The sequence below is a fragment of the Netta rufina genome (genome assembly GCF_964035555.1).
Source record: "Netta rufina genome assembly, chromosome: 5".
NCBI classification, from domain to species: domain Eukaryota; kingdom Metazoa; phylum Chordata; class Aves; order Anseriformes; family Anatidae; genus Netta; species Netta rufina.
This window is the reverse complement of record NC_140128.1, coordinates 54,194,751-54,332,603: the sequence shown is the minus strand read 5'-3', so window position 1 is coordinate 54,332,603 and position 137,853 is coordinate 54,194,751. Positions and strand designations below refer to the sequence as shown.

Here is a 137,853-nt window from a genome sequence, read left to right as displayed (position 1 = left end):
GTGCTCCGAGGGAACCTCCTCCAGAGGTCCCAGTGCATTTAAAACCTTAACTGTGCACAAAAGATATGCACAGAGGATTCATTTGAATCTCACTTCCAAACCTCCTCATCCCTTTCTGCTGGTGGCTCCAGGAGCAGCAGCAGCTTTCATAAGCTATCCAGCACGGGGTTCGTTCTCAAGCGCACCTTCTGCACACATGGACCTTTGGTGTCCGTCAGCTTTTTCCCCAAATATTCATATCTCTGCCAGGGTGTATGGGCACAGTCTCCCACCCACAAGTACTTGATTCACAGGCCAGGACATAGGATGCCCTTGTGGGGCAAAAAAAGAAACACCAATAGTTCCCTCTGCAGAAAATAGGGACCACTGGGGAGGAAGGAAATCAAATGTCATTCCCTAAAAGCAACAGACAACAGCCATTCATGTGGTCTTGCATTTAAAACCATTAATACCTACAAATGAATAATGCTTATAGATCTGGGAAATGCTGGGGAAAAGAGAAAAGGAAATCATTTAAATTCTTAATCCACAAATGCGCGCTGCTTTGCAGGAGCTTCCCATGAGTGCTCCAGCCAGCAAGCTCACTGCACAGCGATCTCTGAACGGAGAACTTAAAACGAGCACTAGCAAATATTCCCCGGAAGAAAATTCGGAATAACTAATCGTAAGGAAAATCACACCGGACACCGAATTTAGGAGCTCTGATCACCCCATCGGCAGCCAGCAAGATAACGCTTTATCTGCTTGTCCAGGCCAAGCAAGCGTGTGCAGCTTGCGGCTGAGGGCTTGGTGAGGGGCTGCGCACCAGCAAGATGTGCTGGCATCCACTGGCCAAAGCAAAGCACCTGAGAAGGTGAGGGTTTGCTGGCAGAAGAGTCAGAAGTGAGAAAAGCACGCGTGTGTGCTGGGGGGGTTCCCTCAAGTAGATTATTTCCTATGAATTACTTACCCAGCCTTAGATTTTAATTGATAATTTCTCCCTTGATGCGCCCCATATTGAGGGAGCGTTAGCATTAACCAAAGCTAATCCACGGCGCGGCTGGGAAGGGGATTATTTTGCCAGTGATGACTTCCTTTAAACATGGAATTGTGATCAAAGCAATATGGTTCTGGTTTTTCCTCTATTTTTAGCTTTGTAGTATGTTTCTTCTTAACAGTGAGTTACCGTGATACGCATGCTGTGAATTTCCAATATAGTGAGGCTTTAATAATTTGCAGCAATAATTGTTCCTGCTCCAGTCTCCGATTCAATTTGATGCAGAATTCCCATCTCCCACCACAAAGCTTAGCTCAACAGTATCTGTGTGAGCCAGGCTCCGAAACGAGCCCAGTGTAATGGACTTCATTAAGGGACAGCCAAATTGCTCATCTGTAATCTATTTTAAACAGCAAAAAGTGGGGTTCAATAAATATTTCTCCTTCCAAAGTTACCCATTTCGGGGGGAAAGGGGCCTGCCGACTCACAAATTTGGTAGCCTCAATCCATTTTTGTCAAGCCCTGAAGTCGGGAGCTCCTCAGCACGAGCACAGAGCCGGTCTGAAGGCACAGGGCCCGTAACCCCAACGCGGGCCACGAACGCACACTGACTAATTATGGGTTGTGGGAGAGCCTGAGCCGGGCCCTGCGCGTGAGAGCAAATTACTCCCTCGATGAATAAAAGCCATTACTTAGTATTTAGCTTCATAGCAAGAAGCCTCTTCGGCCTGCTCCTAACAGAGATGTTACAGTTAATTTAGTGTAAAATTATCACCTGCTGTACAATAAAACAACAAACTGCAGTCAAATAATCTCTTAATAAATGAAAATGTGTAATAAACTGTGTCAGCACCACGGAGACTTGGCAAGGCTGAATACCCTAAAGGTACCAATCCAAACAAATACGCCATACAATATATGGCCTGTGTCATTTCTGGTTCTTATCAGGGATGATTCATCTGGGAATCCTTGGCGCTGGTTTTTACATCGAAAGGCCAGGCAGTTATTACAACGATATAATTTCTGCTGCATTAATTAAATATAATGCCCGTAAGCCCCTTTATAGGGGTCTATAAATTCATCGTAAACGTATGCTGTATGGGCATACGTAATCTACAAAATGTAATAAAGAGTTGTATGACCGCCTCTCTTCCAGAGCATGGAGAGGGGTCAAACAATCATCATGCAGAAAACAAAAACTTAAAAAAATAACGCAAAATGAGCCTAAAATTGCTTCCGCCGTACATTACAATTATGGACAGAAACCCAGGTGCCTGTCAGTGAGGAGAAGCAGGACGTGAGGTGGCTGTAGCGGGTAGGGGAGCAAAGCATTGCTCTTGCTGCTGCAGGCTCACACCAGATGACAAAAGCACCCCAATTCCTCCACTTCACCTGGCATCGTCTGACTGCAGGAGAGCCTGGGGTACACCAGATGTTGCTGAAATCCGCCTTGGTCTCATTTGCTGGGCATTCAAATGCTGCCCCACCACCCTGCATCAAGAAAACAGAGGAGAAAACAAAAGGCAAAGCAAAGGCAAGTGAAGAAGAGCCATGCAGCACTTCTTGCACTCAGCCAGAGCCAAACTTTGAGGAGTTTTTCCGTGCTCATCTGAGGTCCAGATAGAGCAGAAATACCCGACTGGCTGCTGCATCGCGTGAGGAGGCTGCAGAGGAGCCTCCCAGCCCACGCTGCCCTGGGGGAAGGACAACAGGGCACTGGGGACAGCAACAGCAGAGAGGCTGCTTGCACCAAGCCCTGCCCGTCCTTCTGGGAACAGCAGCAGGGACCTTCAGGCTGTGCCTTTCCATGCCCTGACTGCACGTGGGATGCTTCTGCATGTGCCTGCAGCTCGGTGCCCTTCAGCCATGCAAGTGGCTGGTGTGCAGGGCTTGTTGCCTTCTTCTGGGCTCGCCCAGGACATGTCTCCAGAGCCCCTGCTCTTGTTTTGTCTCGCACAGCTCCCAGGGAAGGAGCAAGGGACAGCCAGCGGCAGCTGAAAGCGAAGTAGGGTGGGGGCAGGATGCAGCAGGAGGCAGCCACCTACGTGTAGAGAGGAATCACCACTGGGAGCCTTTCCCCCTCGCCCCCCCCCCGAAACACTGTCCAAGTTATGAAAAACAAAAAAATGACTTTCGTTTGTGTGCAGTGGCTCCTATAGTGGCATTTCCAGTCACATTCCTGCTACCACAGCAAAGCCCGGGCCATATAACAGACCACAACTGGAATAATGGCTTCACCAGAGACCATGTCAGCCCCGACTCTCACCCCACACCGGCCCTTTGAAGGGCTGCACGTGGCGCACATCAGCGCGCAGTTCAGCCCTGTGTGCTAAGCACCACTCACAGGCCCTGCTATAAGGCAGCCCTCGCTCGTACAAACAGCCCTGCTCCATCACAATGTCCAGCCTCAGCCTGGCACCACAAACAACCCTTCCAGTCTCCCATCTCCCATGTACCTTCCAAACCATCCCTGCTATCTTTGGGCAGGGATTGTGCCCCAAAGCCTCCTACGCACCCAGTGCCCTACAACAGTGCTTCTGCAGAAGAGCCACAGAACAGTTTCTCTGGGGCTTTTGGGATGGGGAAGGAGGAGGATGTTCAGCCTGGAGGAGCCCTGGTGCTGGGTGAGGGGTTTCCAAACCACCCAACCCATGGCAGTCACAGGGCATCTGAGCCAAAGGGGTGTCCATGGAGCAGGGCCAACAGCATGGGTCTGTTCACACCACCCTACCACAACAGTAAAACATGTCCAGCATCACTCTGTTCCCTCTGAGAAGCCAAGACCCATCATTTAAACAGAGGAAATTAAAATGACAAGTAGAGAAGACATCCCCTGCACCCAGCTCCCTCTTTTGGAAGCCCCACCCCTGCTCCAGCTCTGAATAAACATCCTCCATCGCCACGCTCTCTGGACGGTATCCTTGCCAAGCAACGAAAGCAAGGCCTTTTCTTCAAATTAGGTTAAGCAAAAGATAAATAAAGCATTTTTCCTCAGTGAGATCAAGCATTTTTAAGAGTTGGGGCTATCAGGATGTGTCAGCCCCGTCTGGCAGCAGGAACGGGCTGTGTGCTGTCCCAGAGGGGTCTCGGCTGATGCAGGGCTGAGATGTCTCATGGGCCCTTCCTGCTATAGCACATCTCTGGGGATATTTGGTGTCCTAAACCCCCAGCTCCTGGGGTCACAAGAATGGGTGGGAAACATTTCTCTTCCTCAAAACAAATGCACCTGGAGAGCAGCGACAGAGCCCTGTCCCCGAGCTGTCCCTGAGCCCTGCCAGGGACGCTGCAGCCACCCTGCAGGTTTGGCTTGGCAGAGCAGCCAGCAACAGCAGGTTACACTCAGGACAGAGGTGTCTGAGGGGCAGAAGGAGGAAGCCGAGCAGGCACAGAAGCCACTGCTCAGCACACCATTACCATATGGCAGCGCTCCCCCAGCACCGCGGCAGGCGGTGGACTCCAATCCCTTGTCGGTGCCTGCGTCCCACAGCAGCGGGGGGCTCTCCTTCAGCTCTCACCTCCTGAATGGGTGCGAGATAACCGCATTTTCCTTAAACATCTCGGGAAAAGCCAGAAGACAACCAGAGCGCATCCTGAGAGCTCTGAACAGCAGCGTGCAGAGAAAGCCTTGAAAGCCTATTCTGGCCTTTGCAACGTATTCCCTTCTAAAGAGGGGGAGGGAAGAAGGACACTAACGTCTCTGTTGTGGTGACTCTTGGCCAGGAACATGGCGAGCCCTTTTACCCTTCATTTTCACCCCACGTGTGCCATGCTACGATGATTCGCACAGCGCAGATACCTATAGCTGCCGCGCTATTGCCAGCCTCTGCCACAACGCAGAGATCACCACAGCAAACACTGTCACCAACCAGGCAGGCTGAGCCTGGTGCCCCCAGCCTGGGACAGGTGATATGAGAAGACCTGGCCACAAAGCCCATGGCCGGGACCCCATGGCAGCGAGGCCAGGCCCCGCTCGCCCCGCAGGCTCCCCTCAGGAAGCGCCGCCCACAGCGCAGGAAGCACCCGGCTCCACGCCATGCTGCGGCCCACCTAGGCCGGGTCCCCACAGGCAGCAGGGCTGTGTGTGTATGTACATACACACACACACACACATATATATACACACATATATATAGTGTCTGGCTCCACATCCTTTTACCCCCTGCATCTGGCTGGTGAAGCAGTTAAACCGCCCGGCGCGGTATGGTTTCAGCTTATCATGTACCACACACACAGCCCTCCTCACACTTGCACTCTCTCTCTCTGATGATGTTCACTTTCCTCAAAACATCCTTAAATAAAATATTACAAATCTCATTCAGCTGAGTGAGGAAGTTTGGTGTATATATATATTTTTGTTTGTTTGTTTGTTTTTGTTATTTCTGTCCTCCACACCCCCCAAGGCTAAATCAAGCCCATACAGCAAAATAATTTCGCCCTACAATTACTTCTTTTATTAAATCTTTTGGGGCAGAAGGGAGAGGACAGAGGGAATCGGTGTGGTCCAGAGCCCTGAATTGGTGTTAAATGACAGAAAAGGAGGTGCTATAGGTTCCTTACTCCATCCTGGCAGGCAGCATGGGGTGTCTGCATGATTCCAGCACAGGAAGAGATGGAGCCCCACACACACTCACGGTCCTGCTGCTGTCCCCACAGTGGGCTGTGGGGCACAAGGTATGACCCATCCCAGCACCCTGGGGCTCCTCTGCCACCCTCATCCAGCAAACCCCCCTTGCAAACAACCCCCCAGCCACAGCACTCCCCCTCTCTCTGCTATGCAAATGCCCACTGATAAGATTATTGCCGCTGCTGGCCCTTCAGTTCAACGTGAAATCAAGCACTTAGTTTCCCACAGAAGCATGATGTTAACGTTCTTAATTAAAAAGCTAAGTAAAAATAAATAAATATAGGGGAAACATTTGAAGCAAAGCATTGTTTGAACATTTTAGGAAAAAAAAAAAAAACAAAAACAAAAAACAAAAAAACAAAAACAGAAGTCTGTTCAGTTTGAGTTTCCTCTAGCTTTCAGTCGTTTTGCCACCATCAAGTTTTTGCATGTTTTGTGGAAGAAACCCAGCCACTCCAGTTATGAGCTGTAAAGCTAAGAAAAACAAACAGGAGAAGTTTCGCTCAGCCTTTATCTGTCGCCAGATCAGGCTGCGCCTTTTGCCCCAGGCACAATCACCTTACAGCAGGGGGCTGTGTCGGAAGGATTTTCTCTCAGCACCCACGGCCACTGCCATTGCTTACGTCCTGGGGCAGGATTCATTTCACTGCTCTGACCCTTCCCATGAGCATCTTTGTGAGGCTACGTGGATATTTCTCGTTTTATTTTACCAAGGACCCAGTTACAGTAAAGGAAAGAGGGGATGTGCTTTAAGTGATGTGGAAGCTGATAAACATATTCACCACTTCTGGTGAAAACTCACATCCATAAAATGAAATTACAAAAAATAGTACTAAAAAAAAAAAAAAAAAATCTACAACCCGGTTTCGCATGCATCCAGCCATCAGATAATTGTACCTTTTTCTTGTTAAAAATGCCTTGCTGCAGAGGTGCAAATGCACCAGATAAGCCCCCTGGGCAGGCCTGGGAACGAACACCAGCTCTGTGGCCCAGCCATGCACACCTGCACACATGGTGTGACACCACGGTGACAAAACCAGCAGGGAAGCAGCAGAAGAGCTGCCCCAGGGTTGGTGCCGAGAGAGCAGGGGCTGGGCTCGCTTTTACCTTGCTTACTGTGGAAAAGAAAATTAAACTGCAGAGTTTCTCCAGTAAGCAGCTCCACATTTTGCTGCTGTTGCTCTGCTCTTCCTCGGTTCTCTACAGCCATTTATAACACCCTGCTTTGCCTTGCGCTGGCAGACCAGGTGCTCCCCTCAGTGTGACCCCAAACAAATCCACCCCTCGCACACATTCTCTCCCCCCTTGGGCTGCATACAAAAGCATGAGTTTTCCTTCCTCATTTTCTCTCTTCCCTCATCCCCTCACACTTTCCACGCACTTCCCGTTCCCCTGGCCCTAATTTCCTTTTTGCTGAAGAAGTCTCCCACATCAGCTAATGCTCCTCCCTTCTCCCTCCCACATTCCCCGTCTCTCCCGCTCCAGGTTTCTCCCTTTTCACCTGCTCCCTCCACCAGCTGCTCCCTCCACCCTTTCACACTATCCTTCTCTGCTCACCCCAGCACCGTTTTTCCCTCTCCAGCTCATGAGTCCCCCGTCCCACATCTCCCCCTCCTCCTCTCGTCCTGCCCGTCCCGGTACCCTGCACACCCGCAGGCCGCGGGGCCAAGGCTCTGCGCCACCACTGACGCAGCTCGCCCGCAAGGACACGCGGTGTAACAGCAGCACGACAATGAACACAGCCCGCTACATCCTGGTGGCGAGTTCCCAAGTCTCCAGATAGCTCCAGTCGCTGATGAATTATGTGATTCAGATGCCAGAATTCCAGTATTTGGGACAGCTGTAGGCTGAAAGGAGAGGAGAGTTTGTGGCTGCCGAGGAGCCCGGGGCATCCCAGGCAGAGGGATTTGCTCTGCACTCCTACACTCAGTCATGCTTTTGGCAAAGCTGGGCAGGAAGCAAGTTCCCTTCCCAAAGCAGCCTTTGAGCTGCTTGTCCCAGGCGTGTTTGTCCCACTGCAGCATCCACAGGCAAGGATCTCTGCAATTGCCCAAAACCAAGATGTCTGTGAAGCAAACCAGGCCAGCTCTGAACATTTTCCTCCCACCTCGTCATCATTTTTCCTCCTGATTGTCACTGCTTATCTGCACCATCCAAGCAACTAATGACCTGCTGCTGGGCCCAGACCCTGACCCTCCCAAAGACAAACTCTCTGGCACAAGGACAAACACCTCAACAATTGGCTTGCTTTTTAACAGAAGGCCTTTCAGAACGAGAAAACTAGGGTGTTGGGTTTTTAGGGTTGATTTTTGGCACTTCTCACACATACACACCCAGTCACCTCCCGTGAAGCTCCCACTGCCATTGAGCAAGTTGCTTTTCTCTTGGAGATGGGGGCAGAGTACCCAAAGCCGTGTTTTCCTGAGAACACCCCCATAAGGGTGGAATTTCTCACCTGGGAACACCCCCAGCAGACCTCAGACCTGAATTTCTCACCTTGAGAAATCCACTGCTGCGAGCACCAGGCTGCATGTACGCCTTGGAGGGTTTGTCCTGCTCCTCGCAGTACCCCCCCGCCCCAAAAAAAAACACACAAGGAGCCCACAGCAGCCACAAGCACCCCAACCACGATGAGCAGGAGCCAAGAGCTGGCACAGGGACACAGCTGTCCTTCCCCAGCCCCACGGGGACTTCCTGAGGACAGCCACCCACCACAGATATCTCCACACAACAGCTCTGCCCTCCCAGAGGAGCACCCGCTCAGGATGGGTTTGCCCCAGCTGAACCTTCACTCTCTGCTCCTGCCAACTGCAAGCACGTCCCTGAAGGACACTGCCAGAGCCAGCCCCAGTGAGGAGACGGGTCCTTTTTACTGCAAAAGCGGTGGAAATGAGGCAGATCACATGTGAAACCAACTCAAAAAATACTTCTGACTGAAATGAATAAGTAATTTGCATTAAGGCATCACCAAGTCTAAAGGATCTTTTTTTTAAGCAAAACAAGTTTCCATTGATTTGTTTCTCTCCCCCCTTCGATTTAAAAGCAGCAAACGCCATCCACACTGCAGCAGCCTCTCACAGCACGGGCAGGCGGATAAATACCAGAGGGCTCCTTTAAGTCGCTCTCTGCTTTTTCTTTTGCCTCCCACTCCCTGCTCCCCAGGATGCAGCTTCCCCTGGGTCCTCTGAGCAAACACAGGCCGCCCCTGCTTCCCCAGCACCGCGTTTCTCCACAGCAAACCCTGCCAGAGGCCTCTGCCAGAGGCTGAGGAGCAGCCGGGGCCAGCCCCACCACTGGGCATGGGTCCTGCTCAGCATCCCCCAGCTGAGCTGTGTCATCCAGGGACACCCAAAATGTGGCTTCCCATCCAGTGCTGGGTGACTGCAGGGTGGGAGCAGCGTGCCCACCTCCAGCTTCACCATCGGACAGATCTGCACCACAGCACTAAGCAGAGAGCAGCAGCACTTCTTAGCTGTGCTCGTTAATAACCAGTAGCAACTGCCCCAGCCAGCCAAAAAGGGAGAATTTTCAGAAAACAGCAAGCTTCGGGGAGGATTAACAACACATATTCTGGGGATGAGGCACTGGCCTAAGAGGAAGCAATGGGGACAAGAGCAGCAGTGCTTTCCTCTTAATGGGGGTGATTCATTCACAAGAGTTAACCAAGTAATTTTTCTGGAAAACAGAGCAAGGTTTGTCCCTGCGAGGTAAAAAAAAAAAAAAAAAAAAAAAAAAAAAAAAAAAAAAAAAAAAAAAGTTTTAATTTAAATGGGTTGTTTCTAAATTTTCCGTTGAGCCTGTCGTGGTTTAACCCGACCGGCAGCTAAACACCACGCAGCCGTTCGCTCACCCTCCCCCCTCCCTCTCTGGGACGGGGGAGAGAAATGGAAAGTGAAGCCCGTGAGTTGAGATAAAGACAGTTTAATAAGACAGGAAAAAAAAAAAAAAAAAATAACAAAAATAATAATAACAATAATAATAATGATGATACAATGGGGATAATACGAAAGTAATAATAGTATGTACAAACAAGTGATGCACAATGCAATTGCTCACCACCCGCTGACCGATGCCCAGCCTAACCCCGAGCAGTCCGGCCCCCTCCCCCCGGCTAGCCACCCCTATATATTGTTTAGCATGACGTCAGATGGTATGGAATACCCCTTTGGCTAGTTTGGGTCACCTGTCCTGGGTCTGTCCCCTCCCAGCTCTTACTGCACCCCCCAGCCTGCCCGTTGGCAGGACAGAGCAAAGGCTGAGATGTCCTTGGCTTAGTATAAGCACTGCTCTGCAACAATTAAAGCATCGGGGTGTTATCAGCACTCTTCTCATTCTAAGCCAAAACACAGCATTCCACCAGCTACTAGGAAGAAAATTAATTCTGTGCTAACTGAAACCAGGACAAGCCTTTACAGTTTCCTTGGCCACTTTTCCCATGAAAACCTTCAGAAATGTTGAGGGGGAGGGAATGACAAGAGAAGGCTGTCCAAAGACGCCTGCAAGTTAATAAACAAAAGCCACTGTGGAGCTCTGTTCTGTGATGGAAATGTGATTTTTTGTTTTGTAAGGATTCCACACTACTGTTTTGCTTCTTTCATTTTAAGAAATGTGGGCATATTTCCATCTGGGCCTATTTCCAAGCAGCTCTAGCATTAGTTTTACACACCCTGTCCCTAGGCCAGGCCTAAAATTCCCTTCTGTGACAAGGGAATCGCTCCTGGGGAGAAGAGCCAGGTGCAGCATCCCCTCCCACCCCCTCAGCCAAGGCAGGGTGCGGGCTGGTGGCACATTTTGGGCTGAGGGCCTGAGCAACCCTGGGGATACTATCACCCCAGGACCAGCCCCATGTGCGGGGTCTAAGGATCCAAAGCTTAGCAAGAACCAGGCACAGAGAGGTGACTTGTCCTGGTCTTGGCAAACCAAGGACAACCCCCAGCTACAGGCACTCACCTCACCTTCAGGTGCCCCAAGCTCTGCTCACCTGAGATTATAAAATAAGACTCAGCTGAAATTCAATACTTCACTTGAGTTTGAGAACTTGCACTTTTAAAGGAACTTTGATTACCTTTTTCCCCACTGTAGATCTTAAATAATCCTGGCTGTCAGAAGCCCACAGGTTGAACTGAAGTGGAAATTTCTGTGTAGCCAAATATGGAGCAGATTAAAGAAAAATAAACCACAGGAGGAAAACAAAGTGTTTTGTTTTCCAAAGGGAGTTTTGTTTTCCTGAGGGAGTCACCCAGGCACACATTGTGCCCAAGGTGAGGAGCAGGAGGGGAGAGCTGCTACAGCAGTAACGCGGCGAAGATCATCCACCAAAAGCTGAAGGAAGCCTGCGATAAGTAAGGCCAAACTTCATTAGGTAACTTCTCAGTACAGCTGCATTTTATCATCACCAAGTTTTCCCACCAGAGAACGTCGATCCACACCTTTTACTGACGTGCCACCTCACAGCCGGTCCCACACTGCATTTAACCGAGAAGAGGGCCCTCTGCGGCAGAGGTGCTGGGGCAGTGCCTCCAGCACAGCAGGGGGGACCAGCTTGCAGCCAAGAAACCATGTTTTAAGGCTTATGGATTTTATAGCCACACCACACAGCCACTGGCCAGCTGCCATCACAGCTTACCATGTCTGTCCTCACTACTGGACAAGTCTGGAGCATTTCTTTGATTAATGCCCACCACCACGCTCACCTCTGCCCAGCCCCAGCCCCCCACAAGGCTATCCCTGTTCTGCCACTGCAGCCAAGCACAGATCATCAGCAAAACCCCATGCCCTTAAGGGCACTGTAAAATACAAGCGGGCCTTGCACTGGGCTTGGCAGCAGTGTGGGGCCACCCCAAAACTGCTCCCACCCTGGCACTGCTGTTTCCATCTCGCATGGGGCCGAACCAAGCCCTTTGCTCAACCCTCCCCCAGCCGTCACCCCCAAATTGTGTCACTTCCTCACCAGCTCGCTCCTTCTCCCATGGCAGATCATGTTGCCCTCTAGTGGATTTGAAATTATTTTTGAACAAAAAGTAAAACAAGAAAACAACAAAACTCAGCAGTGGCGATGACTGGGAAAATAACACACACACACAAAAAAAAATAAAATACCACTAAACGTAGCAGAGCAGGAACACTGCTGCATTTTCCCTGCAATAGGAAAGCAGGAGGCTGGGGTGCAGGTTTGCCAGGAAAGCAGCTCATCTCCCAGAGCTGCAGCATGCTACGTGGCTGCAGCATGGAGAAGGAGAACCTGCCGGGCACGGAGCTGCCCTGGGGACAATGACATTGGAGGGGCAGTGGCCCCACTGTGCATGGCCACCAGCAGCACAGCACCCACCCTGAGAGCCAGCCCAGGTTTTGTGTACTGGCACTGTAGACTAAGGGCAGGAAAGAGGAGAGGTCCCCAAAACGGTCAGAGCTCCTGCCTTAGCCCTCTGAGGAACAGCCAAGTGTCCAGGGTGAGGGGGAATAACTGAAGGCTTCGTCCAGCACAGGGAGCTGCTGTCCCCACAATGACAAAGGGAGAGCCAAGTGCCAGCCTGCACTGCTCAGTCCCACAGGAAACAAGGTCGGCTTTACAAACAGGATGAACACAATTTACCCATAACACAAGACGAGGGCCTTTGAGGCACCATCTGATTCCCCTTTGCATCCAGGGCTGAAGTCATCCACGGGCAGCTCCATTTTGTATGGGCAAGCGCCAAGAGGTGCCTCCCCTCTTGGGCAGGAGGAATTTAAGCGAACAGTTACCAACCTCTGCAATGCAAATGCTTTCAGGAGGGAAATACTCCATGACCAACGTAGCAGGATAGGAACAAAACAACCTCGCGGCCCAAGGCCAAGCCCTCAAGCCATGCTTCAGTCCTGAGCCATGGGCACCCCCAGCAGCCCCTTTCCCAGCAGTGTTTTCAGGGTGAACACCACAAGAGAAGCTTCAGGGCAAGCCACAAAACCCAGGAGGCATCAGCAGCACTACAACAGCTGCCCATTCTCCTAGTGGGTCTGTTTTCTTTGGCAACCCAACTCCAAATCCATTAAGGGAAAGCCAGTGTGAAACCTGGAAGCTCATCGCAGTGACTGAGGGCTCCAGCCCAGCAAGTCAGGCCTGCCTTCAGCTCTTCCCCTGCCACCAGGGCTCGGTGGAAAATCAGCACAAAGGAGAGGAGAATCAGGCCTTCAAGCAACTCCCGCACCCAAAAGAGTTTATCTAAAAGAAACATGGGTATTTTCACCCTGCAGGTCAGCACAGACCAGCCTCACCCTGTACTCTGTGGTAGGTCTTGCCCACCCCAGTGGGGCACCGACCACACCAGGAGCTCAGGGCCATGCACTCAGATCACATCGGGGGATTTCTCTGCTTCACTGTGGAGAAATCATCCCAGCCAGAAGAATTGGGCCTTTTGTAGGCCTCCCCCTACATGCTATTTAGCAACTCTGTTCAAAACGTCTTTTCCTGTGTGCTTTGGGACACTGGATGGTTGCCATCAAGTGACTGCAGAGTAACCCATCATGAGCATTTGCTTTCTCCACGCAGAAGTTTCAGGTCTTCCTGTGCCACCAACACTCAGTCAGGTTTGAGCACACGGTGTCCATGACTGCTTTTTGGGTTCAGTTACTCCTTCTGTGCCCCTTATAAGCAAGATTCAGACAGGAAGGGAAGGGAAAATTGTACCAGCGTATAGGAATGTCACTGTGCTCCCTCCTGTAGTCCCATCTAGGGATAGCAAGTTTCCCCAATACTTCTGCTCAGTGGCTACACCAACAATCAGCATTTCTATGATTTCTCCTGAGCATACCTGTGCACACTTGTCTACTTCACAAAGCTAAACAAGCTCTGCTCAGCCAACATATAGGTTCAGGAATATATTATAAATAAACCATCTACAGTGAATGTGAGCTAATCCACTTTTTTATTACCATGGGGAACTTAAGCTGTGCAGTACCCTGGGCTGAAGGACACAGCCCACTCTTCTTCTGGGCACGAAGCAGACCCTGCTCTTTCCCACACTCTTCCCAGTTTTATCCCCATCCCTTTCCCACACATCAACCCAGGGTCTCCCAGGCATCAGCCAAAAAAGGCCCGCCTGGCAATGGCACATTTCAAGCATCTGTCCCATTCCTGCAGCTCCCTTATTGTGATGGGAGCTGAACATCTGTGCTTTGGACAGCCCAGGACAATTCTTCCTTTTGGGGAATGACATTGTACCCTATTACCAGGTACTGAAGGAAAAGAAGCTGCATTTGACACTAGTTCCTCACTCAAAATTGCTCCTGCCAGACAACTGTGCCCCTCTGGGGACAGCCACGTGTGTGACAGGTCCATCACAGGCAACCAGTGGTCCAGCTGCTGGACAGACATAGCTGCTTCTGCCAAGTGAGGGGGGATGAAGGGAGAAAGGCAGGCAGAGCACCTTCTCCCCTAGAAAGCCCACCCATGGGAGGAACAGCACCAACCTCTTCCCAACTTCTTCACCCACTCCAGCACTCTGCATGCTCCTCCACTGGTCAGGGCAGAGGGCATTGGGAAGTTAGTGGATTTTCCATCACAAGCTAATAACAAAGAGAAAGTCCTCCCTGATCTTTACAGCCATTCTGGTAGTGCCGAATGGGGACAGCATTTACCTTCAAATGTCTTGAGAAAAAAAAAAAAAAAAAAAATATATATATATATATATATATATAAGGTCCTGAATAGACAAAGCAGGAATTCAGCAGACATGCTATTTGGGACACAATCTAAATTTGGAGTAACTCAATTGCCTTCCTGTTAGCCCTTAGCCATCCGCTTTCCCAGAAGTAGCTGCCTGTGTTTCCAAGACAATTGGCAACTTCTCTGCATCTCTCTCACATTGTGACAACTTAATTCAGCTCCTGTAGAAGATCTGACAAGGCAGTCAAAGGAAAAGGTTTTAGAAAGGAGGAGCATTCCCTTTAATACAAGCTACAGAGTTTATAATCATCATTAACCAACTTCACAGGCTGAGAAGAAAGATGTTTTTAGATTTAAGTTCATTTTGTTCAATGAAAAAGTTCCAAACATTTTTTTTCCCCAGTATTACTCATGAAAAATTTTATATGCATTCAAATATTGCCTAGGTAGGTCTCCTAAGCCACTGATAGAGCCTCATTTCATCTGATCATTAGTTGCAAGATGAGTTCTTTGGGAATATGATCTCCTTGGGGAATCAGACAAGTTGAGAAAGTTTCCCTCAGGGGAATCACAGGTTTAATATTCAGACTCAATCCTCCTCTAAATTTGTGGTCTAACTCTCCAGAAGAGTTTGAATGTGTGGTTGAAGACATTTAGTAGAGCATACTTTATCGCCGAGCTGAAATTTATATTTTGTCTGGGAACTCGTAGGCTGAGCTGCTGGAAGTGGAAACCTATTTTCCTTCCCACCTGACCTGGGACAAGAGCCCGTTCCCCTTATCTCAGGCACGTCGCGTGCGTGTAAGGGCAGTTGTGCAACACCCAGGTGCTTTGTAAAACCATTCCCCATGTGAGTGGGGCCACTGGGATGCCAAGGCCCGTGTCCCCACAGCCCCAGACCACAGGTACCCTCACGTAATGCCCAATTCCGAGTCCAGATGAAGCAACCCAGCCATGGCTGTCCAGATCAAAGGGCAGAAACCCACGTCAGAGGAGCCCCTGATGCAACCAGCAGCAGCACTGGGTGCAGACAGGACAGAGCAAAACACCTTTCTGCACCAAAAGAGGAGGACAAGGAGTACAATGCCAGAAACTCACCTGTGCCAGGGTGCTTGTCTGTGCTCTGGCAAGAGGGAAGATTCCAGTCCCCAGGGCTCTTAATCAGGCATTTAAAATAATAAATCTTATTACACTAAGCGTATTACTGTTAAGCCTTCAGCTGTTAGTGTTCAGCCGTTGTTGGAAGGGCCAGGCCCAGCCACACATCAGCCTAAAAGCAATGCATCCAAAGCAGCAAGATGATACTTCCAGGAGCAATAACCACTCTGGACTCAGCCCAGCCAGCACAGCTCCCCATGGCAAGTAGCACCAACACCAAGGCTGCGCACACCAGTTATCGTGGGAGGTCACCCATACATCAGACATCCCATACACCAAACATCACCCAGGCTCTGCTTCCCCACCCTCCAAAGCACACGCAAGCATTGCCAGCCCCCAGCCCAACTCTTACACCCCCAGGAGAGGTGAGAGCCCACCTTCATCCCCCAGGGCAGAGGAAGGCTCCCTGCAGGTACTGCTGAGCCCCAAGCAGAAAACATTAAAAACCAATGTTCCCTCCAGCCCAAACCTCAGGATAGCCACACCACTACTGAATGCACCATCACAGAGCAGTGTCTCCAAGGCAGTGCCTTCTCATCAGTATACCCAAAACAGACCTCACAGCTTCTGGGTGTGCTCTATAGCCAGCAGCAATAGCTAACAGCAATCACCTGGAGGTCCACCTGCAGAAGCTATAGTTTTGTTGTTGTTGTTGTTGTTGTTTTTTCTGCCTAAATTAAAGCTGTAACCACGTGCTTGCCAAGGGTTTGGTGTGGGATTTAGCAATCCAGACACTTTTTGTGGGTACCTGGCTGTTGGGGAATGTGCAAGGGGTTGTAGGCAAGTGGTACTGTGGGACCAGGCAGAAATCATGGTAGATTGTACTCATACCACCTGTTCTTCCTTGTGTCAAAGGTTGTTTTGTTGTTGTTATTATTATTCAAGAGGTTTTAATATCGATCAGCCTTTTATGTACCATTTTTTTGACAGGGAGTTTACCTTGAATAGTCTGACATTATCAGCTGTGATTCCAGCACTTCATATTTGTGAATCTATATTTGCAAAGCATTGAATGTGACGTGAGCACCCAACAGGAACAGAACAAGAAAAAATCAGCCCTGAAGATCTGACTTATTGAGTGTGAGTAACTGAAAACAGGGTGTCTGCTGATTCAGTTGGCTTGCGACAGACTCTGTCATCATCGTCACTTACTTGATTTCCTTCTCTACCCATACCACTAAGCTCCAGAGCTATGCAGAGAGCTCTCTGCCATTTTCCTGGAGGGGAATAACATTTCATTTCCACAGTAATCATTTGGGCAGAGGGCTTTTTTACAGCTGAGGGCTGCTGGTTTCCTTAAATTTTCTCTTCCTGCCTCCCTGTTTGTTTCACAAGGGACAGAGATGTATAAAGGGCAAATGCCAGGGGGGTCTTGGAAGCTGTTAGTCATCAGTGTGCTCAGATCTGCGCCTGGGAGCTGTGGAAACACTGCTGGCTTCAAGCACGAGCCCAACACGAGACACAGCTCTGTGCTCGGGCTGCCGGTGCATAGGAAACGGGCAAGTAAGATGAGATCTGCGTTACAGAAAAACACGGATCCAGTTTCACATCACGGCATGGGATGCCTCTGCCTGGCCTGGCCTAGCCAACAGCCTGGGAAGCTCTCCTCGTTTTCTGCTACCCAGGCTACCCCACACCCTGCTGGGAGGAACCAGGGGATCTCTTCTGTATACTCTTGCATCTTACCGATATCCCCAATGGCAAAGGATTCCTCAAGTAGCCCTCCCAGCATACGTGCTCCTCACTGGAGCAAGGCAGGAGTGATGGACATGGCCCTGACCCTGCTGCCTTGCCCAGGAGAAGCCTCCATGAGCCCTGCAGCAGCAGCCAGGAGACCAAGCAGGGCCTGGGCAGTGGGACCTCTCCCACAGGGCCTTTCCCAGGCCATTGGGGTAACAACAAGAGTTAAGGCCCATTAAGGATGAGTCATGCATCCTGTGACAGCCTCTGGGCCTGGGGACTAAACTTTAGGAAATGCCACTTACCACTGGCTCCCCCTGCACCCATAGCCTCCAGCCCAGTGCCACCCAGCCCATTATACCGGTTCTCTAACAGAGTTGCTGGGCCCCGAAAAGCAGAGCCCAGCCCTGCTCTAGTCTCACTGAAAGCTTGCTCATACACCATCGGTCCTACAAAATGATTTTCTTTGGAAAGTGCTCAGCTGTTCAAGACAAACTAGGAAATCAAGTGGGATAAAATAAAACTGCTCCAACAAATGTGGCACTCGGATGCGTTATCCCATTTGGAGAGGCTGGACTAAATCCAGCAGTGAGAAAAATCTTGATTTCACTCCTGATTTAGCATTTTAAAGACTGACATGGGATTACACTATGCAAACATGCTGTTATCAAATGGGTTGGCTTCAGGCCCTTCCCCAGCCTGACAAGCATGATGGCTATGGCCATGTTTTCTCCTAGCTACGCCAGGCCTTGGGGTGACTCCACAAGAGGCCAGGTGGCCACTGCACTTTGCAGCAGGAAGGTGTAACATCACCCTCTTATTTCTGCTCAAATGGTGCCTAAACTGCTTCCCTTTCCCTTTCTGTGCTCAAGCATGGAGATCTAGACAAGGAGGCTTCACCACTGTTGGTGAAGACCACCTCCAGGCACAACACTGATTCTAACGTGCCAGGGGAAGCAAGACCTGCACTTCCCAGATTATTTATCTGCTTTTTTTATATTGTGTGTCTTCTTGCTGTTCCTTTCTACAGAAATTCCCCTAACCCAGGAACAAGAGCCTATTATTATGTGCAAATTTAGCATTTGGTGCAGCCTCACCTTGAGTATTGTCTTTAATTCTGGGCTCCACACTATAGAAAGGGTGTTAAGGCCCTTGAAGGCACTCAGAGGAGGGCAACAAGCTGGCAAGAGCACAGGAAGGCACGTCCTGTGAGGAGAGCCTGGGGACACCAGGGCCGTCTGGGCTGGCGAGGAGGAGGCCAAGAGGCGGTCTCACGGCTCTGCACCTCCCTGAGGGGGGGGACAGGGATCCCTGCTCCTGGTCACCCATGGCAGGAGTGGCACAAATCATGATGCCCTCAATAACATGCTTTAAATGTTGGTTAGCCCTGGAGTGGTCAGGCACTTGGACTTGATCATCTTTTCAGGTCCCTTCCATCTGAATCACTCCTATTCTATTCTATTCTATTCTATTCTATTCTATTCTATTCTATTCTATTCTATTCTATTCTATTCTATTCTATTCTATTCTATTCTATTCCATTCCATTCCATTCCATTCCATTCCATTCCATTCCATTCCATTCCATTCCATTCCGTGCTGTGCTAGTCACACTTGACTGCAAATGCTGCTGGTCTTTGTCCTAAAATAATTCTCATGCGAATGACTAGAACATACAAGCCCTAATTTGTGACTTGTATTACGTTAGCCTCACACCTGTGGTTTAAAATTAAGATTTTTGAGGCGTTTTTAAATGGCAGGAGACTGCCCAGAAGTGATATTAGAGGTTGTGTCCTCTGTCACTTGTAGGGGTGGCTGTAATGCCCTGAGCACGATGGAGTCAAAATGCTGATAAGATTTTCTCAATGCCAGTTGCTCTCTTTGTAAGAGATGACAGCTGGGGGTGGTTTTGAAGCTGGCAGGCCCATGCTGAGCTGGCAGGGAGGCAGCAGCCTGCCCTGGGTGGTCTCTGTGTCTCCAGAAGACAGAGAAGCAGCACTGGGCACAGCAGCTCCATCACTGCCCCCCAAGGGACAAGGCCACACCAGCTGCAGGGGGACAGGGGCAGGACAGCACAACCCCAGAAGGACTAGGACTAGGGGAAGTTCAAATGCAGAAGCAGCACTTGTACCAGAATCAGCCAATATTTACCGAGTGGTGGCTCACGTGTGTTTGCATCCCAGGCACGCACACATTTATATGCGCTCATTAGCTACTTTCATTTTTAGCAAAAGTTAAAATCTAAGTTAGGTCACAAGAAAAAAAGAATTGCTCATATTTATCCAACTTTCCATAGGCAAAATCTCTGCTCTGGCTAGCATCATGAACTGCTTTTGCTCAGCTCTTTTCCCACTGACAGCATCTCAGGCCACAAATGACCTGGTTTAGCAAAGCTACAGAGAGCCTGCCCATGCCATAGGCAAATTCCAGCCCTGGCCTAGATGGGTGTAATTCACATTCAAATCAGCTGAAGCTGTGCCAGCCTGTTCCAGGGCTGGCCCTGCTTGTGCAGATTTGTTCCTGTGCTTTGTTTTCAGCCTGTCACTTCAATGAGCACACGCACTCGGGATTTTGGAATAGGAGCGAAGAGATGGCTGCCACAGAGCTCTAAGTTGAACAGAACCGTGATCAGCCTCCGATTTACTGGCTGTGACAATCGGGAGCATTTGGGGATACATATTTATGTTCCCAGCAATGAAAACACGAGGAGTTATTAATAGAAGAATCTAAAAGCATCCCAGAGACTGGGGAAGGTCTCATCATCCAGCGACACCCTGCCGTGCCCACTGCTGGGGACGTAGCCACGCACGGCGTCACCGTACACCCACCACCAGCAGGGCAGGCTCCGCATGGGCAGACTGAGGACGCCTGGATGCCACCCCATGGTTTAGTGACATTTGGGCACGGGAGGGCACACAGCAAATGATGCTCCTGCCCTGGGGGCAGTGACAAGGGAGCATCCAGGGCTTTCCTTGCTCCTCTCACCTCAGGAGAGGTTTTCAGGGCGCTGCACATCACTATTCAGCATGAGGAACAGATGCACCAAGCGCTCGCCCGTTTGTTTTTATCTCCGCTCCTCTCTCTCCCCCCTCCATCAGCTTCCCTTGAGTTTAACTGCAGACACAAAAGAAATCCCTTTCCAGCTCCGAGATACCCATTATGCAAACAGATGAGGCAGCCCAACTCTGTGCAGGGCCCTGACATGTCCCCAGCACGTCCCGCTGCTGGGAAGGTGCCCACGGCCAGCTCTTGGTGCTCAGTGGGGACATTTGGCGTTCACCAGGCTGCCTGAACTGAGAGCAGGGCTGAAAATCAGCCCAAAGCCCTGCCAAAAACCAGACACAGCACAGCCGGTGAGCAACAGGAGGGGGCAACCCTCACCACAGGTGGTATAAATCAGTAAAGAAACCTGCACACCCGAGCAAATCATCTTTCCAAGCAGCCTCTCCAGGTCCCTGGTTGCCCTGTAACGCTGCACTTGGCAGCCTGGGGCATTGCCACCACCAAAGGAAAGGCTGTGGGGGAAAATTTGTAGCTGGTGCCTGTCCGGAGGGCTTGGCTCCCCCAGGGTGCTACACACCTGGGAGAAAGGTGCTTGTATTACTTAAAGCCAAACACATGGAGTAAATTAACTATTTTACCCATATATATATATATATATATATATTTTTTTTTTTTTTCCTAGAAACCTCTGAGTTTTCTAGGCAAAACTTTTCTGAATACATTAAAATATAGGTATCTCACATCTGCTATGTTCTCATCCTTCAGTACAGTCATCTGGCATCCCACGTTAAAGCGTTGTTTCTATAGGGTCATTCTCCTATAAAGCTGTTTCCAATAGCTTAAAATTAGTTACAGATTTATAAACAATCACATATTTATGTAAGGGGAGGGATTTTGTTTAATAAGTGTTTAATAAGACACTCAGAATATGAACTGGCTGTGTTTGAGGATTTTGTTCACTTTTATGGTATTTCTACCCATTTTTTTTATGGGTTCTGGGGAGTTCAGGCTAAAAATGAGGGCTTATAAGAGGTTATAAAAGAACAGAGCGGTCGTATTTTTCATGGCAGTTTGAACAGCCAGGTTGAAATTTTAAAAAAAATAATAATAAAAAAAAAACAGCAGTGCTTTTCATGCGCGTCTTAGCCAAGTTTTCAGCCAAAAGTAGAAAGAAACATGCACCAGTCTGAACAGTACTTGCTCAGCATCATTTTTTCTTGCCCTGGACTCATGTGAGCTGCCCAGAAGGACATCCCGACACAGCTGCGTGAATGCACACAGCCAGCACCTGGAAAGGCAGCGGGGCTCTGGCTGCGTGATCCATTTCTTTCTTTTCCCCCAGATTTATGCCTTGGCCAGCACATGCCGTGGTGGGCAGTGTGTGGTCCCGTGCCCCATTTGCTGCACGCTGTGCTGCCTGGAAGATGGAGCAGTGTTATTTTCTCATGGGCTTCTCTCCAGAGCACCTCCCAGCACAGTGCTGAGCTCTGCCAGCACTGGAGCTTCTGCTGGAAGTGCAGCCCAAGGAGTGGAGGGTCTGGAGGACTGGGGGAGCTGAAGGAGAGGATCCAAACAGCCACTAATGGCAGGGAACCAAGTGGAAGGCCCCAAAACCTGAGCCATTGGGGTGCGTGTCATTGGGAAGCCCTCTGAGCATTCGGAGCATTGCTCCTGCTAACATCTGTCAAAGCTACGGGCACCTGGCACTTGTGTAAATCAGATTTCCAGGTCTTCAGCAGGCATCCAGAGAACGAAGAAACTGCATCTATTGGTGAACTGTGATCAAACACAGCAGAGGTGTGCTGCGGCCCAGGCACAGACTTGCACAAAGCAGGAGGTCCCCATCACCAGGGTGGGCTGAGCACCCCAAGAGCCAAAAACTCAGACTCCTTGTGTGCAGGTGGTCGTGCATCTCACACGGACTGCTTCTGGTCCCTGGTTTTACAGCAAACTTCCTGAAAGAAGAGAAAAGAGCCAGTGAATAATTCATTGTGAGCCTCCTGTTTGTAGTCAAGCCTTTCTGCTTGTTTGCAAACAGGGTTATTGGTACCATGAAGAGCCATTCCCCTAATGCTGCTGGAAACAAAGGCTCCCTTTCTGTGGCTGTTTATCCAAAGCAAAGAGAGGGTGTGGGAGGAGGTGGGGAAACAACACAGTGAGGACATCCCACCCAGCAAGGTCACCCCTCGTGGGAGCAGAGGTGTCTCCAAGCAAGGATGGTTTGGGACCCGTAGCCCCCATCCCAGGTGACACTGCCGGCTATCCCTCTTGCCACCAAGCCTTCTCCTGGCTTCCTGAGGATCACAAATCATTGTCCCATGTCAGAAAGACTACTTCTGAACCTGGTAATGAAACTGAAGTTGTGAAAAGTAAAGAATTAGAAAAAAAAGAAATTAGCAAAGTGAGTCACTCAGCACAGGGAGTAAAGCAGGCTGCAGGAACGCTTTGGAGGGCAAGCAGCAGGGCTGGCTGCTTCAGGACGTGGCAAGGACAGAACAGTTGAGCAGAAATAACATCCCTCTTTGACGTGTTGTACCTTCTGCTCTCATCAACCCCCTCAATCTGTAATTTGGTGGAAAACCAGGATCATTCTGGGCCACCATGCTTGAAAGGCTGTCACCCCCCCCTGCAAGACAAGGACCCTACAAGAAGGGCTGTGGTGGCACGGAGCACAGGGCGAGGAGACACCCCGTCACTGCTGTCCTTGCTCCATCAGTTCATTTCCAGCTGGGAGGTCAGGGAGAAAGCATCATAACAGCTTTTGCCTCCTTGTTTTGAAGGCAAAGCAGTGAATAGGTATGGGAGAGCATCCTGCTGCACTAAAATCAAGTACAGATCCCCTGATTAGCAATAAGGGGATCTCTACTGACCCCTTTTCCACAGGGCTGGACAGTACAGCAGCAGCGCTCACCTTGAAACATTCAATTCGGGTGCTTTGCATATTTTCATAGCACACCTGGGGACCAGGGAGAGGTTTTGCACGTGTTTTTTTTTTTTTTTTTTTTTTTTTTTTTTTTTTTTTTTTTTTTTCCCCCCCCCCCAGGAGTGCACTAAAAAGCTGCGTCCTCCTTTCCAGGGCCTCCTCTGCCTGCTCGCGCTGCCCTTTGTGAGCTGAGCAGATCCAGCAGGAGGGGGGAACATCGGTGGGGTCCTGACAGACCTTATGCTAATTCACCAAAGAGCATTTTAGACCATGCGTGGCCACTTAATAGAGTGGGAGAGACAGCAGCGAACATGACATTTAATTATGGGAAAGAAAAACGAAGTCTTTTACCCTGCATTTGGCATTCTCCCAACACCCAGAGTTAATTGTTAGGAGGGTATATTAGAAGGCAATGAAGGAGAAGATTGAAAACCCTGATTATGCCAAGTTCCTGAAAATGCTGAATTTATTGAATTTCACATGAGAAAACACAGGCTGGGTCATGCTGAAGGCAGTGCCAGCAGCCAATGGAGAGCTCAGGGGGTCTGCATGTGCTTGCTGGGAGGGGGGGCACAACACACCCCAAAGTCACTTCTTTGTGAGCCCCTGCCAGCTGCTGGCCAAGCCCCACTGCATACCCAGGATGGGGAAGATGTATCTACTGGGGTAGATGCCTCTGCAGCATGGGCAGACCTTGGTGCAGGTTGTGCTTGAGGCCTTCACATCATTCAGGAGCTCAGCTTTCCTTTGGAAAAAAGATCCAAACAGGTAAAGCTGAAAAGGACATCGCAGTTGGAAAGGCCATCTCTCTGTGCTGTAGATCCAGCTACATGTGCCAGAATTTGGCAAGAGCAAGCCCAAACCTCTCCAGGAGGTGCTGGCACAGATGCCCCTGATAGCACAAGAGACATGGGGCTGAACTAATCCATCAGCCCTGGGTGCACATGGAGGATGGGGCTGTATGAGCACAGAGACATCACAAAAAAAACTCTCTCTGCCTCCAGTAATGTGGTAACCGTGGTCTTCCTGGGGCCACGGTGCAGACCTAGCATCCCATAGCACATTCCTCCAGGAGCCTGCCCGGTCCTCCCTGGAACCACGTCAGCTTTCAACCCCATCCTGGTGCTGATACAGCCAGAGGGTGACACAAGGTGTGTTGAGTACAGCACATCAGTCACAGCAGCACATCCCAGACAACAACACATTTCTTTTCTGGGGCAGTTCATTCATGCCTGGCTGCTAGTGAGGGACAAGACAGGGGCTGGAGCTGACCTGTGCAATCAGCCCCTATAGGGAGACCCTCAGCCTGAAGCACCACCCCAGGAAAATCTCCCAGATAGGAAGAAAGCACCACTAACTGCAGGCTCCTTCATGCCATTCCCAACCTCACCTGGGTTTGCTGAAGCTGGTAGAATTTACTCTGGATTTTAGTGCAGCAGGCTGCCTTTCCTTGCCTTTTTTTTTTTTTTTTTTTTTTTTTTTTTAAAAAACATGGAAATCTACACCAATAAATGAAACCCGGCTCATGTCTTACCTGCAGTAGCTTTGGATTTACTGCAGGGGGTAACCTTTGGCTGCTGAAGCACTTGCTCCTGCAGCACGACAGGTTGGAGCAGACTTCAGAGGTTGGCTTCCGTGGGGAGGAGAGGCCGGTGGTGGGATTTATAGCCTGGTCCACACTTAATTAAAGTCAGCTGCTGGTTTTCCCGGTTTCAGGTAGCTTAAGAAAATGATCTCTAAATATATTAAAAAGACAGAAAGAGTCTGACATTTGGGGCAGGGTAAGTAAATTGATTATTTTGCAGTAGAGTGCAAATTAGAGCAGCTATTTACTGGTGCTGACCCCGGTATTCGACATCACCCAGTGCATGACTACAGGAGCAGACTGCAAGTGGCTTTCACACGGCTCTGCCTGTCGCCTCTCCTGGCAAGGTCTCTCCCCCCCCAGCCTGCCTTGGTGCTCCTGACAACTGGGGGCCATTTCTGGCACTGGGTTCCAGGCAGAAATGTGGGCTGGGGGAGCCCAGAGCTGCTGCGGCGGGGGCAGCGGTCCCTATGGGTGAGGACCCTGTTCACTGGCACTGCGTGGTGGAAGAGCCCCTCGAGGACCCGCTGGGGATGGACACTGAGGGGAGCTCTGGTTGGGACAGAAGGGAACCATGTTTGGCTTTTGGGTACGTAACTAAGCCAGGCTATATTTATTATTTTTTTTTTTAATGAGACAAAGATAAATCTATTAACTAGAACATCTAATAAACTGCTAAAGACTTGGTTTAAACACTTCCACTATTTTTGTAATACTTGGCCCTCTTTGTGAGATTTTGATTTGGTTTTTGGCTTGTTTTCTTTTTAATGAAACAATTTTTCTCCTCTAAGCACTACAAACATTTTCTTCCAAGGGGCTCTTTGAGGAAAGCACTGGCTGATCATTTGCAAGAGTGCTGTTACTCGGGGGCAGTTTTGCTTGGTAATACTCCAGGAGGCCTGGCAATAATTCACTCCAAAGCCCTGCACCACACTGGGTTTTCAGGAAGCACGTCAGTGTGTGACTACAACCCAGGCGTCCCACTCTGCAAGGGGAATTTGTGAGCCCACACCTACCGCCAGGTAGAATAATCAGAAATGAAACTCAGGAAAGTGCCAAATAAAGACAGGAATTGAATGGGGGAGAGCGGATTTATCCTTTTACAAGGCTCTGTCCCCAAAATCATTTGCCTTCAGTCTGCAGCCACCACCACTCCTCACTCCTCTGCTGTCCTACCAGTGCAAGTGCCCTCAGAGAGACTTGAGGAGACCTCCACACAGGGAGGGAAGGGTCTGAAGACACCATGGGCTGGTCAGCAAAAAAGCAGCAAGACAAACCTGCAAAGGAAAGGAAAACAATCAATCAAATCAATCAATCAATTAAAAAAAAAAAAAAAAAAAAAAAAAAAAAAAAAAACATCTCATCTACAATGCTTTTAAAGGAATGTGAGAGTCGAGCTGAAGACGAAAGGCTCCGTCCATGCAAGAAGCCTGTTTTCCTGATGAGTAGGGGGTGGTTTCGATTCTTTAGTGTCTGGGCTATTGCACAACTCCTGCGGAGCCTGCTGATGAATTAGTTACTTGAAAACCAGCAAAGCATTGTCCTCTTCATGGCTCGGCTTCCCTGGTGTCTCTAAAATGTTTGTTTATGAGTGGGAGATGACTAACAGGCCTCTGCAGAAAGGAAGTAAATTTAGACTCCAGCTTTGGGAAGCTGTCCACAACGCGAGGCAGGGTGGAGCCAGCAGAAAACCCCACGAGAGCAGCTGGGCAGCGTGGAGGCAGCTCCGTGCCCCTGCAGAGCCTGGTTCAACCCCTCAGAGCCACAGAGCTGAGCCTCACCTCTCCCCACAGTGCCATCCTTACTAAAAAATCCGGTCTGCAGACACCTAGACTTGGAAAGCACCACTTAAATACCCAAGAACCAGTGCCATCTCCAGTGTCAACTCTGAAACCTAATGATGGTGCTAAAGCCACAGCTGTCCTTAACCTCCACCCAGGGACCATGGCAGTGGTCTATCAGCTGCTGTGGGCTTGTGCCAGCACCCCATGCTCCTCCCATGAAGCCCCAGCCCCTTGGAGGAAGCACTCAGCTTACCCCAAATGTTTTCTGTGGCATAGCCACCAGAGCACACCAGAGGCAGGAAGCCTGGAAGCTCACCTCTGATGTCAGACAAACTCCAACCCACACAGAACAACCTTGTCTTACTTACCAAGATCAGACCAGGCTCTGGGAACAAGAGGCCGGCACCCTCAGGGAGCCCACAGCTGCCAGCAGCAACTGAAGAAAACACGCTTTTATTCCATACAAGCAACCAAATACCCTGAACTCTTATCTGACACTTATCACAAGGGCAACAGAAGAAGGTGCTTGAACTCCAGCCAAAATGTGCTTCTTTTTTTTATTATTATTTTTTTTTTTCCTGCTTGATGAAGCACAAGTCGCAAGAGCAGCCTGTCCCAGGGAATACTTGTACTTATTGCTGACCTGCTGGCAAGCAAAGCCTGGAAAGGCAATGGTGGGGTCAGAGCTCCAGTCCCTGTGCACCACATGCACCCGGCCCTGAGCAATGTCCTGAAGCATTGCAGTGAAATCCACCACAGCTCTCCTGCCAGAGCCCCGGAGACTGGTTTGAGCCTGGGTATTTTACCTGTCTCCTGAAACACTTCTTTTCACGAGCTATAAATCTCTGGGATGTTTTGTTACTCGCACAAAATCCCAGCCCCTGCATAACCCACCAAACACAGACCTTTCCTCCTGCCCTCTGACTGGAGCCAGTAAACCTCCCCGTATCATTTATGAAATGAAATTTCCACCCATGTTATTGGCACCCCAGGAGATGCCTGCGAGATGGGTGTGCTCTTGAGAGCTCTCAGGACCATGGCATGCAGCACTGGGCTGTGGGAAAATGTTGGAAGGAGCCCGAGTGAGTGTTTCTGCAATAAATAAATTTAAAAAAAAAAAAAGGCATGTGTGCTCCAAACACGCTATTTGTGTCAATGCTGGCTGCTGCTCAGCCATCCTGTCCTGGTCACGGCACCCGAGCAGGGCTGCAGGACAGGCCCAGGAGCGGGGCCGACCTTTCTGCGATGTGCAGCAGCTGGGCTCGCGCGTTTCTCAGCTTGCTATTTATACCCACCTCCCTGTTTACACCTATTTTCGTTTTGTCACACATCCCATCTTCTCTTTGCTTTATGTAATCTTTTTAGCTCCTCTTTGTTTCAGTTTTCTGGGCTGGAGGCACAGCAGAAAGCAAAGAATGTCACAGAGTGCCAGCAGTGCCTGGGAATGTGAGCACCTCGCTAAATTCACGGCACGCATTGCACTGCACAGCAGTCCTCTAAAATGCACACGCAGAAGCACAGGGAAATTCTGGCAGGGATAACTACATCATAACCCCTCAGCCACTTACTAAACCACAAAAAGACATACTAACAGGCAAATCTGATCAGACAGCAACAATAATTTCGGGGGCAAAAACAACACTTCAAAATGGAGAGTTGCGTAAAATGATGTTAGCGCTGAATCCTGAAGGTAAAAGATATTGCCACCTGGGTTTTAGATGTCTTTATATACACAAAATTATCTTATCATCTCTGCCTAGAAGATAGTTACTGATTTAGGAAAGGAAAAATCAAAATGAGAAGCCCAACTGTGAACTCTCTATGGTCTAATCTCCTGATTATACTTGGATTTGAAAATTTCATTAGAAAACAATTACAGAGAAACTGGAAATATCACGGAGGCTTAATCAACAGACCCAGTGGATTTCCTGGCTGCAGAGCAGCTTCAGACAGTGCTAGAAGGCTTCTGTGTATGTTTGCATGAAATGAAAGGGAAAGAAAGATTGGTTTTAACCAGCACTTCACAGTGAAAGGGCTTTTGACTGATAAATCAATCTTCTTAAAAAAATAATAAATTAGATTTCCTTATATAATGTGCACAGTGGATGAATCTCTACCTGCTAAGCCTGCAGTTGCTGCTGGAGTTAACTGCGGCAACACAGCCTCCTTTGACCGAGGGAAGGTCACGGAAGAGCTGCCCTCTTCCTTCATCCCTGTTTGTTATTTCATCAGACCTAGTTGCAGCCAAGAGCTGAGAGAATGAACAAAAGGGAATAAAAATAAGCTCTCAAAGATATGCAAAGCATCAGTTGTTTTATTTTAATCTTTCTGCTTGGCCATATATCTATAATATTTTACTGTTCAAATGGCAGAGGAATTTACACAGCAAAACCAAACCAAATCTGCCCCTTGAATGAGTATTACAACATAGATACCTGCTTATACATGGAGGGGCCACAGCTGCTTTGCTGCTTTTTAGACCTTGTCATCTCACCCTGTGTTCAGCTATGAGATCAGGACAATGTTGGTCTGAACAGCAAGACCCCTTGTGGGCCACACATGGCTACACACCTCAGCAAAATCAAATATATGAAAAGTAATGTTAAACACAGGTGAACTCAGATTGCTTAGGCCCGGTGATTGAGACAGTCATTTTGGAGCCTCAGAGCCCTGCTCACATCCCAGCTATAAGTGCTTCAGGGTTAAAAAGGATGGTTTTGGTGATGCTCCCTGCTGCAAGCCGAGCATCTCCATGGCACAGCAGCTGCAGCAGGAAGATTTCTCTCTTGCTGGCTCTGCTGCAGCTCTGTGCCCCCAGACTTCATCTAGAGAAGCAGTTCCACACAGCCCTGACACATATGGGATGCTGCAGAAACCAGGAGTCTGTGCATGTACAGCTCACGCTATAGACCTGGGTATCCCTTGGATTTATGCAGAGGCACCGCTGTGCCCCGCAGTGTCCCCTGGCACTGCAGGGCTGCTGTGCCGGCGGTCCCGGGGGCCCTAGCAGCCTGATAACCACAAGTTTCATTCAAGCCAATTATAGCGCTTTATAAATAGAGGATCCTTCTTGTTTTGGAGCCGGCAACCAGCAGGCGGTGGGTCCTGTTTCCGTGAATAGTGCCTGGGTCTGATATGGCCAGGCTGGCCTCAGCCAGCAAGAAAAGTGCTGGGGTCAAAGCGATGTCGTCGGGAAGTGAGAAGGTCCCCAGCCTGGCAGGGACAAGGCTGGGCATGGGGAGTCAGCAGAGCCAGGCTCTCCCCTGTCAAAAACACTGCCAGAACAGAGCGTTCATCCTATACCTTCCTGCAGACATTTTAAACAGGCAATTTTAATAATCGCAGGTATACATTTAAGGACAAACAGATGCTGTCAGAATGGTTTCAGGCAGGTTTGTGATGTGAAACACAGAAAGCAAACGACTCATTGGTTCGTTACCTACAGCTCTATTCCTGGGGAACCAGAGGGCAACAAATTCACCCTGAATTCAATTAGACACCTGCTCAAAGCAATTCCCGACAGCAAAGGCAGCTCATTCTCTAATTGTAAAACACTGCATCTTTTTTTTTCTAACCTTTTAATATTATTGATTTTTTTTTTTCAGGTGCAGGGGGAAATGCCAAGCATGATGTCAGCAGACAGAGTTACATGCCACAGGTGCTCTTTCCAAAAGCGGAGCAGTAAATGCCAGCCCAAGCACTGGCTGGATGTTGCGGAGCCTTATCGTGATAACGGAGACAAGCTGCACCCTGCACATTTGGGGCAGGAGAGGCAAAAGCCTGACCCCTTGAGCCCTTGGCTTTTGCTATGCCAAGGCCAGGTTGCTATATCGTTATGATAAGGGTAATCCTGTTAGGCAAACACATCAAACAAATAGTCATTCATGATTGCAGACCTTGTCTCGGCAAATCTAACCCCAAGTTAGAAATGTGCTGAGTGCACAGTCCTGGGGCACTGCTCGCTGCGGGCTGACCGAGGGGTAGGCCGGGGTCGCCTCTGCCCCAGGAGCTCGGTGTAGGCGCTCGCCGAGGCTCAGGGCAATGCCTGGAAGTGTCCACAAACTGCCAGGGAGCGAGCCTGCTCTCCTTCCCCTTCACTTCGTGGGTAGAAGAGGACAGATGACTCTCATGTCAGGCTGTTTTGCTTCTATATTTATGTCCTGCCTGAGGCTCACAATGTTCAGCTCAGATGCAATCCAGTCTGGTCATATTAATACATCTGGGACAATATTTTTAACAAGAAACATCGAGCCGAAGGCCACAACCGTCTGCAGGCGCCAGGAGCTCTCTGACCCCACTTGCCCATTTCGCTTACAAAACAGAGAAGTTCCCCAAAAGGAACCCAGGAGGTCCCTTTTTGTCTTCTGTGGGACAAGCACACTGTCCAGCTCCCCACCCCACCCCCAAACATGCTGGCTCAAATTTAATCTCTGCTGTGCTCTGGGAGTTTCTGTAGGTTTCAGAAAGGATGAAGATGACTCATTTATTACAGATGCCAAAACCAGAGTTTAATAAGGGGTCGTCACTGTCCTAGCCAAAATAAAACGGACACCCGTAGCCTGTGACCACATCTGAAGGCTTGCAATGTAACTGCAGATGAAGGACCATCTCCTCCTCCGGCTGGCGTATGAAAAATCAGTTTCAAAACCTAAAAAATGGGTTATGCCACCGCTGGGCACTCATGCAACAGATCTATGCCACCTGGTTAGCCAATTCTTCAGCTTCCCACCAGCCTGAGGCCTAGGAGCAGCCAGCCCCCACATTATGTACCTCACCCCAGAGGTGTGGGGTGGCAGAGAGGTGTCCTTTCCAGCGTGGAGGGTTTCTGAGCTTGTCTTGGTTTCCCAAGCGTTATCTGGGCTGCAGATTTTTGGAAGGGAGTCACGTTAGTTGTGTGGCAGCCAGGAAATGAAAGTAACGAGAGAAGGCTTCCTCACTGCGTTGTTTCCAAGGCAGATTTTCTTTCCTGCTGTGGATCAGGAAGGAGCTGACCCATTCTCACAGAAGAGAAAGCAATCCAGCCGGGGCTGGGGGCAGTTCAGGCTCTCTGTAAAGCAATGACTCCCTCCAAGTCTGGGAGGCAGAGACCGAGCAGCATACAAAGGGAGCGAGGAGGAGGAAGAGGATGGTGCCGAGCGCCATCGCGCAGGGGCGAGCGGGGTTTCAAGGTCCGAGTCCCTCCCTGGCCGGAGTGATGGCTGAGGGTTTTGGTGAGCCACCTGGGGGCCAGGAGCTGTGCCCAAGCCGTGTCAGACAGAGGCACAGACACAGACAGAGGACAGGCTGCTCGGAGGAGGACCCGCAGCGGCGGAGGAAATGAAACAGGAAGGTTTCTGGAGAAAATGCTTGTGGGAGCTTTCCACGAGGTGTCAGCAGCAGCTGTTAGTCAGCACAGCTGGAGGTACCCCCGGGCTGCCAGCCGCATCCTGGCCTGGCACACACGGCCTCCCCAAAGGGAAAAGGAGCCCCAACCAGCATCGGGCTCCTCGTCCCTCCTGGTGACGAGAGGACCCAGCTCTGGCACCACCTAATGACCACAGAGCAGAGGGGTTCCCACGCAGGGCCAGGACCCCAAAGACCAAACGCAAGCCCTTTGCATAATTTCCCTGCCTAACGAGGTCGCAGTCCACACTGTGATGATGAAAGCAGCGTTGTGGCACCGGGTCTGCAGAGGGGATGCTGTGGCACAGCGAGATGAAAGCCTTTGCTCGGAGGCTGCCGATGCGGGACGTGGATGTACGGGGTGTGCATTCCAGCCCAGCGCTTCCGCTGCAAGCCCCGACTCTCCTCGCTCATTACTTTTCTCTCAAGATGTTTAATTTTAGCTAAACGGCACGCCGGTTGTTTCCGCCTGACTTGCTTACAGAGACTCCAGAGCCGGAGGCTTAAAGCAAACCTGCAGCTACAGCGTGCTGCGGTTTGGGGGCCGTTGTCCAAACGCTGCTGAACTTTGGTCCCGAGCCTGCTTGCAATAGAGGAAACTGGTAAATGTTCAGCATCAAACCCACTCAAAAAGTCAGGGCAAGGACTGGGGTCAAAACTGCATCTTTCAGCCCTTTTAGAAACTGAGGGATGTATTAATTGCCCCTTTTTTGTCTCGTGCTCAAAAGCAGTGCTAAACACTAACTATGCTCAACATCATCACTCATGCTGCTATTTTCATTTTGCTTTTAATGACACCCACAATCATGCCCATTAGGTCCAATATGGCCAGTATGGTCCTGCCCTCAATTTAATGAAAACCTCAGGAAACACACGACGTCTGTTGCAACAGCAGAGCTTTTCCCTTCTTCCCATTATGTGGATGGGTTTCAGTAGCATTAAGCGAGCTTTAGCTGGTCACTGGCTGGAGAAACCAAAGGAGCAACGTTCTGGAGGAAGGTGAAGAAAAAATAGCTCCAGGAGGACACGTCACAAGGCAACAAAGAGTCACATTACTCAGACATGGTTGTGCCGACAGACTAATCCTCATCATGTGCCAAGGAACCTGTGATAAGCCCTCTCATAGTCAGATAAGTAATAAGATCAGTTACTTAATTCAAAGTGATTAAAGCCAGGCTGGGCTGCAAACAAGCAAGTTGTGTCTGCAGGTCTGCACACAAAATTCGTACCGTAAAATTAAAAGTTTCTTGGTTTGTCGTGTTTTGTCACTCTGAGCAGTTTCGGGGCAAATACGACACTTTTTCTCCAGCACACACAGTCCACAAATGGGCTGCGTTTGCTGCAGGCAGGTTCCTGCTTTGAAGGGATGTGACAAACACATTTTGCAACCAGGGGCCAGCCCCTGGGCCACCCTTCGGCTGCTCTCTGCGAGACCTCAAGGACTCAGCATGCTCCGGCCTATTTGTAAGCCACTGCTGGGGCCCAAGGCACACCGTGGCTGCAGCTCTGCCTCCAGAGGAAAGCTTGGCCTGAGCAAACCAGTCCTCCTTCCACTCCAGAGACATTAATTGCCTACACAAAAGCAAATTTGGCTTTGCAACTACGCTAATCCCCTGTCTCTGGCCTCAAACACAACTTGGCTTACCCAGGCATGTGTGGAAAATGAGTTGAAAGCGCTGGCAACCTGGCTGCCCTGGCATCACTGTGCTGGGCAGCCGAAGTGATGACAATATCACGGCAAAATTGGGGAAAAGCCTGGGTGTTTGGGGTCGGTCAGAGCCGTCTCCGGGAGCAGGCCGCAGCACGGCACACAGGGCAGTAAGGCACGGGTGGGTGAGGCAGCACGGGACACCTGCCCAAAGCCAGGGCTGTAGAATTAGCCACCTTTAAGCCATTTATTTTGATCCCATGCTTCAGCAGAAATTACCCTGTACCTGAAATAATAGGATGCAACTGGACAGAAATGCTCCGGTCAGCAGGAAGCAGAGGATGTGGTTGTCCTCGGTGAGTTTTCATCTGGAACCAGGCAGGAGCGGTTCACCTGCATGGCCATCGGTGTGAGCAGCGGGCGGCAGCCTCGCAAACCTGACCCAGCATAATTTCAGCATTGTTTTCCAGCTGGATGGGGGCTCAGGGCACTCACAACAAAGGCAGCGGTTGTTCCTCGCCGCCTTCGTTCTCTCCGGGGTTAAGGGGAGCGTGCTGCAGCCTCCCTCCCTCCCTCCCTCTCCAAGGCCCCAAGCGGCTTCTTGGAGAGGGCTGTAAGGAAATGTGACATCTCAGCTCACGCCTGGCTATTTCCCCCACAAGCCTCATGCTGGGAAGCACAGAAGGCGTCCCCCATTTCAGAAGCAAGGGGAAGTCTGGGGAGCCCCACGGGCAGCGGTATCGGAGCTGCCGGCTGTGACAGAGCCCCAGCGCGCTTCCCTGGTGGCCCAGGGGCAGCACACCAGGAGCCTGGTGATCCCAAAGCCCGCAGTGCCCAGACCCCATGTGCCCAGCTCCCCATAGGCCCCACACACCCTGGACCCCATCAGCCCTGGATGTACATGCCCGGAACCCGTACAGCCTGCAGCCCCAGCACCAAGACCCTGAGCACCCAGACCCACAGGACCCCAAGCACACAGATCCCGAATACCCAGACCCCGAGGACCCTGAGCACCCAAACTCCGAGCACACAGACCCCCAACACTCAGACCCCCAATACCCAGACTCTGAGAACTCAGACGTCCCAGACCCTGAGCAGCCAGACTGCAAGCACACATACCCCAAATACTCAGACCCCAGAACCCCAAGCACCCAGAACCCCAGGACCCCGAGCACCCAAATTCTGAGCACACAGGCCCCCAATACCCAGACCACCCAGACTCCGAGCACACAAACCCCAAGCTCCCAGACCCCAAAAATCCAGACTCCCAGGACCCTGAGCACCCAAACCCTGCACACACAGGCCCCCAATACTCAGACCCCCAGGACCCTCAGCACCCAGACTCCAAGAACCCAGACCACCAATACCCACACTCCTAAGGCCCCGAGCACCTAAACCCTTAGCACCCAAACCCCAAGCACCCAGACCCCCTATACCCAGTTCCTCAAGACCCCCAGCACCCAGACCCCAAGCACCCATGACCCCCAATCCCCAGACCCCCAGGACTCTGAGCACTCAGACCCCAAGCACCCAAACCTCTGGGACCCCAAGCATCCCAGACCCTGAGCACGCAGACCCCAATCCCCAGACCCCCAGGACCCCAGGACCCCGAGCACCCAGGCTCCAAGAACCCAGACCCCAAATACCCAGCCCCCCAGGACCCTGAGCACCCACACCCCAAGCACCCAGACCCCCAGACCCAGACCCCAGGACCCCCAGCACCCACACCCCGAGCACCCCAGACCCCAATCCCCAGACCCCCAGCCCCCCAATCCCCCAGCCCCCCAGGCCCCGCCCCCTTCCCTAGACCACGCCCCCACCCCCAGACCACGCCCCCTGTGCCCTCGCCCCGCCCCCTCCGTCCCCGGCCGCCAACTTTGCTGGAACTTTGCCTCCCGTGACGCACGCGGCGGCGCGGGGCCCCGGCCTCCCGCCGCAGCCAATGAGCGCCCGGGGCGGCCGCGGCGGCAGCCAATGGGCGGCGGCTGGACAGTTCCCCGGTCCTGACCGACCTCCGCGCCGGGGGGGGGCGGCTCGGGGCGGGGGGGGGCGCGGATAAAGGGCCCCGGCCGCGCCGCGCCGCGCTCCGCTCCCGCCGCCCCTCCGCCCACACGGGCAGCGGCACCGAGCGGCCAGGTGAGCCCGGGCACGGCACCGGCAGCGGCAGCGGAGGGGGTACGGGTGCTGTGCGGCGGAAGGGAGGGCGGGCGGGAGGGAGGGGACGGGGCTGGGGCTGGGGCTGGCGAGCACCGGGAGGCGGTTTCTGGAGACGGGGTTCCCGAGCGCTGCTGCAGAACGGGGGGGGAACGGGCCGTGCCGGGCTGTGCCGGGCCGGGCAGAGACATACCGAGCCGTGCCGGGCTGTACCGGGTTATTCCGTGTCGTGCCGGGCCGTGCCGGGCTGCACCGAGCCGGGCAGAGCCGTGCCGGGTGTACCGGCCATACCGAGCCGTACAGGGCCGTGCAGAGCCATACCGAGCTGTATCGGGCCGTGCAGAGCCGTGCCGAGCTGTACCGGGCCATACCGGGCTGTACCGGGTCATATTGAGCCATGACAGGCTGGGCCGGGCCGGGCCGGGCTGTGCCGGATCGTATTGGGCCGTGCAGAACCACACTGGGCTGTGCCGGGTCATATTGGGCGGTGCAGAGCCGTACCGGGTTGCGCTGGGTCATATTGAGCTGTATGGGGCCGTGCAGAGCCATACCAGGTTGTACCGGGCTGTGCCGGGGCATATGGAGCTGTACCGGGCTGTGCAGAGCCATACCGGGCTGTGCCAGGCCATGCTGGGCTGTGCCGGGTCATATTGAGCCATACCGGGCTGTACGGGGCTGTACCGGCTCTCCCCGTGGTGGGTGCCCCCTGACAGCCCCTCTCTGTGCCCCCGCAGGTCCGTGCCGATGCTGCCCCTGGTCTCGGGTGTGGGAGGAAGCCCCCGTCGGACCCCGGCCGCCCGCCATGCCCTGGAGCGTCCGGTGGGTCGGCGGCGGCGGCGCCCAGTCGCAGAAGCAGTGCAAGAAATCCTCCTTCGCCTTCTACCAGGCGGTGAGGGACCTGCTGCCCGTCTGGTTCCTGGAGGACATGCGGACCATGGAGGTCTTCCACTGGGAGGACGGCGGCAAGGTGAGCCTCTACTCGCCCTCCGAGGCGCTGCTCTACGCCCTGGTGCACGACCACCAGCCCTACGCCCGGCACCTGCTGACTAAGTACCCGCAGAGCGCCCTGGCCGTGCCCAGCCAAAGCTTCAGCTGCTGCCAGGCCTCGGCCCCGCACCTGGCCATGGCCGTGCGCTACAACCGGGTCCGCGTCCTCTTCCGCATCCTCAAGGCCGTGCAGGGCTTCCCTCCGGGCGACAGGGCCGGCCACCTGGACCGCCGGGGCTGCAGCCGGGTGGAGGGCGGCAAGACGGCCCTGCACGTGGCCTGCGAGCTGGTGCGCCCCGAGTGCCTGCTGCTGCTGCTGGGGCACGGCGCCTCGCCCTGCCTGCCCGACGGCGCCGGGAACACCCCGCTCGACACCTTGCTGCAGCAGCTGGCCCAGGCGCCGGCGGTCAACGCGCGTGCCAAGCTGCTCTGCCTCGACTGCCTCTTCCTCTTCGTGCCTCAGGACGTGCCCTTCGCCATGAAGCAGCAGCTGCTGGACAACCGGCAGCGCTGGCAGGACCTCTTAGGGGAGAGCAGGTACCGCTGCCTGGTGGGCTTGGCTCCCCCGTCGCTGTTCGTCGGAGCCATGCGCGTCTTGATCAGGACCATTTCTCCCGAGCACTTCCCCGAGGCTCTGGACGATCTGCCCCTGCCGCATTTCCTCAAGCCTTTGGACTTGAAGCTGGAGAGCTAGAGGGGGCTGCAGGGGAGCCTCCTGCTCGCCTGACACAACGGACTTGTGCTAAAACCCTACTGGTGCACGAAGCTGCCCAGGCAGCAGCCGCCAAGTACCTGTTTTGATTAGAACTGTCTTCTTTCCTTTCTTTTTTTATTTTAGAAAAAAAAGAAAGAATTGTATCTGGCACTTTACAGTATATTTTATTTAAAGATCTTTGTGGTGAGGTGAGGTCTACACTGCATTTTATAAAAATGTTACATGGCCTGTACTAAGGAGGATATGTGGGAGAATATATTTGTAAATACATCTAAATAAACCAGCAGCAGATATGATCCAAACTATAAATCAAGCAGCTGAAAACTCCGAAATGGCATGTGCCTTGAGAAAGTGCGCGGGGGGGGGGAGTATCTTCGAGTTAGGATTTCCCTGTTACATAAGCCGAGCAGTCCTGGAACAGGATGACTCCTTTTTAGCAGCTCTCCTAATACATCTTGGCAGGGATGTGGTCTTTTTTTTTTTTTTAAAGGCGCAGATGAAAGCTTCCTAATCTTGTACACAAACCCAAAGAGAAGACGTGTTATTAAATCCCCCTTAAACAAGGCTGGCAGGGATATGCAGCTGAACAAACTGTATTTTAACATATGCACGAGTACCAGTTGGCTTCCTTGTGACGTTCTTTCTGTTCCTCCTGCAGAGCCGGGGTGCCTGGAAGGCAGGAGCAGAGCCTGCAGCCCCCACCCAAAGCTGTTCCTGCCCTGGCAGGAGCCAGCACCAGAGCCCCTGACCCCTCTGTTTGGCTGCTGCAGGGTGAGGTGCCAGCACCTTCAAGGATGAAGGAGGGTGGCATAGCTGGAGGCTCTGCCTGCCTTCCTGTGTGCCCAGAGGGATTTGCTTGGGCCTGGCCATGCCCAGGAGGCTACAGCAGCTTCTTGCATGGATTCCAGCTCCTCTGCTGCCAGCGCCCAGGGGGATGTGATGGTTTTGGGTCAGCTGAGCCCTCTGGGTACCAGGTATCCCAAACATCCCTTGTGAGATGCTCCAAGGTATGCAAGACATCCCTGCAGCTCCTCCAGATGGAACAGCCCTTTAGGGGTGATGTCCTGCCTGCAAAGCTTGTGTTTAGACAAGTCAAATCCCAATCAAAAGGTACAGAGGAAGCTCTTTGCTCTGCAACCTTTACTCTGCAGCATCCTGGGCAGTTGCGCTGCTTGCCTCCCTGTAAAACTGGCACTGCCCCTGCCTGCTCTGCAGGGAGCGAGCTGTGCTGGCTCCAGCAGCATCACAGCAATAGGAATCTCCTAGGCCACCGAGCTGCAGCTTTGCCTCTATTGTTGGAAGCCAGCAGTGAAACTGTTTTGTTGTGGTGCTTAAATTTGTAGCAGGGAGTTGTTTGCCACTTGAACTGTTTCAGCACTGCAGTTCCCTTCGGGATCATCACAGAACTGATGCACTGAGAGATAAGAAGACACGCTCAACACACTAATTTCTTTATTCATGAACTTACTTTGGTTAGAAAAACAGTAAAAAGTCACAGAATGAGGCACTATAAGTGAAGCTATTCATGCTTCAGCAGAAGAGTGGTATTTCATTTTAAAAAAATTTCCATACTGCATGCACGATAACAGATAAGCCATACCTCTGAAATTTGAGATGCAGCAGAAAGAAGATTGCTATTCTTAGACTGATGGCACTGAAAATGTTTCCTAGAAGAGCAAATGTTCCTTTTTCCCAAGAAACCAAGATGATACGTGCTGTAACCAGTTATCATGGGGAATTCAGGGCCCATGTTGGAAAGTGTGTACCTGCTCTAACTATTCTCCTCAGCTGCCTTGTTGATGAGAAAAAATACAGAAATCCAAATAACTAATTCCTCTCTTCTTAATAATAAAAACTATGTTGTTAAATTCTTCATTTGAGTACATTTTCCACACTGCTTCTGGAGTAATGCTCTGGAAGCATCATCCATAACTGGCAAGAAGTAAAGCAATCAGGTCTAACTTGCACATCGGAAAGTGTCCTGAGGTAGGGGAGGAGGCAGAGCCGGGGCGACAGGAAAGCTTCATCAACCTTGCTGACAAAGATGTAATGCAATTCAGCAATGGGGAGTTGGTTATTTGGACGGGATGCTGGAAGACGCTCCAGATTCCTAGCCAGGAGGTTAATTACACATGAGGACAGCAGGACAGGCTGGGCAGGACGTGGCCTCATCGCCACCTGGATTCCATTACCAAAATCCTATTGCATCAGCAGCGTAGGGCAGGCCCTCCCCGTGCCTTGCAACAACCCAAGGCCGACTGCCCCCTCCCACCAGCTTTTGGGTAATTCACTCAGCAACCAGAAAGGGTCCCCCCACTCAATACAGTGCGACGAGCTCCTTGCTGTGCCCCTCCTGTAACTCTAGGACAGAAGCCAAGCCTGCTGCTGAGCCCATGCTGCTAAAGGTCACTGATGGCCCTCGCTTTGTGTGGCTCGCTGGTGTGAAGCTGGTAGGCTTCATCTGGGGAGGCTGAGGGGAAATGTGGGCAAACTGCAGCCATGACTACACAGACCACTCGCCCAGCTGGGCCCAGGCTTGTTTTCAAGCAGTCACGGCTTGGAAAAAGGCCGGGGCTTCTCAGCCTGGGAACAGAAGGCCTCTGTCCAGCCGCTGGCCAAGCAGGAGGGGCAGCAGCTTCCCTCGGCCTGACTCGCCAGCACCGGGGGCCCTGGGGCACAGCAGAGCTCAGGCTCCACAGCCCCTTCAGTTCTTCATCCCCTGGCGAAGGCTGACAGCAAAAATGCCAGTGGCAACACCATTGCCGAGCCTAATAATGCAAGCTGGGACAGTCCTTATGCCTCTGCAGGCGGGGACGGCCTGTGCTGGAGGCCGGGAGCAGGGCACAAAGGTGTGGTGAATCTTCTTACCAAGCCCTAATACATGAGAGCCAAGGAGTAAGGACTTAAGGCACTTAGAAGCTTCTGTTTTACCTCACGGATTACTTTAGCTGCACAAGGCAACTTACTCATCTGTGGGAAATGCTTTCAGAAGCATATACAGCAGTGTATAGAGCCAGCATTCCTGAAAAGCTTAGCCAGCTCCCCTATAAAAGGCTGCTTTCTGTCATGAAACAATGAGGGAAGACAACAAATACTTCCCCTGTGTTGCTCGAGCACCTTCAAAAATTATTCCTATACTACCCACCTTTTAGTGCAGAGTGGTTTTATTCACTATGGCAGGTGAAGAAGGCCTGAAACCCTTTCCTTCTGAAAGCAAGGAGAGAGGAAGTACTGCGTTACTTTTGGTTTCTCCTCCTCGCAATCAGCTCCTCTCCACAGCTCCATTAAGCATTTCGGAGTCACAAAACCTGTCTAGTGTCTGCTGGAGGAGCCGAAGTATTTTGAGTAGCTCAGTCAAAAGATGGATTTGGGATCTCTAACATTCTTCTTTTATCAAGCATATTAAATAGTTAATGAACTTAAATTGATACGAACACAAAACTAAGTGGCTTAAATAGTCTAAAAAAAACAACCCTTACTCTAACACCTGCCTCAGTCCTGCTCTCTGATGTACTCTCCTGCCATAAAAGCTGAATCTTTTTGTTCTTGCCATGGCCATAGCCTGGTACAAGGTCTGCCAGAGGTGGGCACCTCACTCAGCAGAAGATGGAGGAATTACACACGCTTGAGAACCACCCCCTTCACGAAGATGCACAGACATGGAATATCGAGCCTAACGTCAGCTTAGCACTGCACGACGGAAATCTGCTGCAAATAGGTAAGGTTTCAGACAGCTTCAGGGGAGAGAAAGGGAGCTGCTAACAATCAGGCTCCTCCGTGTGGACAGTCCCTGCAAACCGAGCCAAGCAGGCAACGCCTAAAGGAGAGGGAGCAGAGAAGCACAGAGCACGGGACCTGCAGGGAGAGGAGGCCTTGGCTACAGGCTGGGCTGCAATTACAGGCTGCTTTGAAGGTGAAGTTGAAAATAGCAAGGACAAAGACAGGGTACAGAGGCAGAGAAAGACAGAGACTAGAAATGGGCCATGGTGCCAGGCTTGTTTCCTAATCCCTATTTGTCCTGTGCCTAACATTCAAGTCGTACAGGATTTTGACTTGCAATGTAACAAATCTATTGACATCAGCAGATCATTGTGCATTGCATCATCCCATCTTCAGATCAATGCCCCCAACTAAACAAACAAGAAACCCATGATATGTGCTTAATATTTAAACTGTAAATCCTTGCAAACCAACTTTCATAACACCTGTGTTCATGGCATGATTTCCATCACTGCTTGGTGGCAGAAGCTTTCTGAGGCTAAACCACCATGGTCTAGCCCAGCCTGGCTTCAGCTGTCTCTCCTCCACCTGCAATGTGGCAAAACGAAACTCTGCCTGCTCCTTTCTCAGACCACATTAGACTGTCCTTTATTGTCATGCCCAAGAACCACCTCTATGGTTTTGCAAGGCTGCTGCTTGCACTGGTTTACTCCTGCTCCTTCCACCACCAAGCAGGTGCACTCTTTTGCAGGAACAGCACAAAAATAAAACAGAGCTCTCTTGCAAAACATATCCCATTTATCAGGAAAACAGAAATGCAGCAGTTTGAAAATTAAAAAAAATAAAAAGCCTTGACTGTTACTAAAAGAAATGCAGCTGGGATACAAAAGCTTCTCCCCTCTTCCCTTATACCTCTGAAAGGACTGATATCTCTTTGCCCAGTGGTTCAGCTGGCAAATGGAAAGATCCCATAAATCAACAAAGCAAGTCTTCAGAAGTCTCCGATGATGACAGACTCGTCATATTTACAGATTATCGCTAAATATAGTCTAAATCAACACTCCTCCTTCAGGAGAGCAAATTAGCAAAAATAAAGAAGTTTACATTCAGGCTTGATGCAAGCCATTCTGAGCCATGGTGAGTCATCTATGTGCCTGGAATAGGAGGTCACACACCAGTCTCCCCTTCCCCATGCTCCCCATCCAAGGCAAACTGGAGGGCAGGAAGCTCCATCAATCTCAGTGGGGAGGCGAGCAGGGAACCAGAGCCAGGCAAGCCTTCCTTTAGGCTCCTCCGCTGAAAAGCAATGGAAGGGAGCCAAAGGAAAAGAGAGAGAGAGAGAGGCCATTACTTCCAGGCAGAAAACACTTGGCTGCACGCCTCAGCCAGGACAGGCAACAGCTTCCAGCCCCGAGGAGGACCACAGCAGGGCTGCTCGGCTCCCCGACTCTGCCCCATACACCATGGCTCCTCTCTCACAGGCTTTGGGGGTCCCCTGCCTGTCCTCCCACATTCACTCACACGCCAGGGATTAGGCAGTGTCCCCAGACCCTGGCTCGGTTTGGGGCATTCCCCATACTCTCTCTGTCAGCAGTTCCCCTGCCCAAAATTGTCCCTCGGCTCCTTTGTTCCGGCCGTGGCAGTAATTGCTGTTTTGATGTAGGAGTGGTGTTTTTGGCATTGTGCTCTTAATATTCGGACTTTATTTTATAATCATTGGGTTCCTTTTAATGGTGCAAGTAAATTGTAGTAAACACATTACACCACATCACATTCATGTTTTTTAATAGTGTCATTTCCCTGACAACATTTGAGGCAGCCCTTTAGAGCAAAGCCTAAAAGGATAAGTAATTTCTAACTTGCAGTAAGAGAGAGAACCAAGTCCCTTGAGGAGCCGAGTTTTGAGTGTCCTTTCCTACAAAGCCATCTGCTAGCGCTCTCACGCTTTCTCCCACTCCTGCAACAAGGCAAGCTATTGCTGGTTGGTGACTCAAAGCAACAAGATGGAGGGACTCAAAACCAAGCTGCTTTTAGTCCTTCTTTAATGACAAGCATGGGCAGGCCTGCAGCCAAAAGCAGGCTGGACAAAACAGCCTGGAAGCAGTAATGGAGGTGACCTGAGTGACTGCTTGTCCTAGAGCCACCAGGTCTGCGAGGTGGGGGGCACGTTGCTTCTGTCACTTAAAGCACACAGATTTGCAGGCTTGCCCAGCACGAGGGATGCTAGGGCCTCAGGGACCACAGAGCTAAGAAAACTCCTAAAAATGTCACAGGGCTTCACCCGACAGCAGGGAACTGGTGAGACGAGAGGGATGAGCTGACACCGTGGCACCAAGGAATGGATCTGCCAGTGACCTCTGCTGCTGTCCGGCAGAGCTGCAGCACGCATTTGGCCATGGCAGTCTGACAAGAGCCATCACAGAGCTCCCCATGCTCGCGAGGGGAAACTCTCACATGCCAGCAGGAAAAGAGCAGCTCTGTCAGGTTTGTTTCCTTCTTCAGATGCCCAGGGTTTGACTCAGCCTTGCTGCCGTCTCATCCTCTCTGCCGGCAGCAGCAGTAGGGATGTGGTTAGACCAAAACGCCCTGGCAGAAAAACACCCTCTGAGCCAGACCTGAGGTAAGGAGCTGCTGGGAGGCAAGACCGGGTGAGTCACTTGCTGATTCACTTGGTGGATAGGGCAGGATGTTTTAAAGGAACGTTTCCTTCCAAGTTAAATGCCAGCTGCATGGCTAGGTGTGTGCATATTGCCCAGGTCGCCTTCAGCATGGAGAACTAGAGCTTTGCTGGTGGAGCTCTGCACATGCTGGCCGGCGATGGCTGGTTCACATCCAAAAACACCATCCCGACCTTCCTGATAGGATGGCAAGCTATCAGCCCATCAGGCAGGGCCATGGCATCCAGCTCTAGGGGAAAGTCTCCAGGTGGATCTCCTCACAACCCTTTGTTCCAGCCAGTCTGGTCTGTCAGGAGACTGACTTCTCCCCCGGGTCATCACCCCCAGGCTGGGGCTGCAGTGTGAGACACTGGTAGGTGAGAAGTGTGGCTGCCATCCAAGCTGTCCTTCACTGCTGGGGACTTGCTAAGTCCTGGCTCCCCAGGGAGCCCAGACCCCTGGGGAAGCACAGGGTAGGAGGCATCTGGGCGATGGTGAGGACAGCACAGTCAGGCAGACAGTGGGGCCAAGCACAGCAATATTTGTACCACAAACGCTGCAGGAGCCTGAGGTCCTAATTCTTTGGTACCACACGGTATCAGCAATGCTTACGTACAACGTGCCTTAGTCATGATATGCCTGTGGCACTGATGCAGTGCCCACATAGCAAACAGCCAGCTCACGTCACATCTCCTCCCGTTACCAGTTTACAGAGCACACAGAGCAGTTACAATCCCAGCTCCTCGGCTGAAGCTGTTTCCTCAAGAGATATCAGCAAATGTTCTTATCACCAGAGGTCCCCTGCTCAGCAATTGCCCTGTGGTGGCTGGTAATGCTTGAGTCTCACAAGTACTCACTCAGTACAAGCCAGCTAGCAGCAAACCTTGTCCTGGAATAGTCCTTGCTGTCCCTGCAAAAAGTCCACGCTGTCCCTGCAAACAGCATTTTTGCGTGTACAAGGCAGGGAGTTATCAGGCAAACGTCTCTCCCTATTGCGCAGCTAAGGCTACCGCGGCCAAAAAGAGAGCTGCAACCCTCTGTGCCCTGCTCAAACAGCAAGTCTGCCGTGTTCCAGATCTCTTTGCTGAATGATGGGAGGAGAACAGAGTGGGAGCTAATTGCTTTGTTGCCCTTGATAGCAAGTGAGTAACTTTACAAGCCAACGCCAGGCAAAAGGAGGGAGTAACCCAGGGCTCGGCTCTGCCCACATCCAGCGCATGGGAAAGGCTCTGCTCGGTGACTGCTGTGCCTTTCGGGGTGCTAAGCAGCACTGAATGTTCACTCTGGGAGGTGACAGATCCCGGCTGGTAGCCTGCATCTGCCTCCACTCACCTCTTCAGCATGAGCAGTTCACGCACAGCAGAGTGGCACCGTGCCACACCAAACCTGGGACACCGAGCGGGGAGGGTATTCGGAAGTCTTTTGTTCCAGAAGCAAAAGACCTCTTTCCTGCCTTCTGCTTGGGATTTGATGCTTTAGAAACCGGTTGCTCAGATACCAAACAGATCTTGTGCAGACTCTCTGCTAAAACAAAAGCACAGAAATTTATGCAACCATACCCCTTGCTTCAGCCTGTGACCTTACCAAGCTCCATTCATTAATCAGGCTGCGCTGAAGCTTTGCTCAGTACAAATCCGACACTGATGCAGGGACTCTGCAGGGATGGGACACACACTGAACCTGCATTTTTGTGATGTGATGTTGATCATGAGTGGTCTTTATGACCTAGGCATTAACTATAGTGTGGCAGAGAGATGCGTACCCCACCTCTCTCAATTGGATGGTCTCTGTGAAGAGACAAGCCAACTTGGCCAGCTGAGCCAGTGCCTTTTGGTTCAGCTGGCAAGAGGGCAGCACTGTGATAGCAAGCGGTGAGCTCAGTGCCCACGGGGAGCCCATATCCTTTGTGGTATCAAAGCATTAGCACTAACAGGGTGATCATGGAATTTTTGGCTGCCCTCCTACTTTCCTAATCTCTGCAGTGGGGAAACATAATTTCTTATTGCTTTGTTGCTATTACTGAAGGATGTACTTGTCCTAACAGCCAGGCTATTTTCAAGCCCACACCCTTATTGTAAACTGCAAACCTGACACTCTGATGAACTTCTGGTTAATGAGGACCACACCACCCTCTCTCACCAACCTGGGTTACTCCTTTCTGAGCAATGTTTGGAAGCCACTCCCAAGCACACTAAGTCTGCCAGCACCAAACCTTCCATTTCTGGTTTCTGTTTGCCTTCTCTCCTTTCCCTGCCTACAGGTAAAGGCAAGTCGTCTGCTGACCATCACTTCAAGAGTGCTGCTGCTACCAAAGGAAAACAGAGAACAACAGCTGATGGCTCACTTTGACACAAATTACAAGGTAAAAAATAAAAAAGTAACATGACACCCGGATGAAAACAAAGGCTGATACAAAATGTGAGCATCCACTTGTGGAGGGATCACCACTGGGGAGAAAGATTCTAGAAACCAGCACCTACAGGCTGACAAAACACATTTACTACATAAGTTATCCATTTTCCTATTATAAATCTGTCATATGGTTCTAACGCCAAATAACCAGAGGTCAAACAAATCCCTCTCATCTTATGCTCTTGACACACTGATTTTGAAAATAAAAACAACCCAAGCAAACAACCCCCCAGGTACATGACAAGCATTACAGAGTTATGCTGCACGCACTGCTAGCTGGTGGTTGCTTTCATTCCCCTCCTACCGCAAAGAGCACTGTTTTCACACAGGCTTTTTTCACATCAATCAGCCCTGGCTGTTCTTACATGGAGGCTGAAATAGTTGGAGGGCTGATTTGCAGACATGCTGAGTGTCTGCAGCACCAGCTGACACCACTGTGAGAGGCACGTGCTCTGCACCTTCAAACGCCCTGACTTTCTGCTAACACCATTCACATCTACCAAACCAAACCAAAAAGCACGAGTGCTTAGACATGAAAACAAGCTGACACCACGGACACAAAGAAATCAAGCAAAGCAAGAAAAGATCAAATGGCTCTAATCGATGTTCTCACCCCTTGATATCATTACAGGGATTGTTCCCTTTATCCAGTGTTAAATGCCTCACAGAATGGGACTGCCACCACTTCCTATCAAAGACAACAGCGCAGCCTAGTACGCTTTATTGTGAGGAAATGTTTCCTGCCACTAAGACCAATTCCCCTTTGCCCATTCTTCCTCCACAGGTCAGAATTATTCTCTTTAGCATCTCCTGAAAAAATCTTATCATCTCTACTCACTGTAGCAACTGTGGATTGCTAGGTGTTCTTCAAAGGCTCTGACTTATTTGTGGGTTTTGTTCATTTGTTTGCTTTTCCTCCACAAGGCATTCTCTCTGCTCAGTTCATTATTAATAGTGGCTTTCTCAGAACTTCTTTTCTAAAATTCAGGTGCTTCCAGCTGTTTGTAGTCACCTAGATGCAAACACATCAGTATCAGAGGGGAAAGAGCACTATGTCAGCACTATTGCAATGTGCAAGAGCTTCACCCAGGACCCAACCTGCAAACTATATAAAACCTGTGACACAGGTCCTCCTGTGACTTGTGTTTTGAATATACACATTCCTGCTCCCCAACCACTGGCACAGAGTGGCTTCCAAGGATAGTTCTTGCTTATCTGGACTATATCAGAGACACCAGGATACAGGGGAAAGACGGTTCCTTCCCCAAGTGTCATCCATGTCAAAATTTTTGTTTTCCTTGGCAGCGACTCATACACTTGGTACCTGGCTATCACTTCAAAGTAGATGCATTTATTTTGCAAAATCACTTGCCTGGGATGGCTTCCAAAAACATCCCTTAGTTGGCTAGACAAAAGCAAAATTGCCTCTGGAGGCATCATATGATGAAGCCTTAGATCCTACTAATAACATTCCTGAAGCCACATCCAGACCAATTGTAGTGAGAGCTTTGCCATAGATGTATATAAGACTAAACATGAAAGACAAGTGTTCCAGCGTTCCCTACTTGTCTGGCTGTGCGTTGACACTAATAAAAACCATCATCACACTTGGCCTTCTTAGTCAAAAGATTGTTTATTTTTCCAGTCACCACCATAAGGTTTTACTTGTCACCAGTATTTCTTGAGCTTCTCATGACAACTCATGTCAGACACTGTAAATCTGCTGGTGGGAAGAGTTAAACTCAGTCCAGCAGATCAATGATACCAGTGCTAACAAACAAAATAAATTAATTTTCATAGTTGTCAGGTTACACTTGCCTTCCCTAAAAGAATAACTACGTACATATTTCTACCGCAGCAGTGTTTCTGAGCAGGGATTCTCATACGATGTTCCATCAGGCACTGCCAAGCGGTCCATATTTGCTTTACAGAAGCGTGTAACTTCTCTGCTTTTATTAGAATCCTGATGGAAAAAGCACAGGAAAATCTGCAGTAAAGTTTTAGTGGTGATCCGGGTCAATTCACACAAGAGTTTTGGAAATCACCATTTTAGATTTATTCACTCTGTACAAGTTGGTACTGCTAAAATAACAGAGGTCAATAATGAAAGATGAGAATTTTGAATGCAGGAAGCAAATAAGATAATGATATGCAAATCAGCCGGGTACACAATCAGAGACAGCTCTAATAGCTCGGTCCCTTAAACTCTGGATTTCAAAAATAACCAGCTCAAGCTGAATGTCACTGTGACCCATTAAGGTCCTCGATACAACAAAAGCTGTACTACTCCCCACAATGTTGACTTTTAAAATGAAAAACTGCATGAAATTTTGTGAAATTTAGCGTGAAGAAAGTTTTATTTGTGACATACGAACTAGGATGTGATTTATGTCTGTGTTACACTGACACATTCCACCTTGGCTGACTTCAGGAATGTTATCAAGGACCCTAGATCTGAAGTAAGAAACCTTAGACACAAATCTAAGAAAAATCTACATTTTTGCTGAGATCTGCAAAAGACTCACTGTGGCCACTGGCAAAATGCAGAGTAGGGAACTATAGGTGGGCTATAAGTCTGTCCGTGTTGTCCAGAACAAATATGCTATGGGAAACAGTGAGATAGCTCTTAGCAAGTATAGTTTTGCACAGACAATATTCCTTTTTAGGTCTCTGAACCTCACAGTAAGACAGATGCCAGCCTGCTCCTAAAGCTGGCTTTGAGAAATCACCAGACCTCTGATTGCGAAACTCAGGGATTGAATGAAGCATGGCCTTTTAAGTGAAAGCTGAGCTCACCTTGCTCAGCGTGCTTTGAAAACTCATCTGGCAAGATATGGTATCTCTTTCCCTTAAAAAAAAAAAAAAAAAAAGAAAAAAAAGAAAGAAAAAAACAGGAAAAAAATAATAAAAAAAAGAGAACATCTGTCACCTTCCATCTTGAAAATCTTTTATTCAAATCAGGTTTAAGAAGTTACCATATTGCAAGCAGCCAGCAATGCTGAAAAACATGCTGCAAAGAACTACAGACAAGGGCATATAAGGTCAAAGGTAACACAAGCCCCGCTGGCTTTAACCTCAATTTACACAAAATAGTAGAGTTTAAGTTGAAGGAACAGCTTTGCTGCCTTCCTGGACCTCAGCTCCTGTCATACAGCAATTAAAATCAGCAAGATGGGGAGGAAGAAAAGAAGGTGACACAACACACTTGGAACAGCCTCTACAGAGCCCTGTGCTCTCCTCCCAGCAATGCTTTGTGTGGGCACCATCTCACCACACAGCTGCAATGGAAGGGCAGGAGAAAAATCCCTCCACCAGGCAAAGAACAGGATGAAAGGAAGTCAGCAGGCCTTAGGAGTAACAGGATTCAGCTCTGCAATTTCTCTGTTCCTAGTACAAACACACACTTCAGATTTCTTTTGTTCTTTTGAACGCCCAGCCCATGCTGACAGTACTTTGTTAACCAGCTAATTAGAACCGAAGACGAATAGATCTCCTACACAAGTACCTATGGCACCAACGTTAATATTTAACGAGGTTGGCATTATTATTACGGTAATTATAAAGCAAACTAACAGTGATAAACCTGTTATTTCAAAGTGTTACACCAATCATTTACCGTGCTCTCCTTACAATAATTGACTTTCACCACAGCACGGTGGAAGGAGCTGCAGATCTGCTGGTTCACGTGCTCCTTACTCCCGATTCGGAGCGCTGGGTGCAGCTCAGAGGGAGCAGACTCCGGCCCATCTGTCGAGGCAGAGAACAGATTTAGCGAGACGAGCGTGGGAGCTGAGCAAATAAAATCTCAGCCGTCCTAGCAATTACCCGACTTACTTTGCCCTTCCCCAATCAGCTGCCTGGCTGTCCCCTGGAGCAAGCAGGGACTAGGGGGTGTCTTACTGGCACTTGCACTCTACCCCCCACCTCCAGCCCAACCAAATTCCTTCTTTTTTACCCCCCCCCCCCCCCCCCTGCTGCTCAGCCAGGCATATGTGGTGCTTCCCTGGAACTTTCCTCCCAGTCTATTTTTTTTTTTTTTTTTTAATGAGAGAGTTCCAATTAGCTCGATTTTTCATCTGACTCAGATGAGCTTTGCTAAATTCACCCAGCACATGGCCAGGCAAAATACAGCGATGTATTTTTCAACTAGGACTCATCTACTGTATATTCCTGTTTTAACAGATGTACTAATATCTATACCATTTCTCCTTGCCATATACAAGGTATCTATGCACTAGTATAATAACAGAGCATTCTCCTGGCAAAGACTCACCACACTCATTAGACTACAGGTCTACCATATGCAAATAAAGCATGCCATCAACTTGTGCAAAATCAAGATAGTAAATACAGGGTGTTGGTCTAATTCTGTACTCATCTTTTAGCATATTTTCTCTGTATATGAAATTTTAAAGGACAAGTGTTATAAATTTAGGTCTCCTTCCTCCAGCTTTATATACAGAAAGTGAATCTCAACTGAGATTATGAGGAAGATGTATTAAAAAAATAAATCAGATTACTTCTATACTGGACAGAAACAGTGAATAATATTGGAAAGCTTAATCCATAACTACAGTTTCATTCAGTGCTATTCAGTTGTGCATTACTCAGTGCTTCAGGCAATCACAGGCTACAAAAATCAGCATATTTTAGTCATTTCTGAAGGCCAAAGATAGAGCATTTTTTTCATTTCAAGGGATTTAATATTTTTGGTATTTTATTATCATTGTGTTAGCTGTTAGAAAACAGAAATCAATTATAGGTATAATTGATAAGTCTGTGTTTCATAGCAACATCAAGTTTCTCAAACAGATCTTTGCTGCTTCTACTGCTTGTTTCTTCCCCCACCAGCATCAAGCAGGATTTAACTTTATGGCTAACATAACAACTTCATTAGATCTTTTTGCACAGACTTTGAGTCAGATAAAGAGCAAGCAAATCACAAGGGTAATTTCACCTAGCTTCCAGTGTGCTACCAGCCACAGTCTTAGCTACAGAACTTCCTGAATTGAACCCAAAACCTCACTTCCTATCTCGATGTCAAGCGATGAGTAATCCATAGTTATTTCTGTGATGAACCTAGATATCACCATTCAGCAATCTACAGGGACTTTTGTTTATCTAGATATTGTAGTTGTTATCAGCACAGCTCTGGGTATAGTAACTCGCAGAAGATGACTGCAGCTCAGCTTTCACTTTCCACTAATTAAAATCCAGTCCTTTAGATTACAAATTCTCTTCTCTTCTGCAGAAGTGAGAGTGCGGTGGTTATTTTTAATTAGAGTAACTCATTACCAAACAACCAGAGCAAGCTACTTTGTTTGGCAAGGGATACACCAGCTTTCTTTGCTGGCAACCTGCCACCATGATACACGCAACTTTTCCTTTCTGGAAGGCTGTGAGAGGAATAAAACCCACACCTCGCATTCTACAGCTAGAAGTCTTTAATTAAGATCTTATCTCTCTACTCCTGCAGGTATGGATAGGATGTGGACAGGGCTGGTTAATGTAAAAACTAAAGGCCAGAGATTTTCACCACAGTAATGAGTAGATTTGAGTATCTTCACAGATGATTTATGCTTTTGTACTGGCTAATCAACAAGGCACAGCCACAGACACATGGGTAATTGAATTGCAGTCCCTCAGACTCAGAACATCATTTACGGAAAACTTCTCTGAGGTTGTTCCTTAAAATTTATCCAGAACTCATACCAACAGCTCAGCCATTGAAGGGACTTTCATGAGAGAAGCAAAAAGACAAGGCAGAATGCCCTGCTACTCTGAAATAAGCCACTAGTGCCTCTGAGACTCACAAAGAAAGCAATGCATAAGAGTTAAGGGCTTCAGATCTGATGTCCATGTGTGTATTGCAAAGTGTGTTTCTTGTACATCGCACCGAAGATGCCCTTCATACAGGTTTAAACCTTTTTCTTTCCAAATTCTTTGTTCCTGTATAATAAATCTATGTTTAGACAATAGCCTAAGACCACAACTAAGAATTTTTGTCATCATTCTCTTAGCAGTAACAGCATTTCCCAACAGCAACTCTACTACCTTACTTAAGCAATGGAAGTATTTTGACACTTGTTAGCGAAAGACTTGCTGTGTGCCATTCAACATTTTCCATTCCTTTTTATTGCTGCAACGCAGAAAAACAAGAGTTACTTAGCTATCTAGATGGGTGTTTCACAACAACCCAACTCAGGCATCTGAACTGCCATCCCTCCGGTGACATAAGGATCACTCTTGTATAACAGAGCAGGCTGATGCTGTAAGGAGACCAGAATTTCCCTGCAGGAACCAACAGAGGCAGCTGAACAAGTTTGTCAACATAATTAGCAGAGACATTGCAATCTGAATCTGAGCAGGATTCCCGTGGTTGGAAGTGGGTTTAAGTGCCTGAATTGTCATTAATCTCGTGGCTATGCCTTCTTGTGTGAAGTTACACAGGTCACAGCTCCATCAGGAAACAGTCTGCCCATGTGGGAAGTGAAGGCAGTGGTGCTTATTACGCCTCAGAAGCTGTTACAGTTACAGTCCAGAAACACAGGAAGTCTTCTGATGAGCTCAGATATTTTAAAACGCAAAGCAGGGTGCAGTTACAGCACGTGGCACAATCACCTATTTTCTGCCTAAACGTTTCCTACCATATGCATATTCCTCACCCACGGCTGAAGTATTTAACACACAAGTGCAATTTTTGTACAGTGTATAAGCGAGGAAACTTTGTTTACTTCCATTATAGAAAGACCATCTCAATATAGAGGCATAAGCTTAATATTCAATATGCTAAGTGTTTAATTCTCTTTGCTTGGAAGATGATCATTTTACTGGTTGGACACACCTATCAACCAAGAAATATATGAAATATACCTTCCAGTACCCAGGTTCTTACACTGCCATTACCATATTATCTGGGGTAACAGTAAGGTAAGGGTTTCATAAGCATGTCTGTCTTCAGCACAAGCCAATTTCCAGACAAACAGAACTCTTGTGAATCATGCAACAGATGAGTCTTACCACAGTAATTTATTTCTTAAAAATCTAGTTTATTGCACTTGTCTCAAAGCACAAACGAAAACCTAAATACAGAAATAAAATAAAAAAAAATCCTAGTTTTATTAAAACTACCCTAAAAAGTAGTCTGAGAAGAGCTCGACACCAATTTAATATTAACGACCATAGCAAGGTACAGTATCATACAGTAAACAAACAACTAGCAAGCTCAAGCCATTACTAAGATGACTTTGAAAAATGTAATACAAAAGTGTCACTATTAAATAATGCCACTGTACTTGAGCATCCGGTGCTTAGTAGGGTGCAGAGAAGTACTCGTATCCCTTCTCCAAAGTGGTTGATTCAGGAGCTGCCAAAAGATACATTTAAGCTGAGTTTCAGCCTCTTTGGGGTCCTCAAGATACCAAGCTATGCTTGCATAAAACAAACTGGGTTACTTCGTGAGCAGATTCCATTACAATCCACTGCCAGACAGGCTTAAAAAACCCTCTGGGGGTATTTTCCATATACGGATGAGCTAGCAATGAAGTAAACATCATCTGTAAAAGGGAAACAAAGCTGTCCTCCCTGCAAGACTGAAAGAACAGACTGAGAACTGACAGCCAGTATCACAAGTGGTACTAAAAACAACAGTAACAAAAGAAAGTGACATAACTTGGTTCTCTCTCCACAGATCTACATTCTCACCTTGCACCACGTTTGTTCCAAGTTTAGTGCAGTACATGCATGAATTATTCTGAAAGAGAACAGAGGTTAAAAAGAAAACACATCCTATTCTGTATGTATTGATTAAGTTCTCAAAACAGAAACTTCCCCACTGTTCAACACCTGGCCTTTTCTGAAGCTGGCTCATTTACAGTATTGGTTAGCAGCTGCTTTAACATTCTGATGGTTTATAAGCTTAGAACGAACACAAAATAACTCCTCCGCCTACATACTGAACTAAAGTTCTCTCATCCATAGTCCTATTGCTTAAAAAAGATGAGGTATCTTTCAAAAAAGATTTAGAGTTTAAAGAAAAATAAACTGCAATGATTAACTTAGGTTACTTCCCAGTTCATCACATACCTCTGCTGCAACATCTGTTAAGTATAAGACACTTCAAATTTAGCTAACATAGCTAAAAATCACAATATTGTTAAGTATTTTCTCACAATATCACAATTTTTATTGGGATATACAGGTAATTCTATCAATTACCATTTTGCTTTTAATACATCTATGTTTGGTACTCAAAATAATTTGAGTCCAAATGTTAAAGCACTGGCTGGAGGCACAAATATAGCATAACAGGTATTATGAAAGCTGCCTTGTACATTCCTGCATCGTACTACAAACCCAACATGCAACTTCTTCCTATTCCAAAGTGGGAATACCCCCCACCCAAAACTGTCAGCTTCCCGATGGCTGCGTGAAATGAGCAAAAGTTCCCCTGAAATTAGGTGTAATCCAAACTTCTCACTCGTGAATGAAGCCAAGTTAGAAACAGAATTTGCAGACATGGAAGGTTAGTATAGCCTTGCAGCAGATATTTATATGGGAACGGACCAAACTAAGCTCATTTCAACACCAATGCTGTGGAATCACGATGTTCTGAGATCTCGCTAAGAAATACTTCGATATATTTTCTTCCATGCTGCAAGGAAAAAATTATTCTAAATATATACAATAGTTGGAGAGCGTTCCCATAAGTTTGGAGTTCCAAGTACAAGAAGAAATTGAGAAAAATGTAATGTTTCTGCTGTAGAGAAATATTTAATGCAACAGAATTCCTTCTCAAAATAAGTACACGTATTAGTGTGCATGCTGTTGTGAAATAGTCACTTCCATTGCTAATCAGAATAAGTTAAAGAATTATGTTTCCAAAGGAGCTGCTACAGTAGTACGGTATAACAATCGCAGTATGCCACACCTAAAGAGTCTCCCGAGAGATACTGGAACAAACATCAGAACTCACAGCTTGAGGGCTATTTAACAGGTCAGTTTTTTAAATACAAAAGTGCTAATATCACAGGTCCAATATGAGTGGCTTTTTAGATCCAACATTCTGTACATACATTACAGTAATTCTTTATGTCCTTCTGTTTTTTTTTTTTCTTCACTGCTTCAGAAGCTTGAGAGACTTCATATCACTTCCCATTCATCTTCAAAATCATCAGGATGAAGCAGAACAGAAGTATCATTATTTTTCTGCAAATTATGGGAATGGCTAAAGGTCTTAGTGAGGCGCTGGAGAAGGGATCCTGAAGTGCTGATTGCCCACAGTTCATCTAGAGGGGTCACTGCAAAGCATAAATTATCCATCTTTTAACGAAGGTAGTAGGCTCCAATAATAAACAGTATATAAACATTTGAATATAAAATCGAATTAAAAAAAATCTGAATTTATTTTTTCTAATTGTAAACAGAGAAGGTTTTTACTAATGTGATAGAAGCACCTTGGTGAAACTGACTGTCCGCAAAGCATTTAGATTACATAGCTCTCCCTGCCAATGATCAGCTTGAGCACCAGCAGGCAGAAGTCAGCAGAAATCACAATGTTCTGGATTATCACGCAGAGCCAACTTGCCTGTTAAACGTGAGACATTTCCAGGAATCTTCTTCCAGTAGTCTCCTGCTGGATTCTTGTCGGTGATGCCATATCGACGAGCTACATCTCCATTTGGACAGCGCGCCCAAACGGTCCTCGTACTTATAGCCAGCTGGCATGCCTGCAAACCTAAAGATAATTGACATGAGGACATGAGGAGGCAATAATCACAGGCTTTCTTATGTAGTAAATACACTTGCAGTAAAACTTAGGAGAAGACAGCGAGACTACAATATTTTTTATATATTCTGATATTAATACTAGAGAAGAACTCAATTATAAAAAGGCACAAAGAAATACCTAGTTTTCCTGGAGGCTAAGAAAGAATTGGCAAGTCGACAGTTTAGGACTACATTTTTCCTTACACAGACTTTAAGGGAGGAGAACAAAGTAGACGCTATTAGATTCTGAGCTTCTTGCCCTATATAAGCAGAAGATAAGAATGCAGGCCACTTGCATCACATGGAGCAGCTGTAAACAAACAGGCTTTTTAATTGCAGACTTTGTAGTCACTGCAACTATTGACTGTAATAACATCACGCTGTGGACACACTCTGTTATGTAGCCATAGCCACAAGCAACAACCAATTGAGGATCTTCACAAACCTATTTCTGAGCTTCCACTGTATTTCACTAACAGATGGGGAATAATCTGACAATTATAATCTTAGTTTGCCTAAAAATGGTTAATATTATAGACATGGTGGACCTTTTTTCTTCCTCTTTAAAGGAGAGCAGATCCTCTCCAACTGAAGTGTCATGCACTTCTGCAGTGATCTCTCTCTAAAAAAGCAGACCGCATCAATACACAGTTATTTAAAATGAAACAACTAAAATTTAATTTTACTTATAGGCAAAACGAAAATGTAATTACTTAATCTAGAATGCATCCAGTACACAGAATTAATAGAAAGATGTGCAAAATCACATTAGTGTTTTTTTTTTTAGCCACATGCGGACAGGAACCCCACATTGTATCACATTTAAATGCAAAACTTCCCAAAGCATAGTAGTCTCCTATTGCTTAGGAACATTGCTTTAATCCTAACTGAAAGGTAACTGTACCGTTCATTAATTCATCGGCAAGAGCCTGAAATAACACACAATGGAAGTTCATTTGAAAACCAGACTTCTCTTCAGTTAACTACACAACGTTTTTAAGTGAAACCAAGGTCCTCTTTAAAAGACAACCCTAACTGAATACTTTACTGAGTTTCTATAAATAAGTAAATTTGGTTACTGAGAAAAATATCTGATTTAAGCATTGCTATCAAACATAAAAAACAAAAGGGGAAAAAGTCACAGAAAATGGCAGGAAGCACAAGGAACTAAGGTATTAGTTTTTACCTGGTACGTGCTCCCAGTCAGTGCCTACAGGCATTTCTTCTGTGATTCCCACTCGTACGTGGACATTCCATTTGCTATCAATTGCCCACAGCATCTGATCATTTGGACTCGAATGAATGCTGACCAAGTTGACTCCTACTGGCTATAAAAATTAAGCACAGTATTTAATCTTTGCACCACTGTATCTTTAAATACAGACACTTGCTCCTCACAGAAGCGCACACACAAAAGTTGTAAAATATTCACCAGAGACAAGGACAGAAAGAAATTTAACTTTTTACTTGTCATTGTATAAATTACCAATTTTTCAAAAAAGTCAATCCCTTCTTAAATAGAAAAGGAACATGAGTGAATGTCACCTGAAGTTACTGATATTCATATTTGATGTTCAACATCCAAGTTTAATAATACTCGTGTTTGCTCAAACACTGTTATCCCAATCAAATACAGTTTCAATTACAAGTTGAAGAGAGAACTCATCCACAGAAATGCGGGAACAACAGGATTTTCCTATTGCTTTCCTGAAAGTGTTCCTACCATAACTAAATCTCTCCTGTAGTCCTAAATATACATGAGCTGCATATTTTTAAGGTCTGAATGTCCTATCTTTGCAATGATGTGGTGATCTGTCCTCTCCCCTGTATTCCATTCTAAAGGAATATGACCTTGAAACTCATGGTGAGCCCGAGTGAAATACACTTCCCATTCTGCTCCCAGGCAAGTCCTTACTCCATCTGCTCCTGTGGAAATTTGCCTTAACTACTATCCAAAAGCAGTGTTACTGACCATGGCATTTTACATATAGCATAAAGGTCATGACTTTGTAGCAAAGTACATCAGCCAACAGGTTAGTGTATGCAAATACATTAAAAAAAAGAAAAAGAAAGAAACAAACAAAACACATACTTTAAATAAAACGCAGGTAAGAAGAAAAAAGGGATTTTTCTCCACATCAGCTTAATAGAAGTTGCAATGAAGACGACAGTAAGATGCCCTGAAATATGTCATCTGACAGAAGCACCACATCTCTTGCAATAATCTCACAGGCATATGCCAAGTATCCAGTGTGACAAATACCAGAACAAGCAGCTCTTTGTATATATAAACCTGGGAATATAGGACCATAATCAGTACACACACAAGTGCCCAACCCAGCACCAGATGGGCCTTCTGTGTACAAAACAGTTACCTGCTTTGGTTTTGCTTTGAAAGTTCTCATGCTAACATCTGATCTGGGTCTGACCCAGTTATAACCAGGCTCAGCTTGCAGCTCCAAATCAATCCTGTCTATTTAGGTGGTGAGACTTTTGACAGACTGTCTTCTGTTTGTGCTCTCATCAGGTATTTGTACTTTGCTGGGAGCTTGAAGCTGGTTGAGCCTTGAGGAAGTGTTTTCACCTCTGCTGAAAGTAAACTGACAATGGCTGCAGGTTGAACACTGACAGGAAGACACAATTTATCTTGAAGAGACAAAAAAGATAACCCACATGACACATCCCTCTATCTTGCCACCCTCTTCACTCAAAGTTATCCTCACTCCTGGGTCCCTTTCTTCATCACATCTCTCTCCATACTTCTGCTGTCGTAGTTCCATGCTTTCAAGGGAGCTGCAATTAATAGCTTGTGCAGACTGAGTTACTGCACACAGCAGGAGAGCTTGGCTTTTTTTTTTTTTTTTTTTTTTTAAATCCACTTACCTCCTTCTTCCCATAACGTTACTCTACCATAGCGATCTCTTCCTCAGATTTAGGGACTTCATGTCACTTTCCTCATCCCCTTCACACCATGAACTGCTGTGCTTTAGGTCTGCAACAATCCCTTGTGTTGCAACTACGGTCCTTCAGAAAAGGACTCCTCCTTCTTACTGACCTGTTGGGATCTGTGCACCTTGCTCTCCACTTTTCCATGTCAGGAAACCATTCTTCTTTCTCTATCATTTGCCCAGAAACAAATTCCCCTAGAAATAGCTGAAGAAATATTTCCATCCAGAAGGACTTAAGTGCTCACACCTAGCAGCTGAGCCTGTGCATTACTACAAAGTTATAGGTAGTGGAAACTAAGAACAAGCAAACAACATACCCCAAAGAGGTAGCATAAATGGAATTGCATGATACACAAGCTGGATAGCTTCCGATATCACTGCAGGTTCAAGTACAAGCAAAGCAATTACCTCTACCTAATTCTACAGAATATCAAAGGAATATCAAAGAAACAAATGGAATTACCAAGTTCTAAGATCTCCACAAGCTTGGACAAAAATTCTCTCTATATATTTTAAAGCAAGCTCCTCTTTCCTCAACTTTTCCTGCCTCTCTGAGTATTTCACTTTTGCTTTCTTTTCCATTATTATTATTATTTTTTTTTACTTATTTTTCTGATAAACTCACGTTAAGGAAACAATCCTCCTACTCACTCTTATTATAAATGATCCAGGCAAGACACCGATGGCAACATCCAGTGCTCTTAGCAGAAAACACCCCATTCTGCTGCAGCTTTCTGATGTGAAACAGAGTAAGGGACAGCTAGTGATGTGATTATATACCATAGCTTTTGGAACAAAGCAGCGACAAGATGCTGGGAAACTGGCACAGGCGATTCTTAGAGCCTGTTGCAGAGGTTTTAAACACATTAGTTGGCTACCCAGAAAGCACTTATCTGCAACAAAAAGATGTTCCTATGGCTATCACAGTAGGATAAAACTGATTTAGAGTCTTCTTGACATAACGTACCACTTCTGGAGAATATCTCAAATACCCCTCATTTTCACTAAGTTTTAATTACCATAAAAATGTTTAAAGTATTTTATAATCTATATAAGAATAAGAAGATATAAGAAACAGATCTCTACAGCTGCAGGAAAAGATTAAGTAGAGTTTTCTTATAGCAATAAAGAGAGCTATCAGTGCAAATTTATAAATCTGCTGATAACATTTCAAAGACTGATAGGCACAAAAATGAATAAATTATTTCAGAGTAGCCTTTTCTTAACTCATTTAACTTGTAACAGCGTTCATGAAATCTATATTAGGATCCGAGAAAATGACATGGAGCTGGGACAGGGCAGGGTCAGGCTGGGGGTTAGGGACAGGTTCTGCACCCAGAGGGTGGCTGGGTACTGGGACAGGCTCCCCAGGGAGGTGGTCACAGCACCGAGCCTGACAGAGCTCAAAAATTGGACACCACTTGCAGACACAGTGTACTTCTCAGTATATAAAACTGCATGCTAAGAGCTGTGAATATCCTAATTGCCTGCCACAGAAAACAACAATGAAAAGTAGTTTGCTAGCGCCCAAGTTTCTGACCAGAAGACAATGCTGATGAAACAAAGTAAACTTGAAAGAAGCACTTAACTGACAAATTGTTAAATGACATCATTAAATCGTATCTATGCTAAACATATTTCAGTTATAAAGTTGTCTGTTAGCTTTATAATTCCATGCAAATCATTTCCATTCCTTCTGCAGACCACAGAGAATATGCTTCAGTGCAAGAGCTTTGTTTAAACAACGGTATCCAACAAAAAAAAAAACAAAATAAAAACTAATGCAGTTGTCACCCCTGAACTCTAAAGTTTTGCCTTATTGTAACTACTTCAGCTACAGACGAACCCAAACCACACCGGTTCATTTCATTGTCAAGGAGAAAAGGCCAAAAAACACATGCACATGAAAAATGCATCTGAACATTTTCCATGTCACTTTTCAGAATCAGAGAGTCCATGTATCAGCAGACCTCCACTATCTCTTTTCTGCTGTAAACGTCCAGGGTGAGGAAGACTAAACAGAACATTGTCAGCTTGTCCATCCCCCTTTTTTTCAACTAATGGTTTGGTGGCTACAAGCAGCGTGAAGGTATGAATGCTCTACTCACCTTCATAAAACAGAAATACCTTCAGCTGCTCCAAGCCAGGCTGTAAGAATATCACTTCTGAGCAATTTCCCACACCGTTGAGCACTATCTGTATGTTGATCAGACTCATCTGACTGTTCTGATGGCTAACAGACACACAGACCTCATTAACTAGCTTGACAAATAAATACTGCAGCTTAGAGAGACTCCTTGACATGGACCTGACCACTGCATATTATTTTCAGAGTTCCATTTGAATGGCAATTGTAAATCACTTCCACCATTGGAGATATCAACCAAGCAGGAGCAACTGGTCAGCAGTGCTGACCAGAGCGTTTTGCATTCAGACTCTGAGGAGCAGAACAGCTTGCTAAGTGCCCCTTTTTCCCTCTGTAGAAAAGTTCAAGGCAGCACACTAGAGCAGGAAAGGTTACGAATCTATGTTTAGTCTTCCTTGAAGCTCCATGTTTTTCAGTAATGCTGCCATAGAATTGTCAGAGAAAGGTTATTTATTGACTGAAAAACTGGAGCTTTATTTTCTCAGAAGCCTTAGAATAACAACATGACTCCTTCCCCCAGTTTGTGCCTTCAGCGGGTAAACAGACCCGAGCCTCAGTGCGATACCTCCAGTCTATGGCTCGCACAACCAAGAATGGGCAAAAGGCACGCAGGCAGTTTTCTTGACCTCTCATCTCCGTCAACTCCTAATTTTTATTAAAAGTGTTTTTCTCATAGAAATATGCAAAAGATATTTTGCACACATACATTATGACATAAAATCCACAAAAAGGTCATACCAAATCCATGTGACTACTCAACGTGGTGAAGCTCTAGCAGGTCCACAAAAGATTTTCAGAATATGTAGCACAACAATTGTTCCTTACAAGCAGTTAATAATAATAATAATAATAGTAATAATAATAATTAATGCAAAGACCATTCAGACCATGAGCCTAGTCTGTTGGTTTGCCCAGCTGTCTTCTGGTCACACTGTCTAAGGTTACAGACAGCCTATAATGCTCTACACAACATTTTGTAATTTCCACTACAGGTGTTGTTTTTTTTTTTAATAGCATACTAAAAAATTAAAATGTTAGGATGAGAACAACTGTGTCTTTATAGAAATACACAACACTACATGCAATAACTTTGCATGAAACAGAACATAATTTAGTACAAGGTAATAAAAACCTTGTATAAGCAAGGCTCTGAAAACCAAGGCATTTCAGGTTTTTTGTTTTGTTTTAAAACAAGTTTAATAAGCATCAGTAAAACACCCTCTCATTCATTCTATGATATGGGAAGTCCATGCCTGTAGGTTTTGAAATTTAAATGCCTTACCAAGAAAAGTAAAACATTTCTGTACAGTAAAAACACAAATGCATTTGTAAATTCAGCCTGACCTCTGCTTTGACAACCCTAACAGTTACCAAACTCATGGTTTCTCTGCCATTTTGCATCTTAGTGTTGCTCCATGTCACTTAACACATTTCTGATGAAAATGCCACATGCAGCTGACAGTAACAGAAATTCTGATTTCACTATTGCATTGCTTTACAAAGGCCTATAGCCTTTAAATGATATAATTCACTTACACAACAGGAGTTCGTGTGTATGGGAGGATCATTAAAACAAAACCCCAAGAACTTACTGGTGGGAGGTTTTGTTTTGTTCTTTAAACAAAGAGTGACCTTGTGACGCTCTGGAAAGTTACAATCTGCCAGGATTCACGATGTGCACTGTAAGCCTCCGACATACCGGGGGGATGCACTCGGGATGTAACAGCTGCTACTCCCTCAGCACTCATCCAGCACCGAAGCTGCGGCCTGATTTCTGCCCCAGGTGAGGTGCGGCCCCCAAACACAAGGCTCTGAAACGTGTTACGCTACCGGACAAAAACAATAGTACTGCAGGGGGTTGAGGGTCAGAAATCAGCTCGCTGCCTCCCAGGCGGAGGATGCATTCACGAGAGTACAGAGTCCAGCTTCCTCTTCCTTGCCTGCTCGCTGGCTGCGTTGGGCTCGGGTTCAGTGGGGCAAAGGACAGATAGCGCCAGGCTACGTGACAGCTCTGCGGGACGGGCCACTAGGGCAGGGGAGACACCGCAGCCCAGCCAGCCAGCTTCCTGGGAAGGCAACCCAGCACAAGGCCCACCAGCCAGATCTGGGTGCTCAAACAGGGGGATGCTGCTTGGCACCACACCACAGAGGGGACCCTGAGCTCCTCACTCAAGGAGGAAGGGTTGGATGTGCCCAGCCGTTGTCCCAGGCTGGCTCCTTACTCTGTATGGACTTTGGGTTTGCTGAAGTCCTCTCACTGTCAGTACTGTTTCTGCTGCCCAAATTACTCCACAGAAGCCAAGCCCTTGGTTACTAAACTGGATCCAGCCTCCCACAGATTTTAAAATGAGATAAGCTGAAGTTCAGTCACATGAAAAGCAAGGAAGTGCTCTAACCAGAATTCAGAAACTGCAGCTTTAATGAAAAAACAAAGAAACAAAACAAAACAAAACAAACACTCAATTTATACTAGCAGAAGTAATTTCTTGTGACCATCTCTCAAAATCACTTTTCAAGGTCTTCTATTTATAAATACTTCAGGATATCACTGCTTTCAAGCATGAGAATAGTTCCACTGAAATCAAGGCACATGCTTGCTAAATCGAGTCCTGTATCCTTTACCAATGATGTTTTCTATACCACTGCCTGAACATTTTTATTTTTGAGTAACTCTGAGAAACTCTCAAGCCTCAACATTAGGAAATATATTTAGCTTTCAGAAGGGTAGATAAAGTAACTGAACTTATCAATCTCTGTAAAATAATTAAATTGCGTATTAGCTAATGGAAGTATGGGCACACTGGAAGAGCCCAGATTTGAGGCTGTTACAAGTACTGAACAAGTGAAAGCATGAAAATAAAAGGTTCTCCTTCCCACGGGTTATGTTTTCAGCATAAGTTGAGGCTTTTTGAAAAGCAGAAGCACCACCTTAAGATCATATTTCACAAGGATATGGAAAAATCGTGTACTCAGTTTTCTGGGCGTATCTCATTTTGTGCACCCTTTTTGTGATCGGCGGCTTCTGGTACCGATAACCATTGCTATCTAATGTGACAGGCTACACGTGCGCTTCTCTGAACACGACGATAGCAGTGCTGTAAAACAAATACCAGAAGGCTAAAACTCCAAAGCAGGAAAATACTGTGAAACACAGTGACAACCGTTTTCCTAACTTGCAACAGAACGGAAGGTAACGAGCACTGCACTGAGCGATGGAATCAGTGTGAGACGACTTTACTAAAAATGCTGAAGGCGCATTTTTCCGGTATCTAAAGAAACTTCTTATGTAACCTGTAAGAAAGGCACATGCCTGTGAAGAATTGTACATGTTTCAAGTTAAACGTTATGGTATTCTGAACCAGCTAAACAAAATACACTGCAGCAGGAGCTCTGATCTCACACTCTTCTTCACAACCCACCTCCAAACAGCTACTCCACTGCCAAATACAGGTTTTTCCTTACTTCTTCTTGAAAACAGTAGTCCTCCACAAAAATCATCTCCCCCCCAATGTCTTCAGGAGGCCTTACATGAGTAAAGATATATGGAATAACAGACCAGATAGTCTGGTGTACAGATAACCAGAAGTTTGAACGAGTATTTTACCTTCCCAGCCTAAATGGAATCAGTCTAATAAGAGATACTTTCTGAACATCTTGTCTTACCACACCAAAGCAGAACTCCCATCAGTTACATCTGTGCAACAGGTAGGTTGTGCAAGCTATTTCGTGCTCATGAAAACAATCTGACTTGAAAAGAGCAGTCATGTGGATTATGCACTACAAATAACAGACTTTTCCATGGCAAGTATTTTCAGCACTAGCCTGGATGATTCTGAAGTAAAAACAACACAGTATTCTCAACAGAAAAATCCCTCATCCTCCAAATATCCTTGAACAATTATTTCAAAAAAATCCCCCCCTACAGTTAAGCTTTGAATTTGGCCAAAAAAAGATGTGTTCATCACTTCATCCTGTAAGTACCACCTAACGCAGAACTGGCCTTAAAAGTAATAGGGAAAATGCAAAGGCAAGGCAGATGGCAGCATAAGAAAGCCTCCACCCTAGGCAGAACTCTTAATTAAAGAGAGGAAAGGAAACAAAGATCATAGCAGCTATTTCTAACAAGTCACCCAACATCTGCAGGGCACAACCAACCTCCTAACACTGAACACAGATTAAGAAAAAGGAAGGTATTGAAAAAGAAATGAAATCTACCGTGCACTGATTTTTGCAGGATCACAGAAATCCCTGAAATTTCAAATGCCATTTTTAATGGTTGCTTCTTAGTTTTGAGGCTTGGGGCTTTTTTTTTTTTTTTTTTTTTTTTGAATGACAGTGCAAGTGTGAATAACTCACAATTTTGTTTTGTTCTTATATTTTTTGCATGCAAAAATAATCAGAATTCTTCCTAACTTCAGAAGAGCTATCTTATCTTAGCTATGACATCAAGCTTGAGTAGAAAAAGACAATTAGAAGGCTGTTTATGGGAAGAGTAGTAAATCAAAAATTCCTCTAACTTGAAATGCCCATACTGCAAGAGATTATTTTATGGCAAACTGCACTAAGCTCTTTTGCTGATCCTAGGAATTGCACCAAGAATTAGAAGGTTTACATAGTAGCCAAGTAGTGGACATCTTTTTAAATAAGTCCCTCTCTCCCCACAGCTTGGACAAGCTACAAAGCTATTTAAATAAACTTCTTGACTTAATAAAGTAAGCTTTTTTGATCCTATCCTCTAAGAAATTCCGATTACGAAAGAGTAAAGAGAAGCAATTAATCAACAATTAAGATGTTTAATCTGTTCTTGGAGTAAGATTGATTGTTTGCAAGCAATAGGTGATTGCTAACTCATTACAAATAGTCGTTCTCATCCTTGTTTCCTTTAGCTCTCCCTACACAAAAGTTTTGCTTACCTAAGAGATAAGCAAATATATATAAATCCCCTAATACAAATCTGATTAGGTGGTTCTTAAGGCCAGCGTTACGTTAAGTAGTCCTTGTAAGAAGCAAGCTATTCTCAAAAGCAGATTTTGCTTCTGCATTTTTTTCAATAGGTGCCCAAAATCAGAGACAAAATGGAGAAAGAATTACTTTCAAACAACAGGCCTTTGACTTCTAGGGATATTTTAAAGCAATTTTTCAGGTGAAAATTATTTTTAACTTTTAATTAACTTCTACTCAATAACAACCCAAATTAGTCCTACTGACCATATTATTTTTTTTGTTGTTATTTTTTCAGGCTACAAAATTGAAAAAACATTCAATTTCATAAACATACACACACCCATACATACACACATACTCTGTAGTATCTGCATGAATAATAATTACATTGCTTGCTCGTTCTTTGTATTGGAATGTAATGTATATTGAGGCATGCTACAACAGATAATAGTTTTATACTGTATATGAAGGATGGAATGAAGAATACTTTCCATTTCATGGATGAAAACGATTTCATCAAGGAGTTTTGATCAGCTCTGTCAATGCTCTTAAAATAGCTTCCAAAAAGTGGCTTAACTACATAATTTTGACTTTCAGATCATACAATAGAACGGGTGAAGCAGAGAAGACACCTACATATGAACTACACTGTTCATGATACTGCAATATTATCAACCACTTCTTTATTTTATCCAGCACTTTAGACAATGGAGGGCAGAGAACACAACGCTAATTTTCATCAAGAATTAGTGCAGTCCGGAGTTATGAAGAGAGAAGTAGCAAATGAGAACTGTTTCAGTCTAGATTAAGAAAAAAGCCATAGAGAATCACAGATTCTCTGATCTTATCTGTTTGGTTTGTGCTGGAAGGGACCTTAAGGATCACCCAGCTCCAGCCCCCTGCCATGGGCAGTGACACCTCCCACGAGCCCAGGTTGCCCAAAGCCCCATCCAGCCTGGCCTTGGACACCTCCAGAGATGGGGCATCCACAGGTTCTTTGGGCAGCCTGTGCCAGTGCCTCACCACCCTCTGAATGAAAAAATTATTTTAAATGTCTGTTCTAAAAATCTAACAAAACTATTGTCTCTGAATACCTTTGTGAAGCTGTGCAATGATGCTGTGCAATTACAGCACTTCTTTAACAAGAAGTGACACTGTAAAAGCAGAACCTGTAGCTGCTCACAAGCTGCTCATGAGTCATGAGATCTGGGACATGGCAAGTCATATTGGCTCTGACATTTACTAGGGAATGAAACATCCATAGCTGATTTTAAATTACGTTATTTGAGAGTATTTCTGTGCTTAAAGCAAGTGAAAGACAATTTTGATTTCCTTCTTCAAACAGAAGATGACTGAACCATTCACAAATGCTTCTTACAATTCTTCTGTTGTTGTGAACATGAAGTGATGCAGCATGAAAGTCAGTTAAGGGACAGATAACAGTAAGGAGCTACTAATAAGCACCAAACAGTCCACTTCTCAACCATCCTCTGTCATATTTGTTATCCAAACACTGAGCTAGTATCTGGAAGTAATTTTAAAGTCCACATTTTCTTATTTTGCATTCAGTCTTTGGAAAAGCATGGGTGGTTGCTCCCCCAGTACTTTAGTTACTTGTTTCAGTGTTGGAATTGTCTCCAAACGAGCATGTAGCCCTTGAGTTTTCATCTCCACAGGCAATGTCTGAATTTTTGCCCTTTCATATTGACTCATTAGATACGCAAACTCGGGAGTTGGCAAGATAACAGGAAGAGAATGCTCTGGGTAGCAGGAGGTTATCATTTTGGAAGGCAACATCACCCAGCTTCCGCAGTAAGCTGTAGGAAATAACACTGTATTCAACCTTGTCCAATTAAAGACTTTCTACGTAAGGAAGTCTCTGCTAAGTAATGAGCCAAAGCAAATCCCAACTTCTTGTAAACATCTTTGTATTGAGCAGTTTAATCAACTTCTGTAGAGGACTAGAGAACACACTCAGTACAGACAAAATAGTATCAGTGTAGTGAAAGCCCTCCAGGTTATTTTCCTGGTTAGATACATTTTCATTAGAATATACTGCAAAAGTTTATTTGTCTGTCTATTGGCAAACTCAATTAAGTGGAATACATCCTGGAATATGTCATCCTCCCGCCTGTTTAAGAAAACTATCCTCACGGAAGACATCATCATTCGTACCCTCAGTCTCCTCTTCCAGCTGCCTTGCCCCCCATTAGCAGACAAATTTGTATCTTACAGGTAACATCAGAAAGACCCACTCTGCAGCACACAAGAGTGAGCAGTGTAATCTACCCCTCGTTGTGACAGCCATCACTCAAGTGATTTAGTACTTATTTATCAGTCTGTTCTGCTATTCTGCAGAAACAAGATGCCATTTCTCCAGGTCTGATTGACCACATTCCCAGCACAGAAGGACTAGTTTAACCAGTGCTGAGCTAACTGAGGAGATGCAAATCTGCCGTTTCATTTCCCTGTTTCCCTGGCCTTCTTTGCTGCTACACCCCCGAGATTCACAGGAGGAGCTAAGAGTTGGCTGTTAAGAGGCAAGCAGAAGTAAAAGGGAATGATGTATAAAACAAATCACCTATTGCAACTCCACTGCCAGAGACTGACTTTTGTTTCTTAACATGACCCTTCAGAAGTACCATGTATTTCAAAATCTTCAGAAACAGTTCTGTAACATTATATTATTAAAACGTACATCAAGTATGCAAACACATCCAGCACTACTATGCTAGATCAGCAGACAGTTCGACTGATTTCAAGCCAGGGAGCAAAGAATGAAATCAGTGCTCAGAGGTCAACTCTTTTGCAGCAGTCCCGAGCCATGATACAGAACTGCAAGTTAAACTGTGGAATGTGTAAAGTATTAGAGCAGCACTGAGGTTTAAGGAGAGATTAAATGAGAAACAAGACACTGGAGAAATATATTTTGTCCATTTGCTATATCCAGAAAATATGCTCCTAGTGTACTTTAGGAGGTTTCTTTCCACTCAGCTCCTCCCAACTGGCAGGTAGAACAGAGATCTTACTTGCCAATTCTGGGAATAAGGGAGAAGAGCTGCAATTGTACGGCACGCTGACTAACCACCGGATGATAAGGAAAGTCCCTAGATCCAGGCACAGCACCCTGGCAAGCATCCCAGACTCACGGGGCGAGTATAAAGGAAGAGGGAGGCACTTCAGTACCACACCATGTGAGCAGAGCCTTCCCACACCCTCTGCTTTGTGCTGTTTGCCAGTCTAGCCTCTTGGCTACCGTACAAGTAGGTACTCAGTATATAGTTCAAGGCTGCATTCTACTACGTGCCTATAAAGCTGCTGTGTTACTACAATAGAAGTTTTTCATTAAGGATGGAAAAAGAGAAAAAAAAATGAAAAAAATGAAGTTATCTGTGAGATGAATTTGGGATGATTGAAGATAAGTCCTGATGAAACTGAACACGTGTGACAGAAGCTTAAACTACACATTTAAATCTGGTCCTATTGTTTTCCCTGAATGTTAAATTATTCCTTTCCACAGGCGCAGAGCTAAACCACTGTGTTACAAAGAATTACGATCAGCGTTTTACCTGTATGGGTGGCTCAATCATTATCCATGCAGGAAGCATCAAACTCGGGTTAAGAGGCTGGGTTCCTACACGGAAATAAACACCCCCACTGGTGTCACAGGCCCAAACATGCTGATTTCCACAGGACAAGCTGATCAGCTTTATGGCACCTATCAACAAAGAGGTTATTAGCAACCTGACATTTTTTTTTTACATTCAGCTAATAATGAGCACCTTTACTTAGACTTGATTGTATTAAGCTACCTTTAAACACAGGCATATAAAAATGATTACAAGCTTGTGAGAGAAAAATCATGGCATATAATGAATAACACCAACAGGTAGTATACGTAAGGCATTTTTCTCTTCAATCTAAAAATAAATGTTTTAGTCACAGGACACTGCCATTTTTAAAGCACACTAAAAATATGCTATTAAAATAACTGAATTCAAGCAGGGAAAAAATTCTGTAACAAATGTTATCAGTGCCTAGACAAACTTTCACATGACCTAATGTGAACTTTCCTCTGTAGCTGGCCATGCTTATATTTTTCATGGTGTTGGGCCTAGTAATGCCTTCAGCACTGAACACTCCTAATGCTACCAGCACTTGAAAAATACAAGAGCATATGGATTATGCATCTCAGTGTTAACATACCAGTGTCACATCTGTAAATAAAGGAGCTGATTTTCAAATGGCTTTATATTTAGCGTACATATTTATTACACTTATGTCAGACGTGCTGCAGTATTTTAACCCTATGTAAGTCAGCACACTGAAAACACAGCTCCCAAAAAAGTATGTTTTGGATTTTTTTTTTTAATTTTTTTTTTTTCATGTCCAATCACATTTAGGAGTCTTGCTACCAAAAGTTTGTAAAGATAGAGAACTGCTAGTTAATGGCCAGCTGGAACTCTTACTCTTTTACATTCATTTCAGAATAGCCATGTGATGTAATATACGTAACATTTGATTATTTTTTTCCTCCCAGCATTGGGACAACACAATACTAAGTAATGGAAAACATGTTCTACAGAAAAAGACTCAATCATGACAGATATACTACAGCAGGAATGCTCTGGTTGTACTCCAAACTCTAAAAATAGGCCTTGCTGGCTGATTGAACATGCCAGCAGTGCTTGGGATATCCCATTCTTGGTAACAGTTTTCTCTTCTGTGATGTGAATCTGGCAACAAATCCCTGCAAAGTACATTGCTCCTTAAAGAGAGGGTACAATTTTATCCCCCAGAGCAGGGGTTCAAAGCATTTTTTTTCTGCTGAAGGCAAAATTCAGTAAGGCTTGCTGGGGGAAAGAAAAGTATGTAGTCCTGTTATTCCCTGTTATCTTTTAGTTACCTGAAATTGTAAACAGATCTCCTTGTCTAAGTTATTTAACTTTCTGAATCGAAGGAATTTGAATTAGCTCATCTCACCCCAAAATTCCCTTTAATCATGCCGCTTCTTATTATAAAATAGCATACAGAGCACAACTATGAACAAAAACTTCTACTGCTTCAGGAGAGAACAAGTCTCTATTGCAGGTAGAGAGGCCTGACATTCAGCAAAGTCAAACTTTTATTTAAAACCTCGTGCTTCCATGTTAGAGTACACCTAGCCGGGATGGCTTTGTCACATGTCGTCTCAGCTGTTGAAATGTTCCGATCCAAAGCAGCATCACAGCTCTCGCACACGGAATCACATATCACCTACTCGGCATAGCTGATATTATTTACGTCTGCAGTACAATTTGATATTCAAAAATGCAGCACTTATATAAATGTTTTGGGGCTTCTCCCTCCTCCCACTCACTGTTTTTATGGTAGGAGAAGGGCATGCTAACCACATTCAGCCACTGCTTAGAAAGAAGTGTGATTCAGAGACACTGTTTACAGTTGAAGCCTAAAGGTCACTCTACTGTGTTTAGAAACCTCGATAATGATAGTGGAACCCTAATCAAAATAATTTACTAGATACTACGCTCAGTACATAGTGTAAAGGCAAGAAGGAAGATACTAACAACATAATATTCATAATTTCAACGTAAATGCTGGCAACTTGATCACCTCCACACAGATTTCTGAATTTCATTTTACAGCAACTTGCTCTTTTTTTTTTCCCCTCCAATTCACAGTCTTGATGTTTGAGGAGTGAAGGCAGACATACATTTCAACAATAGAAATAATTCTCTAATTTCTTCTGCTCCATTAGAGCAAATCAAGTCTCTTATATTACATCTGTGGGTAGGCACCATCTTGTCAGCAGTGATCTACCACATGCATTTAATTGGAGAAAAAACAGGAAATTTTCTGCATTCTTAATTATCAGCTCACAATGACTGGTAAAGTGCGGTGTCTGAAATATTTCCTGACCCCAGATTTCTACAGTATCACCACACAGAGTGCCATGAAACTAAAAGGAACAGCTAAATGTAATGTTTGAGCCCCAGCGTAGCTAAAGTAACCAAGACAATTAATACAGTCAGCTAGCACTCATTTCCATTAGAACATTTTGAGATTTTCAGACAATAGCAAGAAGCTATTTGTTATTTCAGTTTCACAGTTATTATCTAAACCACTGGAAAATAACAGTATCTGGAGGAAAACTTCAAGCTCTACTAAGCCAGATGAAAAGCACAGTACAGACAAAACTATCCTGTAGGTCAGTGAAAGTAAAAGGCATCGCTTATCACTTAAACTATGGTAAGATTGGTGATTTGGAAGTAATTCATTGGGTCTGGAAAACCTGTTTTACAGCCAGCAAATACAGTATTTTTAAAAGACTCTTTAAAAAGTTTTATGTAAAGAATACAAAAGATAAAATTGCTTGTCAGGCCAATCACAAATACTGCCATTAGAGATGGAAAAAAATTCAAATCAGATTAATTTTATATTAGCACTTTAAAAAAAAAAACAAATAAATAAATAAAAAAAAACTTCTCTTGAAACAGATTAGCATTAAGAGAAAAAAAATATTCTAGCAGATATTCAGATTATTAAAGAAATAAATCCAATTGGAATAATACTAGTGAAGCTGTCAAGTGGCCGGATTACCCTTATCTCTGATGAAAAGAGCCAAACTGGGAGGATATTTAATGATCAAAATGTGGTCAACCAACCTTGGTCTTACTGCTAACCAAACAAAAAGGGGCAGTTAAACAGCAGCACGTTCTTGACATTATGCTGAATCATTAGATCACTATCAATTCAAACATTAGAGTGTCATCATCTGTATCACCTATGGATGATGCAACTCTGAGCAAAATTTTTCCTTAACAAGATCCTAAGGAAGCTTTAGCCACTCTCTTAAGAGCACATTTACCCACAAAATACAGGGCTTTGAGTATAGAACTGCCCAGGGCCACATGATTACAGTTATGCCAGTTATAGTACAAGAACTGGACTAGTTAAAGCTACTGGTACATCTGCACAGCACTGTGTCAGGTCGCGTGGTCTCAGACTGACAAACTATAAGAAGCACAAATGCATATAAAGCATCTTGCAAACAGTGAATATGCTGTCTCCGGCAAAAGGATAAGTGAAACATTGCCTGAAAGCAGTAAGTGCACGTGTTTTACAGTCCTCTGCTGCAATGCCCATAATTATAAGGTACTGTTTGCTCCAATAAATGTTATACTTCAGATCAGTAAACCAAAGACACTTCTGAATGAAAATACAGACTGTCTGCTACGAGTTAACAGATAGTCTACTCAATAAAAATGTCATACCTAGTTGGGAGAGATCCAATTTTGTCCAATGCATCCCTGTTGGACAGCTGGATGAAAGTGTTCTGATAAATATCTGCCCAAGACTATCCAAACCCCAGATGGCATCCTGGCAGGCAGAATAGTGCACCATTTCAACCTCCGGTGGCAGCTGCACCGTAGAAGGACGAAACTGAGGATTCTGATCACTGACACAAAACAGATCCTTGTTGCTTTGGCACAGCCACAAAAAGCTTCCTATGGCAAGGACATTTCTGTTATTAAAATCATTGCTAATCCACTCTGAGAAAGCTAACACTTCCTCTGAAAACAATCAGTACATTTGAAGACAAAACTAAGATCTTAGATTAAGATTTTCAAGTAAAAATAAGCATCCTAAGTGCTTATTTAGGCACTTAAGTACTGCCCCAACCCAGCCCCCCTATATCAGGTAAGTAGCGAATGATTTCATTTGAAGAAACTAAGAGGGAGAAGGCATACCTAATAGTTCACTGTTCCCCCTTATTCTTTTGCTCTTCTGTTTCCTTGATAATTGCCTCAGAGAAACAGCATATCTCCTCTTCCCAGTTCTTTATCACACATTTTTGCCAATAAAACTGGCATACTTAGTTACAATAGTTAGCACTTGCATTATCTAACAGTAGAATTCTTCAGTGTGGTTACAGTTCTACCAATAAAATGTGTGATTCTGCTGCAGTTAACTGCACTGACCAGAGAAGTAATTGGTCAGTATAGGCATTCCAGCAAAGCACGTTCCAGGACTTCATATTAAACTCTGGCAATTCATGCTGCGGCAAGTTAGGAAGTTACTGCTCCTAAAGGACTATCCATTTCTCTGTTGGATGTCACTCCAAACCAGAGGTAACAGAGTGAATGATATGACTTTTTATCTCTACTAGTTTTACTGATGTTTCCACCTTACTTCTCAAATGTTTTAGATCCCTGCATACACAAAAGGCACCCAAAACCTGAAGTAACTCAGGGTATTTAATTACTTACACCATCAGTTCTACTATATTTAAAGTCAGTAATTATATGTTTGCACTGCTGATTCACTAACCTTCTTTAGATGAAGCTGCAGAAGCCAACACGAAAACCCATTTTGTGGCAGAAGCAGTACCACGAGGCACAATATTATTCCAGTAAGTGCCTGAAAGGAAAGAACAGAGCATCATCAGTATGAAAGTTAATTTTCTGTTAGAATTCAAATATCTAGACAGATTTTTTTTTTTTTTTTATTTTTTTTTACACAAATCTTTTAGTATCTGTTCTTGGGGAAGAAAACTTCCTGACACATAACATTTCTGTGTGCACACACACACGGATGCACACATAAAGAACGGGGAATGCAGAAGATAAGAAAGGAAATGATTAATGGTCTTAAACAGGAGACCAAATGGGTGATGAGTTTAAACAGACAATATTATATGTCTACTCTTTGTGTTTATCTGATCACAGAAGAGAACTAAATTAAAGTTCTGTTTTGGAAAACACACCTAGAAACATAAATAAAGCAATTCATATTATCACTGTAACACCATAACATTATTGCTCTGCATAGTAACACTGATCATGAACCAGACTCCACTGTGCTAGAAATAACAGGTACTATAGCATAAAATTGCCTTCTGATCCCAGAGAAAAGACAAACATAGGTACTAAAAGGCGTAACTTGCACACTTGTTTATTTGTGGACAATGAATTTTTCATTAAAAACATTTCCCTTCAGAAGGGAAAATATCCAGACCAACTGCCAAAGAATCATTTAATCTAGTTTTTAAACATAAAGTTGGTTCATTAAAGGTCCCCTGATTCACCATGGATAATTCTCATGGTGACCAAACTGTAGATAGCTACTTTTTCTTATTTACTATATTATTCCTATTTATTAGATATTATTTATAATATATAAATATGTATTGTTTTACATATTTATAATTATATAATAATATATTTTGTATACTATATATAATTACATGTTATTTTATATATTTATACTATATTATATATTATTTATTTCTGAACTTAAAAACATTAGATGCAAAAGCACACCAACCTATTAAGTTTCCCTTTGCTACATGGAACTCATTTTTGCCTGAAGAGATCCAGACTCCACTGCCATTAACTCCAAGGAGGCTGGGTTGACACTGAAGCTGCTGTGACCAAAACGCCATTCGAAGTTTGTCAGCAACCTTCTCTACAGGTGCCTGAGCTGCTGTTGCCACTGTGTGAGTTGCCTGGATTATCGTCTGGAACAAGCTGCACTGGTCAAACACTACATAATCGGTGATGCTTACCTGAAGGAGAAGAGAAGAGGAGAAAAAATGGTTCTTGATGGTTAGCTAAGCTTGGGGGGAACCACAGAATCTTCCATCAAAGGCTTTTTTTGTGTGTGTATGCATGCACACACTTTATGTACAGGATATCTATCATGAGTTTAGAAACCTTCTAAGTGTAGGAAGGGAAAAATAATTACTAATTATTATAATTACTTCTGATGAAATGGGAGTCTTGATAATATGGATTCTGGTTATTAAACATCAACTCACAACACAATCCTACCCAGCAATCTACTTTAAATTATGCATTTTAAGGAAGCCCTTCGTTTAGGGATTACTGAACATCTCTTCCCTCCCCCTAAAGACACAAACACTGCAAACTGAAAGGTATATTTACAGTTTCCCAAAAGGAACAGAGAAATTTGCATAGAGTAACAATTTAAATCACATAGTGAAAACCTGGCAGGAGGAGGTCTGAATGACCAATTGCCTCAGTTCTACCATAAACAGCTAGGCTGACAATGCTCTGGGATAGTCCTAGAAAGGAAGAAGAGAAGTTTGCCTGTAACCTAAAAATAAAAGCCAAGCTACTCAGGATGCTTATCTCCAAGAAAAAAAAAAAAGATTAAATATGCATAAAAGATTAAATATGCATGTAAATAATGAAATTAATAAATGAAGTTAATGAAATTAATTAGGTAAATATGTAAACAAATTTGCTGTGTACCCCTCTTCCACAACTCATGTTTCTGGGGAAAAACAAGTAAAGCTGTAGAAAAAAGGAGTTTTAAGTCAACGCCAGAAAGTACTTGCAGTAACTGAGCTGTTTCTACCCATAAAATCTGTGATTGCAGCAAGCAGACCCATGTAGTTCGAAGAAACTTCAATTGATGAAAAATGGGGTAATTAAAGCATTTTTTGGAAGGTCATCAGTTATTTATTTCATTTAGCTACGGACGAGTGCTGGAAGACGAGGAGGAGAGACTGTATTCAGCAGCCAGGCTTGAATGCTCTGACTAAACAGCATGTCCTACTGCCAGCTGTTAAGATATCAAGCTACATGCACCATTGATACAACCTGGTAGAGCATTTCCTGTATTCTTGAAAACTGCTGTGCTGCTGCTTTGGGTGACCATAGGGTGTTTGTTTTCCCCTTTTCTACAGCAGACATGAAAAGGGATTTCAACCACAGCCACCCTGAAGTTTTAATACACTGACTGAAGAGTACTGTAACATATCACACAATTCACTGAATTTTATGCTTAGAATCTCATGGGAAAACAATGCAAATAATAAACCCTGGGTGTCAGACTAAACTGAAAGCAAAATAAAAAAGTGCCTACTTGCCACCAATGGTTGTCATCTCCTTGTGGTTTCTTTGAAACTATACCAGTTCTGAACCACAGATTTCCATGGATATCCAAAGCCCATAATGTCTGTTGATCTCCAAGGGTTATGCACACCGGTTCCAAAGCTTGCATTTCACTGGAAATGTAAACAAGTAAAAAATTAAAAAGCCTTACTTCAAATTTAAGCTTATGGCATTTTAAGGAAGTTGTCACAATGCCAACAGCAGTTCAAACTGTTCAAGCTCAAAAACACACCTGATTTCAAATTTTCAGTTATTAGTAATTTAAATCTTATTAGCTTGCATAAGTAAAAACCATCCAAAAAAAAAAAAAACCAAAAACACAACATCACAAGGCCTTCAAAATCATTCAAGATTTGAAACTCACAAACATAACAATATAAATAAAAACTAATTTGGCCAGTAAATAAGAAACAAATAGAAGTTTTTTGTACATCAGTTTCATAAGTACATTTCCTTCAATTTTCTTGCCCTATTCTGAGAACAATATTAGCAGCTCAGGCACCATAAATAGAAAACTGAACCTAACTTCACGGCAAAGATGAATGTTGAGTCTGACTATATGCTTCCTGTGTAAGTAAATCATTTTTAAGCTCAGAAAGCCAATAGGATCAGATGATCTAATCAGGTATTTAAAAACAAGGCAACAATGCTATTTCTTTCAGAGAACTTTTCTTGAGAACTTAAAAACAAATACGGATTGCTTTCTGCAACTTTAATACAAAGCCCAAGAACATTAAGCATACCTAAGGCATAGGTCAAACAAATATTTTCATTAAACAAACTGACTAAATGACATGCAAATTTCAGATTTGAACAATACACTGTACATTTCCCAAGTCTTTTCAAAAGCCAAATACCAGACTGGGAGGTAATACAAGCTGGAGCTTCACAACAGGATATTCAGCAGAAAATAAAAATCATATGACTACAGTTCTGTATGACTGGAGTTTCTTCCTATACTCACTTTGGGCTGATGTCACAGGAGACTATATCTTCCAGATTCTCAAAGCCAGCAGTAAACACTTATTGCTTTTAAATTTATCACAAACTACCTACTGCAAGAACAGGACCAACTACAAAGCTAAATAGCAATTATACAGAATATCTATAAAAATATGTGACTGGAAAGTATAAAAATATTATTCAGCTGTGTGCAAATGACCACAAAAATGCTGGGATTTAGTCTCAGGAAAAAAAATCGCTCAAATATGTGGAGAACCCTTTAAGGCCGTTACAGCAGAGATTAAAGAAATAGTATTTAATCAAAAGTCATATTAATATACATTATTAAAGGTCTTTTAAGCACTGTTCTCACTTTCTTAAACTTGCTTTTAACTGCATTATCACTTCTGTTCACAGCAATTTCTTTCACTATATAACAGTCATTCATCAGACAGAAAAAACACCAGTTACTCTGGGTATGTCTGGACAAAGACTAAAGGAAATCATACGTAATATCTATAAGCACATACACACACACACACTCCAGAAGAAGTTCATGTAATAAATCTTCAAATATCAAGGAGTTCCAGCACTGAAAACAATGAGTTTCGTTCCAGTTACGATGCTGTCCTGTTACACTGCCATTACCTGACGATATCACTCTTCCACTGCTCTCCTTCAGGACAAAAGCTGCGTACTCCCTCCCGGTATAGCAGGGCCCGTTGCTCACTCAATGCCCATACAACGTTATTTCTGGAGGTAACCTGCGACAGTGGATAAGGGCAATCAACCTTTACTGCTCTGGCACAAGGGCGATCCACACTCAGGCCTAGAAATCAGAAAAAGGAGGATTTTTTAAAAAAATGTTTGGCTTTTTGCAACTAAAGGAAAAGAGCTACCCAAAGAAAAAAAAAGGGGGGCAGAGGGGGAGATCTCTCTGATATGCCAACACTTCTCATTTGATCACTATTTTCTTAATAAACTGTTCTTTCCATGAACTATTAATCATGTCCTCTAATACAGTTGAATTTATATGCTAAGACATAAAGCACTGCATTATCCTTCAACATCTTGCAGAGCCCCTAAGTCCTGTGCTGTCATTTCTGTTCCTTTTCTCCCTCTAGTGACAATATTGGGAATCTCCATTTACAAAAATGTATTAGACTTTGCAGAAGCATTAAAGAAAATAATGCAAGAATCTTTGCCCAGAACATGCCAGGGAGAAAGAACCTGGTCTGAATAGAGGCAGTTGAGCAATTACAAAAGAGCATGCCACAGCAAGGAGTACTGCAAGGAGGTGGGAGGCTCTGGTAGGTTACATATGTTTATATACATAATCTGGAGGAACACTTCTCCTTCACAGTTACACTGAAGATTGATTTACACGCTTGCATGTGAAACACCTTAGGAGACAGAGCTTTTGTTTAATCTTCTTGTGCTTCTAAGCAAGTCTGAACAAACTCATCTGTATGATATTCTAGACTGACAACTGCTCAGTTTCAAATCTTTGAGAACACTCGTTAGAAAGGATGGTGGTGCAGGGAATGAAGAGATGCAGAAGAGATAACCATCACTGGTTGCCTCTCATTAACAAGACACACTGAGAATTTATTTTTGGCATCAACGACAAATTTAGAAGCCTAAGAACAGCAGAATACAAGCTGATGCAATCAAACCATTCTATCACAGGAAAGAAAAAAAATATTGATTCAAACCTCTACGGAGCCCTATGTGACTGGCATCAAGTTCACTCTCTATCACCACTAGCCATGCTTGTTGGCAATATACATGTGGCCTTGATTTCTCTGTAACTACTAAACTTATTCAAAGAAAATAATTTAAGAGCAAAATGCTTTTGAAACAACGCTATCTACTCAAACAGCTTCATCATGAATAATTTTTATGTGACACTAGAGCAAGTAACTCTACAAGAGAAATCAGAGTATCAAAATTAAATGGAAGATAAATAAGAATTTTTATAGCCACTCTGAAATACTTTCCTGTTTGAATGTTGTTTTTTTTTTTTTTTTTTTGCTGTTATCCCTTATCCCTATCTTCCTCCTACTTGCACAGTAATTTCTTCATCGTGTTATTTGTAATTTCTCCTTATCAACTCAGCTCTCTGTGCAAAGCCAGCATGCCCAAGGGTTTTTGATACTCTTCTCTCTTAGCTCCATAAACTGGAGCTACATCCTAGAAATCGGCTTCTCTCTAGCTGCTTGCTTCTAGCCAACACTCCCCACATTAACACTTTCAAATGCATCCTCTTCTATTCACTGAAGCAGATAAAGCTAAGGCCGTCATTTCAAAGTTGCCACTGCAATATCCCTTTCTCTGGTCCTTGCCTCATTCGTATCCAGTGACAAAGCAGCTGTAGAGACTGCTGATTCCTCCATTCCTCCATTGGCTTTGCTTTCTCTCTGTCAAATAAAATACATACCACTTGCCTATACTTCAGAATCCATTTGTGTCTTCCATATATTACCTTCCTTTCACTGTCAAGTGGTAAATTTTACCTCCAACAAATCAATTCTTTTCAAAACAAATAGCTTTTGCTTTCTTTTACACTGCTTCCTATACCTGAATTTCTTCTGAACAGCCACATACTATCTCCTTTCCTTTCCAGTTCCTTCTTAAGTTAAAATCTTTCAAGCAAAAAAAAAAAAAACACTCAAGGCTATATTGTCTTAGCACACCGTGCCATTTTCACTGCAAGCGTATTATTTCAATAGTTTCTGCAATCCTTTTTACATTTATCTGCATCCATCCCATGTTCTTCCCATGTCATAAATACTCTATACTGAATGTACACCACTTTTTATTTTTTTAAAGTGACCATGAACTGGCTTCTTCATCATCCCAATTTAATATAATATCCCTAGACTGTTTACAAACATTTCTCGATATAAAAACGTTTTCCTATGCTTTGGCTTCAGATAAAATTTTAAATCTAATTGTGATCACTCAATAGACTTGAATGCTCATACTTTAGCTCGCAATAACTGAAAGAGATTGCAATTTAAGTACCTGTTTGCAAATACAAATCTCCATTTGTTCTGATGATCCAGGCAGTGTCATCACTTAAGGCTACAAATACAGCCTGAGGTAAAGCCTCATACCAGTGTCGTTTTCCTTTTATAGTTACTTTTCCACAAGCAAATGCTTTGTTAGTCTTCTGTTCAATCTTCCAGAGAAGTGCCCCTGCGTTAATTAAGAAAATCATTAAGAACTTAGGAAAGAACATACTACCTCTAAGCAATTACTATAACTGTCTTGTCCTACCTACACCTAAATGAATGTGAGGGGAAAATAAGGTAAACCTGTACCATTAAACAAAAATGCACGGTCTAAAAACTTACATTTTTTTAAAGGCAAGAACAGAACTGGCCAACTTCCATAGGAATTTCTGAAATGCATTTACCATTTAGAGTACGTGTGATTTTTAAGTGTTTAAATGCAAATAAATCACTTCTCCTTAGTTACACATTGAAAGCTAACAAAATAAGTTCACATAAGGGTGAAATGAGCCCACTGTTAAGAAACTGCAGTTCACAGCTCACCTCCATATTAGTTTGGTTTATCCTTAGTACACTTACACTCATTTACAGTACCTGTGACAAATCCTTTCACAAACATCATACTTAATGATTTTTTAAAGAGTATATAAAGGAAGAGAGGATATCGTAGTACTTTCACCTTTTACAAATACTAGTAGTATTAATATTCTAAATGCTAACTTTGGTGGACCAGTTATGAATGACAAACAGCTGAACAGGTACGCTGTTCCACACACCACTGGGCAGTCCTATCATCTGTTCACTGCTCAGCATGTCACAAGCAGACAAAACTCAAACACTTCCCCACCTTCAGAACTTTTTCCCCGACTCCAATTAGCAAAGATAGCTCAGAAAAAGAAAACCATACGGAATTCCAAATTTAACTGCTGATTAGGAACTGTGCTGGTTCATACCAGGGAAACATATCGTCATATCAACTGCCTTTGAATAATTCTTCAAAGTAGCATTTCATTTCCTTTTGACCTTTGTGGTTAATATGCTCTTGTGTAAACATACACAATTTCAAAACTCTGAATTCTAGCAATCTACATGGGCTCAAGGAAAAATTGGGTAAGTTCCTGGAACTAAGGAGAAAATAAATGCAGAGAAATCATTGAGCCATCAACAATTGCAGTCTGAAATTCCTGAGGGCAACTGTCAGATGCGTTAGCTCACTTTCCTGCAGGCATCTGCTTTTGACCACTGTTAAAGACAAGATACTCAGTGGATGAACCTCTAATCTGACCTAATACAACTACTCTTATATTTTTGCCCATCACAAAGCTCAGCTACAGATCAAGTAAAACCCTTCTTCTTAGACCAGACCAGCGAGAAGCAAAGAGTAATGCATTTTTAGAGATGAGAGTGGAAGAAAAGTAAAGGCAGAGCCAGAGACTAAGTTTAGACACTTCTGTTTTCACAACAGTCCTGAAGCAATCTGAATGGACAAAAAGTGAAGCAAGTTCATCCCCCAAACCCATTTATCCAACATAACCCTCACTCCAAAAAAAACAAAACAAACAAACAAAAAACAACAAACAACCCACAACCCAGAATAAACTCATAAAGAAACAGACAAAGGTGTTTTATTTTTTTTAAAACTCAACAAAAAAAAAGGCAAAAGCAAAAAGAATTCTATGTTTGCAAAAAATAAGTAAGTAAGTTTGGGAATCGTAAGCAGTTTTGTATCAAAAACCAAGATGAACGCTTCTTGATTCATCTTCACCTATCACTGAACTACTCCTGTGGTTCACTTCAATCAGTAAGCTGCAGTAAACTTGACAAAGTGCAATGTGAACTTGTTAGAAGACAGCCACCTAAAATAATATGATATCCAGATGTACTGAAGATGCAGTCACATGGTATGACTTTTTTTTTTCCTCCATCTATTCAAATAACAGTGAATATTAAAAAATAAAAAAGCAAAGAGAATCCCCAAGTCTATGGAAGTTTTGTATTTATGAGGTTACAGTGAAATAGAAGCCTACCAACCTGAGGGGGAAACTGCCACCTGCTGGACACCATCCTCAAACTTCTGCCACCGCAGTCCAGCGGACGGGAGAGCGCTGCAGTACAGGCTGCCTCTGTAGTCCAGGCACCAAATATACTTTTCTGAAACAGCCAGGCTCAAAATGCCATAGCCAGGGCCAGAGTATCCCATCCAGCTCTCTGCAAACTAAAAATTGTAGAGTCAGAACAGCGGCAGGTGTCTTCAAACTGCACAAGAAAATGGCTACATAAGCATTTTGCTCTCAGCACTCAGTTCTGTCTGTACGGTTCAGGAGTCAAATATTATGGGAATTTGGTTTATCTTGAATTTTGATAGCTTGTATTAGGGGTACCCAAGCAGTGCATACATGACCTATAATGAAAGTACCTGTAGAGCTTTTAAAAACATTCCAGAATCTGAGAATATAACAACAACTCAAAACTAGAAGTCTTTTACACTTGGAGTTTTGAGTTGATAGAGTCCTATTTACTAACAACTGCAGCCCAACCTTTCTCAACAAATATTTGTTGATCTTAACACACGGCTGTAACAGATTTAAAACAAACAAACAAACAAAAAACACAAATAAACAATATGTACACATATATTAAAACAACTATATTTCATTTTCAAGACCTCTGCTAAAACTCACAGTGTTTTCTGTCAATTTTGCAGATTTTATAGTTAATCTTGGACTACAGAAAATAAATACTATATAAAAATTCCCATTTCTGGCAACTTTTACACTACAAAACAACAACAAAGAAAAGAAGGGTAACAGGAAAAGGGAAAAACACCAATATTTAAAATAGCACTAATTGCTGTCTAAGACACAAAGCAAGACTAATCCTCATTCTGAGCATTTACAGGTAAAACACCTTAACCAGAGACCCTCCATGTGAGACAACCAGCATTAATTCCTAGAGAAATCAGTGGAAGTTGGGAGCATTATCATGCAGGATTCGGGCTACTGGAGACCCAAACAAGGAACAGCCTTTGAGCACCGCTTGGTTTTACTTTTTACTCTTTAATGAATGAGTTTATGACAACATTTCTGTCAAATCAGAAATCATAATAATGTTAATGCTGAATAGGCCTTACAGACAGTACAGTGTCCCTACCTTGTAAGGACACATCAACCATTCTGAAGTCTGATATATCACATTTCATAATAGTTAAAACACATTGCTGCTTTTGCTTTATGTTTTACTTGTTAAGTGAGAAGAAAATTGCTTCCTTAAGTAAGAGATAGTAGTTACACACGTTTCTTTTAAAATGATGAGTTTTTAAATATTTCAACTAAATTGGAAACATATACCTGATCAGATTTCAACAGCACCATTTCATCTAGGCTTATCCTGGACACATCCTGGGAACCAGGCTCAGCACCAACTTCAGGCATGCTAGTCTCTGAGGATGAATACGGTAATCCATGTCCATAAATATCCTCCTCTTCATCACTTGAGGCAGATTTCTCTGTCTTACTTTCATGAGTGTTTGTTACCCATTCAGTAGTGCTACTATTAGATTTAGCTTTGATTGCACTTTCAAAATTCCATCCACAAAGTGAAGTGTTCTCTGAATCAGTATCTTTAGAGATGTCAAAGTGGAGAACAGAAGGATCTGACAGAACACTGTGTATTAGAGAATGCTGCTGTTGGTCTTCACTACCAATTTCATCATTTTCCTTTGGTGGCAGTGATGTCTGAACACCAAGTACACTGTTAGATTCCAAAATCATTTGGTCTGTAAGGTCTGGTTCTTCAAAAGGCTTTTCAGTATCCTGCAGATTCATTTTATCTAAATTTTCATCTATTTTACACAATGTACTAAAATCCTGATCTTCTTGGCCCGGCTTTCCAAGACAGCATTCATTGCTTGCAGAAAGCACGCTATCATTATTTTCAGTATCAACATTGTTTGTCAAGTCTTCTGTGACAATTAGAGGGGAGACAGATGTCAGTGTATCTATAACCGTTGATGTACCCATGCCACTGTCACTATTTGGAAGTTTCTGCACATTAACTGTATCTCCATTTTCTTCATGAATTAGCTCAGTTGCAGACTCAGGAGACTGCAGGACACTGAAGGTTTCTGAGCCATTATCTTCATGCAAGATTGTATGGGACTCCACACTGAACATGCTTTCCTGATCTGGAGACCCAGTACTCAAATGATCGATGCTGCCACTCATTAGGCTAGATGTCATGGAAAATGAATCTGCAGTCAGTGAATGTGGACTGTCACCAGAAAGCTGACGCTCGTAACATGGTGTTCCTTCCAGAGAGCCATGGTTTCTTTTGGTCCCACTTTCTGTTCTCATTAAAAACAAAAAGGAGGGGGAAAGGAGCATATTAATAAGAGCCATTAAATATTTTTATCATTGGGATAGGTACAGAGTTAAACCTATGTTTTGACAAACTGATTTTTTCCACTTCAACACTAAGTGATGCTCATAAAACCAAACGAGTCTTAACAGCAAAACATTTTAAGAGTATAACAACAAAAAAAGATAAACATTTCAAATAACTAGGTACACACATGCTATTTTAATAAAGTAAAAAACATGACATCATCAAATACTTTAACTAGGATGAATAGATATTACACAATTCCAACATAAACCTGTAAGCAGAGCACACAATGGTGTATTACCATTAACCCATACTTCATTTAGAACATTAAGCATATTTACACAAAGTTTAAAGGAATAAAAGAAATAATCTAGAAAGAAAGATGTAATCAATTTATTGCTTTCAAAACAGAGTTTCATCTTAAATATAAAAGGCCCACCACAATCACTCCAAATAAGTCAGAGTTTTGGATCCCACGTGACAGCATAAACAAAACACATCAAACGCACTTAGTGTGAAACTATCAAATGTGACACATTCTAATAAATGGTGGTCAAAGTTCTTCTAGGCTTACCTTGTTTCTTCTTCTTTTTCTTTTTCACTTTTATGGGCTTTACAATGAGCTCTTGATCAAAATCTTCAGAGCTGATAGTGCTGAACCGTTGTGAAGAAAGATGACACTCCCTCTGAGCTTCTGAGTCTGCACATATCATAAAACTAGAGCCACTGTCCACAGAGTTTATTGAGCTGCTCCTGCTTCTTGACTCGCTTGCTACAGAGCAGCCCCTTTTTCTTGTTTCATTGCTCAAGTCTCCCACTCTATCAAAGCTTTTTTCCGATAGCGTTGGAGTTTCCAGATTATCTTTCGCTAAAGAATAAGAGTCATTTTTATCACCAATACCTGAAGGGGAAGTAACCATTTTTTTATCTGTTTCCACTGAAGGGCTAGATGATACAGATGCAACTACCGATAACGGGGTCAGCAAATTAGGACTCGTATCTGTTAAAGGATTCAGCACTTTTGAATTCACATCTGAAACTGACCAAAAGAAAAATAAAAGTATAAATACTAAGGTGTCAAGTGAGTAACAGCATAGTTCTTGGAGAGGGTTCAAAGAAAAGAAACTTTATCCTACAGAAAATACTCTAAATGCACATTTCATATATATATATTTATATATATAATTTCATGCAAGTAAATCTACATAAAATCAGTTTAGAAAAATCAATTCCCCAAAGCTTGTATCAACCCTCTAATAGTAAAATTCTGTACCATTCTGTGTACATAAATACAAAGGCAGGTCTTTAGCTGGAAAGACCCAGCAGTGTTACATACTGAAGTACCACATTGCATGTGTCCAATTTCTTCAAACATTCAGTATACTGCACGCGTGCACACACAAAAAGACCAAATAAACCACTGTGGCAATTAGAGGAAAATGCATTTCAAGAAGACGCCTTTCAAACTACACTTGGAAGTTAAGAATAAAATAGTAAATACCTTCTAAAAGTTTGTGAGTAAAGAACTGTTTGAATGATGAAAGCTTTTGCTAAGTGCAAAGATAAAATAGATTAAGTCCTCTAGCACTCACTGAAACTTCATAGTTTTTGCTAGCATTTTGTTATACAGAACTAAGATGGAATTTTTAAAGTGCATAAATAGCCCTTCTGTGACTGTAATATGCTGGGTAATGGTGTTTACAATATTGTATGAGGAGAAATCAGTCAGCATCATCATTAAAGGAAGTATTACTAATCCATTTTAGAGTTCTAGCGACACAGATGCTGAACTCAGATGGCAACAAATATAAAAATAAGCCCTCATATTATTTTTGGAAATGTAGTGAATGTTCTTTGGGTGTTTTGCAAGTTCCTTCTTATTCATTGCTAGGAAAGCTGAGATTTCCTCTGGAATATGAGTGGTGACAGGTGACATCATAGATACACAGGTATCAACATACCTGAAATGTATCATAGAGACTCAGGAATAAGGTATCATACATACTCAGCTATCTCCAACACAAACAACTGAAATTGGCCAATACATAGATAACCATGATCATGAATGCGGACTGTTTCACTAACATTGGCCTAAATAAGGCCTAAAATGCACAGATTAGAGATGCCTGGCTAGGATAACATCAATCAATTCTCAAAAAAATTGAACTATAATTCCTTAATGTCCCCATTCTTGCTGCAGCCAAAACAAAATCTCAGATGACCAGGTAAAAATCACATCTCTAAATGTAATTTGCAGAAACACAAGTAATTCCACAGAAGATGGTAGGTTTTTGCAGTAACCTAGAAGGTGGGCTTTTTTCAGTATCAAAAGCCAAACAAACAAACCCCACAAAGTTACAATAGACAGCACATTCCATGAGGCACATACTAAAGTTTGCTAATCTGTACAAACCTATTGATGACAATCCTTCTGGTCTACTTGAAATTCTTATTATGTCTCTATCTCCTTTTAAGAGAAAAATCTCATTGTTCGTGCAGGACACAGACACAATATCACCATATCCTTCCAAGCCACCAATCAAAGCCTATAAAAAAAATCAACAAAGAAAGACATAATTAGCATCAGATTAATCTGATGGTTGGACAAGATTAGGCTCTTAACAATTGTAAATTTTTCACTGGAATTTAATTGACATACTTACAGAACAAGGATGCTATCAAAAAGAAAGAAAACAGCAAAACAGGCAAGTACCTCAGTCCTGATGTAGCTCAATTTTTATACTAATTTCCATTCTGTGAAATGTCATGGGTCTATTCATTTCCCATCTGAACTAGCAGTAATCAATTACTTAAACAATTTAAAATTTGGTGGCAGAAAAGAACCACAGTACTCATTTTTTTAGTACTTGCTTTTTTAAAAAGAAAAAAAAAAGGAAGAGTCTTCTTTTTTAGATTTAAATATGAGTTTATATCACAGAAGTGTATTGGATAACCCAAAGTCTCACAACACAGCATGAACAAAAACAGGTAAGAAACAGAAAGTGCACCAACAAGTGCCTACCTGGTTCACAGTGTCTAATAAGTAGATGCTGTATTCATTCCAGGTCAGCACCCATCCTTCTCGGAAAAAGCATGAAACAAGCCCGAGGTGTTTTTCTGGGGAACTATAACTTCCTCTGCTGGATGTTTCCAAACGCGGATACAATTCAAAAGTGTTTATTCCTCCAGCAAATACATCTTTCAATATGAATGTGGCCTGAACAGTTCCATGAACATCAGACTTCCAGAGGCGAAGTCCAGGTCTGGCAGCAAATAGCGTCAAATCAGTCTGTTTACATAGACCAGGTATAAAACACGCTCCAAATTTGCCACTGCTAAAATGCAAAAACAAGAATGTATTAAAGAAGCTACACACACAACTTAGATTTTAAAACTAATGTCACAAATTTAAAACCGCAGGTTGTCAAAATTAAAAATTTTGTTCAATTAAAGTATTCAGTCAAACATCTGAAATACAAATTTGGTTTCAGTACAGCAAGAACACTGCTTCCAGGTAACAAGAGCTTTCCCTCAGCTTCAGGAGTCAGACATCACACCTATTAGACAAGTTAAATGCTTCCTCCTAACACGGCTCACAGCTATAACACAACTTTGTCCATCTTAGTAAGATTCTACCATTCAGTTATTCTTCTCTGAGAACTGATAAAAACAAGCAGAAAACTACTAAATAATAGTAAGAAATTGATAACCTCTATTTACAAGGAGCAGATCTCAATCTCAGATGTTAAAATCTTTGTACCTTGTGCATAAAAGCCCTGTTACTATCACCCAAGAAAACCCCTTGTTTATAGGTAAGGGGGGTCATTGGTGTTCCTTTACTGTTCACATGCCTGAAATACACATCATAAACCTTCTTTCAAGGGTCAATTTCCAACGCTTCCAGATATAGTCAGCCATGCTGTTCTAAGACAGAGTGCTCTCTTCCTGCATATCTCAGAGCAATTACACAATAAATGATGCCACAAGGTCATACAAGTTCCTAGCCTTCAAGTCAACTTTAAGTGCTTACTATACACCTTCTCTTTCAATTCACTTTGGTGTTTAAAAATAATTAAGATGCTGACTACATTAAGTAATACTTCACCCGTGAGAAGGACCAGCTTACAATGCTCACTCACACCAAGTCACAGTAAACAGCAAGGGACCGCAGATGAAGTATAGCAGTGCTTCCAGTTTAAACAAACAGAAAACACCTTAAATATTTTTGCATAATAGTGCCCTGCAAATATGATTGTAACATATTTGCAACTACATACTTTTTAAATAAGTAGAATTGTCATTTCATGTTTGAGCATACACGGCTGCTGTAACTACACTTTTTATGAGTGGACTGCTGTGTTGTATTAATTTCACTGCTTAGATCACCCTTTCTGTAATCCGCTCTGAAAAGCTAGAATTAACTGATGTGCCTGCATCAAGATGTTATGAGGGTTACTTTTTTCTGGGCTGTGTTCCAACTTGCTTGACAGATTTCTCTTCTGTGTAGAAAAGTACAGTTCGTTGTAAAGTCGAGACAAGCAGCACTTTCTGGTTGTAATCCAACTGGACGATTGAAGATGGCTCTTCCAACACAAGGCTGGAGTTGCAAATACCCTTTAAAAAGATACATGAAATTAACAAGAGCGGTGAACCTTTCTAAAAATATATGACACTTTAAACTAACACTTTGAAGAAATCAATATGCCCAAGAAGGCAAAAACAAACAAGCAAGCAAGCTATAAAAAAGCTGTTCAAAACAACTACTGTTCTGTGAAGTTCACTTACTGAATGTGAAATTCCTTTACGTATTCAAGGGGGAGTTAGACTGTTGCACTCTATGAAATACAATTTCTCTGGGAATTTAGCTAGCGTGTTTCACTTGAACTTAACAGAAACCCGAAACTGCATATTTTCTTCCTTCTTTTCCCCTACTATAGCATGCTGAGACAATTTTTACATTTGGTGACATTACACCTTTCTGTCAAATCAGCCATGCACCATCCAACAATCACATAAATCAGGATGACTGTTGTTTAAAATCTCTTCCTCACTGACATAAAAACAAATTACTACTTCTTTTGTTGATGTTCCAGGTCTGAATTAATTCACCACCCATTAGAAAAATTCCATTTACTGGTAACATGCTAAAGCCACCCAGTAGAACCCAATCATATTTTCATTCTACACTCTACACTGAGATGATGAACAATTCAGAAAAAAGTACTTCAACTGTATTGAATCAGCAAATCAGCAAACTTACATCATGTGAGTACACGCTTTCCAAATTAACAAGGGGAAAATACTAGCTGAAAACTGAAGAAAGATGTGCACAGTTATTTCAAAAAGAAATTTGATAAAATTGGAAGAATCATTTTTTTTTTTAAAGCTGATGTGAAGGATTTCCAATGGTCAATTTACTGGGTATACGCACACCTACCTACGTGTAGGCACACCAGTAAAACAATTAATTAATCCAATTTGTTATATGATACTAAGCAATTAACTAACCGATAATTATTTAAACACAGAAGCATTTTTTTTCAGAAAACTGTGAATTGGAATTAAGATATTTAAAATAAGCATTTACCTGGTCTAGGTCTAGAGCAGAGTAGACAATCTTTCCTTTGTCATCTCCAGAAAACAGTTTCATTCCATTGGGACTCCAAGCTAAAGCTGTAATGCTACTTTTGTGGATACCAGCAACATCAAATCTCCGAAGCTGTGAAACAATACCAAATGAATGAATGCAGGGAAGGAAAAACAGACACAAAGCCTATTCAGTGACTTGGACTGATAGATCAGAGGTCAAGTAAAAAATGCTGGCCGTCCTAATTTTTGTTTAAAAAACAGCAACACCAACCACCAAGTAGCTCAACCAGTTATTACAAATGAGGAATTCCTTGGAAGAATTTTGATTATATACATTTTGTAAATGATAAAAACGTTTTAAGATTATTGCTTTTATAAGCTTAACATATGAACCCCGAAACATATTCGCAGATACTTCATCAGGCAAAATTCTCTCATTTTCACTATCACAAAGAACTCCCTTAACATTCTACTAGGAATCACCGTAATAAACCTCACAGAAGTGTAGACGAAATACAAAGCTTTACCTGTTTGTTTCTTCCAGGCAATGATGACACAAGCTGAAAAACTGCAACCCGACCTGAGGCTGTACCAACAGCAACTAGATCATCAAAACAACTCAACAGCTTTACAAAAGTAATAGATTCACATCTCCCCTGTTGGAACAAACCACACAGAAAATTTGCAAAGTTATCCAGAGACAAAATAGAGTTGCAAACAGTCACCCAATTCTGAGCAACTCAGCACAGACCAAAGCTTCATTAGAAGTGACAATGTTAAAAGTCCACTTTTACCTCAAAATTGTATTTTTTCATCTGGTTTAAATGTCTGCAGTAGAGATAAAGCATCCCAATGCTGCTCCCCACTGCAATGTAGTCTCCATTGGTATCAAGCGCTGTGAGGTATACCACAATAGAGCGAAAGCCTTTTTGGACCTTTGTTGGAATGGCATTGAGTAGATAATATAAGGGACAAAACTCCTTAAATATAACCGGTGAAGCCACAGATGCCATAGCAAGCATTGGCATCAGTAATTTTAAGGCAGAAATAAATGCGTGTACTTCACAACATACGAAAATCTGAAAGACAAAACCAAAAGACAGCCCATTAACTTCTTGAAGAAAGGAAGAACAGTTAACTAAGTCATTGTTTAGCAAGTAGGAATGCAGAAATTGTCAGCTTTTGTTTTGCATAAAGGAAAAAAAAAAGGGCAGAACAACTTACATCCCCTGGTAGAGTTTAAGAAGAACCTTGCTGTTTGGAATAAACTTGTTTTTTTCAGTTCAGTTCTCATCTAAGGATATATGTTAACTACTGAATTTGGGATAAGCTTTTTTTTCTTGCAGCTATGACCTCATTGAAGTTGAGAAGAAATACTGTACTTGAACATATTTGGGTAGTGAAAGAACCGTATGGGCTCTGCCTGACACCGAACGATCCACAGACTATTTCCTCACCCATCTGAAGACTCCAGCCTCAGCCTTCCCAGAGCTAAGAGCGTGGGATGCTCACTGTGTATGAAAGCACAATAAGATCTAAGTGTCAAGCTGGTATTTATGCTCAACTCCCCAACCTTTTTGCCCCCCAGCCTCAAGAAAAACATGATCGAGAAGCAGTTAGGTCTGTATCTACTATATAATCAAATAATGACCAACAAATAAAAATAGCATGGGAAGAAAAGGGCAACACAAACATGAAAGAATTCCCAATCTGGCCAGTACGTGAAGGTATCCACATAGCAATGGAATTTAAAAAGATAAGGGGTGAACAGTAAAAGAAACAGAAGAAAAAAAAAAAAAAAAAAAAAAAAGTACCATATGCCTGTGTTTCCCTTTATGGGTAAGCGAACAACTTCATGCTGATGAATGTCACTGCATGCATACATATGGGAAAATTTTGTTTAAATTAGTTAAAAAGAATAAAAACAGCAGGTTTTCTTATCATGGAGTGACAGCCTTGACATGTCCGTTTTGTAGCAGTACCTATTCTCTTCGTGAATGATTTTAGAAAATGGGAAAGGAAGGAAATCTCCACTTCTTAATTGTATTTTGCTGTGAGCAAACCTGATTAATGAAACAGTTTCGAATCTCCCCAAAATAGATGCAAATTTCCAAGACAAGAATCTGGATTTCTGGAAAGAAAGCTTTCTATGCTTGTTCAAGGAAGTAAACGTTGAAGATTTTCTTTAGCTTCAGCAGCTATAACTACCTTAGAGAAACAAGAAACAGAAATATGCCACTTGAAGTTGGAAACACCTCTAAACGCTGAAAATTATTCTGAAAAATATTCCCACTGCAAACTGCGTGCTGTGTCCTATTATGCTTGTATTTCTCTAGGATAAAAATGGTATTTGTTTTGCAGCTTCACACATTGCTTACAGTGTAACTCAACTAAATCAAAAATAATACAGCTGCACTAGTTTAGTACCTCCATTACCAGGAAAAGCTCCGATGTCTCAATTTTCAAACTGTGCCACTGAATTGTGCAAGAGGATTCAGCATGCTGGCTTTGGGCCCCCCAGCGCTTGCTGTCACCAAACAATTTCATTAAATCCAAAGGGATTACTTGTGGGACATTACCCTTTCTAGCCCACATCAGACAAGACAGCAGGAATCAAGTTTGGTTCCAGGGCCCATATTTGCTCTGTTACAAAAAGAGGCAGTGAACAAGCTAACAGCAGTTATCAGCTGTTCTTAATGGCGATTAAGAAAATAGAAAATAATTCCACTCTCCAGCAGTGTTTACTACCTATCAGGATGCCTACTTCATAAAATATCAACGTGTCCAAACTATTTCTGAAAGAAAAGGTTTTTACAGAGTTGTTTGCTAAGGTAACAAATACCCTAAGTGCACCATCATTCTTCTACAACATTTTCACACATCTCTTTCCTATTTTAGGACTCCTGTTCTTTCCTTTTGTGTTTACTACCTTCCATCTACGTAGTCAAATAAGTAGAGAACCCACTGCTAGAGTCTCGCTTGTTGCTCTAATACTGCTTTGCCAGTTTAGCAATTTTACTGGCTGCTGGTCATCTTTTTTTTTTTTTAAACACTAAAATCCAGTCTTTGTCCCAAGTCTCACACGTACAAATCTTCCTCTGTCTAAACTAAACTTCTTCCACTCCCTAGCTACTGCCTCATGAATTTCACATATTTCACTTTTTAATTCCCCTTTGTCACTCCCACAATTCACATCTGTCATCATCCTAAGATGCTCCTGTAGCTGTGAAACCATTGCACATTCCCCAGCTGTCAAAGGGCCTCGCAGTCCCCAAAATTCATTCCCTCTCATTATCCTTCCATTATCCTCACAGCCCTATTACAACTGTTAATCCAAAGTAATTCATTACAAGCTATGGAACTACAGAAACTTCTATTATCCAGAAAAAGGGTACTCTTCTTTCTTCTACAAACTCTAATGGCAACTTGACACATTTTTTGCAAGTCTGTGCTTAATTGAAGAAGAGAAAATGGGGGAGAGTTTGATGATATTCTCCTCCCCCATAGGAAAAATTGGAAGGAATTATTTTTTGTCACATACTAAATTAAATTTAAAAAATGCTGTCAGGTTAGGGTTCTTACTCATAAGATTTCTATGTATTATTTCCATCTTCATCAGTGGGATCGAGTAACTTTGCAGATGACCCCAAGCTGAGTGGTGCAGCCAATACAGCAGGAGGGATGCCATCCAAAGAGAGCTGGGGCTGTTCAGCCTGGAGAAGAGAAGGCTCTGGGAAGACCTCGTTGCAGCTTCTCAAGACTTAAAGGGGACTTATAAAAAAGATGGAGAGCAACTTTTTACATGGGCAGATTGTGATAGGACAAGGGGAAATGGTTTTAAACTAAAAGAGGAGAGATTTAGATTAGATGTTAGGAGGAAATTCTTTGCCATGAGGATAGTGAGGCACTGGCACAGGCTGCCCAGAGAAGCTGTGGATGCCCCATCCCTCGAGGTGCCCAAGGCCAGGCTGGATGGGGCTTTGGGCAACCAGGGCTGGTGGGAGGTGTCCCTGCCCATGGCAGGGGTTGGAACTCGGTGATGCTCAAGGTCCCTTCCAACCCAAGCCATTCTGTAACTCTCTGAGGAGAAAGTTGTAAAACGCAAAATTTATTTCTGTTCTCTATAACCCATTCACCCCACACAATCAAAAATTGTATTAATGAACTGTAATTTCTTGTAATCATACAAATTAGTTTCATCTTGAGTAGTTTACAGACTAACAAAACACTTGCACTGCTTGTATGAAAACATAACTGAAAGCTCAAATCATCACTTTACTAAAAATACTGCTAATTAAGTAATTTTATCTGCACCAAACAAATGCATAAAGGACTAGGGAATTGCAATGTAGCCCTATACATTCAAACACCGTGCAAATGCAATGATTCTCCGCTGATTGAGCCTAAAACCTCCAACATCTTTACTTATACATCGCATACAGCTTCTATTTGTTGATAGCATTAGATTATATTTTATCCGTCTTTCTCATTTTGTTATTAGAGGCAAAACTATTTTGACAGCCAGATGTCAGAAGGGACCCACACGTTCCCCGGGTCAGCAGCAGTTATCTGAGCTGCGTAAGAGCCATTTAGAACAAATCAGATTGTGCTAAGCAGCTAGCCCACAGCAGATATACAGTAGAGAAAAATACCATATGCTACCCATGGAAAAAACTATGACCAGAAGAAACAGAGCCCTTCCTTCTCAACTCACAGAGACCACAAGCAATTAAACACTGCGTTAAATGCAGTATTTTGAAAAACAAGAGTTGTTTTTCCTTTTTTTCTGGTCTCAGAAGTGGGAATAAGGCTCAGGGCTGCCTTACAGAGACAGCTAATGTCAGAGATAATCCCATGGTTAAACAGATACGTGGTGGTAAGGAGTCAGCCGCAGGATATGCCAGACATTCAGTACAGGGGGCTAAAGCTGTCACCGCATTTCTCTGAGCCCAAGCACCCTGTCTGCACAGAAGGGACATCTGTTCTGATATATATATATATTTTTTTTTATTCTTTGATAAAAATAAATCCACAAAAACGCAAATTTAAGCTTTTCAAGACACGGACAAATTCATAGACATGACTGCTGCTAAACACAGCGGTCTGATCACAGCTAGATCCCATCAGCTACAAGTGTTATTTTCAGACACTCCTTCCGTTCTCAGCCCGAGGACCAGGCCACCTGCCTGCCACATCTCCAAAGTTTTTCGCCAAAAAAAAGCCACAGCCAAGCCGAGGGGCGCACAAAGCCATCACCCGGCCGAGGGCAGAGGGGAACCACCCCCCGGCGGCGGGCAGAGCTCGGCTCCCCGCTGTCCCAGCGGCGGGCTGGCAGCACACACACAGCTCCACACCACCGCGAAACGCCGCGGTTTGGCTCGGGAGAGGCTCTTTGGAAAGAAAAGAGGGAGAAAAAAATAATAATAAAAAAAAATCAGCGCTGGGCGGCAGAGACCGAAAGGAGGGCGCGGGTGCCCCGCACACACAGGTGGCGAAGGGGCACGGGGCGATGGGCTTCACTCTGCCGAGCCGGGACACCCCTAAAAAAACATCTTCCTTCCCCAAATCTTCTCTCCCGAAATCCTCCTTCCCCAAATCTTCCCTCCCCAAACCTCCCCGCACAGCGAGCCACCTTCCCCCGCCGTGCCCCCCCCCACCCCCCGAGGCCCGCACCCCCTCTCCGCAGTCCCTCGGCCGCCCACCGCCGCCCTGCCGGCCCCGCTCACCTCGTCAGGAGCCGGGGGCGGCCATGGCTGCTCGGGGCGGGGAGCGGGGAGGGAGCCGCGGCGCTGCCCAGGCCCCGAGGCACCGGCGGCGGCCCCCGGCTGCCTGCGGCGCTCGGCGGGGCCGGGGCTGGGCGGGGCCGGACGTGAGCGCACTTCCGCGGGGCGCCGCCATGGCCGGTGAGTGCCGCCGCCATGGCCCCGGCCCCTGAGGGGGGGGGGGTGCTCGCCTCAGCCCCTCCGAGAGGCTGCAGGGCACCGAGGGGGGAGTGAGGGGTGGTGAGGGTCTGGTGCTTCCTGATATAGGGGAATAAAATGTCTGTGTCTTGTCTCCCGGCTCGCTGGCGTGTTGTTTTCGGTCGGGGATGGGGGGGTTGAGGAGGGTGCCTCGGTTGTGTCGCTGGGAGAAGCGGGTGACAGCAGTGCCTTGTGTGGGGGGGCTTAATGTGTGGGGCAGCCTTCAAATGGTCCTGTACACACAGTACCAAGAGCTGGGTGTGCAGTCCCCACACTGTGTGGGGCAGGGGGGTTGATGCTCGTGAGCAGAGTAGCTGTGTGGTACATCTCAAATCTAGACACAGCTGCATCAGCTACTGGTGTGTACATCTCAAAATCTGGGCTTTGTGGTCTGTGATAAAGCACCCGCTGTCTTCAGTGGGACCAGAATTTCTCCCTGACACTTGTAGATCATATATAGGTGTACCGAATTAATTCACATGTTCATGGCAGGAACCTTGCATGCACGTAGTCATCATTACCGTGACTATTTTTTGTCATACCTTGAGTCAACATGCTTAAGAAAATAAGCTTATAACATGTTGACAAATGACCACTACAGCAATCAGTACTAAAAAACCATTACAGTCCGTGTTACAACATCACATCTCAGAACAGGGTTACTTTTTTTAATAGTATGATTATCTTGTAGCAGAACTGGTAGGTAAGGAATTAGATTTCATCAGTGAACTTCTGATTGCAATAGTTCAATCTATAATAAATTCTATTTTACTTTAATCTATATTCAACAGTAAAGCAAATAAAACATTTATACGTGCACCTGCAGGGCAGCACACGGATTTGTTTCTGTATGTTTTAAATGGCTTGAATCTTTTTTTTTTTTCTCATGCAGCAAAGAGTCCTGCTGACGGTACCCCAAGAAGACCTGTTTTATCTGTCAGTGCAAGGAAAATTAAAGATAATGCAGCAGACTGGCACAATTTAATGATGAAATGGGAGAGACTGAATGATAATGGATTTACTACTGCAAACAAAATAGTCAACATGAAGATCAGTGAGCAGTAAGTATGCTAATACCATAGACAAGTAAAGACAGCATAAGGATTGCCTTCATTGAGAAACTAATCTGTTTTCTTCAGAAGAAAGATTTTTTGTAGACTGGGGAAAGAACAAGTCAGAGTGGATTAGCTAGCTCTTAGATCAAACTAAGCCGTTGCACTTTTTGGTTACATAAACTGTTTACATTCAAATAAGGTATACATGTTTCACAAAGATTAAAATAATCTCACAATGTAGTGGTATTTGGAAGAAATAGAGAATATTTATTATACATAGTCAAGCATAAGGGCTATTTAAAATATTTACGTAATGTACAAATTGATGCCCACGCAGAAAGTTGCAAGAGAGATGTAAGAGAGCTCTCTTGTATATTTACACCAATGCCAATATTACCAAATATCATTGAAGCAAGAGTTCAGCAGAATTTAAGGAAGAATCAGTGATTTATATAGGCCAAAAAAAAGTTATAACAGTGGCGATTTAAAACTAATAATAATAAAAAACAAAACACAGTAACTTTAGTAGAGCTCTGTCTTCATGCAGTGAAGACAAACCCATAACAAACAGGATTTTGAGAAGAAGCTTCTGAAGAGTCCTGACAGTTGAACAGGGATCGTTTGACAGGGTTCTGACAGACAATCTCAAAAGTATTTTGCTGAAATGGTGTCAGATGTTGCTTTCTCTTTCTAGAAGCTCCATCTCTGTCAAAGTTTACAGCTTCTGTGAGGAAGGTCAGCAAGACCGTACAAGATATGTACCTGCAAACTAGCTGCTCCTGGTTCATGTTAAATGTCTTAACTTAAACTGTGAGTGAAAGTGACTTTGAAAGTGACTAGCCGAAGCCTTGACAAGCATTCCTCCTTGTCCATTATGAGAGGATGGATAACTTCCAACACAGGGGCAATGTACAGTGGGAAGAGGTGTTATCTTAACATTTGCAACTGTTTTTTTGAGCACATGCTGTAAAGTAGAATAATTCTATGTTCCTCTGAAGGTTGTGATACCAGCCTCAATTGCTCACATGGCCAGCTGTGTCATTTACTATTTTACGTTGGAATTCTCATGAACAGCCTGTGAGAAATTTTGTGTCATCAGACCACATGGATTTTAAATCTACCCATCTTGAGTACACCTGTGTGAAGTTGCTCACCCTGCCTTATGTTTCTATTTAGATTTCAAGATAACAAACTGGAGATAGCATGCAATAACAGTGGTACGGAATCTGAAAAGCCAGCTCCAAAATACAATGAAGAATTGGACAAATGCTGTGCAGAGCTACTAGAGACCTTAAAGCATATGGTAATACTATTTTTTCAGTCTTTGTACGAATCAGTTCCAAGTCTTTTCAAATATGACATAAGAAAATGACCTCATATATTGGTTGTAAACAGAAAAATTGGGATTTTTATTCATAATTCTTTGGCTTCAGACCTGAGTGATTATAATTCCAGTGGACTCCATTTATTTGCTTGATAAAGTTTTTACATCTGCCTTCTGCTTATAATTCTACTCCTCCCTTATAATGTGGTTTGTAATGAGATCTGAAAAGTCATACAAAAGTCCATTCTAAAACTGCACCTGGTGTCTTCTTTCTCATCCTGAATATACTCTTTGTTTAGAAGAAAGCAAACAACTTAAAGCACACAGCAGTGTTTTATCTACCGTGATATCCATTGCAGCCATCTCTGATTAGACAATGCAATTACATTTTTAGTCTGCCTACCGGCATTTTCTGTGCAGAACTTTTTCTTTATGGAGTAGAGTAAGATAATTACTATGCAACCCACCTTCTTTCTGTATAAATTGTCAGGAATTAATGTCACCTTTAATTTTGAAAGGAAATTAAAGGAATTTCTTTGCCCTATACCAAAATGTAAATTTTTTAGTAAAAATGACTTTTATAGCCTTTAGCCATTGTGGAGGCCCATTAAAAAGACAATAGGTATGCTTTTTATACAGACAGGATACCAGACCAGTATTTAGAATAAGCAGGAAAGCAGCTAGATTTTCCTAAGATTTTGCTCCATGGGAAAAAGCAACAGTAATTTGTGGTTTTCCTTTTTTTTTTTTTTTTTTCCCTTGAGATAGTTTGTATTCAGATGAGCAAGGGTGTTGATGCAGCTTTTTATTACTCTTGAGTAACAGGAGTCTAAGCAGCCTGTGCTACATGGGATATTACGCATAGCTACTACAGACACTTTATTTTTCATTTCTTTTGACCCTGGTAAGCTGGTAAGCTTACAGATTTACAGCAACATCTGTATCTTAGCTTCTTGACTTAAAGATAGTGAATGTGAGTTCAATTTTGTTATAAATATCCGTCCCCTTAGGTAATGTACAAAGACAGGTGGACATGAAAGCGGTGGACAGGATGACCTGTTTTTCACAGCAAGCTGTTCAATCAGCCTAGATATATTGCTAGTCATTGCTTGAACTGCTTTTCACACCTACAGCTGATCTTTTGAAATCAAATTTAAGTCACATTGACATGGTAATGTAAAAAAACATGTGTTTGTAGGGCTTGTGCCAAACTTGTTCATAGACAGTCTGATGTTTTTCCGCAGTTCTAATTTACAGGAAAAAATCCAAAGAGATATAAAAAAGTGAGAGGGAGCTTTAATATATTTCTGCATGGGGGTAAAGCAAAAGAATTATGCAAAGTCAGAATCACCAATTCATATCTGGAGTGTTTGAAATTTTAGGGTATCTTATATTAAATTTGTATATAAATTCCAGCTTTGATTCCCATCTGGAGTTAAAAAAAGAATTAGAAATGTTAAGACTAAGTAAATTCCTCAGAAAGAGTATTTAAAAAGATGTTCAAGTTTATAGCAGTCTAATGTTCCTGAGATGTTCATTAGCATTACACATTCATCATTTTCAGACAAAAATACAGCTGAAAATGGAAAAGCTCTCTTCAACTACTAAAGGAATCTGTGACTTGGAAACATTCCACCACAGAGCTGGGAATTGCCCAGCACCCCTATTTCACACATGGCCCACACCGTACTTCTGTAAGTAAAATATTGATCATCTTAGATAAATGCATTGTGTTGTTGATGTCATCTAATTTAGAACTGAAAAATAAACCCTTTTATCTGGATGTCTTCCCTTGGAGAGAGGGAGTGTGAATCAGTCTCCTTTATAATTGACTAATCAATAAACACATGAGTGCACCACTTGGTTTAGGATTACTGCTGATGACTGCTTGTATGAATTGCCAAGCATTGTCTGGCATGCAACAATTGCAGCATAAAACTAAGCTTGTCAGCAGCTTACAATGTCCAAGCTGCAACAGCCACATCCTTTGTAGAGAGGGACATATTTGCAGCTTGGTAGTGTTAAGCTGCAGGCTACTGAATGACACTGAAATGGAATCCTTGCATGCAGAGAACAAGATACACCTCAGTTAATTCACAGGCAGCCGAAGGGAAATAGCTCTGATCACAATGTCACTTGAGACAAGTAAGGAAATGTTCAGTTACTGTTAATATCAGTCCTTTTTACATTCACTAAAAGGTACTGCCTCCCAACTGCTATTGCTGCAGTTCTAAAAAATTCAAGAGGAGCCTGACTACATGCAAACCAGCAGACTTCTCTGTGAAGTCATGACAGTCATGCCTTTGTGAAGCCCTGCTTCTTACTTCATTACCACAAGCTATCAGAAATCTTACATATTAGTTTCTGTCAGCTCAAAAGGGTAAGAATGACAAAGACAACTGCTGTCAAAACACCCATTGTGACTGAATCATTTAGTGATGCTCTCTACTTTGTGAAAGACTAATTCCTCCTGAAAATAGTGGTAGTTCAGGCTAAGCTGGAAACAAAGATCGGTCTCTCTTAAAAATTATTTTGTGAGGTTACTTTTTAGAAAGTCAAACAATTAAAGAGATAATTATATAAAAGTACTTCAAACTCCCTACTGATACTACTAACATAACTAGTAAAAATACTAGTTTTTACATTGTGCACTTCAGGCTTTTTCTGTTGATTTGTTTTACCATTATTCTTCACTATTGGTATGACTTATTGGTGATCACGTGTTGGTAAAGGGCCTGACATCAAGTGAGGACATAAAATCATAGAACCACTCAGCAGTGACTCTAAAATGTGAAGCTTGTCTTCCGAGATAGCATTGCAAAATTTTACGATCAAATTTCAGTTATTTAAAAGGAAAGATGTAGTAACTGCTAGTTTTACAGTGGGTCCTGAGAACCAATACGACTGCTTATTCTAGAATTAAAATGCAATTCATATCAAAATCACAAGTGTTTAAAAGTATAGCCAAAAACTGAAAAATGAGGAAAATATTTAGCATTTTATATTCAGGAATAAAAACATTATACAAACCAGGATGTATAAATCTGGGGAACAGCTTTTGTAAAGGTAGAGTTCTTTTAATGATCAACATAGTACAGGCGTAATTCAGTGTTTAGGGAACTGCTGATTTGTTATGGTCATTGTGCTTGATTTTTCTATTCATTTCAGATGAGGTTTCTCTGAAGCTCTCCGAAATGTACAAGAAGGAACTACAACTCAAGAAAACAATTGTAGAAGAAATTGCTCATTCTGCTGACCAGGATCTGATGATGGTCTATTTATCATCATGGTTATACCAGCCTTATATTGACAACAGCAGCAAACTACTGCTGGAAGCCATGCTGCTGGAAACAGGACACAGGCAGTGCTAGAACTTCAAATGTTGTTTGCCTTGCTTCTAATGATGCATACGTGAAACTGCAATTGCAGATTTGCAAGGCTCACCAAGTAAGTTGAATTTTTGTAAAACTTATTAAAAATATTTTTCTGTTTGTATTTATTACTTCATCTCAGCTGGTACTCTTTTCTGCATGGGACAATTTGGTTTTGGCTGCTTTACCAAGTGCAATACAGAGCCTACGTAGGAGGCTGTATAGAGGCTAAGTTCTCTAATTGGAGAGTTGAGCTCTACTTCGTGGTCTGGGATTGAGAATTAATGCACATAGACACCTAGAACAAACAATTGCACTACTTTCAAAGTCCTGACAATCTTGACAAACTACCAAAGTCCTGACAAACTACCTACATTGTTGCTCTCACCATAGAAATTCAGTGCTTCTTGATCACGTGTTTTTTTCCGTGACTTAGCAGGGCTAGCACTCTTGTACTTAGTTTATAAAAAGGGGAAGGGAAAAGAGAGCATAAAAGGCAGGATCTAAAAGGGGATCTAAAAAGATCCACATTATTTGGTATGTGGTCCTAAAAAGCTGTTGTAGACAGCAGTGTAAATTCTGGTTTGCTTTTGTTTATAGTGTAATTTACTCTTGAAGAGTGATCCAAGCCTGAACTAGTACATTTGGAAGATTTAGTAAAACTTGCTACTGCACAGCTATTACATAAAAAGGCATTGTCTTTTTTGATTCATTGCAACTTTTAGAGATGTTTCATGAAAGGCTCTGTTGAATAAAAGCCAGTCCTGCTTTGGTTATGTCCTTAGACATATTGTTTGCTTCTTGTCATAGAGCTCAGTGAGCTTTTCTTTGGGTTACTGTTTCTGATGGTTTAAAGGTTTCTGATGGTTTTGGTTTAAAGGTGTGTCCTTTTTGCGTTTTTGATTAGCAATTTACATAACAAGATTGTTAGCTCAAATTTTTGCTTTTCTTTTTCATGCTGCTTTTTGGTTTTCTTAGAAAAGAGAGTAAGGGAGCATGTTTAGGAGAGTGTTAATGAAAAAGATAAATGCTGAAAGGAATTCAATACCCATGTTTGCTTTCACTCCTAAAGGTATAATTGCTGTAGCATACCATTATGCCAGACCTGGGTGGCATGGAAAAGTTGCTATGCTTGCCAACAGTTATTAAAGGCTTGGTTCTTTTTGCAAATTAGGACTTTTCACAAAAGTGTATTACAACTTGCAAACTCTGCAGCTGCTCAATCATTTTTTAAAGTTAAATCCCTAATGTCTAGTGAAGTTAGGCCCTTCTACTTAATTATGATGAATAATGCAAATTCCTCCTACTCAGTGATGGCCTATACGGCCTGCTACTATATGAGATGTTGTTTTCCAATTCCAGTCTTCTGTTTCACACAATTACTGTAGCATTCCTTAGTGCTATTGAACCACTGCTGTGCCCTGACAGATGTTTACCCTTGATTTTTCCCTGAAACAACTATTTAAACTAAAAACAACATAAAATGCACACTGCTATGAAATGGCCACAATGGCTGTGGTTTGACGTTATAAAAATCTAATTAACAGTGACAGATTCTGGAACAGATTTCTGATAGGAAACGCAGGGTCACTTTTGCTTAACTAGTTCCAAGCTGAAACCTCATAGGCTTGGGTAAGGGAGGTGCATGAACTGCCTGCAATAACTAAATAGACCTATGTGAATTGGAAAAGTTTTCTTTTGCGTGTTGCTCTGTTGAACAAAGGTTGTTTCTGACAGCTTAATAGTATTCTATTCTTAGCCAAAATTTCTAGTGTGTAAAAAAAAAAAAAAAAATCTGCCGTAGCTCAAGAATACTGTTATGAACAGCTTTGCTAGTTTTTATTATTGCTCTTTGCAAGCATTCCGCGCAGCTTAACAGGCACCTTAATTTATCTGAGTAGGGCCAGACCCTTGTCACTATGGAAACACCTTCATACTTGAGAAATATTTCGCAAGGAGGCAAGGTTGGTTCACTTACAGAATTGCTCTTTTCAGATGAGAGTAAGTATATTGTATTTCCCAGCATGTACAGATCAGTAGGAAAGGAAGAACTGAAGTGAGTTTTCATTTTCTGCACAGGTGGAAATGGTGGTTTGCTCTTATTTCTTAGAAGAATTAAGCTCTTCGGGAAGGAGACTTCATATTCATGAATCACTTTGTGCATTGACTGCTATAGGACAGAAGATTACTGCAAAATTGTTATTGCAGAGATGTTGTGTCATTATAGTTCTAAAAATGTCATTATTACATTTGGAGCCCTCAGATGTAGTTTAGATAGACAGTATGGAAGAGGGTAATAAAGAATTGCTCACTGCAACCTAAGACTTGGAAAGACCAGCACAACCCTACTTTATATGGTATCTTCATTTGTAAAGTAATTACCTCTGGCTATTACCACCTCCTAAAAAAAAGAAAACAACACAGCTACAAAGTAACAAAAAATAACCAAAAACCAACAGAAACTCCTTAAACCCAACAACCAGACAGGAAGTCACTAAAACACCTTTCATAGCCATTAATAAAATGCAGTGTCCTGCCTAATCATAAATCAACATTCAACTTGGGCAAACAAAATTAAAAAAAGGTATTAAAGGGATATTACAGAGCAGGTTGTTTCATCTCTACATTGTCCCTCTCATTTGGATTCAATTTTAGTATGTTTTTACTCAGTAACTAAAAATATTTAAGAACAAATACCTGCATAAAGGTAAATTTAGCTGATTTGTCCAATTATTTAAGTATTTCATTTGTATTTAGCAATGAGGCAACACACAAGTTTTAAAGGTATGTTACCAGTTTTCAGTAATATTCACAAGAGCACAAGAACAAAATGAAGATGCTGGTGATTTATTTAGGACTGTTCTTTTTTACTTTATAAGCTTTTTGAGAGTTAGTGCCTTGGACAAGGCTACTATCAGCAGGTAGGAATGCCCACAAAAATATCATCCAAGCAATAAATGCCATTTTATTACTACGCACAATAGCAGCAAGTAATAAATAATTTGATAACTTTTCTCTCTGCATGGAGAAACAGGAATTACAGTCAAGGTTACATTTTTATTATGATTAAACAGTACAGGGCAGTGTAGAATTACTAGGAAGGCCAAAGCTTAGAACTGATGAGATGCATCATCTGGAGGAAAAAAAAAGTATAATAGAAATTAACAACTAAAAGAGACAATCAGGCACTGAAGTTAAAGAAATTGGTATTGCATTAAAGAAATTCACAATATAGTTATGCACCTTCCTATTTCTGTCCAAGTAACAGCAACTGTTGAAGGCATGGCTGAACATTAGGCAAGAACACTTGAATATATTTCCAACAGTTCAGTACAAATTAATTCTTGTTTGAGGCTATTTTTGTCTCTAAGCAGTGGATGCTTAGCTTAGTGTTATTTAAATGAAGATCAGTTAGGCTGTCACATTGTTCCCGGAATGCACAAGTGTGGATTGTGTTTGAAACTACCCCTTTTTTCAGACAAATTTATGTAGACCATGTCTAGATGCTAATGAATATTCAAGCTAGCTTTAAGAAAGTGCAAACCAGCACTGTTTTGTATTCTCAGCAGCACAAAAATGCATATTTTTAATATAGTTTTTATTTTACCCATATACAGCTTGCCAGTACATAGCACATCACTGCCAAAAAGCAGTACAATTTACTGAATTTAGATGGCTAGAGAGAAGAGGAATTATGTAACAAAAGGGAATAGTGCAACAGTTTTAGGATTGACAGATTTCCACTTTCCGCCCACCCCCCAACATATAAAGCAAATAGAACAATGTTAATTTTAAAATTTTTGTTTGCAATGGTTTTAGATTTATATAAACATAAGTTATAAAAAGTATAGGGCATAGAAACAGTTTACAAATAAGTTAAATTTCAATTATCTCAGTATTCACATTAGAAAAATATACATTTTTATATAGACAGTCTTTTCCAGAAGAAAGCATGTACAGTATTCTAATTTATGGCTCCAATTCGCTTTGTGAGAGCAAAAGGTTTTCACTTCGGCCATCTGCTTCCATTGCCAGTAGTGCTTCCACAGTTTCCAAAGGTATCCCATCCGGTGCGCGGATGTGCATTGTAGTACCATTAGAATCAGTTACAATAACAATGCCTTCTGCCTGAGACAAAAGAGCAGTATCCGGATGAGACAAAATAAGCCCATCTGAAGTCTGAATAAAAATCTGTTCATGTCCCTGAGTCAAAAAACCATGGCTCTCATCAGTAATCTCAAAAGCTACAGTTTCATCTACAGTAATTGTATTCTCCAGCTCATGTTGTTCCCCTCTCCCACAAGAAAATTCACCCGTGTTTTTAAAAGAGCAGTCCTGGCTCAGGTGAGCTGGCAGGGATACTTCCTGGACAGGATTCTGGTGCAACTCAGTCTGAGCATGGTGGGGATGGCTTATTGGCACGTTTGTTGAAAACACTTTTCCAAGCTGCTGCATTTCCTCAGTCGTATCTGCATTGTGAAGTTGCTCAGAATGTCCTTTAACAGCAAAACCATGGCTTTCTTCTTGCAGTGCCTGGTATTTTTGATTGAGACCATTTTCTTCCCTCCTTGACAAGTCAGTTGTCTGAATGCCTGCTGCGTGCTCTGACACAGAGTTGCAGAGTGGAGGAGCTGACAGTCCACCTGCTGTATTCTCACTCACAAAGTGTGCTTGAATTAATTCTGCTGAGCCGTCTGCTTCAACAGGCAATACGACTTCAGTATGCAGCAGAGACGTGTCACCTGCAGTATCTGGCCCCTGCGCGTCTGCGGGTTGGGAATACTCTATCCTCATTTCCACAGCCTGAGAGAAGGGACCTGAATTTTCAGCACTGATTCTAACTTCTGAACCTACAAGCGAATTCTGTTCCTCCGCTGGTAACAGGCTTCCAGTTGTGCAGCAAGTGATATGTTTACCTTCTGAAAGCATGATTTCTCCATTTAATGGATTAAAACCTGAAAAATTGAAAGAAATATCATTTTGTTGAGCAATCTAGTACTGCATGCACAAAAAGTTATTTTTTCAGCTTTAACTTTGGAGGAAAAGCTAGACCACTTCCCTCTTTTCCTCCCCTAAATTAGCAAGCCTGAAGCCTTTTTGAAAAGTTTCAAAGTACTTCCCAATGAGAAGACTGGTAAAAAAAATACTTAAGGTACTTTTTGGATAGTGAAATATTATTGCGTATTTCAGTAACAAAGGACCTTACACTGGAAGCAGCATTTTTCTGTTAATCCCAAAAAACACCTGAGCTGGAAGTCAAACTGTTCCCCCCACACACCTCCTATCTGGCACACCGCCACTAACATTAAGTGAGAAGGAATATTCCAGGCACAAGGTTGTCAGTTGCTCGTCCTCATTACCATTACTAAACTGTCAGAAGCTTTTAAACTCGGTAAAAATTCTCTCGATAAGTCAAGCTCTAGGATTCAGAGAAGTCAAATTACTACATATCTAATGAGCTGTGCTAGCAGTCACAGTACAGAAAGGGTAAAACACTAGAAATTTAGTGTGTTTTACCAGTTCTATGACCTGGACTAAGAGTTCTCATAAGCTTAGCAGGCAGTTGAACAGTATCTGCCAAGCAGCAGTAGCTTGAGCCATCAATTTTTATTGAAAATCAAGAGGAACGGAGAGTTTTTTTTTCTGCTGTTATTATGAAAGATATCACTGCACCACAAAGGAGGCCTAACAGCTCAGAAAGGACTGTTTTAACTTTCTGTGCTGTAGACTAACAAAAGCCCTCCTAGCATGTACAAGTGAAACACCAATAAAACAACAACCTGATAGGCCAGAAGAAAACCGTAAGATAACAAGAAATAAGCATTATCATGCAGAGAGGCTTCCAGAGAAAGAAAGATAAACTGGGGGAAGGATAGGGAACAACGCAAAACCAAAAAAAAAGCAACCACTGACAAAGACATGCAAAGGGCAAAAGAAAAGCAGCTTATGGCAGCATCAAAAAAAGATGTGTACAAAACAAGAGGATGGAAGTGCTACATACTTTACTCGAGATGGGTAAGGGCTGGGATCTTTCACAACAGTAATTGCAATGCCTCTGAACAGTGCAACACTTTAAAATGAAAGACCAGTGCAGTTTTGGGAAATTACAAATGGGGACCCATCTCTGTTTCCTCTCTAATCCACTCACCCTGAGGAGCAGGGGGAATAAAGATAAAGAGGAGAGAAAAAGACAGACAGCCCGAAGACTGTTGTACAAAATGGTATCTCAATTCCAGCCTTTATCTCCTATTATCTCCCCTGGGATACAGGACAGCCTGCAGCAGCTCTTCCCCTCCCCCAGGATCCACGAAGCTCTGATGATTCCACTCTTGCAGTCTTCTGGGGCAAGGAGGAAAGACATACCCACTGCTTCCTCTTCCTCTGCTCTCCCCCTGCTGCCACAGAGGCTGTGTACTATCTCCGCTCTAAGGAACAGCGCGGTCAGGAAGCATTCAGGAAACGCGCAGCAGAGGACAGTGCTATTCTCTCAATTCTGCAGCAGTATCAGTGACAGGATGATTATGCGTTTAGAATTGAGCTACTGTTGTGGTTTGCATCATTCATAACTTCCCCTCTCCCCAACGAAGACCTGCTTTTGAAGAACCCAGGAAGCAAGCTGAGAAATGAAACCTTAAGACAAAAACCACAGTAGCTTGAAGAACAAAGCTCAGCTCCTCCACGAACAGAACAGAATTGGAAAATGGGAAGAGGTTACCATCTTTTTCAAAGAGTGTACATAAATTCCCACTCTTTTCTTTCACTTCATCTTGACTGGCATAAGCATTATTCACATTCTCCATTACGTCTTCTAACTTGGTCCTTTTGGCTGATGGCAACAGTTCCTCCCCTGAGCTCTGTCAATACAAGACATAATTAACTGGCTGCCACCACAACAGCTAGCAGTATTGGAAAAGAACACAAAACAACTGTGGGCACTTTGCAGCAGTGAACTGATACTGTCCTTGAAAACAAGATTTTGCACTGAGAAAGGACTTCCTAGGAGGTAAGGATTTAAACACAGCTCTCACGCTTAGCCAAAATACCACTGATAGTTTTTGATATTTGGTTGAAACAATCTGCCCTGGCTTCGGTATCAAAAGTTTCTCTCTAAGCCTTTGTGATTAGCTGTATGGCGTGATACCTGCTATAACCTCTCTCTCCAATGTCAGTAAAGGGCGGTGAACAACTTGCCCAGCATTGTTTGGTTAAAGAACATATCAGCTCAAATCTAACCATTGGCAGAAAAACAGAAGAGTGCCAGTCTTATTTTTCCTCCACCAGAAACAACTCTAAATTAAATAAAAATAGAACAGTTGAGGGGAAGGACCACAGAGATGGGACTTTCAAGAAAAAGGAAATAGACCACACTCCCTGCTCCAGCTGCCAAAAGACCAAATCTGGGGAACTGACTTACTAGAAAGGAGCTGTTTTCATGCACGCCTGCCAACCACCAGATAGCACTGCAACCGCTTGTCCAACACCTGAGCCTGCTGCAGGTTAGCTTTTTCTACTTAACCAGAGGTCAGATAATACTAGTATGATTTATAAATAAAATATCTATTTCAACAAGCTTTAATATGTTCTGGTTTCAGTTTTAGTTCTCACAAAAGCATTCCATACCTCAGCTAACCGTTTTTGTCCCAGTATCTCCACCGGCACTTGCTCACTACCCATTTTAATTATATGTTGTGAGCAAGAGTCTATGCCTTGCACCTTTTGTTCTCCAGTGAGTATTTCTGTAATTCCCAGTGATTCAGCAACCTTTAAAGACAGTTACAAGAAAAAAAGTGAAAGTTAGCCTCTCCAGTCTGAACACAAAAATACTGAAATACTGATTCATTTTCTTACAGCTAAACCAGAAGTACACAGAGTTCCAACCTGACAACCAGTCATTACAGCATAAAGAATTATTTAGACTCTGATGTTTTCTTCTAGCTTCCACATTAATAGAACGTGACCTTCTTTTGAAGGTGAACATTAATGGGCAAACTCAAAAGAATTAGGAGTACAGTGGTTATATATAGAATCCAGAAACAGTTACTCAGAGCAGGGTTTAATAAAGAAGATTGTAGAGGCTCTTCATTACTTAGAAAAACATGCAAGTCTTGCTATTTAAAAGTATCTGTTAGTAGCTAAAGATTATATATTTTTTCCAAATCCCATTCTTGTGCTTCATCCTTATGTAGGTGTGCTACTATACAACTTCTCCACATTTATTTTTTCCTTTAAAGAGCATAACCCTATATTAAGAAGGCACATTAAAACTGAAAAGAAGTAAGAAATAGATTCAAATTTGGGACTGCTGGTATCGACAGCATCCCTTTACTCAGTGCAACTTCATTTCTCCAAACGGAAACAACTGGTCAGCTACAAAATAGATGAGCATGCGGTAATTCTAGGAAGTTTTTCCAATACATACAGTGAATGTCATGAGATATTCCAAAAAATAATAAGCACTACTAACAGCCCATACTGGAGTTCATTGTTAGCCCGGATTATTGTACAAACAAAAATTTTCCCTCTACCTTCCCTATTTTAAGTTTTCAAGTATGCTCTCCTCTCACTGTAGTTGCAAGTTCAGTGCAGATGTACCCTTATGAACACATCATTTAGAAATTTTATTGGACGTAAGATGCAAAACAGAGGGGAAAAATCAAGAACATGTTATGTACAAAGATCTGTTTTATTCCAGTCAAGAGGAATACGTACCAAATAAAGGTCAAACAGATCCATATTAACACACACACAAAAATCAACAATGAATCTGAAGAGTTACTGAAATAATGGTTTGCAATTTTATCAATGTATTCATTATCTTTTGAATTTGTTAGTATAACTGAACTGCACAGAAGCATTTGGTTTGTACTCATTCTGCAATGAAACCACTTACCCCTTTAAGTCAAAGCCACTCAATTTAAACATAGCCCTTTTCCCTCCTAACCGAATATCAGTGTACTTTTAACACTAAACACACTTTGCAGTAACGTACAGCTTCGTTCCACCCTACCCTAGATATGCAGACAGATACAAGAAATCAGTACTATTAGAACTGTTTTTATTTGTTAAGTTTCTAGTTTTATACGTTGCCATGCGCTAGAATTGTAGTTTTGTTATGGATTTACTTTTTCTCTTTGCTTGCTTATTGTACGTTTTGCAATACCATGATACCAGGATAACAAAACTTATCAGACAAAATATCAAAACATCTTAAAAGCATGTAAAATAGACAAAGAGCAGAAATAGCACAGTTCCAAGTAGAGTATTTTATTACCTTAGCATCTTTTATTTCAACAGGCTGCTGGCAACTGAGCAAATCAGAATTACTGAGGTGATCGTAAGCCATTTTCTTTACCATATTATGCAACTCTTCAAATTCCCTATACACATCTGGGAAGTAAGCTTTGGCTGGATACCCTTTTTCCACCTAGAAATAAAAGAAGAAAGGTTTTGTTTCCACCCTATATATTTTAAATAAGATGAAATGAAAATCTATCATTTTGTTCAACATTTAAAAATACTAGCAGTCAAGTCAAAAGACTACGGGATCTTCAAAAATGCCCCTGAACCAGAGAGCAAATACCTTCTATCAGGAGACCTGTCAGCAAGAAACCCGTGTAAAACTGAAGTGTGACATCTGTAAAACTGCAGCTGCCTAGAACATCTATATTCTGCACAGTGCTAACTTAGGAAATTCAGATACATCTCTAAAGGAATCTTTTAATGTATATTAATGGAAGTTGCTCTAAAATAATATAACATTTTTACATTAAAAAAAATAATCAAATAACCTCACCTTCATCAACAGGAATTCATAGACTGTAACAAGCTTTGTAAGGCGTGGGAGAGCCAGCTCCATCAAGTCTTCATTATCACACTGCTGTATTAGCTGTGAAGAGCCATAATGAGTTTATTAGAGCAAAGTAGCCTCCAGAGGTTAATGCATCCCACATTCAGAACATAAAATATTGCTACTCTTCTGCAAGGAACATAAAGGTATCCTACATCAGGGTGACTTTTTTTTTTTCTCTCTATTTTAAATAGGTAGCACATAGCACACTGTCAGTCCTATAGGCAATTGCTGTTAAAAATGCAAGCTAGGAATAAGTTTGCCTTTGGGTGCAGGGGGTGGGGGGCACAGATAGACATACTTTAAGTTTTAGCAGCTTTAAGAATAAAAGCAAATGTAACACCAGAAGATAAGTTAAAACGCCAGGAGATAAATTAAAAATACCTCAAAGCTGTTACTACACATGTGTACAGACAACACTCAGTCCGACAAGCATTGCAAACTAAGAAAAAAGAGCAACATTAGTAGATTCAGGAGCCATTAAAGATCTTCAGCAACACACAGGAAACAAACAAAAAATCGTATTAGGTGCACAGATTTTAATCCTCTTTCTATCCTCTCCCAAATGCTTTTCTGTGTGTACGTTAAAATGTTGCCTCACTTCAGTTGGGTCTATTTCTTTTGATTGTGTTATAGTTGTGTTATAGTAGATGCACAATAGTAGCTAGTAACTTTTCTTCTCCAGAAGAAAAGCAGGAGTATATCTACATGTCAAAAGGCCCTTTCCATACAGAGTTCCCATTTTCACTTTGTCCAGCATTCTGCTCTAAGCATTTTTTCCCTGAAAGCCAACGTAATACTTTCTTCTTAGCAAATATCTTATGCTAAATATCTTTTCAGTAAACAAGAACATCAACTATCAGTCTTTTTGGAAATAATCCTTGACGTAACACAAACATTAAAAAAAGGTGGGGGAGGAGAAACTTACGAAGTAATTAGAGAAGAGAACCATACCTCTTTTAACCTAGCTTTTCTTCTGAATACATTGTGTTCTGTTGACACACTACTAAGTGACTTTGAAGGGGACTGACCAGGTCTGCTAAGCCTTCCAGAGCACCTAGATCTTCCACCCATCCTTGGTCGACCACGTCTCTTCCGTCGTCTGGGTCTTCCAGGTCCTTTTGGTTTTATGGGTCCCCGGTGTCCTGAACTGCTTTCATTTTGTTGTTCTTCCATCAGGTGCCTGCTTTCTCCAGAGTTACAATTCTTAATTAAAAGAAAAATTAAAAGTATTTATTCACCATTTGGAACAGTATTTTAGGCACAATTTTATAATTAATTCTTCATCTACACAAAAATTAAATAGTATATTAAACAAATACAAGGTTGGAAACAAGCATAACTTTAAAGAAAGTTACAGAAGAAATTCAGCACATTAGTAAGACTGCGACCTCAGCAATATTTACATGCCTTTATTTATAAAGTTAGCCTTTTTGATCTGCAAATTACCATACAAAATACAAAGATCAGGAGAATATAGTTAGAGTTGTTTATGCCTGTTAAATATGCTTAGTATTTTTGAAATAAAATATTGCCTCTTTGAATAGAGAGGTTATAGAAGTAAACCTTAATTAGCAATGAAACACACACCAAAAAAAAATGTGTTCATTGGAACCATGTGAAAGTACAGAGATTTTATGAAACTTAAGAAGTTTGGGCAGCCACGAACAGCGACTAGCCCAATAACTAAAGTCAAAATATATTTCCCAATCTCTATGAATATAGCTACGTAGCTTCTGTTATAAAAGCACAAGACAAACCTCCAAGTACATTTTCTGTTTTTTAAATTATCAGTGATCTTAGCGCAAAGAGATTTTTACTGATCAAAGTAGTGTTTTCTTACTAAAGATTTCACTTCCAAGCTAGAATTTCTAAGAATGTCCCTGTATTCTTTTAAGAGGCTTGAACAACAGTTCAAGCTTATTTTCTTAATCAATACTTTTTCACCTTAATGTGTAGTAGCTTCCTACTACTCTAGTAAGTAGGAAAGCTGACAAAACGACACCAGTTCTAGCCCATGGATTAAGTTACTATATTAGTTCTAAACACAAGACTAGGTTGAACATGGGGGTCTTGTATGCCTTCCTCTATCTATCAATGTACCAGTTTTAGTAATCCTGCTATTCTTTCTAGGAAATAATTATCTGGCCAAAAATCATAAATAAATCAACGAGTTACAGCACAAACTTCTAGTATTGTTTTTTGCCAGTTAAAGATAACTGGTATGATAGCAATCTAGCAGTAAGAAGTAAGTGTTGAGATTGTCTGAAGATTTTTGTTTGCATGTTTCTAGGTGTTTTGTTTATTTATTTAAAGAATTCCTCTCCTGGGTAACATGAGTGCTGCACAGGGAAATAAATATATAATAATACAGGCAGCAGACGTCAGTATTCTGTGCTTCTCTCTTTTTCTGAAGATGACAGAAAAGCACAGAGGATGAGATGTTTTGTTTGCTGTGTTGGCACCTTGACCTGAAGTTTTCACGTTTCTGAGAACAGCTTCCGTTCTAAGTAAAAATACAACACCACTACAGCTAAAAAGGGTATTGTTTCTTAGGCAACAATTCCATCAGCTCTTGCTGCAAGCTGTTGGTCAGAGAAGAGATAACTGTACTTTGAAGAGAAACTTTAAGTTAAATTGACCAGCCTAAGACATCCCAGAAAAATGCAGCTGAAATTGCTTCCAAACCAGAGTCAAGCTTCAAAGTGTTCAGTCTGCAGGGATGAACTGCAGCCTCACTTCAAAACTCACGTAAGCCTCACTTTCAAAACCTGGTGTAGGAAAAGCTGTGGTCCGCTGTCCAATTCCAAATAAGTTTTGCCACAGAAAAAAAATGCTTCAGTAACAGAAATTGATGAAGCAGATGATGTCTTGCTGTCTGTCATGAAGAAGGCTATATATAGCTGAACAACGTAGCATTCTTATATGGAGAAAAGAAGGCTATTTATGCAGACCTATTTTTTTTCCAATCTGCAAAGTGCATGTCAGAAAGCCAGTAATAAAGGAATGCTTGGTGAATATTTTATGTTTCTGTGCAAGAATACTATTCCTGACACATTTAAAAAAAAACAACAAACAAACAGGTTGTTGTCTCTTGCAAACACCTTAATGGGAAATATGTTTAATTTAGCATATTGGTGGATATTGCTGGGCAGCACAAGACTTGCATGTTTTACCATTGAGCACCACTGAATTCACATGTATTTAGATCCCTACCTTCAATCTTTTCAAAAATCCTCATATCATTGTCTACAGGAACTCAGATGAATGAGTACGGTATGCTGCTATTAAAATTGCCTATTTTCTACAAAACCGACAGCTGTAACACACTTTACCTGTCCTCCAGCCTGCGAACCAACGGTTTCTTCCGAATTGGTAGATAGTGCATATTCATTATTAAAAGTGATGGCAATTGAATCCAAATGTGCTGGACTCATTGTTTCCACTCCTGTTCCACAGGGATTGTCCACAAATATACTTCCATTAGGCTTATTTAAAGGTATTTTTTGAGGTGCAGGCTCCAGCTGTCCATGACCTGGATTAAGTTTATAATGTCTTGCCAATCCTCCTTTTCCTATATAGGATTTTTCACACGTCTGACATTTAAACATTCTGGGTTTCAGATTATAATTTGAAGAATTAAATAACGCATCCTTTCCCTTCACCTTTCCTTCTTCATCATCTTCTATACTCAGTTCAGAGTAATCATCAGAATCAGACTGATGACCATGAGCCAAATCCTCCATCTTAATGAATTTATAATCTTTAGCCTTGTATTTTGGAGGGCGTGAAATCCGTCCAGAACGAGTTTTCACTTTCAAAGATTTTTTTAGCTTGTCTTTTTGTTTTTTTTCAAGACATGGTGTCAGGGTATTTGTTGAGTTGGCTGCAACCATGGTGATATTTGAAGACCTTGTAGCTGATACTGTGGCACGTGCCGTTTTCTGCCCGTTCAGCATCTTACTTGTAGCAGTCTTGTTTACAGACACCGATCCACCAGACGGCAAAGGTCTCTGCACAAGCGATTGAATTGGAGATTCGGAAGAACTATGTAGGAAAATCTGCTGCTGCTCCTGCTTGGTTCCTGTAACAGGCTGTATTCTAATTATCTGGGGATTAATAACGCCAAGTCCAGGTATGCTAGAATTTCTACCAACAGACTGACTCAGTGTTATAGTTTTGGGCTGGACTGGTGCCAATGATGGCATTGGCCTTTCAGGTTCTTTCATCTGTTCTGGCTGCACTTGGACACAAATGGCCTCCAGCTGCTTTTGTGGAAAAAAAAAAAAAAAAAAGAGTTCAGGTTACACAAATACAGCATTAATTAAATAAAGCCAATATTTATCAATATGATTCATACATGCCCTTAGAGCAAGGCAGGAAGAAATGAATTCACATTGTTAGTTTTTGATTTAAACGCATCAAAGCCCTGACTGAATGTCAAAGAGCAGGTTCCCTTCGTTCAAGCTATGGGCTTTCCTGCATGTTCACCAGTCTAACTGCTGCTAGCTAAAGCACGTGAAGTTTGCTCGTGGGTGACATTACAGCTTCGCTTCCTGCAAGCAGGCCTGTCCTGGAGCAGCAGAGTCGACGGCATCCCGTAGGCAGGTTCATAACCTGCAACAAGCCCAAGGCAGAGGAGCTGCAGCCAGCTACAGGGCACAGGCCACACACCCCATGCAGGACGTGCAAGTGCTCTGTTCATGAGAGCTTTGAGACCACGAGCTGTAGCGTGTGCTTCCTCTTAGCCACCTCCTTCCTATTCTCTCCCCATCTTCCAAATTTCCACCTTAGCCCCAAACCGACCACCCGCCAACCTCAAACACCGCCCGGGAGCCCGAGCTCTGCCCCTTTCCTCAAGCAGGGCCCTGAGGAGCCACCCGAGCTTCACCCCCCGGGCTGCTTTCAGCACACCGAAACCCCGGGTGGCAGCAGCCGCTCCAAACCCCGCTCCCCCCGCTGAGAGCAGGAAGAAAACCCACAAATTAAAGAAGCACCGAGAGCCGAGGCACCCCCAGAAGGCACCCCCACACGGTTACCTGCTGCGGGAGGAGCGGGGCGGCGGCGGCCCCGGCCGGGCCGTGCTGCAGGGCCCCGCTCCGCGGCTGCCGGGCGGCGGCGGCGGCCCGGGGAGCCCCGGGGGGAAGCGGGGCGGCCCCCGGCGGAGCTCCGAGCCGCTCCCGGGCCCTGCTGGCTCTCTCGGGGAGCCGCCGCAGCTCCTCGGCGGCCAGGCGGCCCGCAGGGGGAGGCGGCTCCGCCGGGCTCCCGGAGGCGGCCCCCGGTGGCGCCGGGTTCAGCCCCGCGCCCTCCGCCCGCAGGTAAAGGACGGCGCCGGCGGCGGCTTCCGAGCTCCGCTCCCCGCCTTCCTCCTCCTCCTCCTCTTCCTCCTCCTCGCCGAGGGGAGCCCCGCAGGCGGCCGCCGCCCCGGGGGGCTCCCCCTCAGCGGGAGGAGGAGAAGGAGGAGGAGGGGGGGGGCGGTGGCGCCTCCGTGCCCCCCTCCTGGGGAGCCGCCATCTTGGCAGGCAGCGGGCGGGAGCTGCAGCGGCCGCCCTGCCCCAGGCAGCGGCCGGAGGAGGAGGAGGAGGAGGCGGCGGCTCCTGGCCTTCATCCCGCCGCGGCACCGAAGGAAGATGAAGGGCGGCAGCCTCGGCCAGCGGGGAGGGAGGGAAAAAGGGAATCTCGCTGGCCCGTACGGGGATCGAACCCGCGACCTTGGCGTTATTAGCACCACGCTCTAACCAACTGAGCTAACCGGCCGGCTGGTGAAATATCACCGCCCAGTGACTATAGATGGACACTACCGGCTCAGTGCACCCAAGGAAAGCAACGAGAGGTAAAAGGCAGAGAAAAAGCAGAATTCGCTGCGCTCGAAAGCCCGGGGACACGCAGAGACCGTAAACCTCTAACGGAGCCTCCCGCCCGGCTGGCAGTGCTGCTCCTGCTGAGGTGCGGGACACAGTGGGGGCAGCTTGCCTTCCCTCTAACCCAACGAGCTCACAGCCCCAGGAGGCTTCTAGGGTGTAATTCCTCTTGGCATTGAGTTAGACAACGTATTTGTGGCATATTTTTAAAAACACGTAATCCTCCAGACGTTTAATGCATTGCTAATATCTCAGTTTGCACGGACAACTCTTTCACCTTCTGCTAATATTTTGCTTTTTATTATATATGCATTTAAAAGCTTTCTTCTTAGCTTTAAAGCTTAGATTAACATGCAGATATAATGAACAATTCGTGCTGGAGGATTAATAGTTATAATTACCAATCACATTATCAAGAGAGAACACACCAAAAAATAAAACAAAACAAAAACACGAGTGCAAAAGAGCATGATAGAATTTAATATTGCATGTTAGAATGGCGACCTGCGGATGTTTAACACAACCACAATTGTAGGAAGTGCTCTGTAAAACAGTTCCTAAGCTGTCGCAACAAGTGATTCACTATCTGAGGTCGGTCTAACTTTTAGAAATGCTACATGAAAGTGGAAACGCAAGGCTCTGTGATTCTGTGTTGCCTACAGAAAAGTTCACATAATGCAGAGGGAATGCTGACAGCCGCAGTTTGTGCCGTTTTGGGGCCGTTTTACCCCGGACTGATCCCCTCAGCCCCACTCAGAGGAGCCCCGCACCTCAGCGTGAGGGCAGGAGGCGGTGCCCGCTTAGCGTCACCACTCGCACTGCGCATGCTCCGAACCCTTCCCGCCCTCCCTCGTGGCCAGGCGTGACGTCAGGGGCGGGGCGCAGCCCTCTCAGCCGGAGCCTGCGCGGTTGCCAAGGCGACGGGCACACAACATGGCGGCCTGAGGCACGGCCCGAGGCACGGCCCGGCCCGCGGCGGGGCGAGCGCAGGATGAGCAGTAAGGGGCGGGCGGCGGGGCGGCACCGGGCCCCTCGGTCCCCTCGGTCCCCCACAGAGAGGCCGTGGCCGCGGGGTGCGTTGGCAGAGCCCGGCCGGCGCCGTCGTCGCGGCCCGCTGCCGGCTCGGGGCTTCCCTGAGGGGCCGAATCGCGCCCGTCCTGCCCGGCCTTGTGCTCCTGGGCCGCCCTGCGGGTCCCTCCCGTCGTTTCTGCCGAGTTTCCCCGTTGGTGTCCCTGCCCCACAGCCCCTGTCCCGCCCGGGTGTCGCTGCCTGAGCCGGGTGTGTGCCTGGGTACCGTGCCCGAACCCAGCTTCTTGCTTCCTCTGCTTGTATTTCTCTCTTCCTGCATGTATCGGTGTCATATTTAAACGTCATGGGTTTTCTTCCTCAGCATCTTGGCGTCCTGACAACAAAATCCATACTTTTTGTTTTTATAATGCCCCGTGATGGTTATTGCACTGCTCTTTTCTGTCATTTTGCATTGGATTCTTTAGTTCCAAACTGGGAGAGATTTTCTGTGCTCTCTAGGCACAGTAATAGCAGCCCAGTCTTTGCACTCCATCATTTGCTCGTTGTTTTCATTTACATTGTTCTTAATTGTCTGGGCCCTTTAATTTCTTGTATGTTACATTGCCTTTCTATTTAATAATTACTTCCTTGCCATTCTTGTGGCCACTTTTGCAGTGTTAGACTAGTTTGTGGTGCTAGAACTTCTTCTTACAGATAACTTCTGTATACCATTGTACTATTTTGTTGACTTGTATGGAACTTTATTCCATTTCCCTAATCCTCATCTACCTTTTCTCTAACTATTCCAAGCCCAAACATCCATGTGTGCTGAAACAACAGGGAAGAAAGTGAGAGGTTAGGTCATATCTAGATTGTTACAGATGCATGAAGGAATTATTAACTGGGGATTAGATCTTTATTCCTTAATGTGATGTGCAAGTGTAACTCAAGCACCATTTACTAAGTTTCATGCTTTAAGTGCTCCATTTTAAAATGCTTGTGAAGTTTTACAAATTTCTAGCATTCTTCACCTAAGAGTACCACAAATTCAGGTAAACTCGCTGATAATTAGTTTTGCTTGGTAGCTGCATTAAGATGCGTAGTGTGAGATTGAAAAGCTTTGACCTGGCTATTCTCTTTCAGTGTTTGTTTGAAGTTACAGTAATTGATGAATCAGAAGTAGATTTTTAAGAATCTTCAGAAATCTTGGCTTGTGGGCACTAATTCAAAATCTGCATTAAATTGTTAGTGTACTGTAAGTCTAAATTGTTTCCATTCCTATTCTGCAAAAACTCATACTACCATTCTTATAATGCCTGAGATCCATTCAGTTTCTCATTAAACAATAATTAACTTGTCATACAATCATTCTCTCATTTCCTCCCTGGGAGAAAAGCTCCTCCATCTTCAGTGATTTGTTTTTTTGAGAGTTTACATTTAATGTTATGCATCAAAAAGACGTTTCACGTAATGCAGTTTTCATTCCTGATTCTGCACTTCATTCAATTGATTGCAATTATTCTGGTCTTTGCTGTCATTTTTTCCAGTGGTGGAGACACAGTTCTCTCTTAAGTGTCTGCCAGCTTAAAGCCTCAGGTGTTTGTTACTCCTGTGGGTTTTTGTTTGTTTGTCTGTTTGCTTTTTTTGTATGTCTGACATTCTATTGTAAAAATTAATACATCTGTGGTGATTTCACTGTGAAGGCAGCTAAATTGCACTAGAACTGCTCTGTCCCTCCCATCCCTCAAAGGAAGAGAGGGAGAAAATAGGATGGGAAAAGGCTCAAGGGTTAAGATAAAAGGTCAGGGAGATCACTTACCAATTACCATTATGGGCAAAACAGATTCAACATAGTGAGATTTATGTAATTTATTCCCCAGTATTAAAAGAATAGAGCAGTGAGAAACCAAAAACAAACTAAAAACACATTCCCCTCCATCTACCATCTCCTACATCCTCCCCCTGAGCAGCGCAGGGGAATAGGGGCTGCAGTCAGTCCCTGATGCTTCATCTTCACCGCTCCTTCACGGTCCCTCTCTGCCCCTGTTCCACGCGAGGTCCCTCCCACGGGATGCCGTCCTTCCCAAACTGATCCTGTGGGGGCTGCCCGCAGGCAGCAGCTCTTCAGGAACTGCTCCCACACGGCTCCATACCACGGGGTCCATCCCCCAGGAGCAAACTGCTCCACTACAGGTTCCCCACGGGCGGCAGCTCCCCTCAAACCCTCTGCTTCTGGCTGAGGGCACGGTACAAAGCATGCTACTTGCTGAGGTGTGTTGCCTAGTGATCACCAAAGTCAGGAATCACCTTGCTTAGAGCCCTCATTGGTCAGTGCTCAGGTAACAGCCCCAAGAATTTATCAATCTCATGGTCCCATCCCTGTCTTGGAGTCTCCGGTAGGTATCGCCTCCTTTACCCATAATGATTTTCAGATTCAGTTTCTGCTTTTAAAGCAGTTCTGTATGTAATTGTCTGTATAAAGAGCATTAGACAGTGTAATTGCTTTTAAATTACCCCGTTTTTCTCCCCTTTTCTAATTTAGATGGCCTAATTTGTTAGTTGAAGGAAAAAGGGGGGGAAATAGTACATAGGAAATGAAAAGGATGCTTGAATTTCTGGATAAGATTAGGTTTTAAAGAAGGTCTGGAACAGCACAAAGTATGATAATTGGTAAACCTAAGCACGAGGTGATAAAAATGGGAAAAGCAAATGATAATTCTCACAGAAGCTGTGCTTTTATATTGGAGAAAGCAGAAAATTTCCTCCTGCAAATCCCCCTAATTAAAATGCAAGCATTTGGATCACAAGGTAAAGAAAGACTTTTAAAAGGAGTAAGCATGAAAGCTGGGGAGGAGAAAAGGGATGACGGCCAGACAAACTGATTGCTGGTTGGAAGACATCCTTAGAATGTCCCTGCCTAAGTAACTTGTCTCTGCGAAATTTCTTGGCAGGCTCTCTCCACTCTGAGGCTGTATTTATACTTGTAAATTAAACATATCTGGAAATCTTCTCGGCCACAAAGAGCAACTGGTATGAAATGGCCCACATCTCTGCTAGTAAATTCTCTTATCCTCCAAAACAGGGCTGCAGGACAGAACCTCTGCTTGAGGAATGTCCTTAGAAGGAGTCCTCGCCTGGGGCCAGGAAGGTGCCTAGGGGAGCGGTGGTTGTCCCAGGCCAAATGTGTGCCAGAGACTGTTGTCACAGTAACTACACAGACAGCTACACTTCATCCAGTTTGCTGCCATCAGCACTGCTTTGGACTCCTACGCTAATTTTGAGTCCCATAAAGGGCTGAATATGACAGAAGAGGTTTCCTGCTCTGCCTCCCTCAAAATGACTGGGTTTGGATCTCTCATAAATAACAGGGCTATCTCAAAAGCAAAAGTAGCACAGAGCCAAGCAGGACTGGTTTTTGCTCAGATGAAATACGTGGAGGAATTATCAAGGTTAGAATCTGTAGGTGCTACACAGAAAGGGAAACAGGAGGACGAGGTGGGAGAGGGGAACCAGTCAGTGGGATTGGTAAAGAACAGTTGATTACAAAGGTGAAGGAGAATAAAGGAGGAAAGAAAAGAAATGTCAATTCTGAAGGAAATTAGGAAAAGACTGAATATTAAACAAAAGCATTATTTTTAACCTACTTGAAAACCCATGCCTGAAGTTAAGATGGGAATAAAGCTTTCAAATCAGAAACTGCTTTAAAAAATTTTGAAGCAAAGCCAAGATGCACTTGCCTTTCAAGATACAACTTTTTTGTTGTTTGCTTGTGTGAAAGAGCAAAAAATAAACTCAGGTATGAGTTGCTAAGGTGCTGGAGCAGAAAAAAAAGGTACGAAGTGGTGTGTGCAGAAGCATTGTATCTCTAAGCAAGGAGGTAGTAGTTAGCTCCTGTATTTTACTTTCAGAAATATGAATTCATGTAATGTGGGCAGCAAAACCTTTTCTGTTATTCATTATATTTTCTCTCAAATAACCAATGTGTTGCCAAAAAAACTTTCATTAAAAAAAATAAAGATCCAGCTATCTGAATTTAATAAATCAATTACTGGTTGATACAGCCTTTATGACAATTTCTATTTTAAACTTACCGAAACAATATATTTTTGTTTTTAGAATACAAACTGGTTGGTAAGATAGGAGAGGGAACATTTTCTGATGTTCTGAAGACACTGAGTCTTAGAGATGGAAAGTACTATGCGTGTAAACACATGAAACAACACTTTGAAAGGTATGCATAATTATACTACTACAGAAAATCTTATTTAAATTTAGTGGGGAAATGCAAAATAAGGACTAAGTGAAGGTTTTTGAATATGCTTGTGTTAAAAAGGTTTGCATATAGTATACAGGTCAGCTGCTGCTGACTACAAAGGACCTTCCTATTTGGCATTGGGGTTATTTTCTTGAGTACTCTAACTGGTGTCCTTCCCTGTAGTAAATGCTGCCTGACCCCTGGGTTGAGAGTGAAACAAGAAAAATGTGGCCTCAGTATTTAATTTCTGCCTTTCCAAATACACTGAATGTACTTGTGCTGGTTTTATTCTGGCTGTAGATAACAGTAGAAGGAAATGTGCAAGCCCTCCCTCACGGACAGTATGTTTTATTTCAGTCTCACTTTGAGTACTGTTTTAAAGCAAGTTAAAAGCACTGGTTTTATCCTTACTCCATGTGTAGCATTAGTTCTCCTTCATACTAGCATTTACATTTGATTACATCCATCAGCAAGATGCTACATGGGCACAAAATAGGTGCTTTCTGTCAGTTAGGAAAACAGAGAAGAGGGCTGCATGGAAGTATAGACATACACTTGATGTTCTTCTCCAAATTTATATATGCACCAGACCCTGCCTTTTGGGTCATTGGCTTTGTATTCTCAGTTAAATGACTTCATTTCCTAGTGATGGCAGTGGGAACGACACGTGTACTTAAGTAAAATGGGACACTGCTCTGAAGTGACATTCACAATGTAACTCAGAGCTTCAGAGACCATGGAAAAGTGGAGGATGAAAAACATTCCAGTAAGTTTAAACAAAGAAAACAAACCCAAATATCTTCAGTTAATGAAGTCATGTGACTTATGATTCTCTACTGTGTTGTTAGAGAACTGTTGGTCCATTTATATGTTACCTACTATTGACCACATTTGCCCAGTTTATGGTCAAAACAGTATTTAAACTAGCTGCTTAGCTACATTCAAAGCAGATCATATGCAGTCCAGTGGAAGGGAGTAACAAGCTGACCTGCGTTTTAAGCAGTGTGTTTAAAATGTCTCTTAGGCCTCTAACCCCTTGATAAATTGACTGATGAATTCTTTTGATGAAACAAACTCTTCTAGCAACAGATAATCGTGTTTCAAACAGAATCTGCCTATCCCAAGTATTTCTCCCAGTTTCAAATTGGAAAATTATGATTTGGTGTTTAGCTGTAAGTCATGAGAAGGCTTACATATCCTTTTCTGATCCGTGAAATAGTGTGCAGAGCTCTGTTTCCTGCTTCCTCTTCAGAGTTTCTATTGCATGCAGTTTTGTTGTTTATTAAAGTCTAAGAGGGCAACTTAATATTTAAACACTGGTTGAATGGTATCCATTTTTCATGCAATTGCTTATCATTAAAACTTAATTTTAAGTATTACATTTGGCAAGGCTAGACCGTCACTTTCAGCAGCGTGCTGAGCAATAATTGGTATGTATGCGACACCAGCTCAGAACGACCTGTATGATCTGTACTGGTAGGTGACACACAGTTCTTTCAGATAGCAGCTTGGCATGGTAGCTGGCATCTGGAGCAAAATGCCTTAGTAATCATGTCTAGGTAAGTCCAGCTGCTCTGGACTGCAGGGAGGAATAAAGCCATTCTCCTCTTTACTGACTTGTTCTATAAAGAAACAAAGCAGGTCCTGCATTTGGAAGTTCAATTTCAGACTGAAATGGAGTGGGTTCTGACTGTCTCATGGCAGGGGAGAAAGACAATTATAATCTAGTCCCTGATTGCAAATCAGTCTTCTTTTTCTTTCTTTTTTTCTTTTTTTTTTTTTTTTTTTAATTCATCTTTAGTATTGAACAAGTGAATAATCTGAGCGAAATACAAGCACTAAGGAGGTTGAGTCCACATCCTAATATCCTTATGTTACATGAAGTTGTTTTGTAAGTATGGTGCATCCACTTCTTCCTTAACCCTTTATTTGAACAATATCCAGTAACTTTTGGACCTAGAGGCAACCTATAGGAACTTGACCAACAAGAAAGAAAAAACAGCAGATATGCCACATTCTAAAGTCATTGTGCCTTTTTTTGTTCGGTTAAGAAAAGGTGATCTGTTATTGCTCTGACTCTTCTGTAGCAGACTGAAAAACACTTCGACATCCTTATTAAAATGACAGACTAGATATATTTTAAGCATCGCTAAACTTCATGGCATAATACATAATACTTGCTGGTGATTTGAACCCACATCCCATATCCAGGGAGTGCTTTAATGCATGGTGTCACGTCTACTGGAGACTATTTTGGTTAGGCACACTTAGAGCTTATTTGCTGAAATGGGCCCTGGAACTACTGGGCTTTTGGGTTGGCCTGGCAGGTTGAAGTAGGGATCCAGGCAAAGCAGCAACTGTGTAGATACCCCTTTGCAAATAATAGAAGTTTAGATCTCTGAACTAGGCAGCAGCTGAGGTACACATTTGAAGAGAGATCAGTCAGTGATGGAATCGGGCTCCTTCTAGAGACATTTGGCACTTAAGTGTCTTCTGAGGCCTCACAAAGTTTGAGTTTTATGACAGCATTTCCTCCACTGCTGTGCTATACTTCCTCACTATGTAACAGGAGACAAATAGTTCATTATTCTGAGTACTTGGCACAAAACTTGTTGAATGCCTAAAACATTTTTTCTAGCTCTCCAGCAATTCCTCTGCTCCAGCCTCTGGTACTGTACTGTTATCAGCAGACCCATTTAGCACAAATGCATGAAAAGCTGGTAATCGTGGCAGCAGCTCAGCTTTCTGGAATTGCCAGCTTCAGCTGCTGTGTTGTTAACCAAGTGTAACCCAGATGGCCAGCCAGCTCGCCTGGCTCTTTCACTGTCTGTAAACTGGATTGTAAATTGTACCCACAACCTTTTGTTGTCTGGGTTAATGGAGCATTGTAGAGGGGGGGTACTTTAATTCAATTACCTTCTTCTTAGAAAAACTGTGGACCTAAAGATATCTGCCTCTGCAGGGCAGTGAAATGGAAAATAAGGTGTCAGATATATATAATCGTATCTTGATAACACTTAGAACTGCTATTGTCAACAAAACAGAGATTCCAGTCACAGTCAGGTACCCATTGCCACTGATACTAATGACCGAGAGAGAAAGTGTTTCATGTCTGGCATAATGTTTCCTCTATATTATTGTAACATTGTACCATTTGATTTACTGGAAAATTCCTGATACTGAACAGCGTCACATACTCAGAAAACATGCATTCAAATACCTTCATGAGTAAATCAGATCTTAAAGTCTCCTAATTTGTTTCTTCAGTGATAAAAAAGCCGGCTCCCTTTCACTGATATGTGAACTTATGGACATGAATATTTATGAGCTGATAAAAGGTATGTAGCATGTGCTTAAGCAGACAACCCCTCCTTCTGCAGATCACAAAGTGGAATTAACTGTACTGCACAAGGTTATTCACTATTACATATGATGAAACTTTTAGCGAATTTTTATGCTGTACCGCTTCATTCTATATTAATTTCCAGTGCAAAATACCCAGTTTAAAGCATGGATGCATGCAGAAGCTTTCCAAGGGGTCAGGTCAACGGCGATCTGTTTCTACAGTCACTTGAAAACAGGGAAACAATCTTCTCTACAAAACTATTACCTTATGTAACAAAAATAACTTAAACAGGCTCTTGTTAAGTCAGGACTATAATGAAACAACTTGAAGATTATTCCCATTTGTTTCAAAGACTACTGAATCGATGAATAATGATTTTCAATTTTTGTGTCCAGTAAAATGCCTTTAACCAAGCTTTCTTTATAAAATAACATAGTTCACTGAAAGCACCTAAATTTAAGAATTCTGGAGATGTTGGTCAAGGCAGGTGGAAGACCATAAATCTTAAGGAAAAGTTCCTACAGAAAGGTTTAGAACAAAAGCTAATTTAAAAACAGATCTCTTACAGAAACAAAAGGAGTTGGATACAATAAATGGAGGAGCACTTTCAATTTCAATAGTAAAAGAGGATTTTTTTTTAATAATTAAAATTTTGTAATGTCTTCAGAGCTGGGAGATTCATTTCCGTAACTCAGCATGCAACTGATGATACTCTGTGCAGTAGAATAAAGACTTGCTCTCAAACATTATGTTTATGACATTGGGTATTCAGATCTCTAACAAAAGTAGTAACCCTGTTCTGACCTAGATAAAGAGCTGAGATTAAAATACACTTGCTTGACTCTGTAGATTCAGCTATGAATAATTGCTGCTTTTTATTTTTCCATGATCAATTTGTGAAGTTATTAAGTCAGAGTGAGTAGTAGAATATAGGAAGGAGTTCTCATTGACAGTGAATTAGTCCAGTGCATTAAAAACAATCCTGTAGCTTTTTCTAGGAAAGATACTATACTTCACTTATGGAAAATCAGAATGTTTAGATTTGCTCTTTAACTGCCTTTAAAAATAAATCCAAAACACCAAATTTCAGTTGGTGTACATTTCTCAGTGTTTCTCTTGTTCTTTTCATGTGACAAAACCAGCTATATTAAACCTTGTACACAGATGGAAATCAGCCTAATAGTTTCAGTATATTCTGCTTTTTCAATTTTAATATACAGTTCTTATCAAACTCCTAGGAAGATTTTCCATAGGAAGATTGTTTTCCTGCTGCTTTTTTTTCAAAAATTAATTTTGATGGTTTCAAAGTAGGCCTAAGTATGTGGTGGTTTTACCTTACCAGGCAGCTGAACTCCACCACAGCCACTCTCTCACTCTGCAAAGTGTCAAAAGGACTATTTCCTATGGGGCAGAAATAAGATTTTATTTTTTTTTTAATCTCTCCCAAACAACTCTATTTATGGCTTACTGCAAAGTCGAGAAATATAAGGTGTGGCAGCTTATTTAAAAGAATAATTATTTGGCAAAAATTCTGAGTTCATATTTAAATTGGAAAATTAATCTCAATTCTGAGCCAGAACACTAATTGACCGGGGATATCTGGGTAACAATGGAAAATAGGAGCTGCTTTTGAATTTTCAGGGTTACGATTTAAAGGAGTGTGGTGTTAATTTATAGAACAACTAAATTGTGTGTATTGGCAATGCTCTGAAAACAGTTTTCAGAGTGTACAAAAGTAGCTACATTACAGACAGTTTGTAGTCTTTTGTATATTTCTACAGCATATAGTAATATAAATCTCTGCCATTTTCTGAATACTCTGAATCTTGCAAAATTAAGTTCAAAAAAGGTTCAGGACGATTTAAAAAAGCTTTAAGTTAGAAAAAATTAAAGGCAAGTATGGTTTGTACAAAATTTTGCAGTGAAGAAAAATCGGGATTGACTGTAAATTAATTTCTAGTTTATTAAGGTGTATGAAGACACTCTTTTAATTAGGAGGCCAGTTCATTGTAATGCCTAATGTGGGAAGTTGATCCTTTTTTTTTAATCCCTTCATTACACTGGCAACAGATTCATCTCATTTCAACCAAAGTTATTTGTCTGTACACAGTCATAATTCTGTAACTATTAATTTGTAGTGGTACCACAAGTCACTTCATAACTGAAAAACAATCTTGCCTTTTGTTTAATCAAGAACAATTTGGTCATTTAAAGTGATTAAAAAAAAAAAAAAAAAGGCTCAGAGAGATGTGGGGAAGGTGGCCTGAAGAAAAAAATATTGTAGCCTCAAATTCACTTCATAATGACTTCCAAGTGAGATTTGTGTGGTGATAAATCTGAAAGTAGAAGAGCATCTGCTCCAGATTTCAGTAGTTACCTGTAAAGAAAAACAAAACAAAACACAATTGAGCATGACTTCTTTTCATGAAGGCTTGATTTTTTAAATACTAATAATAGTCCAAGTTGGGTTAAATAACAACACTTCATAAAATCTTTTCTACTGTAAATAACAAAAAACCTGAATTTGAAAACACCATCTCTGTCTACCGAGGTAATAATTTTACAGTTTCCTCTGTAAATGGAGCTCTGTTTCAAGCGCTGTGTTATTTAATCGTGCTCAGTGGATTATGGTGGCTGGCTGGAGGAGCACGGCGAGCAGTGGGGGACACCAGTCCATTTGCAGCGAGTTTTTGCCCTGCTCATCTCCCTCCTCCTCCCACGCCAAGCACTCGCACTGCTGTCGGCATGCAAACCAGTACCTGTTCTGGTTTTCAGAAATGTGATCACTTCTGCCACTGTTGATGACATTGCAGCATTACATAAAGGCATTACAGCAACATTAAAAGGCCTTTGGAGCCTGTAAAAGAAAAAAGCTGTGTAGGTACTTTAGGGCTCTGAAAAACAGGTAAATGTTATAGCTATGGTTATTGCACAACTGCAATAGCAAGCTAAACTACCTAGGTTAACCTGTAATTTCCAGCTCAATTGTGAATCACAGTTATTTAAGCATTGCACTAATTTGAGGTGATGGATAGGAATCTTGAACCTTACGGCCTGTTCCTTTTTTTTTGGAAAGGAAATGAGAGATTTGGAAGCGATATATTCCAGTTCTATTAGAACTTGGAGACAGATATTGCAAGAAAAACACACAGTAAAAGCTAAGGCAGTTTATAGACTACTGAACTGACAGCTATGTTAGCTGAACTATTCTGGTGCATACTGAAATTTAAATTATGTCTGAATTTGAGTGGAAAATGGATTGCAAAGCTAGCTATAAATGACCAAAATAGTATAATTGAAAAAGGTAATATCAATTGGAAGCTGAAGATGTTTTTTTTCTTTGTATTCTGTTGTGTGTTAAAAAGGACTTGAACAACTTGAAATTTAATTCTAGGAAGGAGAAAGCCATTACCTGAAAAAAAAATAAAGAACTACATGTATCAGTTATGCAAATCTCTTGATCACATACATAGGTAAGAGACCTGCTTCGGCAACAGCTTTACAGTACACTTATCATACATCTATTTTGGGGCCATCTCTAAGCAGCTGTGTATAACGTGAGGCAGCAGACTGCTGCAGGGTGAAAAAAGGCCATTGCCCAGGTATTTCTTTGCCTGTAGCAGAGCCCTGGAAGTCAGCAAGCTGGCAGCCAGTGTGCACAGCACCCCATGGGAGCTCTGCTCTCTGTGCAGGAGCCCTGCTGGGAGCAGGGGGCCCTTTCCATCCTTTTCTAACCCTGCTGAGAGCAACACCAGATAGCTTGACTCCTTCCTCAACTGACCCTTTCCCCATTCCTGTAGCTGTTGTACCACCATGGTGGTAAAATTCAGTTTTTTACTATGCTGTTGATAAGGCTGAAAGAGTGTTAGTTGCTTTACTTTTTTTTTTTTTTTTTTTTTTTTTTTTTTTTTTTTTTTTACAAATAACTGGAAGCACTGATAATTTTTACCTTTTCACTGAACTCTTCTCTTTGATCTGTTTATATTGGCACAGAAATGGGATATTTCACAGAGATGTGAAACCAGAAAACATATTAATAAAGGTAATTCATTTTATATGAGAATATTTAACTGAAAGTGAAGTATATTGTTATTTTTCTGTTTATGCTGAGAAAGTAATGCTTCTTCATGAATAAAAATACAGTTCTTAAATATATACAAACATTTGCTTCTAATACTTCATTCCTGATCTAGAGGAATGAACGGGCAGGTTTGTTAGTGGCTAAAACCAGATGAATCTGATGTGTTGCAGCCTTCATGTGTCTATGCCAATCTGCAAACTGGTCCTTTATCATGCATTAATCAATATCTTCTTTTCTGTATTAACCTAGAAACAAGCAGTAGCATTCAGTTCTGCATCTCTTTCTTTCTACATTTAATACCTAGGTTTAGTGGAAATTGCTCATACAAAAGAGAGCGGAAGATACTGGCTTCTAGAAAATTTCATTGAAATCTATTCTGAGTTTCAGAATGGTATTTTACTAATGTCTGAAAACAAGGATTTCAAAATTCACTTTATGAATTTTTATTTTCTGGAGATAAAGTTTTCTTTTAAGTCCTCTAAATGTGCAGGAGAACCCGTTGCAAAGAAAAGCTAAGAGCACCTGTTATATCACTGCTAAACACAAGATGTCTAAGAAAATAACTTAATCCAGATGTCCTATTTAGCAGTCTTCTCTTCAGTAATAGTCCATATGCTTTTCCATTAACTCTTAGCTCTGTCTTTTAATGATGAAGAGAAAGGCATTTGTGCATATTACGACACATAAATCTCTTCAAGTCTTGGAGCTACATGCTATTTAAATGCAGTTTTGCTGCTATAATACTCTCCCTGGGTTTTCTGAAATGGTATTTTCAATCTGTTGATTTCTTTTATGATGACTACTTCACACATTGAAGGAAAATCTTTGCTTGAATATTTCAGTCTTTCTAAATTGTCAAAATACTTTATTTTTGCAGCAGAATACCCTGAAGCTAGGAGATTTTGGATCTTGTAGGAGTATATATTCTAAGCAGCCCTACACAGAATATATCTCCACACGCTGGTACCGAGCACCTGAATGCTTGCTTACAGATGGCTACTATAGCTACAAAATTGATATGTGGAGCGCTGGCTGTGTTTTCTATGAAATCACAAGGTACAGTGTTCAGTTCCTTATTGTTAATCCAGAAAATCAAAGGTAAACAACTGAAATAAGGAGCACATGGTATAGGTAATCTGATCTTTGCTTCCACAGTTTTAGGGAAGTTCAGTGCATGATTAGTTTGCAGGGTTCACGAGGCACTTACTGTCCATTGTCTCTCTTCACCCTATGGCAGGTTAACAATAAAAAAGTGGGATGATTAAGAGAACACAATAGGCATCAAAAATATTTACAAGAAAAGCAGCATTTTTGAGCAGTCCCTCCCACCCCCTGACTTCATGTTTCAGTTTGATAAAAAACGTATTTTATCTGCTGTAGCTGTGAAGTATGGCTCATTTCCTGTCATGAGTATAACTAACCATCCTCAGTCTTGTTCATACACTTGATTTTCCATCTTCTAATGAATTACTCTTCAGCAAAAACAGATGAGACCATAGAAGACAATCCCTTGGATTTACTAGTTTGGTTTATAAAATAGTTTGCTCAAGACCCTCGTGCCAGGACCTTCTGTCCTGGAATATTTTGAAGTTAGTTTCTGATGCAGCAAGAGTTCAGAAAAACCTGGCTTGACGTCCTTCAAGATTTTCAAAGATGATAAAACTATTATTTTAACAAAATTGTCATTGGCCTTCAAGAAAAAAAGAAAAAATAACCACTATGAGTATTTCTCCATTATCTTTGTGCCCTAGCAACAGCAGCAGTTCTTTATTCTCCTCCCACACTACTGCCTCTGATATGCAACCAGGAGTGGTAACATTTGATTTGCTTCTTTCCTCCTCCTCCACATGGCAAGTGCAGCTGCTGCCGTCACCACCACATTAAATGACAACCCTTATGCTTTGGCTGCTAACTTGCAGAAACAATTCTCCTTCGGTCAGAAAACTGTTAACAGAAAAATTCCAAATGTGGCAGTTCTCTTGCAAAGTAAATTGGGAACAAATGCTTTAAAAATGCCATGTTTTCCCATCCCAGTTTGAATCGGTGGGTTTTGAAGATTTGCAAGAAAATTACATGTTGCAAACTTTTTTTTTTTTTTAGGGTAAAAAACCTTAAAGATGTTTCCTCGTAATTTTAGCTTAATGAAACAAATATCAGTCTTTGCAACCACTGCATGTTTTCAGAGACCTAATAGATGTGTTCAGAAAGAAACAAGAAATGTTTATTGGAAGTCACTGAATTGTAAAAGACAGCTTTGCCAAGTGAAAGGAAAGTATGGACAGGTTTGTTTCTTTTTAGGAGGATCTTGCAGTTTTTGCTGTTGAACATTTGCATAAGCCTTTATACTTGGGACCACATTTTGTAAGGATTTTTTAATCTTTTACTCAGTCGTGCTTCTCTTTCACACCTAGTTCTTCCTTTCACTATTCCTCATAAACCTGGGCTCCTGGATGATGTTTCTTTTGTGGATTGCGCAGTTGTCCTTCTTTAAGTTTTAGCTTTACATTTAGAGGCAGCACATTTTTGTAATTCACATAAAAACCCACTCCCAACTGCTTGTCTTGAGAGATACAGCTGCACAACATGAATCAGCTCTCTTTTTCTCTCCTTCTTCCTCTCAAAGCTTTATGAAGACATTCAGAGAGATGTGCAGCCAGCTGTTTGATTGAATTTGCAAACAGTTAAAAGAAGTTTCTTCCTTCTTCAAAAAGGGATGAATGTTTTGTTTTCAAGAATCAAGTGGTGCTACTGAAGTGTTTCTTAAATTATATACCAAAGGAAATGCTCTGCTAGTATGGAAAAAGGGAACATATGCAAGAAACAAATGATAGTGGACCTAACTTGTTGAGTCAGATTGCTCTATTGATAACAATTTTCAAGGACTCTGTGCAAGTTTTATATTAACTGAGGATCAAGCTCAGGAATGCAGTTCAAAATACCATCTTTCCAGTATTGCTGCTTGTAAAGAACCTCCGTGTAAGAATGGAATGTTTCTTATAAATATGTATTTGTGTGCATACACAGCAGGAGGGACTGCTTGGTTCTGCTGTCTTAAAAGGAGGAAAACTCATACTGTCTTCTGGGATCTGCCACTTCGCTAGAAGAAAACAGAATCCCATACCCATTACTTTTGACCAGGAGGGATGTTGTCTTTACATATTTTACTCCGAATCTGTGAGGAGAGGGCAATTACAGATTTCTGCTTAATAACCCTAACTATCCTTCCTGTCCAAAAATGCAGTTGCATTAACCTACTGCTCACATTATCCTTCTGTTGTTGGCTGGTATTAAACTGTTCACAAACAAATAACACAAAACTTCATCTTTCTCTTAAATTAAAAAATGTTAACCAAAGTGGCAGCTATGCCATTTAAACTACTTTAACTGTGCTCTGTAGCGTTAATACCATCTCTTACCTTGCAGTTTTCAGCCTCTCTTTCCTGGATCTAACGAACTGGACCAAATTTCAAAAATCCATGATGTTATAGGCACTCCTGCCAAGAAAACTCTCAACAAGTTCAAGCAGTAAGTATGCATTTCCATAGTTATTGGTCTCAGTGTTCAAATATTCAAAATACAACTGTAGAGCTGTGTACAATTTCTATACAGGGAACCGTCACAAAAATCAAATTCTTTTGTGACAGCTGCTGACAGTGGTGTCTTCTGTCTACCCCCGAGCCCCAGAGACAGGCATGTATTTGTGACTCTTGTAGGCAGAGCAAAAGAAATTTGAGCCTACATCAATCTTATTTGGCCTTATTTCTGTAGTATCCTTAAGGTCAGTGGCATAAATTGTTAGGAAAGAAATCTTTTTTTTCCAAGTGTTACTTACTTGCACCTAGTAAGTGATTAACGAAATCTTAGACTAACGTCTTTCAGTCAGTTTTAGTTTCTCTATGGATATGCATGAATAACTGTTTGTTCTCAACTTGCTTAACACAGGTCAACAATTATGAATTTTGATTTCCCCTTTAAAAAAGGAACAGGAATACCTCCTCTTGTGCACAATTTATCTCCTAAAGGCTTCTCTCTCCTGTATGCAATGATAAAATATGATCCCGATGAGAGAATTGCTGCCCATCAAGCATTACAGCATCCTTACTTTCAAGAATTCTGGCAAGTGACTTCAAATCATTTCAATCTTGACGACTACAGTTAAGAACTGGGGGGACACTGTGTGCTTATTATATAAGGTGGACTGAAGTGAAGTTCACTTACAGTGCTAATATTTATGTTGCTACACAATGAAATATCAGTCAACATAAGTCTTTGCACTGAGTCCAAACTTCACCTAAAGCACAACTGATGTTTTTTCTTTTCTTTTTTTTTTTTTTCCTTTTTCCCCCAAACTTTTTAGGGCAGCTGATACACAGGCTTTGGCCACGCACAAAGTAAGATTACTAGAAAATACAGCAGGGCAAGTACCTCTGCATTCGTGGCAAATTTCAAAGGAAAGCCAAAAACAGGTAATATTTTAGTGGAAGCACTGTCAGCCCACTTAGAGAAAGTAATTTGTGACACTGAGCTTGTTAGCTACAAACAAATATTTTACTTAAGCTGATTACTTGGTTTTATTCAGTCTGCCCAGACACCAGTCTTTGTTGGGTCTGATGCAGCTCACCATCCCCCCAGGCCCTGAAACACAGGTTAGAATTTAAAAGCTGTGATACCACGTAGTACCTCTGGCAGACATTTTTCACAGGTGCTACTACTAGAGTCAGTGCTGTGTTGTTTAAAATATGGTCTTCTGCTTTTTTTGCTATCTACACTTGACTTCTAAAAAAGTTTTACAGATAAAGTTGTAGCAGAGAGAGAAAATGTATTTGTGCTCTCAAGGCCTTCAGTCTACATTTTGAATACATTTGTTGTTGGTTTTTGTTTCTTTGTTTACTTTGTTATCCTGTATTCAGATCATATCCAGAAATACTGAATTTACACTGGCTGCTGAAAATCAGCAAATTAAAATGTGATGAAAAATTCTAACTAAATTCTAACTAAAACTTTGTTTATAGTCAAATTACATGAAAAATACTCAACATACGCAGTCATAGAGTTCATTCTGTCTGCAAGGTGAGATAGAAGTTAGTAAAAGAAGTGAGATAAAAGTTAGAAGGTGAGATAGAAGATAGTATTGCATGAAAAACTCTGAAATTCATTTTTTTTCACAAAAGTTACCACAGTAGAGAAAAAATATATTTTCTGCTGTGCATTTGACATAGAAAGCATGAATCCGCTTTTCATGCAAGCAGACACATTTTCCACCTGTTTAGTTCTTAGGTTCATCAATGTGAGCTTTGTAAGAAGCACAATAGGGAAAATTTGCAAGAAACATCACGTGAGGTAGTAATTTTTAAAAATAATTAATTGAAATAGTATTTGGCTGAGTTGTTTTGTTCTGTTGTTTCTTTTAGTTTTTTATTCTTTAAGATGTTATCAGAAAAAAATAAATCTCAATTTCTTAATTTTAAAAGGATCCTCTTAGGAAAGCCCAGGAAAAAACAAAACCACATCGACCCCCTTGTGGAGAATTACCAATATTAAATCTTTCTGGAGTAGCCAAACTGACTTCTTGTCCTACATCTACATTGCGTTCAGTTTTTCCTACAGCTAAGGAAAGTGGGGAAACCCCCGCGTCACAGTCTGTTAGATTTATGGGATCAATTATCGAGGTATAGACTCTAACTTGCTCATTAAAGTAGAACAGCCAAATATGTTTTACAGAGCACATTTCAAACTTCTGTTGTTTCCTCAACAGTCTGAGAAACAGAAGGCACGTAAGTCTTCCCTGAAACATTTCCACTTACCTGCTATAGGACGAAGAGGAGGAGGTTACTGACAGCCTTGTAAAGATTTTGGAGGTTGAGGAAAAGCACGGCTATGCAGTGAGTGAAACAGCCCCGATCATGCTGTCATTGGTAGAGATCTAACAAAACCAACAGTGCGTTATTTTGTGCTTCTGACAATTTGTCAGAAAACCCCACAAGGTTATAATGGGCTGCTTACCTAGCATTTTGGTACTCTGTTCCTGAAGACTATCAATATTTAATTAAAGCCTTGTTGTGGCTGAGCTTAGAGAGCACTCTGTATTGAACTTCCTAAATATTTTTTCCTTTTAGAACCTGATGGAGGAAGGGGTTGGTTAAAAATAACATGAAAGGATTTGTTGAGCTTCAATATAAAAATGCAAAGTTGCCTAAAAAATACAAGTTTTCATATTATTGAATAAATGGCAGCTAACTTGACCTATCATATATATTTTTAGTTTTTTTTCCAGTGATTTCTGCAAGGTATTTACCTCCTGTATTTAATAACTTCAACCTCAAGCTTTATTGAGAACTTGCAGATTGTGCAATCATATGAGATACTTGATTTTGATACAGTTAATATAACTTAAATATTTTTAGGTAACTATTTACTAGCTAAAAGATAAAGCAACTTTTTGTCTGATTCAAAAACAAATCAACTTTGGCCAGTTTTCTTCAAGCAGTGTTCTTAATCAGAAGTTTAAACAGTGACTGATACTGCACCTAGTTGCTTGTAAGAGCAATACATGAATGCATTTCATCGTTTCAGAAATTTTACAGATCCTCAGTAACAATTTAATATAACGTTATTGCTCTCTAGCTCTTTACAAAGCAAGCATTTAAAAAGTATTTTTATCATACTTGGAAAGTGTTTATTAGAATTTGATACCATTGATTTTGAAACTCCTGAGTCAGATCTCCTTAAAAAAAATGCAGTCATTAACTTGATGTTTTACAGAACAGTTTTACTGTTTAAAAACCAAATGAGTCTGTTTGTGTGAGGCCTGCTTTGCTAGGGTTTAGAAATCTTTGGTCAGCCAGTATAGTGGCAGGACAGGTTTTGCAACCAACTTTTTTTTGTTAGTCCTAAATTACTCTGCTCATAATTGTTTTTTTCACCCACCTTCCTGACACTGAAACCGAAGAGCTCTGGGCCATCTGCTGCTGTGCAACAGCTCTCTGTGTGACAAGAAAGTGAAAAGCAACCAATGCCAGATCAGCACTATTGCTCAGC

At 43.1% G+C, this 137,853-nt stretch overlaps 5 protein-coding genes across 10 annotated transcripts; 3 read left to right on the top strand and 2 right to left on the bottom strand.

The window, feature by feature from the left end:
* The first annotated feature begins 35,437 nt into the window (after window positions 1–35,437).
* Window positions 35,438–39,529, top strand: ANKRD9 (ankyrin repeat domain 9). 2 transcript variants are annotated; one of them, XM_084288233.1, is made up of 2 exons: window positions 35,438–35,539; window positions 36,292–39,529. In XM_084288233.1, exon 2 carries the CDS (start codon window positions 36,360–36,362, stop codon window positions 37,236–37,238), a length of 879 nt encoding a protein of 292 aa, XP_084144359.1. In that variant the 5' UTR covers window positions 35,438–35,539; window positions 36,292–36,359; the 3' UTR covers window positions 37,239–39,529. The 2 variants fall into 2 exon arrangements, with proteins under 2 accessions (XP_084144359.1, XP_084144358.1); XM_084288232.1 differs by having other exon boundaries at window positions 35,472–35,578.
* Window positions 39,530–53,113: 13,584 nt separating this feature from the next.
* Window positions 53,114–96,549, bottom strand: TECPR2 (tectonin beta-propeller repeat containing 2). Of its 3 annotated transcripts, none has more exons than XM_084287479.1 (20): window positions 96,434–96,549; window positions 91,502–91,786; window positions 91,235–91,363; window positions 90,706–90,837; window positions 89,575–89,732; window positions 88,141–88,453; window positions 87,532–87,664; window positions 85,693–86,157; window positions 84,083–85,077; window positions 82,767–82,950; window positions 80,746–80,919; window positions 78,367–78,547; window positions 76,748–76,889; window positions 75,182–75,422; window positions 74,186–74,275; window positions 73,129–73,362; window positions 69,424–69,572; window positions 57,003–57,144; window positions 55,635–55,784; window positions 53,114–55,347 (listed from the first exon to the last, which is right to left on the bottom strand). In XM_084287479.1, the coding sequence occupies exons 2-20, from the start codon at window positions 91,733–91,735 to the stop codon at window positions 55,190–55,192; spliced, it is 4,404 nt and encodes a 1,467-aa protein (XP_084143605.1). In that variant the 5' UTR covers window positions 91,736–91,786; window positions 96,434–96,549; the 3' UTR covers window positions 53,114–55,189. The 3 variants fall into 3 exon arrangements, with proteins under 3 accessions (XP_084143605.1, XP_084143607.1, XP_084143606.1); XM_084287481.1 differs by having other exon boundaries at window positions 85,693–85,986; XM_084287480.1 differs by having other exon boundaries at window positions 88,141–88,450.
* Window positions 96,550–96,596: 47 nt separating this feature from the next.
* Window positions 96,597–107,190, top strand: CINP (cyclin dependent kinase 2 interacting protein). 3 transcript variants are annotated; one of them, XR_014618488.1, is made up of 6 exons: window positions 96,597–96,610; window positions 97,560–97,728; window positions 98,899–99,025; window positions 100,611–100,740; window positions 102,215–102,493; window positions 107,124–107,190. XR_014618488.1 is itself a non-coding variant. In XM_084287877.1 (5 exons), the coding sequence occupies exons 1-5, from the start codon at window positions 96,604–96,606 to the stop codon at window positions 102,415–102,417; spliced, it is 636 nt and encodes a 211-aa protein (XP_084144003.1). In that variant the 5' UTR covers window positions 96,597–96,603; the 3' UTR covers window positions 102,418–104,187. The 3 variants fall into 3 exon arrangements, 1 of the variants encoding a protein (XP_084144003.1); XR_014618489.1 differs by lacking the exon at window positions 107,124–107,190 and adding an exon at window positions 104,497–104,552; XM_084287877.1 differs by lacking the exon at window positions 107,124–107,190 and having other exon boundaries at window positions 102,215–104,187.
* ZNF839 (zinc finger protein 839) lies at window positions 105,459–117,778 on the bottom strand (the record flags this gene model as incomplete). Its single annotated transcript, XM_084287876.1, is given in 9 exon segments — window positions 105,459–107,372; window positions 109,133–109,271; window positions 110,038–110,178; window positions 111,689–111,841; window positions 112,211–112,303; window positions 113,219–113,470; window positions 115,600–116,532; window positions 117,304–117,738; window positions 117,740–117,778. Coding segments are annotated over 9 exon segments (3,171 nt in total). The 3' UTR covers window positions 105,459–106,386.
* A 7,466-nt stretch (window positions 117,779–125,244) lies between these two features.
* On the top strand, window positions 125,245–136,744 carry MOK (MOK protein kinase). Its single transcript, XM_084287771.1, is given in 10 exon segments — window positions 125,245–125,279; window positions 126,656–126,726; window positions 130,129–130,207; window positions 130,728–130,776; window positions 131,693–131,871; window positions 134,239–134,340; window positions 134,758–134,931; window positions 135,173–135,281; window positions 136,287–136,485; window positions 136,488–136,744. Coding segments are annotated over 10 exon segments (1,146 nt in total). The 5' UTR covers window positions 125,245–125,259; the 3' UTR covers window positions 136,652–136,744.
* Window positions 136,745–137,853: the final 1,109 nt, after the last annotated feature.

Excerpts from the sequence above, each read along its gene's own strand:
- ANKRD9 (XM_084288233.1), top strand. The coding sequence starts at position 36,360 with ATGCCCTGGAGCGTCCGGTGGGTCGGCGGCGGCGGCGCCCAGTCGCAG.
- TECPR2 (XM_084287479.1), bottom strand. The coding sequence starts at position 91,735 with ATGCCAATGCTTGCTATGGCATCTGTGGCTTCACCGGTTATATTTAAG. Across the intron at positions 69,573-73,128 it reads ATTGGATCTCTCCCAACTAG|GTGCCATAAAGCTGATCAGC; the intron begins GTATGACATTTT and ends CTTTGTTGATAG. Across the intron at positions 57,145-69,423 it reads TGATTGAGCCACCCATACAG|CCAGTAGGAGTCAACTTGGT; the intron begins GTAAAACGCTGA and ends TAATTTTTATAG.
- CINP (XM_084287877.1), top strand. Across the intron at positions 97,729-98,898 it reads AACATGAAGATCAGTGAGCA|ATTTCAAGATAACAAACTGG; the intron begins GTAAGTATGCTA and ends GTTTCTATTTAG. Across the intron at positions 99,026-100,610 it reads TAGAGACCTTAAAGCATATG|ACAAAAATACAGCTGAAAAT; the intron begins GTAATACTATTT and ends CATCATTTTCAG.